This window comes from Microtus oregoni, unplaced genomic scaffold, assembly GCF_018167655.1.
Source record: "Microtus oregoni isolate MIOR12 unplaced genomic scaffold, Mior012 000026F_ref0000081, whole genome shotgun sequence".
In the NCBI taxonomy this organism is placed as follows: domain Eukaryota; kingdom Metazoa; phylum Chordata; class Mammalia; order Rodentia; family Cricetidae; genus Microtus; species Microtus oregoni.
The window spans coordinates 20197523-20341701 of NW_024543085.1; the positions used below are offsets into that span (position 1 = coordinate 20197523).

Consider the following 144179-nt stretch of genomic DNA (forward strand, 5'->3'; position numbering starts at 1 on the left):
CTTCTGTTTGCTGTGCTTTGTTGTCTATGTTTGTGAATTCTAACATATGGTGTATATTCAGTAATTTTCAAGACAACAATGAGCTACATCTATCAGAAACTTAAAGGAAAAAAGTAAAACACAGTTCTCCTAATTTTACATAATTATTTACTCCTAAATCTTTGCACTGACCAATGTGCCATGGGTCTGATAATGAATAATTAGTAATGAATTTTGCTAAATTTATATTCATTTCATTGTTTTAAAAGCAGTTTTAGCATATTTGTGATTAATTTTATGTAAAATGTCACTGTTATCACTGTTAAGCTGAATAATTCATTTCATTCACCAGATTTATATATCTATAATAGCTTGGTGGCACTGCCAAACTCAAATCCATCTTTTGATTAAAAAAAAAAAGCACCATGTGTTCCACAAAAATAAGAAACAAGGCCAATAACTGTTAATTACCTTCCCTGACCATCATTCAGCATGGTACCGAATCACAAATATTCTGTATCTTCAAAACACAAAAGTAATTTTAAGAAGTTAATTAATCATTTATAGTTTCACTATTCTCTATCTGAAATGTGTCCTCTGATTCTGAAGGCAGAACACTATGAGTTAAAATAAAACATATTTAACTGACTCATTCATGCAAGAGTGGGGTTAGAGAACTCACACTCTTTGACTTCAGTTGCACGACCAAGCTCCAGAAAGTGAGATTCTGCAGTGGCAGAGAGACAGACACATATCAACAGGCCAGAACCGCCCATCAGTGTCCTTACATCAACGTCAGTTTCTTTCCCACAGACGTGCCAAACAATATACTAGAGGAGTCTTCTCGACAAATAGTATTAGGATGAGTAGGTATCTGTCTATGTGTCTGACTATTTGTCTGTCTGTCATCTATATCTATCCATCCATCTATCAAATCTATCTATCTGTCATCTCTATCTATCTATCTATCTATCTATCTATCCATCCATCCATCAAATCTATCTGTCTGTTCATGTGTCCGTCATCTATATCTATCTATCTATCTATCTATCTATCTATCTATCTATCTATCTATCTGTCTGTCTGTCTGTCATCTATGTCTGTCTGTCTATCTATCTATCTATCTATCCATCCATCCATCAAATCTATCTGTCTGTCCATGTGTCCGTCATCTATATCTATCTATCTGTCTGTCTGTCTGTCTATCTCTTTGTCAGTCATCTATATCTATCAATGTATATATACATCCATATATATGAATGTCTTATGTTCTACACACAAAAAGTTTTAGTCAAAATGGGTTATAAACCTAAATCTAAAAAGCAATCTGCACTTTCGAGCAAAACACAGGAATAAATCTTTGCATAGTGGGATTAGAAATGATGTTTTAACTATAAACACCAAGAAACAGCTGATAGAATAAAAGTTGATAAAGTGGACCTCATTTTCCAAAAACATTACTCTTCTAACACTAAAAAGGAAACCAAAGGATGAGAGGAAATATATACAAATCACTTGTCTCATTAAATATTTGTTTCTCAAATATATAAACAGCTCACAGCTTAGTAAAAAGACGACTGAATACATAAATAAGCACAAAACTTGAGTATGTCATCAAGGGCAATGAGCACACGAAAGTACATTCAACATCATTAGTAACTAGAAAGCTGAAGACTACCATTTTGTCCTCCCTGAAATGGCTGTGACCAGGAAAAGAAACAAGAACAGGCATTGAGCGGGAACTGGAGCCTTCCCCATGGTTGGGTATTCATGGGTGAGCAATAAATGGTTTGAAATACCACTAAAAGTGAGTTTACCCTACAACCTAACGTTTCTTCTGCAGAGGAATAAAAACAGTATGAATAGTCAAAGGCTTTCAGGAAAGTGTCGTCAGCAACATTCTTCACAGGCCCCGCCTAGAAACAGCGCAAATAGTCACAGCAGCTCGGCTGAATGAATAAATATGATAGGCGGTGCATGTGTTGGCATATGCATGTTTCTATGCACACTTATCACTACAGTTTTATACATCTGTATTCTCAAATTAGCAAGAAATTCTACAAACTCCATAGATAATATAGCACTGTCTCAAGAATGAATGCATATGTATAATGAAAAATTAATGTCTTTCTAGTTTTCGGCTCAGATACCATCTGGGTTGAAATTCTAGACCTTTCTACTTCTTAGCTTTGTTTTCCTAAACTAGTTATTCAATCTCTCAGGGGTCTACGCTTTTCAGATACGGACAATGATAATAATTCCTCATATGATTGTGGGATTAAATGCTACAAAATATACAAAGTGTTGAGCATTGGTTTGTCACAGTGTAAGTGTTTAATAAATTGGAACAGTCCAGTTTCTACTCACATAGGAAGGAGAAGGCAGCCATTTGGTGACGTGGAGAAGATTCCTTCTGTCCTTCCAGCTGTCAGCCTTAAAGTGTTTCACTTACTCTCTCCGTCTCAAATTGCCAAAATCTGTAAATGAGGGTCAAACTGTAATTCTAAAGTATATACAACTAAGGGACCGTATGACAGGGTTTCACATACCACAAAGCACGCTAATTTATAAATTCCTGTATTATCATAGCTTCTGTCTTCATCATACCACCCGGTTCATATTGAAAGAATCCGTTCATGGCCCAGTGTCTGTGAGAAGACATTTTCAAAACAAAGTTTACCCTCCAACAGTTGAGCACAGAGGCGGGAGGATCATGTCAACTCCTATCTGAAACACTCTGCCTGTCCTCACCAGCTATCAGGCTCAGCTAAATATGGCTCTGGCCACTGTGTGAATAATCCCTGCTGGTTCTGAGACCTCCATCCACCACTGATGTGACATTCTTTGTGTTCAAATGTCTAGCTGACGTCTGATGCTTAAAACAGCCCATGCTTTCAGCCTCTCCACATTGTCAGAGCCCTGCATCACCTCTCTTAAAAGGCTCCTGAGGCCACTCCTCACGCCAGCTGCCGACCAGCCTGACACTTGCCTCCCCGGTCAGCCTCTGCTTGCCTTGGATGCCTGGTTCTTTAAGCTTTTGGGGTGTCTGACGAGGTTGGGACCATGTCTACATTTGGCTACAGAAGGGGACTTAGTAAATATGAATCCATCGATGAGGATGAACTTCTGGCCTCCCTCTCAGCTGAGGAGCTTAAGGAGCTTGAGAGGGAGCTGGAGGACATTGAACCAGACCGAACTCTTCCTGTGGGGATGAGGCAAAAGAGTCTGACGGAGAAAACCCCCACAGGGAACTTCAGCAGGGAGGCGCTGATGGCTTATTGGGAAAAGGAGTCCCAGAAACTTCTGGAGAAGGAACGGCTTGGGGAGTGTGGAAAGGTAGGCTTTGAAGACTGTACCCTGGCTGTGCCCATCCTCTTTACCCTACCCCCACTCCAAAGCCAGACACCCCGGTTTTCTGAGAACACAGCTTCCCAGTGTTCATCACTTAAATTTTCTTATAGCCCAATTGTGTCCATTACTGCACTATTTTCCAGGCCAAAACGGTCTTGGTGAGAGTAGTTTTACTGATTAAAATGGGAACCTGGAAAGGAAACTGTTTCAGAGAGTATTGGTCTGAATGATTCATCAAATACTCCGAGGCGCTGATGTCGCGTAGCATGTTTCTGGTACGAGTTCAAAGCTATGGGACGAGCATGGAAATAAGAGTCAAGAATCCTCTTTGCTCCTCCTGTTTGTCTTTAAGTCGCTAGAGTTTGTACAGACAATTGTTCCTTCAAGGATTCTCTTTCCATGTGTCCACTGAGAGCATTCATTTTTTGTTTCTTTTGTGAATAAGATTCTCCCCCTCCCCATTGAGATTCCAACAAGTTCTAGTGCTTTCCCCAAAGAGAAGACATGCTTTTAGCATAGAATCTAAATGACAAAACTCACCAAGGATGCGGGTTAAGCCTGCGCCCACAGATGCATCTATGACAATCTTCCTCCTTGAAGGGGATTCAGAGACTAAGAAACACACTTATGTTGGAGAGCTCAGGTCCAGGGAGCCCATGTGTGCTGCCCAGGCAAGAGTCATTTTGAATTTCCCAATGAGTCATCACTGTAAGGAAGTTCAAAAGACTAACCTCTGGGAAAGTCATTATAGTGGCAGAATGCTATTATAGGAAAGAAACTTTGAGTTCATGGAAGAAAAAGAAAACAGACTACAAACAACTATTTAAAAGCCTGTGCATGCCACTGAAATCATTTATAACGAAAATAAACTGGCTCATGGTGGCCAGCTTGCCGCAGTACTAACGTGGGAACTCTGGTGATCTTGGCGATAGCTGTGTGGACATTTGTAGCAAGATATGTGTGAGCTTAGCCTGTGTCAGTCATCGTCGGAAGGGCCACTGGGACCAAGCCAGGATCTTCCAAGGCCACTGTGGCTGCAGACACGAGAAACCAGAGGGAGAGACAAGGAGAGAACACTTATGACCAGTGACAATCTGGGCTAGTCAGTTCTTCCATGACCGTCCTTTAAAAGTTGGATTTGATTGGTTTCCTTATTTGTTTTTGGTTTGTTTGTTTGTTTGTTTGGAATGCAAATAAGAGTCAACAGTCTGATGAAATAGAATGACATCTTAACTATTTTTGCTAAAAAAAAATTTTCTCCAAGCGGAGAATGCAACTATCCCTAAGAAGCCAGAACACAGAGGCACCTACAACAATAACAGGACAAAGGCATTTTAATGTCATTAATGTTATGACAGCAGAGAGAACCGAAGGGCAAAGCCTCCTGTCAGCTGTTGTTGACACCCACCTCATGCTGCCAAAGGTTTTGCTGATCCTGCCAATGGCTTATCGGTCCAATTAGAGAGGCTGTCTTTTTTTTTTACGAGCTTTGATTCCCTTCTCAGCTGGTTCACTTTTCTCCCACTTCACAGGCCCAGCCAGCTGTCTCTGTAGTCACAAGGGTGCTGAGCAGAAGTGGGCTGACTGACAGAGGGAAATAATCCAGTCCCCCCAGGAGGGAAAACATCCAAGCAGCTGAGGGGAGAGGGGAGCAGATGCTTGTCTCAAAGATGATGGCACAAAAGAGGTTCCATGAGAAGGAGCCGGGATCTGAAGGAGATGGGGGTAGTGAGGCCACTGACTTTGTGAAGTTTAGGAACAGTCTGTGTAGCACCTGTTGAGTGACAGCCTTTTTTCTACTCATCTAGGTTGACATAAATGTGTCCTACCTCAGGCCTAGGCACCCTAGACATGCAATGGTTTAGTTCTCTTCCCTTGAGTAGTTGCCGGGGCTAAGGCACAAGGGCCAATGGTTTTTCTCACCTTATCTCATCTCATCTTACCTTTCTGCATTTGAGAGCCAGGACCAGGAAAAGTTGAGGAACTTACGTGAGGGTAGCAGCTTGTCAGTCAAGTTGGGATTGAAACTAGAGACTCTTGGCATGAAGGTAGTTTTTCAGATATGTCGGTGCTGGCCCAGCAGGAGGAACATGGTCTGGTCCTTCAAAAGGGACACATTCTAAGCCTCTTTAGGCTATGCAGATGGGAAACTATCAGGGTAGGCCCAACTAGCTGGGGTCTAGCAACCCCATCTGCAATTTAGGACACATACTAACCATAGGACTATAAGAATCACGCAATTTCTTGAGACCCAGAAAGGCCAGATGATTTGTCTAAAGTCAACCAGCTCTTGACATGGAGAACCAGGACCAGAGCTGAAAGCCAAGCCTCTTGCTTCCCTACAGCCATGATGGTGTTGTAGAGATAACCGGAAGAGGCTGGCTGTCTCCTGGTTGTTGTTCTGTTTACTCTCCATGTTCACCAGCATCTGCATTCCGTCCGCTCAGTCCTTCCCACCTCATCTCCCACCTTTCCCTATGTCTACCTTTCTACCCCATTCCCCAAAGGATCAGTCCTAACTCCAAAGCAGCAGATGTAGGAAACCAGTGAGCACTTCTTCTCTCGAGTGTAGGACTAATTCATAAAGGAGCAAGGATCGCCCTGTGGGCCTTCCGACCTTTCCCATTCCCCTTGCTACAGTCTTTTCTCCCACATGTTCCCCTCTCTGGGTGATCAGCAATCTCGGACTGCCCTGGACTGCTTTAGAAAATTTCTGTCTCTTGGTAAACCCCCAGGCTTGGGCAAATAGCCAGGACACTTGGTCACCTTATGCCTCCTGACCTTATCAGTATTTCTTCTAGGTATAGTCCTATGAGATGTTGTTAACCAGTGTCAACTGAGATCATGCAGTAAATGAAAGTTTACTGAGCCTCTCTAACACGCTAGGCACTGTGCTAGGTGAGAAAGCAACATGGGCCTACACCCATTTCAAACAGTCTATGGAGAAACTGGCAAACAAGCAGTTAAAGTGTGGGCTGTAGCTTATTGGGAGAAGTGTCAATGCAGACATCCCAGGCACTAATTCAGGAAGGGTTAAAAGGTGGCCTCCTAGAAGAGACATCGACAGACATTACATAACAGCTCACGTTGCTAGAGAACTGGCATGTTTTTCAGCTATATTTCAAAGGGGAAGGGCGTTTGTAGAGAGAGGCTAAAGATCTCAAAGTTGTTTTTATTTGCATTTCCCTGATCGCTAAGGAGGTTGAACATGACCTTAAGTGTCTTTCGGCCATTCGAACTTCTTCTGTTGAGAATTCTCTGTTCAGTTCAGTACCCCATTTTTTTAATTGGGTTAATTAGAATTTTAATGTCTAGTTTCTTGAGTTCTTTAAAGATCTTTAAGTACCAAAGGAGATGAAATTTCGTGGTCGTATGAAAGGCAGCCTACTCCGGATTTTGAGACAGTCCAAAAACACGAGGATGCAGCACACACCCATAGACAACTGAAGGAGACCCCACTTTCGAGAACTTATACAAAGCAAAGTGACTTCAGGTGGAGTGTCAGAACTCTAACTGGTCCATTGCCTGCTTTGCATGGTGTTCAGTATCATTGAGTTGTGACTCCTGTCCTTCCATCCCTTTGACAAACAAATAGACAGACACACACACAGACAGACAGACAGACACCCTCTCCCTTCTTCTCCTAATATATCAAGTAAACTGAGACTGAACAGGTCATCCCAGGCCATCACTTGGTGCCTGTCACTCTAAACAAGTGTAGCTAACTGGAAGCTACTTTGTGACAACTGGGCAGACAAACCTGGAGACCAACAGTGTTTTCCAAAGCTTCATCCTCATGCACATGCCACAGACAGCAGCACCCAAAGTGCTTCCAGTGTAGAGAATGGAAGAGGCTGTGGGGGAAGGAAGGGCCATGGGGCTTCGAACCAGACAAGGAGAAAGACTCACAAGAGAGTAAAACAGACACTCTCGGCATTTCCAAGGCTTTTTCTAATAAAAGAAAACAGGACAAAGAGAAAGCAGATTTTGGGGAGTCTGCAGAGGGACTTGTGAACAGAAGTGACAAAGCTAGAATCAAATCCTGTTTACCTGAAATCCTTTTAAAAGGGACGAATGCTAATTATGTTTAAAGCGTTGACTGGGCAAAGACCCGCTTTGAACTTTGCTGCGGCTGTCTGCTCCTGCGCACTGCTGGGTGGGATCTAGGGAACCTCGCCTTCTGCAACTTGTCATGCTTTACCATGGCATCCACCAGAGGTTTTGTTTACTGCTTGTTTTCCCAGAGAGCAGCTTCTGGTCTGCCCTGATCAGCGACTCTGGAAGAGTGTGGCATTTCCACCTGTTTGTGCTGGGTGCCATCACACAACAGATAAATGCTAGAGCTGCAAACCACATCTGCTTTCTCTACATGGAGACTAACAGGACAGAGGGCACTAGGCTTGGTCACATCTGTAATTGACTGAACATTCAGGGAATAAACACTCTTGCTTGGCTTTTGCTCCCAGCCCTGGGCCCTCTCTTTGAGGCAGAGTATCACTAAATTACCTAAGCTGACCTTGAACTCTCTCTATGGTAGACAAGCCTTGAACTCACTACCCTCTTGCTTCAACCTCTTAATTAGCTAAGATTACAGGTGTGTGCCAACAGGCCTGGTGAAATTTGAGCATCAAGGGCAGGGAATTCATTGCCATATTGTTTATTTTTGTTGTACTTGTTTGGTAAGAAATAGGAAAGGACAGCATAATCCAGAGAGATTTGCAAAACTGGAACAAAATGAGTTGTGAAGTCAACTAAAATTTTCATATTTTCTTATTTTATTTATGATGGCACATGTACAGGTCGAAAGACCAGGGGATTGAAGTCCATTGGGCTTATGCTGCAAGTACATTTATCTGTTGCAATATCTTGCTATGCCTAAAATGTTGAAAAATTTATCCAGCATTTTCCGAAGTTAAAGCTCTGACTTCTGTATTCAAACTAGGAAAATGATCACATATTCTTATTCACTAAAAGCCCGCTCTTTTGTAGAAGATAAATATTTACAGAGAAGCGGTTAGTGGTTATGCAACCAAACATTGACCTTGCCTACGTGAACTAGAGAGGTGAGAAACAAGGGCTTGCTAACCCTGCTCCCCAGGACCTTTGAGATACTTATGTTACTTTTGTAAACTCATAAATGTGCTTGCAGGGAAACCTTAATGGTGTCAATACACTCCTTAGGTTGCAGAGGAAGACAAGGAAGAGAGTGAGGAAGAACTAATCTTCACAGAAAGCAACAGCGAAATCTCTGAGGAGGTGTGTACAGAAGAGGAGGAGGGGCAGGAGGAGTCTCAGGAGGAAGAGGAAGAGGAGGAAGAGGACAGTGAAGAAGAGGACAGTGAGGAAGAGGAAGCTACACCTGAAGCCACAAAACACATTAATGGAACTGTAAACTACAGTAGCACTAATTCAGATAACTCCAAGCCAAAGACATTTAAAAGTCAAATAGAAAATATAAATTTAACCAATAGCAACAGTGGAAGGACACAGAGGAACACAGAGTCACCCACCGCCATTCACCCTTGTGGAAATCCCACCGTTATTGAGGACGCCCTGGAAAAGATTAAAAACAATGACCCTGACACAACAGAAGTCAATCTGAACAATATCGAGAACATCACCACACAGACCCTGTCCCGCTTTGCAGAAGCGCTCAAGGAGAACACAGTCGTGAAGACGCTCAGTCTGGCCAACACGCATGCGGATGACGCCGCCGCGATTGCCATCGCAGACATGCTCAAGAAGAATGAGCACATCACCAGTGTCAACGTGGAGTCCAACTTCATCACAGGCAAGGGGATCCTGGCCATCATGAGAGCCCTGCAGCACAACACGGTGCTCACCGAGCTGCGCTTCCACAACCAGAGGCACATCATGGGCTCCCAGGTAGAGATGGAGATTGTCAAGCTGCTCAAGGAGAACACCACGCTGCTGAGGCTGGGCTACCATTTTGAGCTCCCAGGACCAAGAATGAGTATGACGAGTATTTTAACAAGGAATATGGATAAGCAGAGGCAAAAGCGCATGCAGGAGCAGAAACAGCAAGAGGGGTACGACGGAGGAGCCGCTCTTAGGACCAAAGTCTGGCAAAGAGGGACGCCAGGCTCTTCTCCGTACGCCTCTCCAAGGCAGTCTCCCTGGTCATCTCCCAAAGTCTCCAAGAAAGTCCACACTGGGAGAAGCAGACCTCCATCTCCGGTAGCCCCTCCTCCTCCTCCTCCCCCTCTTCCTCCCCACCTGTTGCCTCCTCCACCTCCTCCCCCTCCTCCTCCACTCCCAGAGAAAAAACTCATCACCCGAAATATTGCAGAAGTGATTAAACAACAGGAAAATGCCCAGCGGGCCCTACAAAATGGACAGCGGAAGAAAAAAGGGAAGAAGGTTAAGAAGCAGCCAAACAACATCCTGAAGGAAATAAAGAATTCTCTGAGGTCAGTGCAAGAGAAGAAAATGGAAGACAGCTCCCGACCGTCTACCCCACAGAGATCAGCTCATGAGAACCTCATGGAAGCCATCCGGGGAAGCAGCATAAGACAGCTCCGGAGGGTAAGTCACCCCAGAACTAACCCTAAGGTGAAATTGATTCAATGAATCAGTCTCCACGGATGGATGCTATCAAAGCCACCTCTCCAAATTCTTATGAATCTTTTAATATTTGTGCATGTGAGAGCAAGCACGCCAAGTGTCAGTGGGCATTAGGGGTGGGTACATTGGGTGAGAGAAGGAACACATTTCCATTCGTGCCAACTTATCTCAGCCGGGATCATTTTGACACTCCAACATATAAACATTCAATTTCCCTAATTAAAAAAAAAGAAGTATTATCAGCATCCTGAAAAGATTAATCACTTCTCAGAATTTCCACCCCAAAACTGCAAAGGATTTACTAGCAAATTTATAAATGTGGGTAATCACCACTCGGCAATCATAATCTACATTCCAATTCCCCTCAGGGTAAAGTGCTAAAGGTAGACCCTACAGGTGGTGGTGGTGACAACGACGGTGATTTACTTGAACACTCAAGTTCCTTGATTGAAAGGCCACGTCCTGTCTTTGTAGGTGGAAGTTCCTGAGGCTCTGAGATAAACCCGTCTGTAGAAGAGGACCCGGAACTGTGTAGTGGTGTGACCCGAGGTGCCTTGCAAGCTGCTTCCAAAGTGCCTTCTTTAATCTGAAATGTTCCCGACTTCAACAATAGTGTCACTGTGGAATTCCAAAGGGAATTTTAAGAAGCAACCAGCACGTTTCTTCTGTAAATATGAAAATAAACTTTTTTTTTAATGTCGTAAGATTTATGCGGGCAGAGGCCAGCAAGATTTCTTTGCAGCTCTGGTGTCTCAGTGACTGAGTGCAAATCACTTAAAGAAATGTGCTATTATTTTTGTAACCCCAATAACCTTAGATTAATTTTTTTCTTTTTTTAAAAAAGAGAAACCATTATTTTTCTGAGTTAATACATCTGCTGGCTATGTATGTAATATTGCTAAATATTAAAATCATTACGTTCTCACACCAAAAGGGTTCATGCTCTTAGCATTTGCTTTCTTTCTTCATGCCCAAGAAATTCTAGATCCTCTTTCCAGAAGATAAACCTCAAGAACTTCCAATGAAGATGATCATGTAACTCTCAGGATTATTTCTTTCACTCATCCCATCTCTTAGAAAGAATAACTGGAACCAAAGAAGATTCCAGAGGCTGTACGTTTAGTCAGTGCCTGAGATTCACATTAGCAGGCGGTAGATGAGGGTCATTCTCTGAACTGTTATTTTGTGCATATTTCACGGCATGAAGAGGTGCTCTCTCTATCAGACAGGTGAGAAATGGAGGAGCAGCGGCTAATGTGAAGCTGAGCATCACTGGCTGCAAAGCCTAGGCTGTTATGCACTGCTGCTCACTGCTCTTACCCAGATGCTAGCCTCCCAATGGCCTTCATTCCCAGGCACCCAGTGTAAACTGCTGTTCCCTGTGAGCGTGTCTTCACTATTTTCACTCTTTCCACTAGTGTGCAAAATCATGTCTTACGTAAGGTTGAAGGTGTGTGTATGCTTCTGTTCCTGTGCATGTTAACTCAGAACAGAAACTCAGACCTTCATTTTTCCTGACCTTTGCTTGCAAAGACAGGTTCTGGTACACCTAGGGTGTTGTGCTTTTCTGTCGCTTTAAGAGACAAGCCACACCCATTCCCCTCCCCATCCGCTGATCTTAGGCCTGAGCTCGCTCTCTTTTCCATCTTCCTCTCGGAGAGGCAGCTTTGCTTCTGCCTCTCTCCCCACTTCTCTCTTTCCCCCTTCTCTGTCTCTTTCTCCTCTTCTCTCTCTCTCTCTCTCTCTCATTCTCTCTCTCTCTCTCTCTCTCTCTCTCTCTCTCTCTCCCTGTCCTCCTCTTCACCCTTCCTCCTCCATAATTCCCTGAATAAACATTCAACCTCACCCTGCATGTCGTGTCTATCCATGTTTCTGTCTTCTGCCCGCCCGCCATGTGTCTCCCCGCCTGGGACCAGCCATTGCTTGGGGACCAGCAGCCGTCTCTGCCTGGGGCCCACTGTCTGCCGCCACATGGCCCACCGCCACCGCTCGGGCTGCCGCTCTGGGACTGGCTGCTCCCAGGGCCCGCTGCCTGCCACCACATGGCCCGCCGCCACATTTAGGACCTACAGCATTTCTGCTGCCTACTGCCACGGGGATCTTGGAGCATTTTTAAAAAAAGAACAACATAGGGTAAGGAGAGAGAGGGAAGAGACAGAGGAGGAAAGGGTCCTGATAAATAACATCATTAGTAAGACCACACAGAACTTCCCAAAGGAGGCCAGCTGATAGCATTTGTGTTACCAGGAAGTGCTTAGCTATGGAAGCTAAGTCTTCTCCCCAGAATCCTGGAACTAACTGACACGTTTCCACATTGCACTGCAAAAGCCTGCCTTACTGGATCTCTGTGAACCTTAGGAGAATGCAGGACTTATGAGAAGTGGGATGTAGAGACATGGGCCCTCACAAAACAGCATATTACAAGATTCAGAATAAAGACAAGTATGAGGTAGTTAGGCATCCAGTGAGCACGTTAATTCTTAACGAAAAGCACTGTAGAGCATGTTCTATCAGGGTCCAGTGCTGCAAATAGGCAGGGCATTTTGACAGCCGTCAACTCACCAGCCTGAGAACTGACAAAAGCTGGAGTCAAAGCCTATTAGTTCATCTCCTATAAAAAGCATTCAGCTCCCTGAGGGAAAGACTGCCGCAGACCAGATGAAGTGTTTAGGTGGTGATTTATACGTGCACATTGCTCTCTGAAAATACACCTCATCCTGATTCGAAACGGGGCCAAAAACACTGAGGCTCACTCTGCTTCCCAGGCAGTGCTCCCCGGCCACAGGTGCTGAATGTGAGCAAGATCCTATGTCAGCAAGATCCTGACTTACCACCTGCCCTGAGATACTTACTACCGAGGAGTGAGAGGAGGCAGTAGGGACACCTTCCATGTCTACGCTGAGATGACTCAAAGACTGGAGCAAACCAGTATGTTCTTGTAAAGATTTCCTAAGAACTTCCTTTCTTGAATAAGTTTTTTCAGGTATGAGAAGTGTGTGTGTGTGTGTAAAGGTAAGACCATCTTTTCCTTCTATGAGGGTCTTAAGGCAGACTTTCATTTCCATTAATCACCAGATAACATGATATAAAGGCAAAGGATTGTTCTGAAACTTAGAACAGTAGCACCAAGATCAACACACTCGATTTCCACGAGTATTTTCCAAGTGCTTACTACATAGCCGGACATTCTTCCAAACACCGAGTTAGGAACCAAGGAACTAGAACCTGGTCCTGATGTAATCTAGTGTCAGGAGGCGCTAACAACATTCCTCATAGACTGTGCACTTATGTACCCAACGGTTCCAAGCATGAGCTATTCTGCTCTGTGCTGGTGATATCACGAAATCAGAAACCCCCTCCACATCAAAACTGTGGAAATGCCAAGGACATCAACCCTTTCAGGAGCCTCAAGCACACTTCTTTACTTGAACTTGTTCAAAAGCAGGCATCGGATGGCTTTTGTTGGTGAGCCACATTTTAGCACAGACCCTTACCTAAGACAGACACAGACAGAAGGGCAGCCTCTCAGATAGGACGACAATATGGATTTTTAAATACAAATGTGACCAGACATAAAACACTCACACACACGCGCGCGCACACACACACACACACACAATGAAAAACCAAAACCAAAAGCTCCCACAAAGGTTCAATGATGTGGGATGTTATTTCACTTTGACGATGGTACACACAGTGGCCTGAACTCAAGATTTAATGTTATTCTGGAAAACAACAACTTGATAAAAAGTTAAGTGTTTAAATAGGTTTTCCCAACTTAAACGTTTAAGGCCACAGGGAATGGTTCAGTCAGGAATGTGATTTGGAACTCAGAGCCTGCGTAAAAAGCCTGCTGTGGGCATCCCAGCACTGAGAGTCAAGGACAGGTCCTGGAGGCTCGCTGGCCGGCCATACCAGCTGAACCAGTGAGCCCCAGTTTGCTTCCAGGAAGACATTCACAAACAGGCAGGAAATCCAGAGCGAAACCCACCCGTTTGGGTTGTTCCAGAGCTTTTGTAGTAGCTTGGTCCCTCACGGTGGAGGTTAGAAAGGTGTACTTTCTTTAGAAGGAACACGGCATAGCAACATCTTGGCACTGTGACTGAGCTGAAAACAGGCGAGCTGTGTTCAATTCACATATTCAAAGTTGTTATGTGGTTGAAAAGGATCACAGCTGAAATATGAGGACGTAGGACTTGTCCCAAAGTCCCAAACAGGAAAAAGCCTGTTGACAGGGTCCCATCCCTCCTCTCCCGACTCCCCTCCTCCACCATCCCCGGGTTAAGTTTTCAAGAGAGTGCAGCTAGGGAGCAGCCAGGTGGGCAATTCTCTGCGCATGCTTCAGGGCCCTTTTCTGGGAGCACCCTGCTTCCATGTGTAGTCCAGAGCAATGGTCAGTAGGTTCTCCGTTAGAGCTGCGAGAGGCAAGGGCTTTCAATCGGAAAATGAAAGTCTTGTTCTCTAAAGTCCTCCTGAGGTAGGTAACCATAATCTTTAAAGCCTTATGTTTTGAAGTCACTAAATAAATTTGTATCTAGGACTGAGACTTTTGACACTGGCTCTTCTGCACTGATTTTTAGAAGTAGCTTGTTCCCAACTGAAACACTAATTCGCTGGCGTATAATTACCCCAAGTTAAATGTTTGTTAACAACAGAACATTCTGGAATCATATATTTAAGTTTTAAAAATTAGGCACCCAATTGAAAAGCATTCCAATCCACTCTCATCAGAGTGAGCAGTTACTGGCATGAGTACTAACTTTCTCTTCCTGAATGAAACCTGATGCTCCATTACTCACTGTTACATAAACAGCAACACATTTCTAGAGTTACTTTAGGTTACAAGTGTACAGGTTGTCATCTGTAAGTTTATATAAAAAAAAATAATCCTCATCCAAGACAAGGCTTGGAGTGCTATTACTCAAGATTAAAAACCAATAAAATAATAATAATGCAATAAAAAATAACAAGACCAGAAGATTCAACTAGTTGCCCAAAATTGTCCATGACTTAGATGGAGAGTTGGAAAATAAATTATGCTAAAAGAGAAAAATGAGAGGAAAACACATCTGTTTATACCTATTTGTGGATATCTTCCTAGAAGTTGCTTTAGCCTTCTACAGCTTTTGTTTTTTTCAATACACCACAGTTGGGAGGTGTTACGACTCGAGAGACAGCGGACAACAGAAAACCAATCAGGACAATCCAGGCGCAAATATTTCTTTTCTGGTGACTCTTTCCAGACACTCAGAACACTAGACTGTAATCTTATTTGTCAGAATTTGGGATGGATTAAAGTCATTTTCCTACAGAGGGTGTGCCTATGTCCCTAGTAAAAACTGCTTTAAAGAAATATGACAAAAAAAATAAAAAACCGAAGCAAAATCAAGTCATTTTACTTTCATTGATTAAAACAAAGAGATGAAACCAAAGCAAACCTCTGTGTAAAAAGTGGACTTTAGTTTCTAAAATATATGGAACGGGTAAAGACATTCATGATATATATTGTCAGGGTTTATTTTAAATTCACAAGAAAAATTCTGAGGTAATTCTAAATAAATGTTTTAAAATAATTTTTATGGTTTATTTAACTTTATTTTATGTGCATTGGAGTGAAGGTGTCAAATCCCCAACAACTGGATCTTCAAACAGTTGTGAGCTGCTATATGGGTGCTAGGAATTGAACTCGGGTCCTCTAGAAGAGCAGTCAGTGCTCTTAACCACTGAGCCATCTCTCCACCCCCCCCAATAAATTCTTATGTAATTCTTACATAATTATTAGGTATTTGGGATTACTCAAACATGACAGTTATTTAATCTAATATTTCAAATGGAAAAATCTTTTAATTGCAATAGAGAGAATGGGGGTAAGGGATGATTAAAGTATTTAAAAATAATTCAAAAGTAAACATTCAGTGGGTGATGGTGGCACACTTTAATCTCAGCACTTGAGAGGCAGACAGATCTCTGTGGGTTCAAGGCCAGCCTGGTCTACAGAGATGAAGCAACATTTTAATTTCTTACTCAGATCATTTACTGGTAGCTAGTATCATCTGTGTGAAGGTCCCACGGCAATCACGACCCAGCTTTGCACTGACTAGCTGCTTAGCTTTGAACATATTATTTAACTTCTGCGAGGTTCATTTACTATGGCTGAAAACAGTACCTCAAGGATGCTAAGAGAATAGTTTACACAAAGAACTATCTTTGTTAACGTGAAACTAACATATCAATCTATATCTAATATTTAGTGTCAATCACCTGGTTCTTTGTTTTTTTGTTTCTTTAGTCTCTGTGGCTTTGGAGCCTGTTCTGGAACTCACTCTGTAGACCAGGCTGACTTCGAATTCAGAGACCCACCTGCCTTTGCCTCCCAAGTGCTGGGATTAAAGGCGGGTGCCACCACCACCAGGCTCAGCCATCTGGTTCTAACTTCACTAATGAATATCTTTTTGTTATTCTCTCTTAACTGATCATAAGCACACCTCCAAACCTGTAATTTGCTACATTACTAAAACCTGCTAAAGAGCCAGAAGCAATTAAGAGAAAAAAATGTTCCTCTGTAGGCTGGGCATGGTGGCGCCACATTTGGGAGGTAGAGCCAGGACGATCTCTGTGAGTTCGAGGGCAGCCTTGTTTACATACTGAGTTCCAGGGACAGCCAGAGCTAAGTAGAAAGATCCAGTCTCTCTAAATAAGTAAGTAAATTAATAAATAAAATGTCCTCTGTGGGATTATAGATGGTCACATGAATTTGAGCTATTACCATGATCTTATAGGAGCAGCAATTCTCAACCTTTGAGTCACAGCCCCTTAGGGGTCAAACAACCCTTCCACAGGGGTGCACATCAGATATCCTACACAGCACATAAGATATCACATTAGGATTCATGAGCACTGGAAAATTAGTTATGAAGTAGCATTGAAATAATTTTATGCCACCAAAACATGAGGAACTGTATTAAAGGTTCAAAGCATTAGAAAGGTTGGGAGAGAATCATTGCCTTAGAGGTTAGTTCATGGAAAGATTTTATTCTGTTTACTTTCAATTTGTAGTAACAGTATCATTTTCATTTGTTGGTTTCTCCCCCCCCCCCCCCCCCGCCCCAGACAGGGTTTCTCTTTGTAGCTTTGGAACCTGTCATAAAACTCACGCTGTAGACCAGGTTGGCCTCAATCTCTCTGAGATTCACCTGCCTCTGCCTCCTGTGTGCTGGGATTAAAGGTGTGCGACACCACCGTCTGGCTAACAGTATCATTTTTAATAGGTTCCTTTATTGTAGGCCATTGGGATACTAAAACATGTGTTCAAGCACATTTTCCTTTGGTTTAGAAAATACTTCAGGCACTGGGAACTTATAAAGACAGGAATATGATATAGAATGCTTCCTCATGTCTCCATTTCTCCCCCTACTTTTCACTAGTTCACCATGTTATAAAGGGAGAAAGGGTAAAATGGAATAGGAAGGATTTGATGGTGTAATGAGTGGGAGGGTAGTGTAGAGAGGGAAATAGGGAAGGATAACTTAACCACAAGAGGCCTTTTGAGGAAGCCATAAGGACACCTACTACTGGAGAACCTTCCATATATATATATATATATATATATATATATATATATATATGTATGTATGTATGTAAAAGTAACTTAAATGGAGGTTATAAAGTGAGGGAGAGTACCCTAAGTAGACACCATATGCTGCCCCAACCAAAAGCCAACTACCAATGGGTTATCTTTTTGAGTTGTTGGCTAATGGGATCCCATAGATCTCCAAACATGACATGCTACTGCCAACACTACTGAAAACCCTCCAGAGCTTGATGGTAAGACCCTATTGCTGAAGACATGTACAGGAAGGGAATAGGGAAATCTAGCTGGCACTCAACTAGCTGAAACTGTCATCCCTACTCACTACAGTGTTTACAGTACTGGAATGTGCTGTGCAGGCTATGGGAAAAAAGCAATCATCAGTCTCACCTAGCTATGAATGCTGTGAATTACAAAAATGATCAATCTCAAAAATGTGCTTACTAGCACAATAATGGCATAGATGTTATGGGAATAAACAACCACTTTTTGAATGTATTTAAGGCCTGCTCCCTGAGACTGAACCCATACATGGATACTGTCAATGAGGCCAAGAACCTATTAGATACGTCATGGGCCCCAGGGGAAAATCCATTTACTATTATTCCACTAAGTAGACAAAAGATCATCCATTGCTCAACCCTCTTCAGACAAGCTGCTTTTTGTAGCAGATAGCAATAAAGAAACTTTCAATTGGTCAACATGTAGAGAATGAGACAGAATACGCAGCCCTAAATGGGAGGTCTACCCCTATCCCACAGTAGAAAATGGGGCAAAGTGAGAGGAGGTAGATGAGTTCAAGGAAAACTGTTTTCTAGATGCAAGAGGCAGATACACACATGAACTCACAGATTTTGGTAGTGTTCACAAGATCTACAAAAGCACATCACTACAACAGTCTGACGCCTAGCCAAGCAGCTGTTGACATTTTATTGCTGCTGGAAGAGGGAAAGCTGGTTTTCAATGGAATGGCATCTGGTACACTGATCAACCCCACTGTTTACTTAGGGTTTCTATTGCTGCAAGACCACTATGACACCATGACCAAAGGCAACCTGAGGAGGAAAGTGTTTACTTCCCCTCACAAATGACACTCCATCACTGATGGAGGTCAGAGCATGAAGTAATAAGGGTGACTGCGGCTGCATTCCCAGCACCCCGGCTGCCTGCTCAGCTAGCTTATGCCCCGAAATAACAACACACAAACTATATTCATTTAAACACTGCCTGGCCCATTCTCTTCTAGGCTAATTCTCACATATTAATTTAGCCCATTTATAATCATCTGTGTGTAGCACCCCAAGGTGCGCTTACCAGGGAGATTCTAGCCTAGTCCATCCTGGGTCGGAGCTTCATCCCGGGAGCGGGGGCATGGCGTCTCTCTCTGAGGCGTCTGCTCCCGAGAGAGCTGTGGAGTCTCTGAGCTCACTTCCTCTTCCTCCCAGCATTTTGTTCTGTTTACTCCTCCCACCTATCCTCTAACCAATAAAATGGGCCAGGGCAGTGCCTTTATTAGCCAATGACCTTCCTCCATCATTTCCCCTTTTTCGGTTTAAACAAAAAAAAAAAAGGATTTAACATAGCAAAATTACATATAACAAAACAGTTATCAAGTAAAAGTTACAATAATCTTTATCATAACTAAGGAAAACTATAACTATAACTAACTATTCTTAACTCCATCAAAGACTCCAGAAAGATATAATATTACCTAAGTAAACAAGAACTAAGAAACTTTTAAAACTCTAGAAATGACAGAGACATCTCGCTGCCTGGACAGTCACCCAAAGTTCCTCTGTACCATTGGGGCATCCATCTTCAGCCTTCAGGCCCATGGTATCCAGCAGACATTTCCATAAAGCAGGAAAATTCAAAGTCAGTTCAGTCACTATCTGTTGTGTCCTGCAGAATGTCTCGCAGACTCTTTCATGAATCAGGAACCCCGAAAGATCATCTCACCTTAGGCAAGTTCAGTAGTCCTCTCTCTGCGGGTTCTCTGTTTCCAGTTTATGCAATAGTCCAGGCAAGAGCAGTTTCTTGCCCAAATGGCTATCAAACCCCATAAGGTGCCTCTTCGATGCCCATCTTCCTCTTGAAGTAGATTGGTGCTGCCAGGAGCAGAGTGTCTCATTGTCATGAAAAGTCCTCAGTTATTAAAACATTAAATGTCCTATTCTGTAATCTTTGAAAGACATGAAGAATGTCTATCTAAAATATATCTCTATATATCTAGAAAATCTAACTAACATGACTACAATGATTATCCATTAACAACCTATATTTCTTAATTATACATTACATATTTAAATGAACTACACAATCACAATACCTTAATCAAAATCAGAAACACTTATACATATAACAAAATTGACCTTAAATCTCTATCACTAAAGCAAAATCTATACTAATGCAAATTATTCATATCTATATCATATCCCCCTTAAAATGTAAAAGAACATTTATAAACCATATTTGGGAACATGGGCGTAGTTTTTTCTCTCCAAACTGCTTCCTGCTGAATGGGGGCGTCGTTAATTAGGTCTTTCATGGTATAACCTGTGTGCTAGTTTCATCTCAGTTGGCAGTTGAGCGAAGCAATTTTTTGAAGGCGTGCACAGGAACCATTCAGGAGGACGTGGTCCATCATACCAAATCGGAATAGAAGAAATGAACAGCGTCTCATCCTCTGTGAAAACAAAATAAGAAACTCTTTTCCAAAGTATCATATCCTTAGATACAAATTCAAAATATCTATGTTGGATTAGTTCAGCAGCATTTATAAACAAATATCTTTTAGCAGCTGTTGCTCCTTCCTCAGCATTCAAATAATTCAAAGAGAGCATAATAGCATACAGTGTCAAAATTCTCTGTGTATTTTCCATCTTTGTTCGTTTTATTTTAACCTCTATTTTATTTTTACTTTTAACTCTTTGCTTTTTGAGACAGGTTCTCTGTATCTTTGACCTGAAGTAACTCTGTAGACCAGGTTGTCTTTGAACTCTCAGAGATCCGCCTGTCTCTGCCTCCCAGGCATTTGGGATTAAAGGTGTACACTACTACACCTTGAACTCACAGAGATCTGTTTGTCTCTGACTTCTAGGCAGTGGGATTAAAGGCGTGTGCTACCACACACAACAACTCTCTTCCTTTTTTTTTTGTTACTATAAGAACTTTAAATTTTAGTCTGCATATATTTTTAACACACTTCAAACCATTCAGAAATTTTCTCTGTCTTTGAATCTCTCTTTACTGTATATCTCTCTTTTTCTGACCACCACACGAGTCTTTAATTTACCAAGCAATATCAGTAGGATTAAAGGTGTGGCTTTGCCAGCTAGATCCAGTCCATTCCTTAGCTTTCCAGCCTCATGGCTGAGGTACTGGCTGTAGCCAGCAAGCGAGCTTCAGCAGCCTGTGCTAACAAACCGCACAAACCGCCTGCGTAAAAGAGTCAGAGTTTGTCCTGGCAGGACAGCCCAGAAAGCCGGCATTTTTAAATGGCGCAGCTTTTTTCCTGCTACGGCTGAAAACCGAAAAGCATGCATTCAGCTTTTCGTCAACACCATTTAAGTGTTTCGTGGCAGGACCTCTTAATGAGCTGCAGGATTTTGCAGCTGAAGCTGAGTCAGGAAGCCTCTCTTAGATGAGGTGCTTTCTTGCCTCTAGCAGGCAGAGTAGAACCGAGAAATTGCTGCTACCAAGAAACCAGGCACAATGCTTTCATTTTGTTCTAGAATTATTTCCCAAGCTGTCTCAGGCTTTATGTGGAAGCAGTTGTCCACGTGGGCGCCATATGAAGTAATAGGAGCGGCGGGGCTGCGTTCCCTGGCACCCCAGCTGCCTGCCCAGCTAGCTTATGCCCCGAAATAGTTACACGGACACTGTATTCTTTTAAACACTGCTTGGCCCATTCTCTTCTAGGCTAATTCTCACATATTAATTTAGCCCATTTATAATCATCTGTGTGTAGCACCCCAAGGTGCGCTTACCAGGGAGATTCTAGCCTAGTCCATCCTGGGTCGGAGCTTCATCCCGGGAGCGGGGGCATGGCGTCTCTCTCTGAGGCGTCTGCTCCCGAGAGAGCTGTGGAGTCTCTGAGCTCACTTCCTCTTCCTCCCAGCATTTTGTTCTGTTTACTCCTCCCACCTATCCTCTAACCAATAAAATGGGCCAGGGCAGTGCCTTTATTAGCCAATGACCTTCCTCCATCAAGAGCAGGAACTCAAGGCAGAAACCTGGAGGCAGGCCATACTGAAGCAGAGGCCATAGAGGAGTGCTGCTAACTTGCCTGCTCAGCATTTTTTCTTTTTACTTTTTTCAAATTTAAAAATATATATTTTTCATTTTACATACCAATCCCAGTTCCCCCACTCCTCCCATCTGCCCCCGCCCCACCCCCAATCCACTCCTCAGAGAGGATAAGGCCTCCCACGGAGAGTCAATGAGTTGACATCAAGTTGAGGCAGGGCAGGACCAAGGCCCTCCTCACTACATCTATCAGCCTGTTTCCTTATAGGACTCTGAGCCACAGACCGATGAATGACACTGCCTTCTGTAGGATGCCCACCCGCAGAGACCATTAAGAAAATACCCAATGGGCTTCACACAAGTCAATGCGGTGACTACATTTTCTTAATTGAGGTTTCCACTTGGCAAATGACCGTCTAGTGTGTCAAGTTGACATTTAGAACGAGCCAGCATACCAGGGCAGGTCCCAAGTCCAGGAGTTGTTGGCCAACACAAATTAGACTCAACAGGTTCTACAAATGGGTGTGTGTGTGTGTGTGTGTGCAAATATGATGTTGGGTTGGAAGGAAAGCAGTGGGGGAGACTTGGTAATTGGTAGAGGGACATGAATATAATCTAAATAAATTGTACAGGGTTATCAAAGAATAAGTAAAACCAATATTTAAAATAATAAAGGTGAATTTGAGACATTTCTGGGAAAAATTCTCAAATACACTCTGTAAAGGCTTTATAAAGGACCATTTGTAAATTTGATTTTGTAGAAAATGTAATCAATGTGCATATACCATGAGTTTTCTTAAGTGAACCCCCCCCCAAAGTTTATTATCATGTTATGTAGTTATTGTGTAGGAACCACAGATTACAAGTACTGAGATATAACAGTATTAAATTTGTGTCTTTATTAGCCATATAGTAGAAAGAATGGGGGGAACTGTGCAGTCATAAGCCATCCTCCTGACTCAGAACTTACAGTAGCCTAGGCAACCAGTCCACCATAGCATGTACTATAGCACACACGGCTCCATCTACGGATGGGCTGAGTGCACTGAAGCATCATAGGTACCCCTATTTCCCAAAAGCAAAGAAAGCAGCTGGACTTCTAGGACTATGCTCACTATTCTCATACTTACCTATTCAACTATATTATTATATTACATCCTTTGTCAAATATTCATGGGTAAGCTCAAAAGTTGTTTGTTTGAACTTTTGGTTGGGGGCAGAACCAACATAAAACACCTTTAGTGTTATTACATGGTTTGGTACTGACTAAGCTTTAACTAATAATACAGTACAACTTTAAAAGCTGGTCCTTTTACATTTACATTCCTCCTCAAATAAACCATTTTACTGGATTTTTCTCATTACCCTTCAGGTTATAGATTTTAAAATTTATTTGCTGGGCAATGTTGGTGGGGACTTATAAATTCTCCAGTCAGAGGAGGAAGGGGAGGGAAAGGAGCAAACGAGAATATTTGCTTATAAATACAAATTCTCCTCTCTTTTAAGAAAGAGCCTAACAATTTTTAGCCCAGCTTGGTTTTTGGTTTTGAAGGCCAAAGGTGATTCAGACCCTGCTTCACACTTACTGTCTAGAACACGTTCCCTACACAATCAGCGCTGTTCCCCAGTAGGTACTTTCCATAACAATAACCCCTTTTCAGTCCGCACCTCCCATTCAACTTGACAAACACAGGTATGTTTTCCTCCTGATTCTTCTCTAATAAACGTGAAGAGCTTGCAATCAAAACAGAATGTCCCCTCTCTCAGTAAAACTAGGACATTGGGTTTAAATGTCCATGTTGTCCTTGGAAGAACTCCCAGTCTTTGACACTGTCTCTGTTGATAAAAATTATTCAGATACTCACATCTGAAAACTATTTTTCTTTTAGGTTAAGTTTAATGTAAAAGTTCATAGAATACTTAAGTCTGAGCAAAACAAATTCTACTGATGTATATAAAGAAAATAATGAAATAATTTGGATGTACAGTCAAAGGCTTAACCTCATTTCAACCCCTAAATAACTTGGGATGACTAAACTTCTGGGCAATGCAGGGTGCCCATCACCACTGAGCCAAAACACTACCACATTCCAGTAAAAGGCCAATTCTTCATCTTTTTTGGGAAGAGATGGGCATAGGTGCTGGTGGCTTTTAGCAACTCAGTAGACGAGGAGGGTGAAATCTGTAGCCACACACCTATACAAATCAAGAGTATGTACCCCATCATATCCATAACAAGCTGCTTACCAAGTCTTTCTTTAGTGGCTTCCCAAATTTAAATTTCTTTAACAAGTCTTTTGCCTTATGTGTATGGTGTTCTGCTGCATGTATGTCTGTGTACTACATGTGTGCCTGGTGCCTGAGGAAAGAATAGTTTGTCAGACCCCTTAGAACTGGAGTTACAGACAGTTGTGAGCTTCCATGGGGATGGTGGGATTTGAATCTGGCTTCTCTGGAAGAGCCAGTGCTCTTAACCTCTGCCACCTATCTCTCCAGTCCAGAGCAATTGCTGTCATTTTAAATCGCAGGTAAAATGACAAGAGATAATGAGAAAAAACTGTGTTGTAGAGGGAGCTGTGTGCCAAGCAATGTAAAGCTTGTCAACTTTTCTGCAGAGGATTGCATGTTGGGCCATTTCTTATCAATATACTTGCCCTTCAGGACCGGAAATCCTAAAGGAGTCACTTCAGGAATCTTCACCTAGATAAATATAACAGGATAGGATAATCCTAAGGCAAACTGCCTTTGCAAGGATTCTTTTAATAGTATTATACATTCTTAAGTGCTCACATCTGCACAACAAAACAACACTGTTAGAGAACAAAGCTCCCAGAAGGGGGTGTTCTGTAGTATCCCACACTCTGAATTCCAAGCACAGCTTCAACTTCAGACTCCACTTGTGCCTGGGTCAGTGGAAGAAAACATCCTGCTTACCAAAAACTCAACTTCCAGTTTAAATAAACATCATCTCCTAACACTGTTTACTAAAAACTGTGGCCCACATGAACTCCCAGTAAACGCCAGCATCACTGCAATCTGGAAAACCTTACCATTTTGGTCTCGCAGAGTCCTAACACTGACCTTGCATTGTAAATGTTGTTTAGAAGCACTGCACAGCACAGGGTTGCACAGCGGGTACCGAGCAGGGCAGGCTTCCCACAACAGGAGGCAGTTTTTACTCACCACTTCTTTTTTTTTTTTAAATATTTATTTATTTATGATGTATACAATATTCTGTCTGTGTATATGCCTGCAGGCCAGAAGGGGGCACCAGACCCCTTTATAGATGGTTGTGAGCCACCATGTGGTTGCCGGGAATTGAACTCAGGACCTTTGGAAGAGCAGGCAATGCTCTTAACCTCTGAGCCATCTCTCCAGCCCTTACTCACCACTTCTATTGCTTCATGGTGTTCTACCCTCGGCACGAGCAGGGCTGGCTAAAACCACTACCCAGCACTGCTGTGCACGCTTGGCTACACTCAACAATTAAAACTTTTTGTTCTAATGTCTTAATATACAAATAAGGCACACTATTTTATACTATTTGGGTAAAATTAATTTTATTATGCTCCATGATGAATTGCCACCAGTGCAACATCCTATTCACTATACATTTCAAAAAAAAATCACATACTAAACAAAATTTCAGTTGATAAATGGAATTGAATGATTGAAAATCTTTATGAATTTCATAATACAATATGTGGCTAGCTGAAATTGTCTATCACATAGCATTTAGATATAAAAGGCCTCATGCTAGTTTGTTAAATGCAAAGGCTACCAGACAATCACATGGCTGGACATACCGTGAGGCTTCCAGACGATGCACAGGTATAGTGCCACCCACAGGGCAAGACTCAGTGGAGGACTGAGACGTACAACGGGTACTTTACTTGGTAGAGTGGATTTAGTCTTCATGCCTGAACTGAATTCCATAGCTCCAGTTACTTTGCACAAAAATAAAAAGCGAAACAAAAACAAAACCCCTCTTCTGTATGAAAAAGAATAAACTCAATTACCTTTGGCAAATAACATACCCTCCATGTATATGTGACTCAAAGAACTGAGAGTCTCTAGAGAAGCTCCTGGTCAAATATCAAATAAATTGGAAAAATCCCAAACTTCTTGGCCAAAAGGTAAGGGACATCAGAATTGGCATTATCTCAAAAGACATTTTTAGGAATTTTTTTTAATGTCAAAAAGAAAAGAATACAAAAGCCTGATGTTATTTATTTTAAATAATCACTAGTTGCATGAACTCCTAATTCCACGGGTAGAAGTTGTTCAGCCTCGTCCACGAAAGTCTCACAGACCTCAGGCCACATGAAAATGACAGTAAGCGGAAAAAGATTCCTAGCAGCGGAGAGCACTGTTTGTACAAGAAAAAGTTGAGAATCTTTCCAATGTGCTGTGATTACTCTTGCAAGGAAGGTAACACTCTTTGAATAACTTAACTATCTTACTGTACCACTTAACTGCTTTCAGCAACTAAACCTTTTAAATTATTCCTGACGATACTAGATGCATGATCACTAAAGATTATGTGATAAACTGATTAAAATTCAAGCCATATCTTACAGGTCCAGCCTGTCAAGATCATGTCAATACTAGATTTTGGTCGGTATATAGATAGCATAATTTTTAGTTGGATATTGTGACTATAATGAATACATCTGAAGCTACATTATGCATACAACTCAATGTGAGAAAAATATGACTGCATTTAAATCAGGTAATTGCCTACCTAAAATTTATTTAAAGAAGGTAGGTAAGGTAATTATCACTGGAATTGTGAACCGGCCACCTTCAGGCAGATCAGTGCACTGTAAAGAGGCAAGGAAAACCTAACTTTAACACACCATCTAGTAGGCATAACAAATGTGCAGGCTCTAACGTTTTATTAAAAAAAAAGCAAACTATCAAATCTAAGAAATTTGCCATTGGGACCATCAATCTTTTAAGAAAATGTAACTTCTCTCTATATATTTGACAAAAATCTGGAGAAACCATCAAAGTAAAAACACACAATGCGAGTTTTGGCATTTGTGCATACTTTTGCCAAGAAAACTGACACTTCTAATTTATATATCCAAAAACAACAATGCATACAATCTGCAAAATACGATACTTCATACCATTTTAGTGTTGATTTGATACCACTTTGAGTCAAATACAACTGTCTAGGATGCACGAAATAACCTCCATACATGGTAACTGAAACTATTTTTGCAAGTGATAATAAAGTGTTTAATTCTTTGCTGAGAAGAGCCTGTCACATTTGCCACAACACAAAAGCAACCTTGGTCAAGTACAGATGAATGAGGCCTCATTAGTATTCCTGCCTGCGGATGCTACTGCTTACCAACAGCAAGCAATGCTACAATAGAGCTGAGCTACTGTTTCTCTTCATTAGTATCTCTGTAGTGATTTTAAGCAGAACATGTTGCTAGAACTTGAAAACCGGTATCAGTGTAGTGATGTCTAGAGAATTGTGCAATGTATCAGCTTCAACATTCATATGTGGCATCATATTCAAAATGAAGGGGCTAAAGAAACTAAAGTTTACATCACTTGAAAAAGAATGTAGTGCTATGCTAAATTTTATTAAGAAAATTTAGGTACAGAAAAAGTAGGGTATGAAAATAGTGTTCTCCTTCTGGCATTCTAACTAAATTACATTAAGGTTTGTGTCAGTCTCACACATAATTAAACTCCCTTGTTGATGGAATGAAAATATTCACAAATCACGTGAGCATCCTGCTGTAAACTTGCACACAGTAACAGGGAGTAGCTTTGTATAGGATTATAACAAACCTTTACAGATTAAATGAGGTATTGCACAGATTAATTTAAAAAAAAAAGCAAAAAAGCCAACAAAAATATACAGCAAATTGGTAGAACATTTACATGGTAATTTTACAGATCCAGACAGAAAGTAGTGTTTAGTGTTTCACCTTAAAAATATATATATATATATATAATATATGGATCAGTCTTCCCACTCATCATCATCCTCAAAATCTTCTTCATCATCGTCATCTTCATCTTCATCTAAAACCCAAAACCAAGAGTTAAACACACATGAACAGTAACATAATTTCCAGTGACTTCTCCAATTAACTAACTCCTGCAACACTTACATTCTCAAATCCAGTTTCTAAGAAGATTTAAAATTAATCCAATAAAATCAATCGATAGACATGAATGGGATCAAAGATGAGACTAGGATAGCCAAGACTTGGGTTTTAGCCTCTTAATACCTGCATGTTTTTAATGTGTCAAATGAAACTAGAGTTAGCTTTTCTGATTTTGGATTCACATGATGAGCGCAACTACTTTGACATTCTGTACATAAATTTGTAAACCTGGAACTTTAGTTTTCTTCTCTTCCCATGATCTGCTTTTACACATCTTTAATGACATCACCATTCTCGCAGGTGAGCAGGCATGAGTCATTAATAATTCCTTTTCTTCTCCCTCCATCAAGGAAGGATCTTCCTTTCTACCACAGTTCATACCTACTGTGAGGATTTGCCTCAATTATTGTTGTTCTCCAGTAGATTTACTTCAGAGCAGATGGAGGGATACTTAAAGTCTAAGATTAAAATGTCACCTTCTTCCCCCTAAAGGTCTCTTGTGGCTGGCTTCTGCTGTCTGGACATACTCTGAGCTCCCTCTGAAACATCGCACATGATTTGTCCAGCCCTTCCACCCTCTTCTAAGTCTTCCACCTTCCCCATCCCTCCACTCACTGTCTCTAGTCTCCCTTTCTGTCTCTCACCCTCACTGAACTGTTCCTCCATGTTACAACATTTGAAGCAGCTCTTTCCTCTTTCTGGCTGTTTCATCATTTAAATCCCACCCAGAAACCACCTCCTAAAGAAGGCTTTTCCTGACTGTCCTGTGTAACTTCTCCAGCATCGGTAACTGTCTATTCCATTTCCCTTTCCTCGTAATTCTACCTCAATTCCTTAGACTGCCTATGAATTTTATGTCTTCACACTAGAATACTGGTTGTTACACATCTCAGGATCCTGCACAGCAGGGGATACTGTGTAGAGGCTTTCCAGTCATTAGTCCCTAAGTGAATTCAGGTTTTGATGTCACCTAATTCAACATCTGCACTTCCACAGTCGATCAATTTTCCATGATAGCCGCACCTCACAAAAACCTATGAAAGCCAAGTTTGTTAAGAAAGACAGTGCTGAATATTTATATTTTAAATTAGAAAGAGCCAGAAAGTAATGTCTATGTGACATTACATACATGGGCTAGATAAAAACACAGAATCTCTTCTGTTTCCCTCTAAGACAGATTTCCTATAAGGAACTATTTCAATACTAGTATCAGCACTGGACAAGTAACAGAGGTGGAGAAAAGCAAAAGCAAACTAATTACCTCTCTCCAGCAATCCAAGTTTGACTTTGCCTGTCTTTAAACGCTTCATTTGTCTAGACATGAATGGCCAATAACTAGTTAGGAAAGAGAAACAGGCAGGGCTGGCATGCATAAAGAACAAACAGGAAGAGAAGAAGAGAGGAGGGGAGGGAAGGAAAGAGAGAGAGAGAGACAGACAGACAAAGAGAGACAGAGAGAAGAAAAGGAAAAGGGTGCCAGGCAGGGGTCAACCACGCAGCCAGACACAGAATGAGAAGTTCAGAAAAGATATACAGAAATAGACAGGTAAAAAGCCCAGAAGCAAAAGGTAGATGAAGTAATTAAGTTAAGAAAACCAGGCTAGAAATAAGCCAAGCTAAGTTCAGACATTCATATGTTAGAAGAAGTCTCTATGTGACTATCTAGGAGCTTGGGGGGGGGAGGGGCAGGCCCCCACAAAGATTGAAGATAAAAAACCAACTACAACACTTTTTCACTATAAATCTTATTACTAGAATATCATAAAAAATGGGACTGAGAAATCTCACGCCTTATTTAGAGGCTGCCTGTCAATGATTCTATAGTGTGTTCCAGTACAGAAGATGAATTCATCACTCTTTAAAAAGTTTTTCCTCTAGTTTCTGTACGGCTGTGATGTTCTGATATCTATTAAAATTTTAGGCAGACTAGTCATTAAGGACAGAATTTGATTAAATATGCTATAAAGACTCGTAACAATGAGCTGCACAATTATCAGACAAGAGGTAACAGAGAATCATAAAGTAAGCAGAAATTGCAGAGCTTCCCACATCTATCTAGAAACACACTTTCTCTGCCCTCCAGCTCATGGGAGAGTACCTGAGGAATGAATGGCTTTGCTCCTTTTCTGCATCACTTCCATAAGTGCACCCACAATTCCCGAAGTGGGTGCGGGTGTTGGCGGTGTGGACTCCTGACCATCAGACACCTTAGAAAAAGAAAGTATCAGAGCTCAGTGATAAACCATTAGCAAAGAATCTACTTTTGTGGGGCTGGGCAGCCGAGGGGTAGAACACTTGCCATCCAGGTATTAGGTCCTTAGTTCTGGCCTCTACTCCCCTCCCCCACTACACAGCAAGGTTCATATGGACTAAAGTGCAATGCAGGGAGCTTTCCTAACCTTTAGAAGATGAAGAAATGATTAATTCTCAGACAGAGAACCCAAACTGAGACACTATCACTATTATGAATTCTCAATTTTCTGGAGTCTGATTTATTGTTTTTAATTACAAAATAGAAAACATCAGTGTTTAAGAGTATGCTCTCACTTTTATAAAGTTACACGTTTGAACTTCCCAAGATTACTGCAACTGCTTCCAAGTGGGCTATTTTTAATTCCCCTCAGTTTAATAACTAGTTTCATTAAAGTATCTTTCATTTAAAGTCTAGAACAATGAATTACAAAAAGACTGTAAGATTCTATCTATGTGATATTTAGAATATACGAAAGTATCACATAGCAATCAGATCACTAACTGCAGGGAGGAAGCATACAGTAGCTTTCTATGGTTTCAGATACATCTTGATATTAAGTGCAGACTACACAGCTACAATGTGTACACCTCCAAAATGAGTAAGTTTCACTGTACACAAACATTTAAAAATTTATAAAAAGTAAAGAAAAAGCTTCAAAGATAAGACACCTTATAATGAGGTATGGTAAAAGCCCACAATACTTTAAAAAAAGAAAAAAAGAAACCGTAATAGAAAGACCACATTACTTACAGATTTCAGCTGAATGCCCTGTCGTATCTGGTCTAAAAGTGCATCCCTTCCTGAGCAGGACACAGGTCGACTATTCTGTTCCACTTTTTTTAGCTGAGCACCCTCTCTAATTTGATCCAAAAGAGCTGCTTTGTTTCCTGAAGGAGCTGGAACTTGATGATCACCATCAGAAGGGAGGCCAGGGGGAGGTGGTGGCCCTGGTGGAGGCGGAGGTGGAGGAGGTGGTGGTGGTGCTGTGGACCCTGCCATAGACAGAGGTGGAGGTGGTGGTGGGCCTGAAGGTGCTGAAGAGGGCAGCGCTGGTGGTGGAGGAGGGTACATCCTGTTTGGAGGGGGTGGAGGCACAGCAACCCCAGGCCTGGAAGGAGGTGGAGGTGGAGGTGCAGCAGTAGGAGCTCTTGAAGGTGGTGGAGGAGGAGCCCCCCTTCCACGGGCAGGGGGGGGAGGAGGGCCTGAGCTATGAGGAGGGGGAGGAGGAGGAGGAGGTCCACCCCTTGAGGGTGGAGGAGGTGGTGGTGCTGAAATAAGAATACAGAAAAAAATGAAAACATAAACATACTAATAAAGCAACTTACTGTAACACACATAAACCCAGTATAAAACAAATAGCAAAATCTGCAAATTCTGCAATATATTTTACAAATATCTGAGCACAGATGATACAATTTTATTAAGAACATAATAAAATTTATTTAAATATATTTTTAATAATATTTAAATATTATATTTAGCTTAAAGATTATCTTCCTGTTGTCAATAAACAATAACAGAATCTAGTTATACGGATTCAGTATCAGTTCTGAAGCTGTAAGAAAAAAACACGGTTGCAGAGACAGCTCAGGAGTTATAAGCCATGCTTGTGCTTGCAGAGGGTCCTACTTGAGACCCCAGCACCCATATCAGGCTGCTTACAACTGCCTATAACTCCTACTCCAGAGATTCTAATGTTCCACTGGACTCTGCAGGTACCCCAAAACATGCACAGACATGCGTGCGTGCACAAATACAAACACACACACAAATTTAAGAAAATATACATTTTTAAATTTTATACAACAATGTAATTACACACTTTGCTTGTAAGCATTATGTTACATTTTATATCAATAATGGACCTTCCTTTTAGAATTAAATATATATAGATTTTGTATAAAATCAATTTAGATAGAAATTTTATAGTATGGCAAAAATTTATTAGAATTTTCTAACATCAATTAAAATTAAACCCCAACATAATGCACTTTCTTTCAAAGTGTAAAGTTTCATTATCTAATTTACACATGTCCTTCTACTTTATAATACAGTGTTTTATATAATCCAGAACTGGTCAGCAGCTTTAGACATGGTAACAGAAGAGGTGGTTGCTTGGTTCAATTATTTATTTAGAACTGAATTATAATCAAGCTGAGAATTTTTATAAACTATAAAATTAGACGGCAGTTTTTAAGTTAGTACTATCCCAGTAGTTAATATTTCTATTGTTAGTCTACTTCAGTGAAGATGTAAGATACATTAGGAAAACAAATCCAAAAGATCGAAAGAATATACTGGGAAATATAAGTAAGTCCTTTAAAGATTAAATCTTGTACTTCTGGAGACATGGTTTCACTGGTGACAAATACAAATCCAGAAGGACCATTTCCCATTTATTTCCTCTTTTTTTTTTTTTTTTTTTTTTTTTTTTTGCGAGACACGGTTTCTCTGTGGTTTTGGAGCCTGTCCTGGAACTAGCTCTTGTAGATCAGGCTGGTCTCAAACTCACAGAGATCCGCCTGCTTCTGCCTCCCAAGTGCTGGGATTACATTTCCCATTTATTTAAAGACTGATCAGAGAAACTGACTTTTAGGGGTACACAGATATCTTAGAACTCACAACCGCTATAGACTCAGTTACTGAGTAGCATTAGTCAACACGCTGTTACAAATGTCTGTATATTATGCCTTACTACAATGGGACACAGGACAAGAGCCCCGACACTGCTGGCACTTCTATTTTCTTGTTTTTTAAAAAGAACATTCATTTTTTTCACATGTATGAGTGCTCTGCCTACATGTATGTTGTTTTCCATGAGTGCCCATGGACAGAATCCAGGACTGTTGGACCCCTGGCACTGGAGTTCCAGCTATGAGCTGCATTGTGGGTGCTGGGAATCAAACCCAAGTTCTGAATGAGCAGCCAGTGCTTGCTTACTAAGCCAGCATTCTAGCACAAGACTTCTGCTGTCTTAAGTGACACTAAGAAAAAAATCTATTACCAATCTTTAGCTTTTATCGTCTGTCTTCTATCTAACACAAAGAACACACTACATCACAGGAACAATTGTGAAAGAATAACCTAGAAGGGTAAAGACAGATGACACACTGTTAGGACAGTGCAATGCACCAAGATGTGAGCCAAGCAGCCAGCAGTGTGAAGAACTTTTAAGAGCCATCAAAAACACCAGAAGGAAAATGACACTTGCTATTATTCAATTTTGAAAAAGTAACAAAGAGGAAAACATAAAAGATAGCTATAAAAATAATTTTTATAGTATATATAATACATATTACATGTTAAATATCAATAAATAACCTTCGTTAATCTATAGAAATATAGAATCTCACAGAAAAAAACCCTTCTGTTCATGGTCCATAAAAATTATTTCAAATCAACATCAATATTAAGAATGTCAATAATTCTATTTCTTATAAAGTTATAATCATAAAAATTATAAGCAGAAAATATTAAAAAGGTATACAGTACTATAGAATTCAAAAAACTTTTAAAAATTTTTCCATTCAAAAATTTCCACTTCCTCCCCTCCTCCCATTTAGAATTCATAAAACATTTAGAAACTGATATCAAATTCTCTCATGAAAATATAACAGACAAATATTATCTAATAGAATTAAATTTATGGGAATACTGTGAAGTCCCTAAGTAGATACATGACATTGTGCTCATAAATATTACTCAATTCTTCTTTATCCTAGTCAATGTAAACATATTTTATACAGGTTATTTTAAAAAGTGTATAAAGCAATTATAAAAGTTTAATTAATATCAGCGAAAATGAGTGCTGTGGGCAAAGGTATTTCCTAATAAAGAGAACTTCAATAAAATAATCTAAATTATAGACAATATGTAAGCTCTGATTCATGTAAATAGATATACTTCTTTTTATTACAAATGAATCTTAATGCTTAGTTTTTGAAGGCAGGACATATGAACTCTAGCTACTCCAAAAATCAACACAGCAAATCATGCAAAACTCTGAGCAGTGGTTCAAATATTATTACACATACATACCACTCCACTGTGGTGGACCTAAAGAACAGATTGTTGTAAGTTAATGGACTTCAATAGCTACACACAGAGATAAGGAAATCACAAATCTGTCTTTATAAATCTCATTCCATAGTTTTTTAAAATAAATGGCAAAAAATTTAATTAAAGAGCTCAAGTCAAATTTCATTAACTTCTCCATTTCTGTGTTTCCTATACTTTTGAATATTAATTTATGTATGTGCTCTAAAAAATCTATTAGAAAAAAGTAAACATATAATTTGTTTTTTATTTAATTTTTTAAAAAAATCTGTCTAGGTTGGAGAGATGGCTCATTGTCTAAGAGTATGGACTGCTTCAGAGGACCTCAGCTGAGTTCCTGAGCCATGATGAACAGCTCACAACTGACTGATTATCTTACACACATAATCCCCCCACCCTCAGTATATATAAGCACATAATTACAAATAAAAAACAAAATCTTTGAAAATAAATGTCTTACATAAATCCATCCTTTGGTGTATAAAAGATAGGTTCCACACTGAAAAAGTTAGGTTCTTGTAATATAAAAATCTTTTCTTGTGACAATTTTGGTGCCAATATGATTTTCAAAGCCTGTGACTTTTTGTTTTTAGGGTAATTCAACTAAGGAAAGGCCTTATCTGTCTCTAAAATATATAAATATGTAATAAAGTTTAAAGGAATCCAGTCTAGTATGATCCACTTTTCTTTGGGCATCAAGGACACAGGATAGCGATGCAGCTAACAATTTTGAGGGTATGTAATTAACACTAACAGTGGGTGGCAGAGAGCAGTCCTCAACACCTTTTTTTCACCTAGACATAACCGTCACCAGGACTGTCCACACTTAAAATGAAACTGTACTCATAGTATGCTTTAAAATGCACAGCATTTTAAGTACGAATTGTCTGCTACAAAGATAAATGAACAACGATGCTAGCTCCTATTGAACTAGCAGTGGTCATACAGCAGCAATGTGAGCCATAGATTGTTTGCTTCCATAGCTGCTGGCGCTGAAGACTCAGACCTTACTGACTATGAATAGGAGGAACATATTGAACCAAAGACTGAATGAGTATCAGCAGTAAAAAAGCAGACAAAGGAGTTAAATACCCATTTTCAAATGACAATCAGATTCAAGAGCACTTAACTGGAGTTTAGCGAATGGGAGAAGCTTAGAGAATGGGAGAAGCTCAGTTCCAAATGCAGGCGGTGCTGAAATGGTGACCGTGACTAGAAAGGCTATCTATGCCCCTGACTGTCCTAAGTGTTGGGGCTACCAAAACACAAAGTTCTTTAAACTACCCAATACCACAAGGCTGAAAAAACTGTGGTCACAGGAACCAAGAGAAAGTATTAGATTCTGGACTAAACAATGCAAAAAACAACAACAACAAAAAAGATTCATATTTCAAAATAGAAATTTTTTTACAGAGTTTATATTATGAAAATATTTTATTACAGATTACAAGGTGAGTTTTTATACCAATAATCATGTCAAGTTTTTGCATGTGTGTTTTTAAGATAGGGTCTGTCTACCATCTATGTAGCGTTTGAACTCCATGTAGACCAGGCTAGACAGAAACTCACAGAAATTTGCCTGCTCTGCCTCCAGAGAGCTGAGACTAAAGGCCATTTTACCATATCTAGCTAAAGTTAGTGATGCTGGACCAAATTTGGCCATCCATAAATTTAAACATTCTGTTCAAGGAAGGGTGCACAGCTGTCCACTACAAGGTTGATTTTAGAAAATTCAAAAGGGAAAAACAGCTAAGTGCCAAAAAAACTAAAATTACCTTGCCTTCGGAGTTCATTTTTAACAGCTTCTACACCTCCTGTCTTTTCAATAAAGTCATAAATAACTTTTGATGTTTCTCTGTCTTTAAGTTGGGCTTCAGAGATCCCACACATATCAAAAAGATTCTTCAATTCTGGATCCAAATTATTGAGCTACAACAGACAAAACAATTTCTAAGTAGGCAACTCTTTTTCCAAAACAAACCTGACAAAACTTACAATTGACTTGTGTCCTTCTGAAGTTAAATTCACAGACATTTAAAATGGTTATGTAACTTAAATGCTAACACAATTTCTTTTATGAAAAGATAAGAACAAGAGAAATTTTTCTATTTTGTCTCATCTTTTCCATGCCTTAAGAAAGGGCATTCTATTCCTTTTTTTATTAATCCACAAGACTAGGTCCTGTGTTCATCTATTCTAACCTGTCCTTAACAAGATTCAGCTTTAATCTTGAATTACCCGTTAGTTTGAAGATCTGAGGACAAGGACCTCTTTGTGCTGCACAGCACCAACCAAATGAGTGGCAACAGTGCCTCAAAGAATAACTACTGTTAAGAAACAAACTGGATACTAAGAATTTGGTTACACTATTTCATTAATTTGATAGATTCTCCTAAAATTACTAAAAAAAAATAACATTTTTCTTTTTGCATTCAAAACACAAAATGTGCTTACTTAGCACATAATCAAAGAATGCAAAAAAAATTTATCTTAAGGGACTTAGCAACTATGACAGAATAATACTATGGATCCAAACCTCAGCAGCACAAACACACACAGCACATTATTCCAATTCTAATACATACTAGGTTTTAAAACTATAAATAAAAATCCAAGGATAAGCCATAGATTCCTATATATTAGTAACAAGAAATACAGCTTTAAAAGACACTTACATCAAACCCTGTATTTGGATCCCATCCAACATGTCCAATGTGTCTAAAGTAGAACATAGAAAGAAATTAGAAAAGTAAATGTATCATGGGCTTGTGAAATAATGCATAAAACACTTGAAATCTGTTATATACAGCCCAATTTCTTTGGCTTCTTGACAATTCTTGCTGGCGTCTTCCAGGTTATTTATGCATCAAAGTTAAAATAAAATCATGTTCAATAATAAGTTGAATAAAAAAATAATTACATCTAACTTTTCTGTTCAGATGGGTAGAAAAGTAAACTTTCAGATTCACGGAAGAAGCCTGACTTGGTAGCACACACATTCCTAGATACTTGGAATTCTAGGCCAGCTAGGGCTACACTGTCTTGAGAAATAAACAACATAAATACCACCGAAACATCTTCTAACTATTAAAGAGATGACTGTGGGCATTCTTCACTGGAAGCCTGCCTGCTCCTTGGGAGCGCCTTCTCACCTTTCCCTAATAAATCTATTAATTCTTTTTGTGCAAATCAAAAACAAACAAACAAAACTAATGAACATACACATCCTTCCTGTTACAGTTTGAATGTAAAATGTCCTCCACAGGCTCATGTATTTGAACACTGTTCCCAGCTAGTGGTGACATTCGAAAGGTTGCAGAATAGTTATGAGGTGGAACCTTGCAGTTTTATAGACTGGCCCCACTTCCCGTCCTCTCCATATCCCTTACGCTTGTGTAGCCATGTCTTCTCCACCATGATGGTTTTACATCCGCTTGGATAAAGTAAACCAAAGCAATCACTTTCTCCTCTAAGTTGCTTTCTGTTGGGATACTCTACCACAGCATCAGAGAAGTGACTATTACAGAGAACACCCCCAAACCAAATTTTTCTGAAAAGTTAAAAATCACGAGCAGCACAGAAGACATAAAAAAGAACAAAGATAGAGCCGGTGTAGCAGTGCACACCTGCAGTCCCAGGTACAGCTCTGGAAGCTCAGGCAGAGGAGCCTACATCCTAGGCCAGCCTAGGTAACAGAACAAGACCTATCTTTTTAAGTGACAGAAGACTGAGTCTTACTGGAAGTTACTTGGTGTTCCAATATCTGCCTTGGTTAGTCTCTTCTTTTTAGCCTTTCCTTTCTTCTTTTCTTTGGTGTGGGAGATGTTGTTGACTTGTGAACCATAAAACCTATTTGTTGTGATCTCTGGATTTTTTATGTCAACTGTAGCCATGGGTAGATTGGGACCTATAAAGAAAACCAAAATGGTATGAGAGGGATACAATTAAAAATATGATTTTATATAATCATCATTTATAATTTACTATGCTTTATTTTTTAACTTATGCCTGCTTACTTGTATCTCAACATTAAATATTATGAAGTACAGTAATGTCTGTGAAATGTAATTAACTTTATCCCTTAATATTTTTTCTTTTTTACTGTAATTCTGGTAAAATGATATGTACAATACAAAACAACACTCATATGGAAATTGATGGCATCCTAGATCCCATCCTCTTTGTTTCAACCTTATTTATCTATAAGAAAAAAGATACTTTAAAATATTTTACTACCATCTTCCCCCAAAACAGCCAGATCTAAGTTCACGAATATTTCCCCACCAGTACATATGTTACATTGGTTATCAGAAGCACAAAGCTCAAATACTTAAATTGAAAGTAATTCTAACACTCAGAACGCCTGCAAAGATCTGATGATAAAAGTACCCAGGGACTTTCAGAGATTTCTGTCAGTAACATCTCTAAGAGAAACACTAAATGATGTAGCCTACAACTTGCATATAATAAAAGATACTCTAAAGAAATCAAAGTCTCAATGCAACAGATTCAATTTAAAAATTCTTATGTATCCCCAAACTCAACATCCCATTTTTTAACACACACACACACTTCTCTGACAAAACCTCCTCTTGGACCAAGTTCCTGTGTGATCATTTCATTAACAATTTTCAAAATGTATCAAAATATCACCACTACTTATAGATAAGAATCAAAGCCTGGGATCTGTGTGTGGTTTGAATGAAAATGGCTCCCATAGGCTCAAATGTTTGAATACTTAGGTCTCCAGTTGATGGAACTATTTGGGAAGGATCAGAAGGTGTGGCCTTGTTGAAGGAGGCATGTTACTGGAGGAAGGCTTTGAGGTTTCAAAAGCACATGACATTCTCAGTTAGCTCTCTCTTTGCTTCTTGCTTTTTGGATCAAGATGTAAGTTCTCAGCCACTGTTCCAGTACCATGTTGGCTTACTTGCTGCCATGTTTCCCACCATGATAGTCATGGACTCTAATCCTAACCCTCTATAGTTATGAGCCCCAAATTAAACACCTTTTATAAGTTGCCTGGGTCATGGAGTTTTATCACAGCAACAGAAATGTAGTTAACTAAAACAGACAGATGGCATCTTAGCTGCCTAGTGGGGACATAAACTTTGAAAGGGCTTTCACCATTCCCTGAGAAGATAGGCTCACTGTGCCTAAACTTTGTGCCAACAACAATTACACTTATCATGTAGGAAGGGTCTGGAATCATGATTATATGCTATGTGAAAACCCTAGGCACTGAATCTCTGATGAGCTTTTCTAATGAGCCTTTCCTCTGGATGACACTGTACATACTTCCACAATTCACTACTGGGGGATACAGTCCACTGTCTGTGGCTCTAGAATTCATCCCACATAGCTTTCTGTATTTATTCTGCTTGCTATCTCTTCACTACACTGGTATTTTCAATAAGTGCAACAACATATTGAGTCTAATGAGCTCTCCTAGTGAGTACCAAACCACGAAAAGTTATTGGAGGAATCCTAAACAAAATCAAATAGAAATCCAAATAAATTACAGCAATGGTTCTCAACCTTCCTACTGCTGTGACGCTTTAACATAGTTCCTCATGTTGTAGTGACCCCCAATCATAAAATTATTCTTATTGCTACTTTTTAACTATAATTTTTGCCAATGTTATGAATCGTAATGTAAATATCTTGGGAGACAGGTGTCAAAGGGGTCATGACCCATAGGTTGAGAACTGCTGAGTCCCAGGCTGATACAAAACAAATGATCATTTAGTATCAATTTGGCTGCAATTCTTTACTTATATTGAAAATCTCAATTGTACTGAAATCACTAAAGTTATCTGAAAGCCTTGCTTATATCAGCAAGAGCAACTAATGTATTTCTGAGGAAGTTTAAGAATGAAGAAGAAGCCAGGAAGGCTAAAGCTGACTATATCATTAAGACCAGATTGGTCTATATGAATAATAACAACAAAGAGGAAAACCAAAGCAAATGGGTGAAGAGGACAGGAAGACACAAACTACCCCTTCCTAATTCAGGACAACTGGCACAAAAAAAAGGGTTTTAAATATTCTTATGAACAACAGATACCTCATTTTAATTTTAATCTTAATTTCAAATTCAAATCTAAAATAACTCAAATTTCTTTTTAATTACAATGAAAGAGAACTACACTAAAGGCAAGATAGCTGAGAGACAGATGACATGGAGACACACTGCGGTTGGAAATATAGGAATATATGCAACTTCTATATTAAAGTGTCTTTTTAACAGTTATGATTTGAAAAGGTCTGATAAGCTAACACGAGGAACCGAGAGTGCCAGCAGACAGAGCAAACCATAGTTAAGGTGTCCACTGCCACCTACTGGTGACATATTGAAATACAGCAAAGCTATAATTATCAAAATTATTGTTCCACACAGTGGAGAAAACAAAACTGGCTGTACTAAAAAAGCCAAAAAATTTAAAGCTCTATGAATTCGAGGCTAGCCTGGTCTACACAGTGAGTTCCAGAAAGTCATGGATGTGCAGAGACTGTCTCAAAAAAAAATAAAAAAAATAAAAAGCAAATCAAAACAAAAAACCACCCCTCCACAACCAACCAACAACCCAAGTCAAGCAACCAAACAAAACTAAGAGAACTCAATAGGAATATTAAAATTGTTATCTATTCATAGCAATCAAGTGTCTGTTCATAAATACATGTTGTGCACATTGAAATGTTTCCAAAATTTTAAATAATCCATACATCATTTAATATTTCAAGTTATTTTCTCAAAAGTTAGATGCTACACCAAACACAAAACACTAAAATATTGGCACCTATCAGGAAAAACTTCTAAACTCCATTAAAGGTTCAGAGAAGAACAACCCATTTACTCAGTGGTTTCTTTTGCCTCTGCCACATACCAGCTTCCAATCTTGAGATGTGCTATCTACTCTCTTATAGGCCTGCATTTCCCCATAAAAGTCAATTTTAACATGACAATAATTAAGGTCAACGCTTGGGTCAGGTTACTGGGGAAGAATTCTGTCCCCAATCTTAACTGTGCTGTGATCTGGAGCAAATTACTTATAAATTCCTATTTGTAATCGATTACATGGTAGTAAAACAGGTCCTACTTCATCAGATTTCTGAACAATGCCTGGCTGGTGGTAAATGATAATTAACTGGAATCTGCTATTATTGTCATTATCTTTATGATAACTGACATTTATTAATCGCTATGCTAAGCATTTTGAATATCTTTCATATCCCACAGCATTCCTATACATTATTATAAGTAATATTTCCATGCAAAAGACAAACTATGTCAAACTTTGGTACAGAGCAAACAATACTGAAGGCAATACCTATTCAAAAACTGAAAGGTTAAATAGTAAAATTTAATACATCTCATCTGTGGTTCATGTTTTATATCTGGAAAAACAGACTTAAATACAAAATTATAACGCAATCTATCTGTGTAAAGGGCACACACCTCAACAATTACCAATGGTCATCCTATATTAAGAACTTTGCATTATGAAAATTTCCCTGCATAATCTTTCTAAGTTCTGAAGAGAGGATTTGGAAGGCATCTCAAAATCAGCAGATAAATCCCCTCTTATAATTAGGTTCTTGGAGCAATAAGATTTTACTTTTAAGGCTCACATCATATGTGAACAAAGTAATGGAGCCTCCCTCCAGAGAGAAGAACATGGAGGACAATGAAGAAGAAAAAGTAATAATTATTCACCAGATTTAAGAGTTCATTACCAAACTCCAGGGGGCTGTGTGTATAACAGCCAGTACTAAGCACTTTTAAACAAGTAAGTCTTCATTTAACAAAGTGTGTCATGTAACACATGACAAACATTAAACATTAAATGTTATAAAGGAAGTGTTTTGAAATGGAAAAAAGAAGTAAATCTGAAAAAGAAATAAACACATAGACCAAATAAAATGCAATGCCTTCAGGAAAGACTTAAGCACATGCACTTTGTAAACAACCAGCTTGGGAGGACAGAAGAGAATACTACTCACGTTCACACTGTACTTTCACCTTATGTGAGGAAACAAATTATGAACAGTAAATTTCTAAGTTTAGTCTATCATTCCATAATTGAAAGCAAGAATATATTAAACTATGATATTTGATCATAAATATTAAGCATTAACCCATGGTACACATTTCTACAATAATTAAACTGTAACTTGAAAACTTTTTTTGTCAATAATCATCAAAAGCTTACCATTTGGAGCATCTCGTCTTTTCTCTGTTAAGAAAAAATCAGAACATTTATTAGACACATAAAATACAGACACACACACATACCTAATAAAAGTAAAACTTTGATAACATATTTACATAAATTCTTACTTTCGAGGTGATGTGTAGAGATTGCTAAGGAATCTTTCTTAAAAATCACATAATTATCCATACAGAAGAAAAACTCAATCAAAAGCTTAAGATTATAGTATGAGAGACTGCCGAGACAACTGGACTGGAGTGAGCAGAGAAGAAGGCAATCAGCAGGTGAGGGATTTACCATGGAGAGAGACCCATAGTGGAAGGTGGGAACTGAAGTTCACTCAGCACAGAAGCTCTCGGGTGACATTTAAAGTCTAGAGTCAGCACTGTGTGCAGACAGCAGGAGAAATGGGCAGCAGCACTGGGAAGTGAGCGATACGTGGATGACAGCTGTTATGACAATGATAACCAAACTACAATCCATAGACAGAACCAGAGGGAAGGTGCAGAATAAGGAATTAGAGGGAACAGAGATCTCATTAGGGAAGAAAAATACAATATATATTTATGGATGGATAGGTAGGAATTTCTGGAAGGATCAAGTAGGGACAGGTAAAGAGGTGAGGAGAGGACGTAGTGGGAGAGAATATGGAGAAAGACTGCTAAAATTAAGGGGCATTTGAGGGATATACAAGTGAAATTGCAAAATAATGGGGAAGGCAGAGAGCTCCCCCTCCTAAAAAAGCACTTTAACAATTTTTTGTTTGTTTGTTGAAGGCACTGGTGGACCCAGAACTTGCTATGTAGGTCATATAGAAATTGCTAAGCTAGCCACAAATTCATGGACAAATCTCCTGTATCCTCTGCCTCCCATGTGCTGAGGTTACAAACACACACCACTATAACTGGCTGCGTTTATATAATTTTAAAGAAATATAATTTCTATATATTTTTCTAATACAAACTTTTCTGAAATTGTAAGAGAAACATTAATGACTAATGCAGTAAAATAGCTAGCTTGTAAATAATAACAAACAAAATTTTATTGGTGGACTAAAGAATCCTACCAATGGGAACCATAGGTGTAACATTCTATCTCATCATCAGATAAAGAAATAATATCATCATTTAAAGGAAGCAATTTCTATACTGTCAATCTTTAGTTTTTAAAATGATATTAGTCTCTGTATGCAGACTGGTGCCCACTTAAAAAAACAAAAGGTTCAAAATGTAAGTTTTGACAGCAATTCCTGAAGATATATATCCATGATTGGAAGCCATTTAAGTGAGGAAAAAAAAAAGCAGAACAGCTTGGCTGAAGAGACAGAATCTGACATTCATGTGAGACACTTGCTAAAAACATTAACAGAACAGTGTGTGTCTGGCATTTGGGATGTTTTAGTATCACAGGACGACTCATGCTACAATGTGGGGCACTATGTGCAAACCCTAACACACACTGAAAAGGACATAGCCTAGTGAACTGAATGCAGTGCTTAGGAAGGCTGAATCTATAGACTGTATCACAGAACTACTTAAAAAATGGAACCAGTAAGACCAAAGAAAAAGCCTTAAAGAACATGTGATAAAGGACTACAAATGGTACAAACTAAGGAAAAGAAAATGGATTAATCTAATGTTACTGACCTATGTGACTAAGAAAAAGGGAGACAGGGTTCGACTTAGTATGAAGACTCACTATACAGTGATCAATTCAGCCGTGGCCTTAATGTCATGTTCTCTATGCAACTGAAACATTTTACCTAAAGTTTAGATAGCCACTAGATGCAGTAGATTCCTATACTAGGTAAAAGGCTTGTGATCTTACCTCTTTCAAATAAAAGTATTTTTAACAAGAGCTTTGTATTCTTTTTCTCTTTAAAATGTTACTTGTTCTGACTAATGGTTTTCCCAAAAGATCACTAGATGACTGTCACAAAATCTCACTAAAAATGACACTGAAGGCTCAGAGAGATAGGAATGTGCTTGCCTAGCAAGTGTGAGGCCTGGAGTTAGGATTCCAGAATTCATGAAAAAGCTTTGCAAGTGTGGGCTATAATCCCAACATTGAGAAGACAGAGACAGGGGAATCCCAGAATAAGCTGGTTAGCTGGACGAGCCAGAACTGACCAGTCAGACAGAGACCCTGACTTAAAAGTAGAAAGTGATCAAGGAAGACAGCCAAAGCCACAAGACACCATTTTCAAGCCTCTACACACTAGGTACATCTGGGAACAGCAGCCACACACACACAAACAAGCACACCACACACAAAGGGGATGTGTGTGTGCAAAAACAAAACAGAACAAAGACACTGAGCCTACGTGTTAGGTTTCAGTGTAGTAATATGGGGCGGCGGCGGGGCAATGTATCAGAACATTAAGTACTTCTGAAATAGAAACAAAAAAGCTGTTCTTGACTGTACAACTGCAGGGCTCTAATTATCTAATTATATTATTTATTCATCATAAAGAGAAGGTTGATTTACTTTATCTCAACATGTTTTTAAAAAAAGTGTGTGTGTGTGTGTGTGTGTGTGTGTGAGAGAGAGAGAGAGAGAGAGAGAGAGAGAGAGAGAGAGAGAGAGCGCACAAGACTGAGATCATGTGTGGAAATTAAAGGAAAACTCGGGGGAGTTTGTTTTCTCCTTATACCAAATGGGTCTCTTCCTTCTTGGAACTCATTAAAGAACAATAAAAATACATAAAATAGTGTTTGTTTTTCTATTGCTATTTCTAGATCCAGTGCCTTCCTTCGCTCATTGTTAAACACACTTAGCTCCAATCCAGGGTAACATGTACCCTTAGAAGTACACAAAGATGTTCAGAGAGGCTTATTTTAAGCAATCTGTTCAGCAGTCACTCCTATGAGACCCCTGAGATTGCTATGCTTAACAGGATATGCTTAACCTTCCCCAATCAGTCTTTATTTCACTTCAGGAAGGCTAGGGACAGCTAACGATAGCTCTGTGCTAATTAATTTAAACTTCGACACTATCCTGTATCACTTTCTAATTGGTGTATATGTTAAAAGCTATCTTATGCATTAAATTAAGTTCCTTATGACTGTACAGTGTACGGCACTGGAACAAAAAGACAAAGCAACATTTTCAGATTTAGTCTGCAATTCTCCTTATTTGTTCTTAAGCTTCTTCTTCTTCTTTTTTTTTTTTTTTTTTGGTTTTTCGAGACAGGGTTTCTCTGTAGCTTTGGTGCCTGTCCCGGAACTAGCTCTTGTAGATCAGGCTGGCCTCGAACTTTCCAGAGATCCGCCTGCCTCTGTTCTTAAGCTTCTTAAAAGTATTTGTTTACAAAACATAAAAGTACTTAAATTTGTTTTGAAAATTCCATTAATAATTCAAATTTAAAAGTTAGTAAACATGGAATGTTATCAGCAAAATCAAAAAAGGTTACTGGAGTAAAAGTGTTTCTTTTGAGGCAGGTATCTTGGAGCTTTGTTGTCAAGAGGGCTAGACAATAAATACTTTGGGCTTTGATGACTGTATGACTCTGTCCCACCTCAACTGTGCTGTGACAAAAACTGTCCATATACTGGATGCACAGGAATGAATGGAGCCAGATACCGACAGTTTATAAGTAACAGCCAACAATTCACATCTGTTTGGTAAACAGTTTGCTGGCTTTTTTTTTTTTTTTTATGTGCAGAAAGGGAAGGAAAAGCAAGAAGGTGTTTACCAGATTTCCGCTGCCGTCGGCCCAACAGGTCTGTAACTGCTTTTCGGAACTTTTTTGCTTCTTCTTCATTGGCAAAATTAAGAGCAACTTGACAAGTCTGAAATATTTCCATCAAAAGGAACAAACAAAGTGCATGAATTTAGCTTTATGTAACAACAGTGGCAACCAACAGAAGCACATTTCAAAGGAGGGAAAGTTTGGTTTCTGACAGTTCAAACAAACAAACAAAAACCCAACAACTTTAGAACTTAAGTAACTTTTTAGCGAAAAAGCCCAGGCAAAAGTAAAGGCTGTTAGAAAAATCTTCCTTACATGGCAGAAACTTAAACAACTAAATACTCATTAAGTTTGAATAAAAATAGCCCCATAAGCTCATAGGTTTAAAATGCTTGAACACCAGTCAATAGAATTGTTTGGGAAAGATTGAAGAAGGGTGGCCTAGTTGAAGGGGCTGTGATACTGGGGGTGGGCTTTGAAGTTTCAAAAGACTAGTTAGTACCATTCCCAGATCTCTTGTTTGTGGGTCAGATGTAAGCTCTCAGATGCTGATCCAGAGCCACATACAACTGCCTGATGCTAGGATTACCACCATGATGGTCATGGACTCAACCTCTGAAACTGTAAGCGCCAAATAAACTATTTCCTTTATAAGTTAGTTGCCTTGGTCATGGTGTCTCTTCACAGCAACAGAAAAGTAACTAAGACAGTAGCTAGCAGAGTAATTATCAAGACAAAAAGAGTCAGACTTACATCTCCAGCAAAGGTATGAAAATATCCTCTAGGACTGTTATATACAAAGTTATTGTATAGTTCTTGTTCCCACAGTAATTTCCCATCCTAGAAAAAGAAGGTTCAAATTTACTAAAAAAAAAATAGCTCTAGGACTAAAAGTACACAACCCATTAAAGGAACTGTTTCTATAAACAAAAACTTTCAGGAACATATATATGCCATATACACAAATACTGTCATACAACTTAGTGAAATCCATATAAGGGAGCTTCATTCAACAGGGCAAGCATTTCCAAGTAAACTCACTATGCACTACTAAGCTCACTAGATTACCAAGACCACATGAGCAAGTGAGAAGTACCCATGACCAATGTGCATCCCCATTAGCCAAGATTTTTTTTTTTCAAGTTTTTTGACACAGGGTTTCTCTGTGTAGCTTTGGTGCCTGTCATGGAACTTTCTCTGTGGACCAGGCTGGCCTCGAACTCACAGAGATCCACCTGCTTCTGCCTCCTGATGGCTGAGATTAAAGGTATGTACCATCACTGCCTGTCCATTAGCCAAATTTTTAAGACACTTTTTATCAAACACTGTAGTAATATCTTTTGCTCTTTTCCTCAATTTACAGATGCAGAATAATCAAAGACATCTGCTTTAGGCTGTTCAATAATAAATTTAAACAAGAGATGAGAGATCCACATAATACTGTCATATCTACAGCTACAGTGAAAGAAATATATTTATTCTTCATGTCACTACTTCTGGATGGACTGGGTTTAGCATCTGCAAGCCCAGCCCGATGAGGCTAAAAAGAAGAAGCTATTGAAAGAGGGAAAGCAGGCACCAGTGAAAAAGAGAACACTCTGAACATCTCCCTGAGGCCATGAGGAGTATTTGAGGGCACTAGAATTTAAGATATGACATGGTGGCCTTCTTTGTGAAAGAACAGTCCCTGAAGAATGAAGATTAAATATTCTGTAAGTTTTCTGACAAACTTTGATAAGTGGATGTACATATCTTAATAAAAAATAAAAGAATATAAAAAATCTGCTGTAAAAATATTATGACTGCTACACGGGGCATTTCTTTTTTTTTAGAGTAGTTACATAGTCATTTGTTTTGAAACAGTGCTTCTTAGTGTTGATAAGAAATATAAAGCTACTTTCAGGGCACTATTGCAGTCTACTTCATCAGTGAAGGTACACATTCTAAGACATTCCACTTACGTCTAGAGCCTATGTACAGCTTTCCCTGCACAAAACATACTTACAATAATGTTTAACTATACTTGAAGTAAGTAAGAACTATAATAAAACAGACCAACTACAGAAAAGGTATGTAATAAAGGCTATATAAAATTAATAATGAATTGTTCTCTTTGGGATTTGCTTTTTCACTTTTAAGACCATGTTTGACAAAAAGAAGGGACAGAAAGCAAAGCCATAGGAAAGAGGGGGTCACAATATTCTTATCTGGTGCCCCACTCAGTCCCAATATCCTTAAGTATTTACAATGAATTTCACCCTTCAAGTGTATCAATTTAAACACACACACACAAGACAATCAGAACATCTAGACTAAATTATAATCAAGGCAGATAACCACCTACGAGTTAAAATGAAATCAAAACAAAACTTACCTTAATGTCAAATATTCTTAAAAAATAAGATCTCTGAGGATTGTCCTTAACAAGACAAGCAACACCACTGCACTTCTTTGACCACATACAGTTCCGATCAGCTGCATATAACTGCACCACTGCCGAAGACATTGTCTGCAAAATACCAATGCACAACCATTACCTTCAAAACAACTGGACTCCCAGCCCCTGCCAATGCTCTGACTGCAACCTCCCAAAGCACCAACCAGGACCACCCAACTGAACTAGCTTCCAGAAACAGAACACAATTAATATTTCATTCTTAATTACTTCTTTTTGAGGTTATAACTAATAATAATACGCATATCAACAATTATCTGAAAAGTAACATTTATTGATTCTTAAAATGTCGGGCTAGAGAAATGGTTCAGGGGTTAAGAGCAACGGCTGCTCTTCCAGAGGTCCTGAGTTCAATTCCCAGCAACCACATGGTAGCTCATAATCATCTATAATGAGATCTGGTGTTCTCTTCTGGCATGTAGGCATACATGGAGACAGAATGTTGTATATATGATAAATAAATAAATCTTTTTAAAAATGTACCTGGAAACACATACTTAAAAATACTAACCTCATGTAATCGTTATTACTATTCTAACTTCACATTACACTTAAGAAACGCCAATACTAAAGAAGATAAATAATGTGTCTGATAAACTGCTAAGTACGAAAGCTGAAATGTGTGACTTCAGAACTTCTATTTTCACATCTCCTTAAGTATGACATTTTGACGACACAAACATTTAAACAATGGAACAGTCCTATCAGGAAAAGCTTACTTCCATAAAACAATTTCCCCTTTATGGCAAAGGAACTAAATCAAACCTGAAAGCAAGATTCAAGATTAGTAATAATGAACATATCAAGATAGTTGATGCCTCCTCTTTTAAAAATGGTAAAATCATGGCAAAGATTTAAAGTGACTTACACAGGTAGACCAGGGATTAAAAAGCTATTCTGAGGATGCAAAACCCAATCTGACCTACCACTGTCTGGATCTCCCAAGAACCAGATGCATTAGAGCTCTTAGATGGCAGAAGAGTTACCTCACCACTTGCAAGGGACATCTTGGGCTGACAGGTATTCCAGGATACCTGCTGCTTTCCTACGATTATGAATCAATGCAAACTCCCACTTTTTCTTTTGAAGGCAGCTACTTGATCTATTTCTTTTAAGGTGACACTCACAAAAAGCACCAACAAATCTGAAAATAACAATTAGAGTTTCCAAACCACTAATCTCATTCCTAAACCAAAATTTAGGGAGTTAGCTTCCAAAACAATTATTTTTCAGTGTAAATATAAAGTTACTTCAAGAGTCATTAGCATACATTATACACAAGAATGGGTTTCATTGCCGGGCGGTGATGGCGCATGCACCAGCACTCGGGAGGCAGAGGCAGGCGGATCTCTGTGAGTTCGAGGCCAGCCTGGTCTACATGAGCTAGTTCCAGGATAGGAACCAAAAAAGCTACAGAGAAACCCTGTCTCGAAAATCCAAAAAAAAAAAAAAAAGAATGGGTTTCATTATGATATTTTCATATAGGTACATAATGTATTTTCATCTTCCCCGCCCTCTCTACTCCCTATGATCCTCTTCTTTCCAACAAGTCCGTTCCCACTGTCATGAATCATGGAATTTTAAGCATACGCACACTAAATAATCAAAATCAGGATCTGATTAAGTAATTATGATGTCTAAATTCAATAAAATATGGGCACTGTATAAACTTAGCAAACTATATTACAACTTGGAGGTGTGGTATTTGGTATTATCTAATTACAATCGGGGACTGCCCTCTGTCAAAAGAATTCCTTGAACTATTATATAAACAAACCTTTAATTATGTCAAAATCAGGAATGTAAGATCAGTATACTACCAGGAAACAAAAGTCCATAAAGACATTCTGGGTAACAGTGCTCAATGCTGTATTTTTAATTTAAAAAAAAAAATCACCTAAGCTTCATGCAGGAAACTGAGAAATTTCTACAAGAAACATTAAAAATCATGAAAACCCAGGATGGTCCAGAGTATGCGCTCTCAGACACTGGCCCAATGAAAACATGCTTGTATTGCAGCACAAGTACGAGCTGACAAGTCCAGAGGCCGCCTGCTCCTGAGAGCGGCTCTCCGCCCACAGGTCACCACCACTCCGCCTGCTCCTGAGAGCGGCTCTCCGCCCACAGGTCACCACCACTCCGCCTGCTCCTCAGAGCGGCTCTCCGCCCACAGGTCACCACCACTCCGCCTGCTCCTGAGAGCGGCTCTCCGCCCACAGGTCACCACCACTCCGCCTGCTCCTCAGAGCGGCTCTCCGCCCACAGGTCACCACCACTCCGCCTGCTCCTGAGAGCGGCTCTCCGCCCACAGGTCACCACCACTCCGCCAGCTCCTGAGAGCGGCTCTCCGCCCACAGGTCACCACCACTCCGCCTGCTCCTGAGAGTGGCTCTCCGCCCACAGGTCACCACCACTCCGCCTGCTCCTGAGAGCGGCTCTCCGCCCACAGGTCACCACCACTCTGGGGTTGCATATCAAATCCTGCATATCAGATGTTTACCTTATGATGCACAACTACACACAGTTACGGAGCAGCAACAAAATAATTTTATGGCTGGGGCCACCACAACGTGAGGAACTGAAGAGTCACAGCATTAGAATGGTTGAGCACCACTTACACCCTCAAAAAGAAAATTTCAGCAAAGAAAGAGAAAACCAAATACCAAGCAGGGGGGAAAAAAATCAAGCAAAAAAAACAAACAAAAAAACTAAAATTTGTATTCTAGTGAAAATTTAGCAATTACAGCCCTTTGATATAGTACTACCCAAGCTTATCTATGGAAAGAAAAAAGCAAAAACAACAACAACAAAACCCAGGACACCTGACAATCTCTATTTTATCTGTTATCAAGGAGTAATAGCTTTAGAAAAATAAAAGTCTTCCTAGAGGCTGAAATTGTATTGTCAGAAACCCTTTGCTAACATCAATACTAACACTGTGTAACACTATTTGGATGTGTATGGAAACACAAAGAAAATAAAAACAAAAGTTTAAACACTGACAAAAATTTAAAATATCTGCGTATGCAATGAAAATTCAACTAAGCTATATTTTTCCACACATAATCTGACACTAGGAAAAACTAAGGAAAACCCAACAATAAGCAATTCTCAGAAATGTTTTTAAAAATTTGCTATAAGTATAAATTTATCCATTCCATTTTTACTTTAAGCTGTCAAAACTTAAAAATGACACATTATAGCATTTTATAAAGCCTTTTCTGATTGATTCATAATAACTACAATATATGTAAAAACAGCTTAGACATAAAACATTAATATAGAAATTTCTGACAATAACCACCAAGTATCCCTTAAATTAGATTGACAGTGGCTTAATTAACTGTGTATAAACATTCCTTCCATTCCTTTAAAGTAACTGAACTTAATCAACTATATTACTCTTGTCTCTCACAATCAAGAAGATATTAATAAAAAACAACCTAGGGACAAGTGCTTTGGAATAGAAATCCATTTCTTAATAGCCCAATAAAGGCCATGAATCTGTTAAGCAGAAGGAGAAAAATACACTACAGTGAAGATTACAAACCAGAACCATCAGACCTTGAGTAATTCAGCAAGGCCTTCCTTCTCAGAACTCTCATTGTCAGAGGCAATGGGAGGGGAGGCATATCCTGGGAAGTGAGATTCTCCTCCCCACTGTCCTTCAGAAAAGCATGGTCATACTCCAGGGTTAGCTCTGCAGGATGCAATCCCTGCCTGCCTGCTCTTCCTTCTGTTTCTCCAGAACTTTCTTGTGTACCTACTACTCTTGCTACATCACAGATCTTCCTCCAAGGTAGACTAATTTCATACCCAGTAAAATATTGTCATTTCCCACAACACATGGAATACTTTTGCAAACCTGTATTTACAGTCTCTGTTTCTAAAAAATATTCAGTTAAAAATGTTCTGATTTTGATACTGATACTATGCTTGACACCTCCACATGAAATAAACATCATTGCTAGGAATGAAATTTTATTCTACGCAGTATAAAAAAGCAGAAAAGTAAAAAAAAAACCCAACAACAAAATATTTGGTTGAATTCTCTTAACTTGAAGTGACTTCAATGAAGAAGTTTTATAATAAATAATACTTTTGCTCACACCGTCAACCTCAAAACAGAACCTGGAAATTTAAAACATAAAAACAAATGAAAGTAAAGCTAGCTGAAACCACGGTGGGAAGAGGAAAAGCAGGACAATATCAGCAAAAACAACAACTAGAATCACAAATGAAGAAAATGGAGCCAGATGAAAACAGACACAACGGGCAAAGTGATCTCTATGCACTCAGTTACTGCATATTAGCTATGTAAAAACTACTGTGGAAGGACATTGACTCATCAAATGTTTATTAAGTATCTACTACATTATGAGGGATCGTAACAGGAACAGGTGAAGGCAAGACCCAAAATGGAACTGAGAACAGGAAACGAACTGGACAAGGAGTCCGAGAGCACTGCAGCTGCCCAGAGGGAAAAGATAACTAAACACCACAGGAAGGGTTTCCTAAAGTATTATTTTACTCAAAAGATGAAAATGGATGGATCGGGGAACAAAGCAGGGAAGGCGCTAGAGCAGTCTGGGACACTGTGTGGGGTTGGCTAGTGAAGGAAACAGGGAAGGGAAAAGCCTAGACTTACTAAAACAACATCACACTCAGCTCCTGTCTGACAGATAAACAGCCATATACAGTTTGGTAATCTTTTTTGTCTGTCTGTTTGTTGGGACAGGATTTCTCCACCTTGGTAATCTTAACTGGAGACACAGAGTTCTGTAACAGCGCCTGGTGCCTCACTAGTCCCGCTCCCACCTGTCTTCCTTTCTGCTCTGTAACTATGCCTATCATCTGCTGTGACCAAAAGGACATCAGCAAATAAATACAAGTTTGGAAAGTGCTTGTACGCTGTGATCTGTTTTTCTGGAAGGCAGGATTGCTCTAAAAACTTTGGGATCAAAGTCTAGATGTCACCAACGATGAGCTTATTTGCTGAATAGTGAGAAATCAATTTATTCTGTTTCAAGTCATAAAACAGTGACTGGCACTGTTAGATTGCTTAAACTAAAGAACCTATCACTTGTAACAAACAGTTCTAGCTTTTTTCTCTATTATAACGCTTTTAGTTGTAACAGACATATACTTTAAATTGGCAGTAATTCATAAAAATTTTAGGCCTTATTATCATAACCAGAACAGATTTGTGGGGAGAAGGCATTTTTTAAAAAAACATTTCATAAACCGGGCAGTGGTGGCACACGCCTTTAATCCCAGCACTTGTACGGCAGGGGCAGGCGGATCTCTGTGTTTTCAGGCCACCCTGGTCTACAGAGCGAGTTCCTAGGCAGCCAGCACTACAGAGAAACCCTGTCTCAAAGTAAAACAAAACGAAACCAACAAAACAACAGAAGAAACCCCAAACACTTTATAGATTAAAAAGTCACACTGACAGGAATGTGTTGCACCGATCAAGGTCACTCAAAAGTTACAATCCTTCCTCTAGTCTCAGGAGGTGCCTGAAAGGCAAATTCTTAAACTACAAATCACCTTGCACAGACTTTTAGAATTCTCTAAATCCACAATGACAGTCACTGTAACTACAAATGGCAAGGCTTGTTAAGGTCTCCTAAGTTTCCCACCAGAGGGATGGTTACCTGTAGGCAAGGGGAGGCTCCAGGGCCTGTCTGCCCAGTGGGTGGGGACACTGCTAACAAGCACAGGTACAGATATGGGGTGCTCTTCTCTTGCTCTCCCTTTTCTATAGCTAGAAAACAAGTTTTTCATCTTTTCCCTCTCCTGCCTCCCTCTAGAAGTTTGTTAGATTATGGAAATCCTCAAGTTTGGACTGGAAGTTTCAGGGAATTGAGGTGGTCTCCTAGGGTTTCCAACTCAGCTCACCAAAGGTTAGCACTAGGAGCTAGGATTTAAACCCTGACTAACATGAAGGGAAAGAAGGCTGACAACATGTAACCACAACTGCTTCTCCCATGCATTTCCCGTGGAAACAATTAGGGACAAGAAAATGGGGAGGCCGGCACTGTGGCTGCTGGTAGGATCCGGTTATTGCAGAATTCCAGAGTCAAATGCTTGGTATCATTTCATCATAAATTTTATCACTCACACAGTCCACTTCCATTTAATAAAACAGTGATATAATGGTATTTTTCCTTCTGAATTTTGAATTTGTTTTCTGTTAAAATTGTTTCTTATGCTAAATAAATGCTTTAATTTAATTTTGATACCTTTTATTGAAGAGTCCCTCCAAAAATTGTACACACTTCAAGACAGAAAACATACATTGCCTTAAGACAAAAACGATGCCATCAGAAAACAGGATTTCGTATCTAAAGAAAAAACATTTTCCAAAGCACACTTAATGATGACTCTCAGCCCCAAGAGACCTCACCCACTTAGGGAAACAGTAGCCAGGAATTTCAAAATCAACTAGATAAGGGCAGGCAGGAGCCTCCTTCGGGTGTCTGTGGGAGGGGATTCTTCCTACTTGTGCAAGAATCTTTTTAGTGATTACATTGCATTTGTTTAAAAGCTTGATTTGTACTGGAGGCTCAAAGCTCAAGGGAAAATATCTCTTTGTTTCAACATTAAGAGTACTTTGCTACTTAGCAGTTAAATTAGAAAAACACTTATTACTGAGTCTTTAGCTGTTTTCTTGGCAATTCCCACCCACAAAGTCTTCATTCTTGTTTCCATTTCTATTGAGCATCTGCTCTGTGACATGTGTGGTTGCTGTAGTTAATGGCAAAACCACCAATAGACAGCCCTCCCCTATTGATAGCATGTTTCTTTCTGTGCAGGTGCAATAATATTCTGACTTCTACAAAGATATACCCGGAGGAAGTTTACTTATTAGGTAATCTCTTCCTCAACCTAAACTTTTAGTAACTCCCCATCTAACCCAAGGTATGTATGAACCCTCTACCAATCCGGTGGCCCTTATTAAAATGAATTTCCATATGTCTGATAAGTACAGAGTATGTATAAAATGATAAGGGAAACGATTAGCTTCGAATCATAAAAATATTATGCCACAGTTCCATTCTCACGGAGCTTAAGATACAAGAAATTGTACCGGGTCTGTCCTCCCCAGGTATGTGCTCCCGCAATGCCTGGCATCATCTTTATTACCCAATCCGTTCGCTTAGGTCTCATTACCAGATTGTCATCTCCTTGAGCTAGGGGCCCTACAGGCACACAGCATGCAATTACACAAAGGTTCAAAGAAATATTAAAAGCAAAAAGCATTAGTACTTGACCTACTGAGAAGATACCCAACAAAAGCCTGCCTAACAAGAAAATTAATCCACTCCAATCACAAGACATCAGGAAGTACGTAGGCTACAGCTCTTATCTGCTGCTTCCTTGTCTCACTGTGCTGCTCTAATGAGCAAATCCACTCAAGGCTGACTACTCCCTGCCTCATTTGTAGCCTGTAAGGAGAGCAGTAACCTCAATTCTACTCTTATATTTCTCCTGCCTCAAGTCTGGGGCCACCTGCTCCTGTGCATGTCTGCCACCACCCGAAGGGGTGAGTGATCTGGTCTCCTCTACAAACTATCTTCTCTACCAAGAGATATTTGAGGTGACCCCTACCCCAGGCCAGGGGCCAAAGTAGCTGTATTCTAAGCTTCACTGTTACACAGAGAATTCCTGTAGCCCTGGGACCAGATCTTTTTAACAGGCCTTTCAAGTGGAAGGGTACTTCTCCCTTGGTGTGGTGGTTTAAATGAGGCCTGTCCTCCATAGGCTTGCGTATCAGTTTAGTGGAATTGTTTGGGCAGGTACAGGTGGTGCAGCCTTGCTGGAGGAAGTATGGCACTGCTTTGAGAGTACATAGTCTTGTCCTACTTCTAATCTGTTCTCTGCTTCATACTTGCAGCTAAAGATGTGAGCTCTTGGCTTCCTGTTCCAGCCACCATGCCTGCTGCGATCTACTACGCCTCCCTGCCATGATGGGCTCATCCCTCTGAAATCAGAAGCCAAAATAAACTCCTTCTTTAAGTTGCTTCTGGTCATGGTGTTCTGTCACAGAAAACGAAAAAGTCACTAACAGTTAATCAGTAACCCAAAATCTCTGGCAATGGCAATTCTCCGGTGGGTCTGAAGGTCTGAAACAGGGTGGCCCACTGCTCTTAACCTTGAAGGAGAGGCGGACTTCTTTTTCTCTGTCAATCTCTGTTCTCACTGTGAGCAGCAGGGCAGACACTTTTTTATACCTGTTTTACTTTCATTCCTATTGCTGTGGAAAACACCATGACCAAAAGCAACTTAGGGAGAAGCTTTCTTTGGTTTACAAAAGGTCACAGTCCACATCTATGAAAAGCTAGGGCAGAATCTCCAGCAAGACCATAAGCAGAAACCATGGGGAACCCTGCTTGGGGGCTTGCTCACAGGTCCATGCTAGCTTTCCTATATAGCCCAAGACCACCTGTCTAGAGGTGGAACTACCCACAGTGGGCGCTGGACCCTCCTGCATCAATTAACAAGACAATCCTCTACAGACATTCTCACAGGCCAATCTAATCTAGGCAATTCTCTCAGATGACCTAGGCTATATCAAATTAACAAAACTAACAAAGACAACACCCTACAGTGTGGGGAGTGAGTATACCCCACTATGAATGAGCACTCACAACATCGGCATTGTCATGTCAAAGATTCAATGCCTCAGAAGGCAGTGGCCTTTCCTGGTCCTGCTATAGATGGTGACAAACAGTTGCCTTTTAGCTAAAATCAGTATGTGATGAAACCACAGCTTCCTGGTTCTCCTATAAGGCTATTCGAATCCCTACAGAGAATGCCCCCACCCCCACTTCCTTGTTCAGGTAAACATAATGAGCATCCAAACAGCTAGTACATCTCCATCCGAATACATGGCCCACCAGATCCCAGCTTGATGTTACATGTGCCTTTCTTAATCTACAACACCCAGAAAGATGTCTGTCTTTCTTAATCATCTGCCACTCCCAGTACAATTTCTAGACTCTGCCACAGAGGCTAGAGCACTGTAGTTTCTTTTCTTCTTCTGGCCAGACCTCCTGAGACTGATTTTGTTCATCCAAGCACTTGCCCAGGACAGCATACCAAGTTCAACAGTTCCCTCTCCAGATGATGCGCTGGCAAGCCTGTTAAGTCCCATCACGGGAATTCCCAGATCCCTTATGCTTCCTGGGCCAGCTAAGAAGGCATTTTAAAACATAGTTCTCTTTTTAAGGTTCCCCAGAGCTTGTCAGAGTTAACAAATGATAGGTAGGGATGGCCCTGTGTTGCCCCTGCTCAGTTCCAAGAAACTACTGAAGAAAACACCTCCCAACAGTTGCCTCAAATTGAGTTGATGACTCTGTTGGAGGAATGAAGAACAGCAGCTAATGGACAAAACACAACTCCCTCCCAGGAAGTTTTCACAGCCTGAATTTTGTTCAGAAAGAGTCCCTAAACACAAAATAGAGGTGTCTTTGTCACCAACTCTGAGCAGCTAAATGATAAAACTGAGAACAGTCGATGAAAAGTAGCCATGACCTGTTACTACCACAGAGCTATCCAGTCTCTGCCCCCAAAACAAATGTCCACCCTTCAAGACTGTCCTCCTTTGCATGGCAAAGACTGCCTGGTGGGCTCGCCTAACCAAAAGAGGATAGTTCCCACCCATCCTCTCTCAGAGGCAGTTTTGCTATGTCTTTACCGCTACTTTCTTGCTGTATCCTCAACAAACCTATAGACAGAGCAAGAGTGTGCAAGAGAGAAAAAAAGAAGTGAGAATTCTCCTTTTATTGAATCTTTCCCAGGGGATTGGTTTGTTAGAGGATTAAAGTTAGGGTAAATTTTTAGTGGGTAGGAAATATCAAGAAATAGATGAGACAAAGAGCTATCACAGTGAAATAAACATGCTCAGAAAGAAAACTAATTTCACTTGGGGGAAAAATGATGACGACTGGTATAGTCAGGATTTTCACACCAGGGACAGACACTAGTGATTTCTGAGAACAAGGAAGACACAATCAAGAGCTTCCTCCACCTTACAGCCATGTCTGAACTTCAGAAAATACAAGCAATCATGCTCCAATAATACTTTTTATAGTTGGGCAGCAAAACCACAAAACACTAAAACTGAAGTTTGTAAGGGACAAGAAATGTTATAGAAGTAACATACAGTATATATAAAAAAGAGTTGCCGGGCGGTGGTGGTGCACGCCTTTAATCCCAGCACTTGAGAGGCAGAGGCAGGCGGATCTCTGTGTGTTCGAGACCAGCCTGGTCTACAAGAGCTAGTTCCAGGACAGGCCCCAAAACCACAGAGAAACCCTGTCTCGAAAAACAAACAAATAGATAGATAGATAGATAGATAGATAGATAGACAAATAAATAAATAAATAAACAAATAAATAAAATAAATAAATAATAAAAAAGAGTTGCAACTGATCACCTCTTTGGTTACATAGCATGGCATTAAGGAATCCTCACTTTTAATTTCTAAACATGTGGCTTAAAAGCTATATAAAATTTTCCTAGATTGCAGTTAGAAATACGGTCTTTTCAAGACTAATATCATGATGTGACTTGAACGGACCATTAACTTTTAGAAATCTAAAACATCCACCTGATTTAAAAGCAAAAATAGGTATTTAAAAATTAGCCAAGAATCTTTTCTGTTAGTCTGCATTCCTCACCTGTTCCCACTTTAGACACGTGCACAGACAAAAGGAGTAGGTGGGTGGCACCCGGAACCAGGTGCTTCGCCTTCATGCTTGCTTACTTAGGGCAAATGAGAAGGACTTACTTTCTTTCATCTGCTGTACATTTGTTAGCATACTCTTGCCCTTCGTTTTACATCTTTCTTTCTTCACATAACCACCTTTATCCTAAATAATCTCCTCTCTTCTTTCTTTCCTTCCTTTAAAGCCACTGTATAATATCCTGTTGTATGGCTAAACTGGTTTGTTTGATAGATTAAGCAAATATTTTTTTCTCCGTCATAGAGAAAATTTCTATTGTATCTATAATCTTGGGTAATTTTAAGGTTTAAAGAGTTAAATTAATGTAAGGTTTTAAATCCCAAATGATCTAAAATGGGTTACCCTATATTTACCCTTAAATACACCAAATACTTCATTGAACTCATTTTAACACTTAAGTGATAAGACTACATTGTCTGTGTACACACTTGGATACTACCCATTTTATGCAATATTTACTTGGTCCAAAGTCCTTTTTTTATTGTAGGACACAAACTATCTTATAATGGTGTTTCTTGGATGCATTCTTTTTTGACCATTCAATTCAGTTCACCTCCCAGGAACTTGTTCTAGCAGCGATGGGTTGTGGAAAGTGATTTAGGGAGCTGGTGAAGGCTCCATTGATCCCTGATGTTTGATTCAGAGCATCCCAGCCTTCTCCTGGTGCTCAAAACTTACTCTTCCTGTTTTGGATTCCATGAAATCCTCTGGAGACCAATAAATTCCTTTTTGATTAAGCCAGTCAAAGTCAGTTTCATTATTTTTTTTTTAAAAATATATCTTACCTAACACTATACTTCTTAAAGACTTCCTAAAGTACACATTCTTTTACTTCTGAACTCAAACCAGAAAACAAAATGCCTTTGCAGCCTAACTTTACTTGTATTTCGTATTTAATGAGCAACTCTAGAAAGAGCAAACGTCACACAAGAAGAAATTAAAACAGATGTGTAGTAAACAACAAAAGGGAGTGGATCTGACATTCAAATTGCCTCATCGTAGAGCCCACAATGCTGAGCACTGTTCTACACCAACACAGGAAATATTTATTGTCCTACTTTCTAAAAGGGGATTAGAAGATTTCAGTTCTCCCCTAAACTGTATACCACTTACAGCGAGACCTGAAATCCCCCCTTCCTCTGGCCAGAGGGACCTTAATAGCTCCTCCAGAGAAACTCTACTTCCAGTTTATTGTATTTCATGATTTCCTCTTGCCTGTTATCTATTAATACACAAGTTCATGTTCAAAAATATAACAGGTATTGTATTTGATTTTTAAAATGTGTTTAAAGGAAGAAAATGAACTAACTGAAAACCATGTCATTTTTATTTTCTTTAAGTGGTGCTGGGTACTGGACCTAAGATCTTAAGCCTGTTAGAGAAGTGCAATGCCACTGAGGAGACATACCCAGGTACAGAAAATGTCAATGCAGAACATGAGAGATATCTCCTGTTTACCCTTAGGATTTACCTTTAATTTGTTTTGGGGTATTTCTAAAAAAGAAAATGAAACTACTTCTTTGAAATATCTTATGACTTTCTTCTCTACAGAATCCCAAATAAAATTATTAACAACTATTTGGACTAAAATATTTGTATCATTATGAGATACTAATTGTATTTTTTTAAGGCACTGGTTTCATACAAGAGGAAACTAAAACATGTTTATTAATCTTCTCAGTCACAGATATAAAGACCAACTGAAGAGAATAAATCTTAAAACCAAACTGACTCACAATGGAGTCCACAATTCTACACAACACAGAAAACAATAACAATCATAACCACGTAAGGTTTATTTATCCAGGAATACAAGCAGTCTCAGCATTTTAAGTCTTCACATTAACAACAAAAGAACAAAGAAAAAAATAGTATTGTCATCTCAGTAACGATAAGAAAATGATGGGACAAAATTTAACATCTACTCATAACAAGAGTTTCCTCAACTTGTGGAGGAAATCAGAGCAGCTTTAAAATACAAAAATGAAGTTTCAAGAGAAATCATAAATCAAAATTGATAGATTAAACTTCAACAAGGGAGACCTCTTGATTAGAAGAGGTGATAATTCACCAAACAGGGTGACCATTGAATCTAAACTAATTTATAAAACTCACAAATGCTTTTCATTTGATCAGATATAATTTGCCAAAAAGAAACTCCCCAAAGTCAGGGTTGGGGAAAGTTTTGTTTTTGTCTTTTCAGGAAAATAAAATTCATCATCTTGAGGAATTTAAAGACCTTTGGACAAATAAGCAGCCAAGAAGGGAGAACAACTCAGAAAAAATTACCAAGAAAAGAATAATCTGACCTAATGTGATCTCTAAAGTCTCCCACAACGATGATTCCACCAGGACTGTGACAACGACACTGAAGTGACAAACACCACGTAACGACTGGTTCTGGACTACAATCTGCTCAGAACAATTTTGAGGTGCCTAGTTGAGATGGGCCAGCCTCACAGACAACTCTAGCCAGGACTTGGGACAAGCCTGCACTTTCCCATTATGCAGAGACTGAACAACAAATGATACAGCTCCCTCTCCCAGGACTTGACAACCCCAAATTTTTCTTTTCAGAATTCTCTTAAGATGCCACCACCCCAAACAGCAGGAAATAAATTTAAAAACATGATGCCCACATTCCCAGGAGGTAGGGTGAGTGCTTTTTTGGTTGTTCAATGGGTTATGGATATTATCATTGTTTAGTGTGGTTGGTTACAAGTTGTTATTAGTAATGGTCAGGAAAAAAGCTGAACAAGGAGGTTAGATTCAGAGTTCTTGGTTTGAAAAGAAAAAAAAGATATAGATATTATAGGCTAAGGGTAGATTATTGAATCTACTTTTAAAACAAGAAAACAACTACTTGTTTTAAATATTTTACATTGATATGGATTTTTACATACTGATAAGGCTATTTATATTTTATATTTTGTATATTGATTTAAGATTATTTGTGTTAGAACATACTCTACATACATTTCTGCTCCTGTTCAAGGTATTGTACCCATACAGCTCATTTAACAAGGTCGTGCCAATTTCTAGTTCTTGAAAGTTATTATAAACTATTTCTGGAAAGTAAAGAAATGCAGGTTAGCAATTAGTCACCTGTTATAATCAAACTTGCAGTTGTATTAGGTCTGTTTTCAAGGTCAAACAGATATAGTTTAGATAGATAGGTTGTCTTCAAACACTTCAGAGAAATACAAAATATGTCAACTAAGATGTTTTAATAACACAGGCTCGGGGCTGGAGAGATGGCTCAGAGGTTAAGAGCATTGCCTGTTCTTCCAAAATTCCTGAGTTCAATTCCCAGCAACCACATGGTGGCTCACAACCATCTATAAAGGGGTCTGGTGCCCTCTTCTGGCCTGCAGGCATACACACAGACAGAATATTGTATACATAATAAATAAATTAAAAAAATAGCACAGGCTCTTTTTTTTATGACGAGACATGCATGCTCCTGGCAGCAACATCTACTACAAAAAAGTGATGGGCATCAAAAAAACTCCACATGGAGTTTACTTTCTTTGTGGCAAAAGCCAGCCATTGGGGAAGAAAATGTCCTTGCCTCAACTCCTGACACTATGCTGTCCACACTGGAGAAGCTGGACACAAATGAGAGTGACTGCCAAACCTTGCCAAGACAAGGCAAGACAGTCCTTCAAAAATCCTGCTTCATAGAAAAGTATGTCAGATATTCTAGGTCTGTAGGTCAAAAATGGATGCCTGAACGTTACAGAGGAACCTTGGGTGACCGTCCAGGCTGCCAGCTGTTTCTATCATTTTTCATATATTTTGGAAGTTGCTTGCTTGCACTTCCTGCTTACTCAGTATTATTTTCTTCTTGGGTCTCTGAGGAAGTTGAAGACTAAATTGTTATAGTTTTCCATGTTTATCAGACTCAGAAAAGAAATTCACTAAAGAAATGTAAAGTATATAAGGTTGAGAGACATAAAAAGGTAATTTTGAGTTGGTAATGCAAGATAGAATAGAAAGTTAATTAGGTACAACACTTTGGACTCACCAAGATAAGACAGATAAGAGTATTTTCTCTGAATCTGTCAAAATGCAAACGGACTAGACATTGCTGATGTACTTATTGCCTGTATATATTGCATATAGTTATTGTACTTATTGCATATAGTTTTTCTTATATTAGTTATATCCTTTTTTAATTTTAGAGAAAAAAGGTGAAATGTGGTGATAGTTTGTTTGTGATTTAACAAATAAAGCTTGCCTGATGATCACAATGTGGAGCTTGCCACACTAGTCAGCCACAGAGGCCAGGCAGTGGTGGCACACATCTTTAACCCCAGCATTTGGGAGACAGAGGCAGATGGATCTCTGTGCGTTCAAGGCCACCCTGGACTACTTGAGATTGAATCAGTCTAAAAGAGAAACAGAGCAGAGGTGGCTCACACCTTTAATCCCAGGACTAGGGAGGTGGAGATGGGAAGTGATATGGCTAAGCGAAGAGAGGAATAGAAGGCAGGAGGAGACAGGAGTTCAGGATTCAATGTGAGGTTTTGCAGAGAAGACAGACATTCAATCTGAGGACTAGTAGTGACAGGTACTCCACCGGGGCTGAGGATTTTAGAACTAGTGGCTGGCTGCTCTGCTTCTCTCATCTCTCTGCTTTCACCCCCTAAGACTCTGGGTTTTTATTATTAAGACCAATTAGAATTCGCCCAACACCCTGTTTTGCCCATTTATACCAAGAAAATGTGCTTCTATCAACAGTATTTTTATTACAAGTCCAGTAAGAATGATAAATGAAAGTCACAAAGATCAGAAAAGGAAGAACTAAAATTACATTCTTTTTTTTTAAATATTTATTTATTTATTTATTATGTATACAATATTCTGTCTGCATGTATGCCTGAAGGCCAGAAGAGAGCACCAGACCTCATTACAGATGGTTGTAAGCCACCATGTGGTTGCTGGGAATTGAACTCAGAACCTTTGGAAGAGCAGGCAATGCTCTTAACCACTGAGCCATCTCTCCAGCCCCTAAAATTGCATTCTTCACAGAAGATATGGTTATGTGGATTAAAAACATAAAACCTACTACAACTAATTATTTTTAGTATGTATTTTAGGATCCCCTGATGCTGGGACTCGAACTTAGGCCCCCCTTCAAGATCTGCAAGCACTCTTAACCACTAAACCACTCTGGTAGGCCCTAGAACTAAATATTCAATTTAGTTAGGTTAAAGGATACACATATAATAAACTGTACAGTATTTTATATTAGTGAACAAAAAATAAATACTACCTACACCAACAATCAACAATTATTAAAAGTAAATACTGAGATATTATGTCAATAAATTAGAAGAGTTGTTCTTATAATAGTTGCTCTCCTCAATTAATGAGTAAATCATCACAACATCAATCAAACTACCAGCTTCTGAAAAAGTCCAAGAGAGGAATTTTAAATTTTAGATGGATGCTCAAATCACCTAGAACTGTTAGGACAACCTTAGATAGAAAAAAAGCTGACTTACCATATCTAATTTTAAGATTTTGGGTAAGTATGCAATGATCAAATCAATACTATACAAACAAAAAATTACAAAACACAAATTAATAGAACTAATTAAGTCCATTAAGTGAAAGAAGAGGCTCCAAGACAATTCCATGAAGGAAAGCTTAACAAACTGTGCTGTATTGAATGAATTAGCAAATAGAAAAAACTTGAACCACAGAGAATTCTTTTTCTTTACTCTCTATGAAAAGAAAAAGGTGAATCATAAGACTAAACAGAAAAGTTGAGGCTCACAAAACTTCTAGTAAACTGTCACTGTGAGTCCAGCACAGGCCAAGTTCTCTTAGCAATAAAAATAGTCCTTATGATAATTAAATAAATAGCCAACTGGGACAACCCAGGTAAGACACATTTCTAAGTGCTGTCATATGTTCAAATACACAAAGAATAGCTAGAAAACATTACAAACAGCAGAAAAGCCAACCAATAAAGAACCAAATCGCTAACAGTCATATGACAGAGTGTTCAACACCAGTAGTCCTCAAGAGAGTACAATTAAGAGTCACTTGAGAACATCCCACATTCATTATCAGCAACCAAATCACAGCACATACCAAACGTTGAAGACAAATTAACTCAAAGTCACTGAAAAGTCAAAATTGGCAAGGCCACTGACTAACAGTTCTTAAAGATAAAGTCACATCTACCCTTTGAGAACACAATTCTTCCAGGTACTCACTGGAAACAAAAGATGTGCATACACAGAAGAGTGTAACAATTATGGCAGCCTCTTCTGTAAGTCAGAAACACTGTAAGCACCTAATTCAAAACTTTATAAATGATTTAAATATGAGAACAGACATATCATGGTATATTCATCAAGAAAATATTGCAGAGCAAAGAATGAAAATGTAGGTAGTAACAATTTCAAAATATGCTGAATGAAAATGTCTAAGCAGCCAAACAAAGTTATAATGACAGAAAAAGAAAACAACTGAACAGAAACACAATTTGAAGCATTAAATACTCTTAAGCTTATTTTGAAGGGAATAGTTACATAGTATATCACTCGTCAAATTTAATATTTAACATCTGCATATTTACCTTATGTAAATTATACCTTAAAATAAATTTTTGCATGTGTGCAGTATGCATGTTTGCATATGTGTGCACATGGACTCCATAAGTTGGCATTGGGTGCCTTCTTCAATCCTTTTCTATTATATTTAAGAAGGCAGAATCACCCAGAGCGCCCTGAGCTTACTGACTCAGCTAGTCTAGCAAGCCAGTTTGCCTTGGGGATCGTGTTTCTCCTGTTTCCATCCCTCACGTCTATCACCTCCACCAACCATACACACACACCCCTTAGAGATGGGATTACTGATAATCCAGCCCACCTTTTATGTGAGTAGTGGGGTGTTGTGGATTATTAGTTTAAGATGTGGTACATTCATTTATGCTGTGAAGCATTTCTGTAATGATACAAAGATGTGTTGCGTTATTTTATGTTGTATTTGTTTAGCTCTGAAAAGCTGTGTTACTTTGCCTGCCTAAAACACCTGATTGGTCAATAAAAATACTGAGCAGCTGGTAGCTAGGCAGGAGAGAGAAACAGGCAGGGATGGTGAACAGAGAGAATACATACAAGGAGAAATCTAGGGAAGAGAGCAGGGAGTTAGAAGAGGAGGAAAGACCCTAGGGGCCAGCCACCCAGTCAGCCACAGAGTAAGAAGGAAAGATACATAGAATAAAGAAAGGTATAAAGCCCAGAGGCAAAGCAAAGTTAAAGAGAAACCAAATAATTTAAGTTAGCAAAGATGGCTAAAAACAAGCCAAGCTAAGACCTGTATTCCTAAGTGAGAATAAGTCTTCTTGTATTTATTTGGGTGCTGGGTGGTGGGCCCCTCAAGAGTAAAAACAAACAAACACAAGAACAGTGGAAATCCAAAACTGAACTCCAGTCCTGATGTTGAGCCGTATCTTCTCAGGCCCCACTTTTCTGTCTTTTTTTTTTTAATTGTCTTTTGTTCTTTGGAGTCTTTCTATGTAGCTCTGGCTATCCTATGACTTGCTATATAAACCAGGGTGGCCTCAAACTCAGAGAGATCTGCCTGCCTCTGCCTCCTGAGTGCTGGGATTAAAAGTAGCACCACTATAGCCAACCTGCACAACTTAACTTTTAAAATGATGAGCAAATCAGAGAACACTGATCAGTTCTTTGTTTAATACATCCTGTTTCGAAGTAACTAACTTATAGAGAAGTTCCATTTAACAATATATTAACCTATTTTTACTTCCTTTTTAGGAAAGAAACATAACTCCTCACTTATCAAAACAATGTACAAACTTGATTGAAAGTATACTACTATATACACCTCATTTGTCATTTCATCTGAAAACTAGGTTTCTCTAACGCTCACAAAGCAGTTTTGGCATTTAATGAACTATTTTAAAATGCACGCCATTCACATACAATAAAATAAAATTGGTCCTCATATTTGCTTGCTATTATATGGGGCTTAGGGACTATCAAGAACTACAAAGCACATACTAGAATGTCATTGTAGGAGGCACAACTTATCATGCAGCACAATTGGGCAATGTAAAGTCAAGTTTTAAAAGTTCATTTCCTTTAACTAGGCAGCCCTATTTCTTGGAAATTATCATCGTAAAATAAATAACCGATGTCTGCCATCCAGTGCTACATGCCAGTAATCCCCACAACTTGGAAGGCTGAGGCAGGAGAATTACAGGTTCAAAAACAGCTTTCACCAAACACCCGCTCCCTGCCTGAAACACACACTTATACTGTTAGAATGGATGGACTTAATGTTTTCCCCAGGAAGCATTAGGGCCACATGATAATTATGACCTTTGACAGTGACATGGTCACTGACATAAAACAATGCCATAAAAGAATGAATGGAAAAGTGTGCCTCCAGACTGTGTCAGCTGAGAGTAAGTGCATGTGTGGGTAGTCATTTATTTAGTAATTCATGTAAAACAAAACCTATTAATATGATTTGGACAAAAATATAAGTACTATTCCTGCATAAGAATTCTTGACTTTACTCTGCGACCTACCTAAGTTTAAGTAGTTATTGTGTAAACAGAGCAAGTGAAATGAGTTTTATCAAACTCCTCCGATGCTGTTAACATGAATCAAGCGCACTAATATAGCATGGCGCACTCTTTCTGTACTCCGCCTCGTAGTCCAGAGGACATCTGAGTTTGAATTTATCACCTCAGCTGTCTAGCAGCCACACGGCTAGTCACTACCACCAGGCACTACATGGCCATCACAATAGTGAATCTTCAACACTGAGCACTGTTTTTAATGTGAAAAAAGGAATTTTTAAAATAAGTCACTTGACTGCTATCAGAGCCTTTCCCAAACCTCACAGCTGTGTATTACATAACTTTCTGGATTACTTTAAGCTGTTTCCTAGCACTCTGTGAAGAAGCTTGTTTTTAGAAACGAACAGGATGGGCTGAGAGAGCTTATGGAACAATACCAAAAGTCAGTTTAAAGAGCTACACTACCACTGAGTCCTCTGGTAAGGTACAAGGCCATGCATGAAACTAATTCTGATCTCCACACAGTCCAACAGTGGATGCCTGAGCCAAATTCAAGAGCACTGGCTGGGCATGTATTATGAGCACAGTTTTGGGACACAAATAAAAATACAGTTAGAAAAAATTAACCAAAGAGATAAAATCCCCACAAACTTGCCTGTATCTTTCTCAAAACATAGAAAAATATAATATAGACAGGTTCAAATGGTAACAGTTCCCTAAATGTGCTTCAAATAATTGTAAGAGTTCATACTGAAGAATGTTTTCTCATGCGGGATAAGGACAAGAATTACAATGAACTGTCTTCAGAAATCATGCAAACAGTAAAAATAATGGAAGTACTTATAATGTTAGGGAAAACATCCTCAACCTAGAATTCTGTATCCGGCAAACTTTCCTTTAAAGGTAAAGGAGAAATAGTTTTTCAAAACAAATTAAGAGAATTTGTTGCTAGTAAGACTGACTTACCAGAAATGTTAAAAGTTCTTCAGAGTAGGAAAATAATAGGACCACTATGATCATTAATTTTCACTGTCAACTTGCTGAGACTTAGAATCTTCACAAAGGGTAGCCTAACGGGCTCAATGGGTTAAAGGCACCTGCTGCCAAGCCTGAGGACCTGAATTCCATCTCTGGGACTCACATGGTGGTAAGAATAAACAGACTCCCTAAAATTGTCCTCTGACCTCCACATCCACAGGGGCACACTCACCATGTCCCCTTCGCCCCCAAACACAAAATAAGTAAGTAAATGTAAAGAAATTAGAATCTCCATAGCAACATACCTCTCCCTAGGTATGCCTATGAGGTATTCTTTAGATTAGGCTGACTGGGGTGTTATCTGCCCTAAACATGGGAGGCTTCATTCTATGGGCCAGGGTCTCCAACTACATAATAAGGAGAAAAATGAGCACCAACACTCTCTGTAAACCCACTATTATAGGCGTGAAGACAAGCTGATCTCCAGAACTCACTGACTCCCCAGCTTAGCCCAAAAGATGAGCCCCTGGTTCTGTCAGTCAAAGTGACCTCTGACCTCCATACACACACTCACATGTACACAGTGTATGTGAATGTATAGTTGTATAGTTACATAAAAAAATTTTTAAAAAACATTATAAAAAATTTAAGAAAAATAAATAAATAAAATTTAAGGCTAATTAAACTTTAGAATAGTTGTTATTAACTAAAACTTCCCAAGCCTATAACAAAAGCAAGAACATAGCTCAACAGAAATTAGAAGTCAAGAAAAATTGGTCTTAGTACACAATCAGGAAAGGACTTCATATTGTATTCCAAATATTAAAGCTACAATAAGGTTAGACATATTACAGAAACGTGAAATAAGAACCAAATGAAGCTTTGAAAAATAAGAATATAGGCCATAATCAGTTTAATAACTGCTGCCTTATGAAAACCTGGAAAATGCAATGTAAGCACAGGGAAATAACATAACCAGAACAGAAATTAATAAAGCAGAAAACAAAACTGTAAAATCAATGGAACTAAAAGCTGATTACTTTAAAAGATAGTAACCTTGATAAATCTTTCACCAGAATGACTGGATGATAGACATATGTTGCTGAAGAGTCTCTGTAACTAATTCAGAAGCCAGGTGGTGGTGGTGGTGCATTCCTTTAATCCCAGCACTTGGGAGGCAGAGACAGGCAGGGATCTCTGTGAGGTTGAGGTCAGTCTGGTCTACAAGGGCTAGCCCAGGACAGCTAGGGCTGCTATACAGTGAAAAACAAAAACAAAACAAACAAACTAACAAAAAACAACCCAGGAAAGGGTGAGGGGAGACACAGAGCAATCAAGACAGGCCATCTATCTGTTGATGGCCATGGTACACATAATTTGTTATTCTACCCTACTTTTCATCCATTTAAGACCCATAATAATGATTTTTAAAAGGCAAGAGACAGATATATCTGTTCTTCATAAAACTGCCTAGTGGTTCCTTTTAGATAAAATGCAGAATGCATATGTAGGTATACACAAAAAAAGATGGGACTCAAGGCACTGAGAAGAGCTTAAAGTGGAGCCTAATCATACTAGGAAAAACCAGAAGGAACCTCTGTTAACTCTGGGCAGTGCAGTGTGTGTATACACACATGTATGTTTAAATATTATTTAAACAAGCATATCTGAGCAATACTCTTATACTTAAAGAAAAGACTAGTGCCTAAGAAAATTACAAAATGGTAAAGGAGATTCAGAGTTTTAATTATCAACTTGGCACAATCCACAATCACTTGAGAGTCCAGATGAGATTGTCTAGATTGGTTTGGCCTGTGGGCAAGTCTACTAGGACAGTCTTAATTATATTAATTGATATGAGATTAGCTGTTTTATCTATCTACTGACTTGATTTCCCTGCTATGATGGTCTGTAATCAGAAATAAATTCTTTTCCCCTAAGAATGCTTTTGGTCACAGCAACAAGAAATGAAACCAACAGGAAACCTCAGAGTATCAATTCTAATTAACCTAATCCAATGCTATTATAAATCAAAACAACTATTTTCTGATGTGATGGGTAGAAAGAGCATAGTTTTACTGGGTATTAGGTACAAGCAAAATGAAGTATTAGGACACACGGAGGTAATAACAGCCTTACTCTAATCCAGCTGTATCACCGCTTTAATTCTAAAGTTACACTCACTGAAACTGGTACTAGACAAGCAGCAGGCAAAAGAAACAGAAGAGAATGTAAAATTAGCTTTAAGTACACCTGGAAACTCAAAGTACCATTTCCAAAAGGTAAAAAAATATAAATTAATAAATCTAATTAATTAATAAACTTGATATACAAGTATTTACCCCAAGGTCCTAGATGTGGGTCTTGTTTCACCAATATTTCTACAGAACAGACCTGGGACTCCCTCCTTTTAAACTTCCAATCTTCTCTCCAGCAGCACTTTTCCCCAGCCCCAGCACAGGCCACCACCATCTATTTGTGATTACCTCCCATACTACTGATCACGCATGATCAGAGGTGGAGGCTACAGGAAACCCCCTGGTTATTTTGAACCTTCAAGAACTCTACAGCTGCCTCTCTCTGGGCAACAATTTCTTTCAGACAATGTAGTTCTAGATGAATAGGGCCCTTTCTCCTAAAGTCCTGTGAAGAAAAGATGGCTCAAGATTGTCTATACAAGATGCGACACCAGCTCCATAGCTGTGCTGTTCAGGAGATACAGAAATATTCTCTAGATTGAGTGGGGGTAAAACTGAGCCCATGGGAGTGATCCTGGAAGAACCAGAGCTTTCTGGATCTCCTTGTCCTGGGTTCTGCCCTACGGATCTCTCATCTTTGAGATTTCCACAAGGGCTACTTGCAGATGAGGAGATGAAGCTTATTAAGAAGACAGTGCTGTCCAGGCCCTGCTGTCCCTGGGGAAGTCTAAGAAGCACATCCGCAAGTACTACCAGAAGTCCTGGACTCTGGAGCAGTCAGCTGATGCCTGAGTCTCTCCTGCCACTACACGACTTTGTAAGCTTCCTGGAGCCCATGCCCATCACTCCCGAACCTTGAACCAAATGAAAATAAAACTTTTTTTTTTTTGGGGGGGGGGGGGAGGAGGGGATGTAATAAGATAATACTCATAGGAAAATTTAAGATTTTTACAGTGACCACAAGCATCAAGATAATTTTAGCAAAAGGTAAACAAGTTTCCAAAATAGTATGATATGAACTACTATCCAGTACTTCTTCCAAATCACTAAAACAAATGGCCTAAGAACAATATGCATGCTCAACAGATAGATGTTCACTTTCACAAAAACTACAAATAAAACAATGAGACTCTTTCACCAGTTAGACATTTTCTAAATACCCGGTGCTGAGGAAAATGTAGTTTGTAGCAACTGCCTGGAGGGCAGTTGGCCGTTATCTACTCACATAGTACTTTTGATGGTGTGGCCTAGTTTTCTTTCTTACAACTTACTGGATAAAAATACTGAAAAGGACACATTTGAATGCTTATTATATTATTGAACCTTTCTTTTGAAAGTCAAAATACATACTGATGTTAACTAGAACTGTGTCCTCCAGAAAGCTACTTTGCAATCCTAACCCTCTTATCTGTGAAGGCAATCCTACTTGGAAAAAAAGGTATAACCAAGATAAAATAAGGTCATTAGGGCTGGCCCTAATGCAATATGACTGGTGTCCTTTATAAATGGAGAAGAGTGAGCACACCATGCCATGTTATTTGTACAGGCAGAGACTGGCATAAAGGAATTTAAGGATTGTCAGTAACTGCTATACACTAGAAGAAATAGACTCATTCTGTTTCTCCAGAAGGAACAAACCCTGCTAGTACTTTGATTTTAGATTTTTAGGTCCAGAACAATGAGAGAATAAATTGTTCTATAAACTACCTGATTTGTAGTATTTTGTTATAGCATCAATGCAGACCAATAAATTACATAACTGTAACTTCATAAAAGTAATGATATGGTATTAAATGCAAGAATAAAAAGAATACAATAGGAATAAATGGACAAGGAAATATACCACTAACATAAAAAGGTTAAGATGCACAATATGTAAAATACCACTTTTTGGGTAAATAAAGCATCTCTCTAGTCCAACTCATTTTGAAAAATCATTGTGATTGTTAATCTTCATTGTCAACGTCACCGCATTTAGAATGATTTAGGGAGAGACATTCTGGGCATACCTGTGAGGGCATTTCCAGACCGGGATAGGGAAGAACCATACTAAATGAGCAGCAACATCCAGTAGGTTGGGGGCCCCCAACTGAATAAACATGGCATAAGGAGAAAGCAAGCCAAGAAATAGCATGTGCTCACCCCACCCTCACTGCCTCACTGGTCTGCTGACATGCCTTCCTAAGATGGGCCGAAACGTCGTAATCATTCTGTTCCACGTGCAGTGTCACAGCAACCATTAGTAATATGCCATCCTTCTCTAATGTTGGCCAAGGCTAACAAGGACTAGAGTAACCCTGAAACCTAAACTTCTATAATCAATACTATGGAAAAGATTTAATTTTTTACAATGTGAAACTACAGATCTGGTAAGGACTTTGTAAACAGTTCTAGTTTTAAGGTAAAAGTTTAACTTTATAAATAAAAACTTAAACTGTTACTAAGCCTATAGCTTTGTGATAATCCCAATACATTGTTATGTGTTTCTAGACTTCTTTCATTTCCCCTTTGCGTCAATCTAGAAAATCTCAATGGGCATTTCTTTTACAGATATGATATGGTCTTCAATAACAAATTAAAAACAAGACTAAATGATTACTACTACAAAGGAACCCTAGAGTCTAGAATAATGAATTAAATGTTAATAATTAAAATATGAACTTACTACATAATTCTCACCTGACTCTACTTTCTAAAGTGAGTTTTCCTGACTACTTTTGGCCATCCTAGGAATACCAAACCTGCCATATGCTAGGCAGGTTACCACTGTGTCACACACTTATAACATAAAACAAAAAAGTGAGATTGGAGTTTTCTATTTGTTTTCTCACTATCATCTATTACCATTAAAACGATGGAATCATCTACTACTTCTACTAAGATTGACAGTAATGCAGCGAATAAACATGATTTTTATTTGTTATGCAGCATTTGTGAATACAGCTGAAGACGCCAAATAGCTTCTAATAACTAATAACAGATGAAGAATTACTATTTTAGATTATTAGTAAGCCAGTAAAGACTTAGTTACAAATAGCAGTACAGACTTTATAAAGGTGAATAAGAATTTTTATAGTAAAAATGAATTGCATTCATAATACTAGGTTATCACCTGCTGGAAAAAAGCTGTGACTTCTAGACCTACAAAATAATATATGGTACAATCTAACTATCTGCTCTTTTAAAATTATTTTTCTACCTAAAATGGAAAAGGCTAACATCATACTTGTGTTAAAATCATTTATTTAAAATCTATGGAATATGCACAGAAATAAATGAAATACTATCAGCATGTGTTTCATCTGAATCTTAGTCTTCCCAGTTTTTATAAACTCGAAATAAATCACGCTTTACGCCCTAAAGGTTAGGCTGTGATGTACATATTAGCAATCCCATAACTCTGGGGCTGAAGGCAAGAGCTAGGAATTATGCGCAATCACGCCAACACTGCAAGCTTGAGGCCAGACAGAAACCTTTCCTCGATAAATAAATAAAATACATATTCTGTTTCTGAAGTCTACAATGCTGGTTTCATGACTGAAACTGCTCAGCAGCACTACAGGTGGAATTGTCCTCTTCAGAACTTCAGCCAACAGATTCCAGCATGGTTGATAAAAAAAAAAAAAGTCCTAGCCAAGCCTGCTGTATTAGTCTAGTACACTTCATTTTATTTCTAGACTGGGTAGGTTGGTATTAACCATTAAGTAGTATTTTTACACTAAATAAAGGATAACTTTTATAATTATGTATTTTATATAAAATATTCAACACTGTCCCATAATAGAATGGGAACTGGCCAAGCAGTGGCAGAACTAGTAGGCAGCGATGGGCTTAAGAGGGACACAGTACAGAGCTTCAGAAACTCTTCACAGGTGTATTCAAAAGCTCACCTTTAGAGACTTCATACTGAACTAACTGTAAACAAAATTGTTAGAACTGATTTACCTAAATCAAAGCAACTTTTAACCCTAAAATCCCCTTATCAATTTACATTAGGAAATGTAAACAAACACTGAATAGTATCAATAACAACATTCTTCGTACGCTTCTATAAATTCCTCAAGTATTTCATAGGTGGCAGCATGATTTATCTAACTGTGGAATTCTTTAAACCCTTTAGTAAGAGCCTTTTGGAGATCCAGATGCTTGAGTTGAGAACGTGCCCACTCTGAGAACTAAAAATGACCAGACTTACAATGTAGGTTATGTTCTCCCCAACTCTCTGCTCACTTAGTCCACACGGCATCATACTTTGGTGCTCACCTTCTTCCTACACTATAGGAGGGCATTTTTCATGGCTGTGTATTACAAATGACACGAATTTTTCTTTCCTCACTCCTCAAGGCCAAAGGCATTTCCCACTTTCTTCTATTACTACTGCCTTAATTCAGGTCATCTTCAAGAAGATTATCATGTCTCCCTCTATATGTATTTAAGAACTGCTACACACACAAGGGGTGGCTTAAAACAACTGTCAGCCACTCCTACCACCTATATTAGCTTAGCAGGAGAAGGAAATTAATAAAGAAAGACTGAACTCCAGATAACATCTGCCGAGAGTATGAAGTTTTTCAACTTGATCAAGCAGTAAGAAATGCTGACCAGGTTCCTTAGGCTGAATCAAATGAGCAATTATAATTACCCAACCAAGAGTATTCGCTCACCTGTGAGAGATGTAAAACCTATAGAAGAGCACCAAGGTTTTTTAGGTCCGTCTCTCAGAACTGTGTACAAAGTCAGGAAACACAATTTAACTAATGGAGATGAGTAATAAAAACAAGGGCGGAGAAGTAAAGGAAATGAAGGTTAACACTAATTAATAAAAAAAAATCTAAGAATCACTAACAGTGAAAACAAAACAGAAGCAAACCAAACCAACCAATCAAACAAACAAACAAACAAAATGGCAGGAAAAAAAAGACAAATCCTCACCATCCTCAATCCTTTCAGAACAAAGAAGGCGGGAGAGATCTAGCCACAGGTTTTTCTCTCCCCCACTCCCTACTTATTTGGGACTACACAAATTAAATTCCACGTGGCAAGAATTACACAAGCAAACTATCACTCTACCTGAAAGTCAACAGACTTCACAATTAAGATAAATGAATCCTGCTGGGCACAGTGGCACACACCTTTAATCCCAGCAGTTGGGAGGCAGAGGCAGGAGGTCTGAGTTCAAGACCAGCCTTATCTATAGAGCAAGTTCCAAGACAGTCAAGGCACAGAGAAACCTTGTCAAAAAGATAAGTGAATCTTGCTTGCTCTTTAAATCTGAGACAATACTATAAGTAATAATACCATTAGAACTACTAACCCAATGTTAAGTTACAACACATATTCACATATTACATTTAACTTTAAATGAAGCCCTAATATAATATAATATAATATAATATAATATAATGTCTAATTATTAAAACTATACCATAGCAACAGGTATCTAAGATTGACTTCCTCCATAAAACCAATCGTTTCCAACTAATGAGATACTACTTATCTCCTCTCCCACTCTCCCCTGTGGTTCTCATCCTTTGATAATAGGTTTTCGGGTAGTATATATACTTCTGACCAACACACCCACTTCATGAGACAGCATTCCAATTTAACATGTGGGAAAAGCAAATCTAGTTTGCTATCTCTAAAATTTGCAATCTCTAGAAGCATTAAAGAGCTTGTCCAAAGAGACCTTGAGCTCAAACACACATTTCCTGACTGCAGTTCTGCTTGGGACAGGAACCTCTTGCATATTCTTAAGCACTGACTTGCCCATCACTTTACAGGCTGTTTCCCTATCAGACACTAAATTCCCTGAGGGCAAGCATCAATTTTGATTTTTTTTTTTTACCTCAACATTCAATTACTCAATACACTTTTATTCGATGAAACGAGGAATGAAGAACTTGCTTAAAATCTGGCACCATATAACTAGTCTCATTTCTTGACTTCATAGATAGAGTTCTGAACGTATGCATCAGCTTACTACATTTGATCTAGCCTAGAAATTTATTGCCTGGTTTATGAAACAATGCAATTCACTGATGTTTTAAACAAAAAAGAAGAGAGCAAAGCTTATAAAGATTATTCCAAAACATCCATTTTATATCACTCTCTATTAAACCAGTCTCCCAATTTTAATTTTCACAACAATTTCATCTTACAAGACAAGGCAACAACAATGTGGTTTTAAATTACTACAATTCAAAAGGTGAAGCTGATTAATAATGTACGATGTAAAGAAATTGGGCACTGACCGACTCAGCAAAAACACTTGTGCTTACTGTGAGCCATGCTATCGTTGTCTATCAGAATATATCCCCCGTGTGTCATTTCCTTGAAACCCTGGGTAAACACTACACTTAAGCTCTGAGCAATGAGTACACTGGCACATAAATGCAATGCCCTCCATGCCTGAAGTTCACGGGGCTGGTATGTGAACACACTAAGCTACTTAATGTTTGATAGACTGTATGCTAAATGAAACCAGCAAAATTGACCTTTTCCCTGCTTGCAGGCAGCTCACCTTAAAAGAGCCGGAGACATTCCTAAACCAAAAACACGCAAAAAGTAATGCTTTGTTAAGAAACTTACACTACAGTGAGATTAGTCTTACATAAAATTGAAGTAGTTATTCCTTTAACACCACTTTGATAACCAAATCATTAAGGGGAAAAAACCCTCTCCAAACAACATGATGTAGTGGAAAGAACAAAGGGACTGGGCACACAGTTCCAGTTACATTCCCAAATTACTGTGTGACTTGGGGCCAAGGGCTCCATTTTCTCAGCTGTTTAAAATACTATATAGGAGGAAGGACTTTTTTCATCTTTAAAGTTGTCTCCCCCATCTTTTTTTTTTTTTTTGAACCACTGCTTGCTACTTCTGGTTGTGGACTTAGTGTTCTTTAAAGTCTCAATTTTAGAACAAGAAATACATCTTAAGTCCAATGGAACGATTTAGTCTTCAAAAGTAGATGCAAAGAGTAACCTCACGAAGTTAACAATTAAGCCGGTAACTTTCCAGAAATTGTCTACTCTTAATTTCTTAAGCAGGTGTAGTCTGATTTGACCTATCCAGCACTGCTAACGAAAAATATATCACGGTCCTGCTCAGCTGAAACTTCTCTGGGTGTTTCCTGCGTTCCACACTCAGCAGCGGCTGCTAGCAAGGGGCCAACCAGCATTCCCCCCCCTCCCCCCCTTCAACTCAAAAGTCACCTAGGCAAGATCAAGATAAGGCCTGAACCAGGGTGAATCTTCCCAGCCCTAGAAGCGCCTGCAGCCAACGTAATGAATGCTTCCGTCAACAACACACATTCCCCTTCCCACAATCGCTCCCAATCCGCCATCTGGAGTTGGGATTGGCCCCGCGGACCAAACTCAATCACTTTTGACTCCAATAGTCAAGAACTACTACAATTTGGGGCTTCTTTACACATGGTTGAGCGGCACCCCTTCTTATCAATGCAAGGGGGGTTAAAAACAAAACAGTGGGGCGTAGAGCAGAAACTAGGCCTAGGCGTGAACGCTGGAGAATCAAACCCTGTTTCTTTGCAATGGGGAGCAGGCGCATTTCCTGCCCCTAGCTCTGATCCGGCGTCCGTGAACCTGCACTCCACTTTATCTTCTCCTGGAATCCTAACGAAGGATCGAAAGTCCGATGCGCTTCTTTCCCCCCATCTATCCACTCCTAAAACCTCTAGCATTGTTAAGACAGCCCAGATCCAGAAGTAGGAAGTAAAGCAGGGGCCAGTGCCGGGATTCCGTCCTGAGATTAAGCTGCTGGTGCACGAAGAAAATTCCCTTGTGGTCTAGAGTAAAGTTTGAACCTGCAGCAAGGGCGCGGACCCCGACTTGAACTTCTGGGCAGGCCTGCAGAGGTGACACTCCCTTGTTCTCCTGCAGCTCGGGGAGGCGGCTCCCGGCCGGGCCGGCCTGTACCCGGGGAGCAGGGCGAGGGCAGCACCAGGGCCCGGGGAGGCTGGAGGCCTGGCCCGCAGCGGGACCCCGGTCGCACACCGCGCCCGCCCCCTTCTCCCTCCTACTCTCCAGTCCCCCTCCCCAGCCCGAACCCGCCACGGGACGCTGAGGGTGGCGACGGGGGGTCTCGGCCACTGACCACACATTTCTTGCCGAGGAAGGAGAAGAGCGACTCGTTCTCCTGTGGGGTGAGCAGCAGGGAGCCCACGTTGGTGACTCTCCGCGGAGGCTGCTGGCCCGAGCTCATGGTGTCGCCGGTGGGGTGCAGCGTCCAGGGCTGTCTCCTCGGGAGGTGGGCGAGCACTCGGTCCCACTCGGGGTGACAGGGGCGCGGGCCGGCAGTCACAGGCGCAGCATCCCGCCGCTCCTCCGGCGAGCGGAGGCCGAGGGAAGGAGCTGACGGCGGGCGCCCTGGGACCGCGTGCAGACGGGGAAGCTCCCGGCTCCCTCCCGGCTCGGCTCGGCCCGGTTGGTCGTTGTCTTCGCACTCCGGCGGCTGCGCTAAACTCGCTGCTCCTCCACTCCTCTGGCGGCGGCGGCGGCGGCGGGTGCCGCACAATCCAACATGGCAGCGGGGGCGGGCGAGACCACGGGTCGCGGGACGCGGGGGAGCGCGCCGGAAACGCGGCGCGGCCGGACACCCCCGCGCTTGTGCACGCCGGGGGCGTGGCCGCCCGAGGCTCCGCCCCCTTCCGGGAGCCGCGCGCGGCCCGGGCACCGCTCAGCCAGGATGGGGTCCTGTCGTGGGCTACTCTCCCGGGGGCCGCCTCGCGCGTGCGCGGACACATATCGAGGCCGGGATGCAGAGTCAGGCGCCTCGCCGAACCAGCCGTCTCCCCATCACGATGCACACCTTTGCGTCGGGTCTGCGTGGCCGGTGTTTGTCCGGAGTGAGACTCTCAGGCCGCCTCTCAGGTCTAGGTGGAAAGATCGGCCGGCGGGGTTTCGGTCAGAGCCCTGCGCCTCGGGATGCTCGAACTCAGTGCAGGCTGCCACCGGGGGCGTGGAGGAACAGACCTTTGCCGGGATCTGGAAAGACATCTTCATAGGTGTCCAAAACCGACCCACTTACAAAGGCGTCCTCTACCCGTCTGGCGGATCTCGTGGGAAAAGTGTGTGTAGTATTTACACTCGAATTTTCCCACGAGCCCTGAATGCCACTTTTTTACTTGTCTTGTGAATTGGAAATTACCCCTCTACGTTGTTCTCTGTCTTGAATTCCAAAGATCTTGTCTATCTGTTAAAGATAAACATGCGCATTTGGGAATGTACAAGGCTATGCCTTACCTGTTCTATCTTTCTAAGCTAATTTCATGGTTCTGTTTTCTAGGCGCTGGGACCAAGGCCTGATGTGTTTTCAGCCAACTGAGCTACATTCCCAGCACAAGTAAATACTGAGAATTCTTCATTACGGTGTTTCAGAATATTAAAGGTTAATATAAAATAGTATGGTTGAATGAAAAACTAGAAATCTTTACCAAAAAAAATTGAATATAGAAATGATAAATCAGATTGCAGTGAATTATATAAAATGTACATCTCACCATTCTTGATATTAAAGATTCAATTTCTCACATAAATTGTACTAATGATGTTTGCTAATTACTCAATTTCAAGTATACACTTACATATTAAAATTTTATGACAAACTAGTAAATCTATGATGGCTCTCAATACATTGGTAAACCATTATCAGGGAAGTGAAAACATAAAAGTTTCAAGGCTGCCTATAATGCCCATAGTCAAATTGGGTGACCAGGAACAAATCTACAAAGGAAGATGAAACCATATACTCTTAGGAGTACTCACATAATATATAGATATTTCAAATTAAATCATCATTTTAAGGGAAATTAATGTTTAAAAGTGGCAAGACTTTATAAAATAATTAGGTTTAAAAAGGCACTAGTAGTGGTGCAAACCTTTTTGAATCAAGAGCTAACAAAACTGGAAGTTGCTAGTTTATGTTTTATTAAAAATGTTCCCTCTTATTAACTGAAAGTACAGTGAAAACCGACATCATCAGAAATTCTTGGAAAATGATTCATCCCTGACATTTTCAAACCAGCTACCTTTCGTATCCAAAAACTTAGGCTGAAGTTGGCTCAAGGATAAAGTTCCCCATTAGACCTTTTAAATACATGCAGGAATTGCTTTTCTGTCTCAGCTTCCTCATCTGTATAATGAAATTACTCCTTCATAAGGATAATAAGGAAGGAACAGTTACACCTACTTTAGAACTGTAAAGTAAGGTAACCTGATACACAGTGATTACTCAAAGCCTGTCTGTCATTTACCTTCATCGCATATGATCTGTTTGTTATATGGGACTTTGAGTAGAGCATTGGTTCTCAACATGTGGGTCCTGACCCCTATGGAGGTTGTATTATCAGATATTTACGTTCTGATTCATAACAGTTGCAAAATTACAGTTATGAGGTAGCAACAAAATAGTTTTATGGTCACAACATTCGGAACTGTATTAAAGTGCTACCACATTAAGAAGGTTGAGAACCACGGGTGTAGAGGATCAAGTATTGAAGTATATACTTTTCCATTCATTTTATCTAAGCCTGATTCTTCAAACACTCTACAGCTTTTCACAATTATCAAACTTATTTCAGTGAGTTTGGAGTATAATTTCTCTTCCTTAGTGCTCAGGCTACATATTTTGCCAAAAGGGTTGTTTTAACCCATTATGCTAAAATACCCAAACTGTTAATACTATAAGTCTAGCTAGGCCTGTTAATTAGTACAAGCCAAGAAGCGAGGACGGAGCCCAGAGATGCCTGCTTAAAGTGTGCAAGGTCCTGGATTGGTCCTCTTCACCAACAAACAAACAAGCCAGGAAAAGCAATTTAAATATATTTTGAGAGTGCCTGTAGGAAGGTGGTATGGGAGGGGCTGGAGGGAGGATACCTGGGAGGGGCTGGAGGGAGGGAAGGGAGAAAATGATGTAATTCTATTTTCATTTTAAAATGTGCACAAAATTAGAAGCAATTTTTGAGCTAAAAATGCCAGCTCTCATAGACCACTGAACTGCTTTGGAAACAGATGTGAGAGAAAACCAAGAAACATTCTGGAAGGGCAGGTGAATGGCAGTAGGAATATGTCTCAGAACTTGTGAGAGACTTGTGGAGTTCCAGTCATTGCACACAATTTTGCTAACCTGCATTTCTTGTTTGCATTGCCTGCCCTTTTCCTCCTCAGGAAATCTTTATTTCTTACTTCAGTATAGCTTTCGTTCACCGTTGTCTGTTTTCTTTAGACTTGAAGGTTAAAAATTAGGATGATCATCATGCTTTTTCCCCAATCCCAAATTTTTTCTTTATATCTTCCACAAGATTTTAAATATAGTAATTTGTTCACAGAATTACAACTTCAGTTCTTATTTCGACCCCTTTATTTTTTCTCAGGGCTTTGCCCAATACCTTGATAGTCTTTAAGCATGAAAATTTAAACATGAACATTTCATTGAAAATGAGATTTCCTTACCCATTTGAACATGTGAACAGCGTGTTGGGGAAGTTCCTCTTTACAGTACACAAAGGATACTTTTTTCCACATTCATCTTGAGATCAAGGAGGATTAGCAGTATTTGTTTCCAAAAGCCCGGCAAGTCCTGACTCTTATTCTTGATAGTCTAGCTTTTCTACCAGAGCACAAGAGAGCTTTCCTTGTTTTCTTTGGCAAGTCATTTTCTTATCTCAAGTTCTTCTTGCCCAGTTTGAGATACTGGGCTTGGTCCAGGAAATAAGCTTCTGATTCTCCTTCAACTGCATATTTTGAAGTTTGTTAGCTAGGCTAAAGAGAGTAGGGGTTTTTTACCTTATTATAAGATTCATCTGCTATATTAAAATGTATAGAAATAGAACGAAGAAAAAAAGTAACTCTTGCATTTACTCCTTCCATGTGGTTTTCCTTCCCTAAACTAAAATCTCTTCTAGTACTTTGTTTTCTGCTGTCTCGATTTTCTATGATCCCTTAAGGTAAACCCTTCATTTTGACAGAAAACCTTGGAGTAGCATATTTATGGAAGTGCGTGCATATTTCCAGATGTCTCCCATGCTGCTGTAGCTACACTTTGAACGTCTTTCTTGTTCTGTTCTTCAGCTGTCCGTTTTTCTTCTTTACAGAAGTCAGTGTGCATGTACTGAGACACACTACTGCCCTGGTTAATTTTAATAATTTAAACCGTAGTGACACCTTTCTCTGTGGGAGAATGTGGTTATAGCAGCACGCAAGGATCGACGGCATTCAGCTGTTGTAGCCGTAATTGCTGGTACTGACGTGTTGCCTAGCTGTGGGAGAACCCACTTATAGAGAGAAAACAGCAGAGCTGGGGGCTGCAGAGAAGATGAATACAGCTTCTTTTCCTGCAGCCTCCAAGGGGCCTAGGTATAAAATGTCCACATTGTAGAACATCTGTGCACATTTTTGTGTAAGCATTGTATAAGTGGGGAAGCTTGAGAGAATTTGTTCTGGTACATATGTTCTCCAGTTAAATGTGGAATGTTTTATTTGTTATCAAAAATAAAGCTGACAAACTATTTTTTTTTCTCCTGTTCAAATTCATTTTAAGTACAAGTCACTTTGTGGCTAGCTTTTAAAGAATTGATAGGTTATCTGCAACCCATTTACATTCCTCATTGATTTTAGTGGGAAATTGAATTCTTACTCAGTGTTAGTGAATTACCCGTGATAGCTATTGCAACTGTATGGTCTAGTCCCCAAACCCCTACAACATACTTTTATTCATAGAGTGATGTGAAGTGCTAAGCATCTTATGGCCCCCATGATGCTGCTTACTTCTGTTCCAGCTGCTGCTCTTTAACTTTAATGAATATTCAATAGCTGTTACTTTAATTATTCCAAAGGAGAGAGGGGAGAGATTAGTTCTTTATTATAATGTGCTCAAGGTCAATTTACAGGTGAGTTAGCAAACGGGTTCTTAGACAACCTGAAGATGTTGGAGGACTCCATAGCATCACTGATAGATAGTAAAGGATACTATCTCATCTGCATATAACTTAAAACTTAATTTGTATTTTTAAATTTTTTATTATTCCTTTGAGGTTTTTATACCGTGTGTTTTGATTATGTACACACTCTCCTCCAACTCTTCCCAGATTTCCCTTCCCTTCCCTACTCACCCAACTTTGTGTCCTTTTTCAAATTACTGTTTTAAAACCACCAAGACCAAATTTTGCTGTCCAAATATTCTTAGATGTGTGGCTTTCTACCGGTGCACAGTCAACTTTCCAGGGGCGCTCTCTTAAATTCTCCTCCCAGCAGTTAAAAATTGCCTATAGCCCAATGGTTAGGTGTGGGATTTCAGCACTAACACTCACTCTATGCTGGGATTTGGCATTTAAACACACAGGTTTGGTGCATGCTGTCTCGATCGACTGTCAGTGCTTATGTGGAGGTGCTCTGCTGAGCAGAGCACACACTGTTTCCTTATAGTCATCTGCCACCTCTGACTCTTAGACCTTTCTCATCCCCTCTCCCACAGTGAAATCTGAGCTTTGGAGGAGTGAATGAATGTGGTTGGAGCATTCTGTAGTCTCTTCAACACTTTGACAAGTTGTAGGTCTCCCTGTTAATCACCATCTACTGCAAATACATGCTTCTCAGATGAGGGTTAAGAGATAAAGTATCTAAGAGTGTAAAGAGAAGTCATTAGGAGTTGTCTAATTATATGTCCATTTACCAAAACAATAGTAGATTCACCCATAGTGCCTGCCTACAGCCTGTGTAGCGGTAAGCCCTTGGTCCAGTGAAGGTGCCAGGTATGGGATTCATCTGATGGAGTGGGGTTTAAATCCAGTCACAAAGTAGTTGGTTACTCCTATGATCTGGTGCCACTATTACACCATCTAATGAAAAGGTCTTGCCAGGCCAGTTATTAGTATAGCTCACAAGATTCCCACCTAGATATGCCTGATGATTATTTTTCTCCTGTAGTAGCATGGTTACAACTATGAAAGATAGCTACTAGTAATGAATCCAGGTCAATACCAACTTGATTTCTCCATGCTCTATGATTCAGATAGGTGGTGTCCTTAGCAATAGACTGAAGGTCAAGTACTGGAGGGCAAGTAACAAAGAGCAGTGGAAATAGCCTGTAATGTTTGGGTGTCTATGGGATCACACTGCCCAACAATTCCAAAAGAAGTAACTGAATTCCTGGCACTTTTTATTTGTTAACTTCTGGTGTCTAGTTTATAGCAGCATTATTGCTGTTATAGTGTGTAGTGATTTGAATATGAATGGCCCCCATAGACTCATGCATTTGGAAGCTTAGTCATGAGGGAATGGCATTACTTGAAAAGAATTCAGAGGTATGGCCTTGTTAGAGTAGGTCAGGCCTCATTGGAGGAAGTGTGTCATTGGTGGTGGGCTTTAAATTGTCAAAAGCCTAAGTCAGACCCTGTGTTGCCTCTTGGTGTTGCCTGCAGATCCAGACGTGGAACTCTCAGCTGTTTTTCCAGCAACATGTCTGCTTGCATGCCTCCATGCTCCCTGCCATGAGGATAATGACTAAACCTCTGAGCTGCAAGCAAGCCCCAATTAAAGTCTTTCTTTTGTAAGAGTTGCCTTGGTCGTGGTGTTTTTTTCACAGCAATAGAACACTGACTAAGAATACCATTCACAAAAGCCTCAAAAAAAAAAAAACCTTGGAATAAATCTAACCAAGGAATGGAAAGACTTGTACAGTAAAGACATTAGAATACTGAAAAATATAAACTTAAGGAGATACTAAAGATACCAAAAGATGAAATGACCTCCCATTCTCATGTATTGACAGGATAAATATTGTGAAAATGGCCATTGTACCAAAAGTATTCTGCAGATTCAACACTATCCCTATTAGTATTCAGGCTTCTGTACTGGCTTGCCCTTGCAGCTCTGGCAGGCTACACGCTCAATTGTAGCCACTAAGAGCACCTCTTGTGCACATTCACTACTCTTCCCTTTTAAAAGGGCCCTGCCCACCTCCCATCTCTCTTTTCTCTGTAGCTGTCTCTGTCTGTCTGTCTCTTTCTCTCTCTCTTTCTCTCTTCTTCTCTGTCTCTCTCCCTTCTCTCTCTTTTCTCTTCTGCTGCTCCTGTCCCCAGAGGCCGGTCTTCCTCTTTTTATATTTCCTTTCCCTTCATAAAAATCCTATCCATGTGAGCTCTGTTGCATGGCATCTTTCTTGTGCACACTGCTTTTTCTAAATTACAACAATCCCCACCAAAATTCCAATTCAGTTCTTCAAAGAAGTTGAAGAAATAATCTTAAATTTCATATGGAAATGCAAAAGACTTGGGACAGCCAAAGCAATTCTAAATAACAACACAACTGCTAGAGGTACCACCTTCAAGGATTTCAAGTAATACCGTAATACCTACAGGGTTATACTAATGAAAACAGCATGGTGCCAGGATAAATACAGACTCAGACTCATACATCAGTGCAATAGAATTGGGGGCCTTAATATACACCCACACTCATGCAGTCACATAATTTTTTGATGAAGAAACCAAAAATACACATTGTAGAAAAGACAGCATCTTCAACAAATTGTGCTAGTCAAACTTGATAGCTACAGGTATAGAAAATGATATAATGATAGAAAATTATATAATGATAGAAAAATGAAACTTGACCTGCATCTCTCTGCACAAAACTTAACTCCAAAGGATCAAAGACCTCAACATAAAACCTTATATCTGGCTCTGATAAAGGAAAATTTAGGGAATGTATTTGAACTCACTGGCAAAGGAACGTATTTTCTAAACACAAACTCAATATCGTAGGCATTAAGGTCAATAATTAATAAATGACCTCTTGAAACTAAAAACTTTCTGTACAGCAAAGGACACCATCACTCAAGAGACAGCTTACAGAAGGAGAACAATATTTTACCAGGTATATATCTAACAGAGGATTAGTATCTGGAACATATAAAAGAGAACTAAAGTGAGTCAACATTGAGAAAACCCAATTTTTAAAATGAGGCACAGAATTAAACAGTGTTCTCAAACGATAAAATATAAATGTCTGAAAAGCATTTTTTTTTTTTGATGTTCAACATCCTTAGCAATCAGGGTAAATTAAAACTACTTTGAGATTTTAATCTGACCCTCGTCAGAATGGCTAAGGTAAACAAAATAAATACTGGTATAGGGAAAGAGAAAGACTTACTGCTAGGGGGAGTGCAAACTTGTGCAGTCGCTACAGAAATCAATGCACAGGTCCCTCAAAAAAAAAGCTGAAAATAAATGCCCCATCTGATCCATCTATATCACTCATGGGCACTGATACCTGCTCATTCATGGTCATTGCTTCCCTGTTCACAATATCCAGGAAAGGGAAACAGCCTGGATGTCTGTGGTAGTGTGAATAAAAATGGCTCCATAAGGCTCATAGGGACTGGCAGTATTGGGAGGTGTGACCTTATTAGGGTAAGTGTGACATTGTTGGAGGAACTGGATCACTGGGTGTAGGCTTTGAGGTCGCAGAAGCTCTAGCCAGGCTAGTGTGTCTTATTCTCTTCCTGTTGCCTGCATGTTGAAGTTAGCTCAATTCAGGAAATAACCAGGCTAGCTAAAAGATAAAACAATCATATTTTTATTTATTATAAGGGGGAAACTCACGAAACAGGAATAAGAAGTCCAAGCTCAGCTGTGCTGCAAGGGAACCACAGAGAGAGAGAGAGAGAGAGAGAGAGAGAGAGAGAGAGAGAGCACCTGGGCTGTGTGCCCTAACTTGGTTCCACTCTTAAAGATAATTGGTTGACAACGATTCCCCATCACCTCCCCCTTTTGTCTAAACAAGAGCGATCCAAAACCAATACAAAACTACAATAGGAACAGATATCAAGTATAAAATTACAACTAACATAAACAATATTAAGCAAGGAACACATGATAAATGTTTTAATAAATATTCCATTCCAAAGAGTCTAAGTCTTGCATCAGAAATAGACTTGGCTGAATTATAAGATGACGTAACTACGACTATCTAATCTTCAACCTCATCTAAGGCCTGAGAAGGGAGATAATATTGCTTGAGTTGAGCAGTATATGATGGAGACAATTGGCTACCTGAGCAATCACCCAAACTCATTTGCAACATTGAAGCAACCAACTTTGCCTAAGGCCTAGTATAGCTGACAGACCATTTTCAGAGACCTTAGGGTACTTGGTGTCAGATGCTCTTTCTGATATCACTGGATAGGAAGTAGAACTCTGCATGAGCTATCCCGGAGTTTGGTCCATACTGACGAGGCTAAATTTTGTCTTTGTACCTTTTGTCCCTGGTCATCAAATTTGATACATTCCTTAATCTTTTAAAATCCTTTTACCACTACCTTTTGTAAAGTTTGGATCTCCTATCTGGTGTTTTGTTCTAATGCCCTCACTGAGGATTTTAAGGTGTGATGTCTGTTCAGTAAAGATAACATCTCATCCTTGGACATAATTTTTATAGCATGTATATTACCTTTTTGGAGAAACATTTTATCAGTTAATCTATCATAACCATTTGACAGGATCCAATTAATACATTTAACAGTATGAATTCTCTCAGACAATGTCTCAGCACCCTCTGTCATTGACTGGGTTTTGTTTGTCAAATTGGTTGTATACTTCACCAGAGTGCTGAATTTCCCTTTTAGTTGGCCATTATCAGCCTGTAAAGACTATATCATTTCTAAAAGTGCCTCATTCTTTATGACATTAGGTTGAGCGCCATTCTGTAACATGAAGGCGTGCTTTTTGCCCTGGCTGCCCGGCAAGCTTAGCCCCAAAGAAAATCACACAGAGGTCTCCATAAGATTATAAACTGATTGGCCCATTAGCTCAGGCTTCTTACTAACTCTTATAATTTATATTAACCCACTGTTCTTATCTATGCTAGCCACATGGCTCAGTATCTTTCACAGTGGGGTAGGTCACATTTTGCTTCTTTGGTGGTCTGGGCAGAACTCAGGAGGAATTGGCTTCTTCCTTCCCAGCATTCCCCTGTTCTCATTGCCCCACCTCTACTTCCTGTCTGGTTGACCTTCCTATACTTCCTGCCTGGCCTATCAGACTTTATTTAAAGCATGATTGACAGAATACAGGCCCCATTATTAAACCATGTTTTCAAGGAGAAAATATGAAGGACAAAGCTAATACTCAGAATCAAATAGAGGGATGTAGTAGGGAAATCATATAAACCTTGCATAATATCATACATAGTATAAGTAAAAAAGCTATCGAATTCTTGTATTGTTAAATTATCCATCATTTTGCCCTTTTAAATTATAAATTCATATTTTAAATTATAAATCTTACCTGTGGTTGAGTTGGCGTTGGAGTAGGTACAATCACCGTTATATGCCAGTAGGTGTCATGGCACAGTTGTAGCCATATGGCTGGCTTGAACCTGATTTTAGTGTTAAATACTGAAAAATATGCTCAATTAAAAACAGTTATTTAGTATAAATCACAGTCTGTGAGCTCCACAGAGGTCCCTAACTGGTCATCATCCGCACAAGCACAAAAATACCAAGGCAATAATGCCGAACAAAGACACCTGGGAAACCCATGTCGCAGCCTGAATTTCCACAGCACAGAAAAGCTGGACCCAAAAGACAGTCATGCAGTCGCTGGTGGCCAAGGAGCGGCTGCAAGACATTCCCAAGGCTAACGGTTATTCAGGGTTGCTGTGGAGGGATTCTTATACCCAAATGCATCATGCGGAACCTAAAAGTGGCTAGAGTCGCTAGAGATCCAAGACCCACGTTGGGTGCCAACTGTTGAAGTTAGTTCAATTTGGCTAGCTAAAAGATAAAACAATTTTATTTTTATTTATTATAAGGTGACAACTTGCAAAACAGGAATGAGAAGTCCAAGTTCAGATTTGTTACAAGGAAACCATACAGAGAGAGCACATCTGGGCCGCACACCCGTTTTTCTCTGGGTCCCAGAAAGCCACACCCTAACTTGATCCCACCTCTTAGAGATAATTGGTTGACAAAGATTCCCCATCACCTGCAGATCCAGATATAGAACTCTCAGCACCTGTCCAGTACCATTTCTGCCTGCATGCCACCATACTTCCTAGTAGAGTTATGCTAGAATTTGTGTTTAAGCATCATAAAGCAAAAAAGTATGTGTTATTCTCTAACAAGTCAAGTCATGCAGTGATTATATCCTAAGAAATTTTGTTGTTACCCAAATCATATCTTCAAACTTTATTTTCATTCCTTTTTCTTAAATTGTTTTTATTGAGCTATACATTTTTATCCACTCCCTTTTTCTCCCCTCCCCTTCTACCCTCTCCCAGGATCCCCATGCTCTCAATTTACTCAAAAGATCTTACCTTTTTCTGCTTCCCACATAGATTGGATTCATGTATGTCTCTATTAGGGTCAGTCTTTTTTGTTGTCTAGGTTCTCATATGAGTACATGTGATATTTGCTTTTCTGGGTCTGGGTTACCTCACTCAAAATGGTGTTTTCTAGATCCATCTATTTGTCCACAAATTTCAAGTTGTCATTATTTTTTTCTGCTGTGTAGTACTCTATAGTATAAATGTACCACATTTTCCTCATCCATTCTTTGGTCGAGGGGCATTTAGGTTGTTTCCAGATTCTGACTATGACAAATAGTGCTGCTATGCAATACTCAACTTCATTTCTTGTATATTCTTTAAATGATGTAAAAAAAATCATCTCTAAATTATTTCCCATACTAATATGTAGACTCCATCTACCCTTTATTATCCCATATTAATCTTAACTGTGGTTGGGCTGCTTTTTATATTCTTAGTTATTCTGTGGGATCACTTCACGTCCTTCCTGTGGCAGAAGCTTTCTTGGTCTTATATTATCTGTATTGTTTTCTTCCTTGTACCACCTCAGAAAGGATCACTGGAGCCCTAGATGCCCCACTGTCTCCCATCACCATGAGATGAACAACATCATTTGCAATATGGTCCTGCTTCAGTGTATGTGGTACCTCAGAACCAAATCAACTGGGCCAAATGACCATGAACAGCAAATCCATAAAACTTTTCCAGGTATTTTGTAACAGTGATAGAATTCATCTAGCATGTTGTATGTGACTGTTACCTACTAAGGTTCCTAGCATTGTCATGGAGCTCTGTAATCTGATAATGTACACATGAGGACATCTTTTGCATTCATTTTACAAGGCATTACACATATCTTTTTTATTTAAAATCCACACCATTTAGAACTGGAAAAAAATTTTTTTAAATAGTTTTCTCCCTTGAATTTTCCTTTTGTCTTTTCTGTCTGGGAGAATTGGCAGTCAAATTTCAGACTTCCTGCTTCATCCTTTTTGCAGCTAGAAACTATGCTTAAGTTTCTTTTTCCAATGAAGTCTCAACTGTCATCATGTTTGGGCTCAGACTCTATAAATCCACCACTAATATTTGGAGCTAGGAATGAGAGCCCCAAAAGTATTAGAAATGAGTAAGTTAAAAATAATAGGGTCTAGGGAAAGATAGATGAGTAGTTTTAAAATAAGATTGTCCTAGCACCATTAGTATCACCTTAAAACTTGCAAGAAATTCCAATTTCACAATCCCAAACTGGACCTGAATCAGTAATCTCAGAGAGGACTCACTAATCTATGCACAAGAAGGCAGGCTCCTAGAGGTTTTGACGGTGTCCTGCAAGAGGACAACACCCCAGGGTTTGAGCTTACCACCCCTCCCCAACCTTGTAAAGCATATAGGTATACAAGGCTATGTCTGAATCTCATTACTTCTGTGGAATGGGGTCTTCATGGTGAAGCATTGGGATTCTTGTCCGGCTTAAGGCTTAGATAGGGTAAAATATACAGGTCGAGTATCTTCTTTATTCACATCTGGCAAAACAGCTGCTATAGTAAGGAATTCATCATTCAGATATTAACAAGCCCAACAATCTAATAAAGTACCTGAACTACTGCACGATTATACTTAATAATTTGTGAAATGAATGAATTAGTGATCGTGAGGGTCATTTTCAGATCAAAGTTCTATGACCAATACCAGGGTTTTCAGATTTAGGAAATAAGCAACATTTGAAACATAAGGGGTTAAAGCAATGCATGAGAGAACATAAATAGCATTACATTTTTCATTATTACTGTAAGCCCCTCGAGGCATGTGAGTGGCCAGGACTTGCTCCTGAGGACCTCCAACTCCCAGGTTTTGCCCACAGGATATTCTAAAGGCCACAAGGGCCAGACCCATACACTATCAGGTGTCCAAGCCCCACCCTACAGAGTAAAAAACCCAAGACCAGGCCACAAAACCCCACAAATCCCAGCTACCCTGGAAAATTCTACCCCAAAGGAACCCTCAATAAAGCCCGCCTCTGGCCAGTTCTTTGTTGCTTCTCTCCTGTGCAAAGCACCCTCCTGTGTATTTCCCAATAAATTTCTTGCGTGAGGTTTGTTGCACCGTGTGACTTTGTGGTATCCCTTGGCTCGTGACTGGTTTTTCTCCTGTGAACTGTAACACTTACAATTACAAATACTATTTTGGTTGTATAAACCAAATATATAAACCCTGCCTTATGCCTGACTCCACTGTTGCATGGGTTAGTAAGAATTATAGCCTACCAAATTTAAATGCCATCTGTTTAAAGGACTTCAGAACAGAAATGAATGGGTATCTGGTGACTAATATTTCATGAAATTCTTGATCTAGTGTGTGTTATGCATATTGGGTTCTAGGTTTCGTGTAGACCTGTGCCCTAACTTCAAGAGAGCCTGAGATTTTTTATTTATTTATTTTTTTATTTTTTTTAATATTTATTTATTTATTATGTATACAATATTCTGTCTGTATGCCTGAAGGCCAGAAGAGGGTACCAGACCTCTTTACAGATGGTTGTGAGCCACCATGTGGTTGCTGGGAATTGAACTCAGGACCTTTGGAAGAGCAGGCAATGCTCTTAACCACTGAGTCATCTCTCCAGCCCGAGCCTGAGATTTAAATCTCAACATTAGGGATCTATAGATTTTTAAGTTAGAAGTCCTCGAGGAAAAGGAAGGATAGTCTAAAAGGGCCCAACAGTTAATTTAATTGTGAGCAGATGGAGCTCCAAGACGCTGAATGCCTGAAGCCTTCCCCCACCAAAAAGCAGTAATATACAGAGGCAAACACAAGTGATACCTGTTTTCCAGTGCATCTGCCTGATGCCATATGTCATTCATATTTCATGCATAGCATTTAATAATTACTAAATCAGTGAGAATGAGTCAACTCGTTGTGGCTGGAATTTAACATTGTTCATTGTTTTGGTAATTCTTTTAATATGTAAAACATGTTGACCATTACCATGATTTAGTCCGAGTCAGTGACCATGTTAGTTTCCTTATTCTTGTTCAGAACTCGTTTGACTCAGTATCTTTATTTAGAAACAATGCATTAGAGTGGGCAGGGACCTTAGCAATTATGCGGTCCAAACTCCTCATTTACCTGTGTCTAAAAATGGCAAAGAGAGAAAAGTGGCTGGGCATATGTGGACAGCTTTGGTTTGTTGCGGAGCAACAGCTGTTGATTACATAGCTCTCAAACGTTCGTTAAAGGCAGCAGAGTGTAAAGTAACAAACGCAGACCGTCAATCAGACCCGGGTTGAAGACTGGCTCAGTAGTGATCACATCGCTGAATTTCACTGTACTGTGGAGACAAACTCATCTCCTAAGATTCTTGTAGGACATAAAGTTGCAATGAAATAGTAACAGCATCTGCTACAAAACCTGGCTGGTACTCAGCACCAAAATCTAAGTCTCCCACAAAAAAAGATGTTGTACCATTCAGGTATATACATTTGTACTCCGAGCATGTAAAGACCTAAGACCTGAAGTCCAGAACAGAGAGCAGAAGGAAAGAAAGCTCCCTTTCTCCTCATTGATCTGCTGTCTGCCTTTCCATAGTCATAAGTTTGAAATATTAGGATCAGACCTCTGCATCTTAAACCTAGATCACCAAGCGTAATCGGTTTGTTGATACTTCCTTTCTCTTTGTTCTTTGCTGGGATTTGGAAAGGAACCACACTTAACGCTCAGATCAGAGTCCTCAGAGCAGTGACTCTCAGCCTTCCTACTGCTGTGACCCTGTAATACAGTCCTCCATGTTGTGGTGAACCCCCACTATAACATTATTTTCATTGCTACTTCACAACTGTAATTTTGCTACTGTTATGAATCGTAATGTAAATACCTGTTTTTTATGGTGGTTTTAGGCGACCCTCTGTGAAAGGTCATTCGGCCACCTCCCCACCCACCCCTCCCAGGTCTTGCAAGCCACAGCTTGAGAACCACTGCCTCGGAGTCAGACAAGCACACATGATTATTGAGTAAATGTTCTTCAGGAACCATAAGGAAAGAAATGAAAGAAGGTGGACAGTGACAGGAACACCAACACAAATGGCAGGGTCTTGGATAAATTCTTGTAGCTCTGGCATGAATCACTCAGCAGAATTGTCTTGAGGCAAGAAGGTCATTATGGAGGAGGAGGAGCAGCTTGGGTGGTGGCTCCCATTAGACAGGCCTGTAAGAGCCTGGCTGTAAGCAGGAAGCACTCAGAGCTTTGACAAGTAGGTGATGAAGTAGGCAGGGTGATGGGGCTGGCATTGTAGTTTCTTTGAAAGGTTGGTGTTATTCTTTTTTAATGATATAATAATGGTGTTGGGGAAGGCCAGTTCCCCGAGGGGTGAGGGGTGGTGATCTCACGAGGGTCCCACAAGGAATAGCAGCAAATGACCCAAGGCCTGGGCAGGTCCCGTAGGCCTCCGTGAGTCCCCTCAGTGGGTGAGAGACAGACAGAAACATCACAAAGAGAGTTTGGGTATAGAGTTTATTCAGTGGGTTATGGAGGGGAAAAGGGAGAAGAGGGAAGGAGAGAGAGAGAGAGAATGAGAAAGGGAGAGAGGGAAAGAGAGAGGGTGGGAGGAGAGAGGGAGACACAGTAGTCACCTCTTCAGAAGAGAGACAAAATCAGGCTGGAGAAGTGGAAGGGGATGGGGATGGGGATGGGATATCCACTTCCCTCAGCTGAAGGGGAGGGGCTGGGAGATGGTGGGGCTTTTCTCTTAAAGGGACAGTGTACCCAGGTGACTGACCAGGCGGGCAGATCATAACAGTTGGTTTCTAAAGCTGTTTTTTTTAATTTGCATCCAGCATATGCCAAAGTATGGTTTTAAAAATTTATGGGGACACAAATTGGCTCAACTCTGCCAGCCAAAGTGTGGACTCTGGCAATTAAGTGGTGTTAGGAAGAAACTATATGTTGCTAATTCCCACAGAAGCTTTGAGGAGCACAGCGAGGTTCAGAGGCCTAAGATGCTGAGAAGGGGTTCAGTTACCTGCTTATTAGCAGGGCAAGGATGGCCGTAGACACAAGTACTTAAGGACAGAGAATATTTGAGTAGACACTGTTATTTCACTAAAGCAAATCATGATTTTTCTCAGTTGGATAATTACTGGAACTTGACATCGCTTGCTGCCAGCGATTAGCACAACAGTCTTTTCTGAAGTTCCTGAAGCATTGGAGGCTTCTGTTCCATTTAGGTTTACCTAACGTTCTTGCCTTCCACTCTAGCTTTCCAACATCTGAGACTTTGAACAAAGAGCTTAAAGGCTGCTTTTGCCAAAAGAACATTGGTTCCTTACCTGGGCTCACAGTACAACCAAAAGCAGTATGAAACCTGGCAAGTGGATGTTTATCTTATGGCTGTCTGTTCCCTTTACTGGTACTACAAAGGCAGAGCTATGCTGTTGCCCTCTCGAGCCTTTCTTTTGGGTCACTGTGGGTTCCTAAAATACAACTTGGTAGGACAAACCACTTTTTAAATGAGAGTCATTATCTACAAAGGTGAGGTCATAATCTAGAACAAAAGGGGCCATCTTTAAGGAACCAGACGGATGCCTTCAAGGCATGACACTGATAAGGACAGGTGGACACCCTGTAGAACCAAGACTGGGATAAGAGCAGCCAGACCACACCTTGGCTAGGACTGCTCAGTCGCATATTCTATCCTTCCAATTCTTTCTCAAACAACTACCTCAGAGGTAAACTTGGATTTTTTTTCTTCCCAAAGTGGCTGCATTGAATAAATCTCCTTATTCTGCTTTTTCAGCATTATATATCATTTTAAATTGGCATATTGGGGTCAAGAAAACTAACTTAGCTTTAGTCAGACTTTCTGGTGTTGTCCCCCAAACCCTAATCACAGCAGCAGAGAAACTTGGATATTAAAAAAAGAAAAAGAAAGTCATTTGAGCTAGGATATATTGATCGTATTGCAAATTGAGAAGTCACAGAATATTTTATGTAGTATAAATGAATAAATTTAATTCAGACTTTTATTTTAATAGGAGTGAGGCCACATGGAGACACAAAGAAACTCAGAGATCAGCAAAAGGAGAAAGTCACTGGGACGTTGAAGTTGGAGGAAGAGCTGTAGCTGCTGAGTAGAAAGTAGATGCTTAGTGGTCTCTGCGGTGGACTCATGCAGGACGAACAACATTGAGGCAAGAAAAAAGTTTCCTGGCTTCTTTCTTTGCCTGGTTCTCCAGTATCCTGCTCGAGCCTCTTAGGGGCTTAATCCAACTGGAATGCACCTTACTTCCAAGTTGGGAAAGGTTGTGTAGGGGTCAGAGTCAGGGGCAGATGCAATAATGATTGCTAACGTAACAGTGGAAGCTGCATTTTGCCCTTCTGAGTTCCCAGTACCTAACCATCATTCAGAGAGAGCAGCATGTGTCCTGTCTCCCGATTCATTCCCTCGTGGCTCTTCCAAGTTTCTGTTCGTTACTAGCTTTTAAAATCATGTGCTGATAACAAGATTCCCTACGTGATGTTCCTCATGCATTTCCTATAACAGATACACGCTCTTCTGCAATCTTCATGTCCACAATTCCTGACAGCAGTAGCCACCTTTATATTTTGTCACTATACTCTTTAGTCACTCAACCCTACCTGTGCAATAAACATTGTTTCCCTGGATTTGTGAATCGCGTGCACTGTATATGTTGCCAGACACTAACTACAGGAGGTTGTAATACGGGAACTTGGAGTTTTCTGTGCATTAGACTGTATGAGGAAGTGATTTGTAACCCAGAAAGCACAATGGAATAAACTTACAGGAAGACTTAGAGAGTAAAAGACCCTACAGACTCCCTCCTCAAAACCCGCAGCTAGCATGCTCCCGGGGGAATGTCCTGTTTACTTTAAAAAAAAAATTCTCCGGATCAGCAGCCAGCCTGCTCCCGTAAGAATATCCCATGTGCCTGAGAGAGCAGGAGATAGAGATAGGAAGACTGCAAGGCAAGATGTCAATAAGATAGGATGTCAACAAAGCAGGTTAGTTATAAGATAGGAACAGGATGATTGTTACCAGGCATCCATGCTGAGAGAGGAAACCATTCATGCCCCCGCCGCATTCCGATAACCACGTTTTTGCTTCTGTAAACTTGCTTTTTGCTCTTCCCTATAAAAAGCCCGCCCTCCAGTTGGCAGGTGCGCAAATCTTCCGAGAGATCTTACTGCCTACAGGTACCTGTGTCTACTCAATAAACCTCTTTCGATTTGCATCCATGCAGTCTCGGCCTGTTCCTTGGCATTGGGGAGGTCTCCTCCCGAAAAAAGGTCCTCTCCGAGGGTCTTTCAAGAGGAAAGGCGATTCAAGTAGGAGCCGCCCAAAGCTGGACGGGTCCAGATTCCAGTTCCTTAGAAGGCCTGCTTTCACTTTCTGCCCCTAATTATGAGAAACACTGTGCAAATACTGCACAGCCTATATAAATCCTCCCTTCTTTGTTTTAGACTTTTCCAGAAGCTTTCCTATCATGTTCAAATAAAAGGATTCATACCAAGACAATGTTTTCACAAATCATTTTAAAATTAAATTACAAGCCAGCAACATGCACTTTCCACCAAGCCTGTCAACCTGAGTTCCATCACTGGGACCCACTCGGCAGAAGGAGAGAATCCACTCTTGCAAGTTGTCCTTTGACCTCTGCTTTCAGGCTGTGACATATACGCACCCATACACACACACACACACACACACACACACACACACACTCACATATGCACGCACATGCACACACACACATGTACATACACACACCCCACACACGCACAAAGTAAATGTGACGAAGGATTTTATTACAGTTAAATCACACTCCCTTTTTCACAGTTCGCTTTCCCTCTAAGATAGCGAAGAAGGCAAACATTTAATATTGACCATTTTCCAGAAATACTCCTATACTGAAATGATTCTGCATGGCACTAGAACTGACTTTACATGTTGACCCAGTTCTTATGCAATGATGGTATGGATATAGATCTGCATTATAATGTTTGACACATATGAAAAGAATGTCACTCTTTCACAATTTCTTGTTTTAGGACAAGCTTGTGTTACTGTCCAAGCACCACAGACTTACCATGTATGTCTTAAGGGACTATTGACAGACCACTTTAATATATGGCATTATTCTGCTCTTGCCTCTGCTCCTAAATACCATTTTGTGATCATTGGATAAACAGGTTGAATCATAACTGAACCTATTGCCATATCTATGAAAAGAGCTGCATGTATTTTTATGCATCTCAAACCACTGGGCCTCTAGAATTGTTTACAAAGTACCCGAGTCTTTGTCTGTTGCTATTTATAGCATTATTCCTTAAGAAATCATCGATTTGATCAAGAACCTAATAAATTTACCACTTTCTGTTTTACAGGTCATTTCAGCATGATGACATTTTAGCATTGATCTAGGATGATGCCAATATGATAGATGCTCTAGGAGAGTTAACCTTTGCACTAAAATGAGCTGACCCAAGTCTTATTGTAGCCTTCTGATAAATGCTCCTTTGCCCTAGTTAGCTTGTGTCAGTTTCTGCTGTTTTCAAATAAACTGCCTATATTGCTATTTATTTCCAGTGGTGGATTGATTTATAGTTGTGTGATGACTCTTCTTGGTTGTCAGCTTGACTACATCTGAAATTAACTAAAGCCCGAGTGGCTGGGAACACCAGTGAAGGATGTTTCCTTAATTAAATCATATGAAGTGGGAAGATCCACTTTTAATGTGGATCTTTTGAGGTGGGAAGACACATCTTTAATCTAGATTTTATGAGGTTGTAAGATCCACCTTAAATCCATGCCATACCTTCTGCTGGCAGCCTATATAAAGGACATGGAAGAAGAAAGTTGGCTCTCTCTGATCGGTTGCTCTCACTGGATGGTCCATGCATTCGTTGGCTTTAGAGCCTACTTATTCAGGATTATGGTGTGTACTGAAGACTAGCTGAGACATCCAGCTTCATGGACTGAACATCAACTGTATTATTAGACTTTTAACAAAAACTTAAAACTTAGCAAGGCAGTAGTTGTGCAGGCCTTTAATCCCAGCACTCGGGAGGCAGAGGCAGGAGGATCACTGTGAGTTTGAGGCCAGCATGCTACACAGTGCAGTCCAGGACAGGTTCCAAAGCTACACAGAGAAACCTTGTCTTGTAAAACCAAATAAAACAAAAAGTTAAAATGGCTGTTTTGGCTAGACCACAGCCTGTAAACCATTTCAATAAATCCACCCCTCCCTTTTCCCTCCATTGAACACAGAACTAAACAGAATTTTGTGTGTGTGTGTGTGTGTGTGTGTGTGTGTGTGTGTGTGTAAAATTCTGTAAGTTCTATTCCTCTAAAGAACCTGGCTAATACAATTCGTTCTCAGGCATACTTTATCTTCTGTATCATGATTTCAATAGAACACTACCAGCATAGGACTCCACAATTCTTTGAGATGCCTTGTAATTCTTCAAGTGAATAAAAGAAACTTGAGCACCCAGCTGGTCTGTCTTCTCCATGCTCACTGGGAAACACACACACACCATGTTGCTGTAAACCTTCTGCTTTTCTGTACTCCAGAGATCTCTGTTCCTTGCTCCATGCAAAGCTTCAAACTTCCCTCCTTTACTTTTTATCATTAAAAAAAAATCCATTGGTTCTTTCTTATAAATTTGTTGTATAAGTGTGTTCACATACCTCTCACATTAAAATAAAACTGTTTGCTTAAAGTAACGTAAATAACAAATTACTTTGACTAGTTATTAACCTGTATTTTCCATGCATAGGCAATTTCTAAAGAGTAATCTACCCCCTTGCCCATTTTTTCGCTTTTCTTTAATCAAGCAATGTAATCTTATTTACACCACCAATATTCCATGAACTAAGAGTACTAATGATGACTACATGATCATTAAAAGTATCTGAGACTTCAGTTATGTGGTACTGATAAATACATCAGTTTCTTCTTTGCATGCTCCCTACCATCTGTGAATATGATGTCTATCTCGGATAATCAAATGTTCACTCAATTAGTCTTTTCTGTGGCTGTACATCATAAATATTGTTAACCACGGAGATCTATTGTTTTGTTTTTTTTTTTAATTTGGCTTTGAATATAAGAGGGCCCAAAAGAGTATTTCATGAGAGGTCAGTTCGTTAATTCTACCTGACAGAACAATGTAAGTAATTACTGCTGAACATGCACTGTGCACCAGACTCTACTGTGGATGCCTTGGGTACATTCTTACTGAATTTAGCCTTCCATGGCCTCTACAGGCTTTATTAGTAACATTTTCCAACAACTTACACAATGTCAAAAAGAAAGCTATTCAAGTCTGGGTCTGTTTGCCGCAGAACCCATACCCTTATCAGAAACCTTATTAATGGCTTGATTACCCAATCTTTCTCCAGATATCTCTCCAGAGGACTAGAGTAGCAGCCACAAACTAATAGGTCACTCAGTATCATCTATGAACATATGGACTAATGTACTTTATCCCAGATCTTCCTTTTCCAGTATGCTATGTCTTATTGAATACCAAATACCACCAAGTCTTACAATTTGATGCTTTAAAATCACCTCCATTTTTCAAACCATCCTTGTCTTTTAATTACCAGTTACCAAATCATGTCAAACTTATTCACTTTTTGCCAATACTTCTTTTGATTTATTCTTATACCTCAAATCAAACATTGTTGAAAACTTAACTAGAATCCCTGGTTTTGATCTCTCTATACTGCCCCCAATTCATCTTGCATTTTTAAAATAGCTACTTGTAAGTATATATGTATATGAATTTTTTCTTCATAAAGGTGACACTGTTCTGCCTAGTGCAGAGTCTCAATGTGAGTTTTGAGTAATAGCCAAAGGGATATGTTAAAGAAGAGAGGAGTGTGTGTGTGTGTGTGTGTGTGTGTGTGTGTGTGTGTGAAAGAGAGAGAAAGAGAGAGAGAGAGAGAGAGAGAGAGAGAGAGAGCGCTTGATTCTCAGAGGTCTAAGAACTACCCACATTCTTGGTAGCACCTTGTTTTCTTTTGTGATAAATAATGTTGGGTCTTCCAATGCTAAACACTTGAGATTTCTGTTCCCACACATTTGACTATAAATGCCAAAGTTATCCCCTGAAGCCAGATAAGTGACTTCATAATTCTCCTTCCCTCTCCGGATATTTTGTCAGCTACCACTTTCCTCTTTAATTTTTGCTTCTTTTCACTGGCTCTCCTGATACGTTGAGGACTGGCCTGGACAAAAATACTTCTTACCAGGGTAGGGGAGTGGGAATTGAAGAAATACAAGTAAAAAATGACATAAAAAAAGACAATTAAATAATAAGACAGAAAACACAGAAAGTATCGGGAGGACATTCCAGTGACTGAAATCTTGAAATTCACACACATTTATTTTTCTAACACTTTTATACCCACCATAAACAGCGGAGAAGGTAACAAAAGATTTTATTAACATGACACACAGTCAATGGCTTTATCACTCTGAGACATCAAATCATTAGCATTCTGTTGTCTAAGTAGCAAAGGTGCTCTAGGTGGTGAGTGCTGAAGATGCCCTACCCTAGATGACCTCATAGTTACAATAGAAGGAGCAGAAGAACACTTGCAAGTCTTGATCACCCGTCAGGATGACACTGAGCTCTCTTACCATCAAAAGAGCCAAACAATTCCCTCCTGAGTTAGGCCGTGCAACTATGTCAAATCTCCAAACTCTCTGACTGGCAGACAAGATGGAAATGGGCCTGCATTTTTTGGCCTCCACAATTCCTCCTTTTTTTAAAAATTAATTTTAATAAAGCCTGTGCTTCTGCAACAGGAAAGATGACTTCATCTGCCTTAGGTGAACACTTCCTTTTTCCCAGACTTAGCTGTCTTTGAAACATGCATTCTAATTATACATATCCGTGTCTTCGGTGCCTCGGGGAAAGGATCAAACCCGTCACTGACTGTCTACTTCTGTAAACACAGGGTTAAGGGAGAGAACTACTGTATCTCTGAGCCAATATATTATTAATATATCTGCAATAATATAATGTTTTGTGAATAATTATGTTCCTAATGGCTACAGTCTTCTAACTAAAGGAGAGGATCACCAGGGTTGGGAATGTCCTTATCAGTAGGTCTAGAACATTTTTTTTTTTATTGAAAAAATTTCTGCCTCCTCCCCGCCTCCCATTTCCCTCCCCCTCCCCCTACTCCTCTCCCCCTCCCCCCACTCCTTTCCCCCTCCCTCTCCAGTCCTAAGAGCAGTCAGGGTTCCCAGCCCTTTGGGAAGTTCAAGGTCCTCCCTCCTCCATCCAGGTCTAGGAAGGTGAGCATCCAAACTGGCTAGGCTCCCATTAAGCCAGTTCATGCAGTAGGATCAAAACCCAGTGCCATTGTCCTTGGCTTCTCATCAGCTCTCTTTGTCTGCCATGTTCAGAGATTCCGGTTTTATCCCATGCTTTTTCAGTCACAGTCCAGCTGGCCTTGGTGAGCTTCCAATAGATCAACCCCACTGTCTCAGTGGGTGGGTGCCCCCCTCGTGGTCCTGACTTCCTTGCTCATGTTCTCCCTCCTTCTGCTCCTCATTGGGACCTTGGGAGCTCAGTCCGGTGCTCCAATGTGGGTCTCTGTCTCTATCTCCAACCATCGCCAGATGAAGGTTCTATGGTGATATGCAAGATATTTATCAGTATGGCTATAGGATAGGGCCATTTCAGGTTCCCTATCCTCAGCTGCCCAAGGAACTAACTGGGGACATCTCCCTGGACATCTGGGAGCCCCTCTAGAGTCAAGTCTCTTGCCAACCCTAAGATGGCTCCCTTAATTAGGATATATACTTCCCTGCTCCCATATCTACCCTTCCTTTATCCCAATCATTCCATTCCCCCAAGCTCCCCCCATCCTCCCCTCCATACTTTTCTCTCCCCATTTCCCCTTACCCCCATTCCACCCCATCCCCAAGTTCCCAATTTTTGCCTGGCAATCTTTTTTACTTCCAATATCCAGGAGGATGACTATATGTTTTTCTTGGGTTCACCTTCTTATTTAGCTTCTCTAGGATCACAAATTATAGGCTCAATGTCCTTTATTTATAGCTAGAAACCAATTATGAGTGAGTACATACCATGTTTATCTTTTTGGGTCTGGGTTACCTCACTCAAAAAATTTTTTTTACTGCATTAAAATCTAAATTTTTTTAATCAAATATGTTAAATCCAAGAACTCATAGGAATTGTCAAACTTTTCTTAACATCTTCTGGTGAACTAAACCATAACTCTAGAATGGAAATTAGCAATAAATCCAAAATCTGTCATCCCACAATTCTCTTAAATCCATTCTAATCAAAAGACAAGAAAGGTTTCTGTGATGGGTGAGAGTCCAATGGCATTGATGCTTTTAAGTAATTGTACCAGTCTCTGAGCAGCAGCAAAAACTCATATGCTACCCTCCTTATATTTGCAGAGGGGCTTCACACTTCTTGTAATGAGTCCTTTTTCCCCTGAAGGGAAAGTTTAGGTCTCAGTTCTCAGGTCCTATATTCAACAGCAGATTGAATACTATGCTGTCAAAAGGAGTGTCTGTATCCCAAAGAGTGAAATAGTCAAATGTTCAGTTTGTGTTTGTGGTCTGGCTCCAAGGTTAAGACTCACTAGGTCTGGAAGTCTTCATAGCAAGTCCATCAAGAGGCTGGAAATCACCAGTTGTTGCCATGATTTTCTTTCCCTTGTCAGACTGCAGCAAGTTTTGTCAGGATCATTGGTTCAGCTACCTCTTTCCTCAGCCTGCAGCATGGTGGCATGAGGAAATCAGGATCATCACCGGCTGCAGTGTCATCAGGGCTGGTACTCTTCTGTGGGGGCATTAGCAGCTATGATGTCATCAGGGCTGGCACTCCTTTGTGTATATGCAGTCATCTCGTCCAGCTTTATTTTCTTCATGTGAAAAAGGCACAAACATATTCTCAACCCCAAACTAATACAGGGTCAGGTCTTTTTCATAATCCAGGGCAAGGGTTATTTTTTTTTCACCTTGCCTTAGCAAAGGTCATCTTGATGCCATATTTCCAAAATCTGTCCAGAGCAGATTGCTCACGGACATCAATAAAAGGTGCATGACTTAAGGCATTATGCAGAGATTCTTAATTCTCCTCTTTTTATCCTTTGAAGTTGTTTTCAAGGAGCTATGGCCACACTCCATAATTCCTTTTAACCATTAACGACATGTGCAGCTTTTCCATTATGTAAAATTTAGCATAACATCCTTTAAGGGATCTTTTGCTACAAAATTAGAAAAAATAAAGGAATATAGTTGTGTGAATTAAAGCAACGATCATACATATAGTTGCCAATTTTTCTTGGAAAAGTAAGTCAATATCTAGAAAATTTTGATTTTAACTTATGGATCAATGAAAGAAATTGATTATTTCTCTGTGGATAATGAAAATGGCAACTAAGAGATGATTTGTGTATTTTATTTTCTAAATAAGTTGAGGCAGGTAGGAAAGGGGGCCATGTCAGTATATGTAAGGAGAAAACTTGACAATAGAGAGGTATACACTAGAGGTTTCTGTAGTCAAGGACTTAAAATGAAATCACACATTGCACGGAAAATTCATCACTTTTCACTGTACCGTATATGTGTCAATTTGATGGGAAAGGCAGGGAGAAAGGGACTGAGGGTCTGCCTTTCTAGGATCTACCCTTTAACTCCCTTCTCAGTTTCCACAAATTTCTCAGAAATATTGTCTGCTAACAAAATGACTCACCTGTTCAAAATTAAAATAACGAAAGGTGAATGCTAGTTAAGTAAAAGAAATTTTTTTTTTGTTATTTCATTTGTCAGAAGCTTGGAACCCCAAACTACTTTTGTGATGGGCCTTTCTACGGTCAATAGTTCTTCAACCATTTTGCAACCCCAACAATTCAGACCACCCCTTGATACCACAACCTGCTTTGTATCTAAAAGTAGCAAACAATGCTCTCCTTCTGCTTCCTGAATAGGGCAAACATTATTCCAAGGACATGTATTCTCTAGATGTATCCATTCTAAAGCATCCCGTCACTCTTTAATGCTGCTTAGGTTTTATTTGTTGTTGATCTTCCTTATGCTATTTTAATTTCCTTTCCAAGATATTTCAGACAAGATCAGCTGCTGGTCGTTCCCTTCCTTGCCTTTTGCTGAGGTTCCATCATAAAACTTATTTTTTGTAACAACTAGGTCTTATTTTTTTCCTCTTTCCAGGGGTTCCTATAATTCCTAGTTGAAAAGATCTCATGCACCCAGCTTTCTAACAATCTGTGTTCTGTTTTAAAGGACACTGTGTTCGTTTATACCTGGTAGGAAAGACTCCTGACTGTACTTGCTACAGAACTCTTTGAGCTGACAAAAAAAAAAAAAAAAAAAAGCCCTTTTCTTATCTTTAGTAATAGCTGTCTTTTGTTCTTTTGATTTCCAAAGCACGTGAGTCTGTCCTCAGCTACCAATATAGAATACCAGCCTTCCAAAACCCCAGCAAACAGCAAAACCCCTTATTATACCCCCGTTTAGTTACTTTCAAAACCCACTAAGAGATGAAGCCTTTACAAAAGTTTTGAATTGAAGTGCTTTACCCTGGATTCCCTAGGTAGCCTAAGTTTTTTTGTTTTTCATTGAATTGCATCCCAGTAAGGCTGCATGGCTGTACCATACTAATTTATATCTCTTTTAGAACTAAATGCACTAAGGTATAGTTTAAACATTCTGAACTTTAATGGATGACTGTTGTAAGAAAAAAAAATCAGAAATTCAACTTTATACAGGTTATTTTTATATTTTTATAATGCTATTGTGGAGGATATTCTAGAGTAATGTAAGTTAACGGTCTCTCTGTAAAAGTTCAAAATAAGATACTTGTGTTGAAATTTAGTTGTGAAAAGTAAATGGGCCTTCCAGAAGCATTGCATGATTTTTTTTTCTGTCAGTAGTTATAAAGTATTGTATCTCTCCCATTACTGTCTGCTAAGATGCTAACAACAAAATGTGATGCACAGTACACAGGCACTTTGAAAATTTGATCACTTTTATAATCTAAGTACTGCTAGTGTAGCTTAAAAATAAAAAAAGGCAAACCTAGCCTGTTGGTTCTCATACTTGACTGCCAAGTATTTCTCTATGTAGCTTTGATTCATGAGCAGGAGCTCCCCATGTGCTAACTCTAAAGAGCTACTGGATTTACGATTATCCATCTAGAATTATTTCATAACAAGCAAAGGGACAAGATGGCAAACATAAACACCAAGAAAAACTCTCCTCGAGGGTTGGAGAGATAGCTTACTGGTTAAGAGCGCTTGCTGCTCTTACACAGGATCTAAGTTCAGTTCCCAGCACCAAATCAGCTTTAGAGGACCAATGCCAACTCCTGGCTTCAGTGGGTACCCCCCACCCCCCACACACACACAGAGAGAGAGAGAGAAAGAGAGAGATACATACATATCTTTTTTTACACACATAAATCTTTTTTATACACACACAAATCTTTTTTTTTCCACACACAAATCTTGAAGAAACAATGAAAAACTCTTCCTTCCTACTTGTAGAGCAAGAGTCTGAACTCAGGCTTTTGATGTCTGTAACATGTACATCCTGGTTACTGACCTAGTCACTGTCACATGGAACTTGCAATGTTTTCATAGATAAAACTTAGGTCATGCATCCTGGGAGCTTGGTTAGCTCTCTCACACCGCACACACTGTTTTCCTGGTAAGAATGACCACTTTAATAGAAACTAATGACAACAAAGGTTGGCAAGAATGCACACTACACACGTTTAGGGAGCAGAAGATAGTTTTCTAAAAGGAAATCAGGCTGTGATTACCAGCAGTCAGGGAAATGCACACTACCTGGTAAAATGTCATGTGTGCATCATAAGATAGGGATGCCAGATTGAGAAGAAGAAAGCAGGGCACTTAGCATGAATTTCAAATAGACAAGGACATAATCGTTAGTATTAAGCATGTCCCCTTCTCTGTTTGGGGAGTTTGTACTAAAAAACAATTTTCTATTGATCTGGAATTAAATGGATATTGCATATTTTATCTGGCAGCCCCAACACCAAGTAAATTCAGTAACAAGTTAGAGTAAGCAATTTTATACCAAGCAGCCACCTAGTCCATATAGAATTATGAGTGATACAAATATTACATCATTGTAGCATTAATAAATGTTAGGTTTATGATTCAAATTACTGCTATCAAAACCAACAAGTTTCAACTCGATAATTTAAGCTTGTGTCCTCATGTTTTTTCATGGAGTTAGTTGATAAAATTTAAGTGTCCCTGTTTTCTAGCACTTAGTTTGCCCATCTGATGAAAACCTATCTTGTGAGCACTGGTGAACATGTGATACTATGTAGCCATTTGGTTGCCTGTCCTGGCCTCGGTTCCTCCCGGGAGCAAGCATCTTGGGATGTTACTAAGAGTCTAGGGGTGTATCTTATTCATACCACCTGACAAACTTGTGTAAGGCAGGCAGATTCATCAGTGTGTACCAGCACTGCCCTCATCTTACTAGGAATACTTCACTTGCCATGTGATGAACTACACCCTCTATTGCATGTAGTCTGGGTGAGAAATGTTTATACAGGGGTACTTCTATTTTAAACAGGTGGGCGTGTGACACAAGCCAAACAGACACTTTTCTATGAAATTTGAGTCTTACCGGGAGACATTAGTTCAACCCCAAAGGAGAAACTGCTTTATTCCAGCGGTGTTTTCTAGGGATAGCAGTCTAAACTCCATGTGGTTATGAAACCAAGCAAACAAAGGTACCCTCATTTCTATTCTAAGATTTGTAAAAACTTTCCAATTTTTCTATGACTTTTCTTTTTATATACTAGAGTTTTTTTTGAGACTCACAAGCCTTTCTAAGTATATGCCGTATCATTTTGACATTTTAAATTATATATCAGCATATAAATCCAGCATAACAATCAAGCAATGTTACAGTAGAATTGCTACGACATAGTCACAACGAGAATACACAATGAAGTTTTAAACCTATGTTTGTTTAGTCTATTCTTTTCCCTTAAGGAAAACTGTGGGTTTAGGGAAGAGTATAAGCCTTTGTTAACCCATCTCATTGAATCAAGTATTTACTATGTTCAAAATACAGTGTAAGAATCATGGGAGTATATAATGATTTAAAACATGGTTTTGGATTTTAAAAAGTTAACACAGCAGGTTGTATTCTGCAGAAAGTCAATCCTGGGGTGGGGTTTCATGATTAGGCCATCATAGAAGAATGACCATAAAAATCTCTACTGTAGAAGAGAGGGAAGTGGAACAGGAGGAGGTTGAAGTCAGGCTTGAGTAATGAAACAGATCCGACAGTAATTTTGGTCCATCCCAGGAAATCTCTGGAGTCCTGATGTTCTTCATTGAACTCTCAAGATGGCAGTACTCATTGGTGCCAGCAGCCAAGAGGGGCACGGCCTTGATCAAAAAGGCTATCTTCATGCAGAGGAATCCTGAAGGAGTTCGCAACTGGAAGCTGTTTGCCAATGGTCCTTCAAACATCTGGAACAAAGAGGAGCTGGGTGATGGGTCTTTGTGTCCATTGTAGCTGATCATCGGCACGAGGTGCTCTGTGGTGCAGACAGCTAACTGCACTACAGTTTATAAAGGTTCTTCTGCCGAGAAGCTCATTGCAAGAATAGCTGCCTCAAATGCATACAGGAAAGAAGTCTGGAAACAAATGCAATACTTATGTAGTATGCTTTTATTTCTTTAAGCACATAGGTATTGAAGAGACAGGGCTTTGCTGTTTGTGTGTGTAGTGCTGGGGGCCGGGGGAGGGGGATCCAGACTATGCTACATAGGGAGACTCTGTTTTAAAACAACATAACAAAGTGTATTTGTTGTTTTTGTTTTTGAAAAGGATTTCTCTGTGTACCTCTGGCTGTCCTGGAACTTGTTTCATATACCAGGCTGGCCTTGAACTCACAGAGATCTGCCTCGCCTCTGCCTCCTGAGTGCTGGGATTAAAGGTGTGTATCACTGCAGCCCAACTGACTGCAAGTTCTTTTCTTAAAAAATAAAGAAGCATGATTACACAATGCAGAACAAAGACCAATTGTTTGAACTGCGTAAATATGACTTTTATTTTTTTTTATTTATTTGTTTATTAAAAAAAACCCAATACATCCTCCTCACCAGTCTCATTTTACCACAGGCAAGAGAAAAATTTGTCATCAGCAGTATGTGGGCTGGCATTTTCAAATCACCACCATAGAGGTGTATTTAAACAAACAAATAAATCATTCTTGGCCACAGAGTGAGTTCAATACCAGCCTGGCCTGCATGAAACTAAACCAAGCAAAGCAACCCACAAAAGGCTTTTTAGGAGAGATGACACCACCGAGGCCAGTCAGTCTGGGGAGGGAGGGGACAGAGTGAGTCAGAGGTTTCTGGGTGAGGGAGGGATGTAGGTAAGGCACGGGGAGTGAGGTGAGCAGGGTGGAATGAGACAGAGCAGTGTAGCAACCCTGCTCAGGAGGAACCGAGAGCACGACCAGGTGACTAATGACTAATTGAGATTGAACACTAGAGTTCAGTGGGTTCAAGTAATCCAGCTCACAGTTGGGTAGAAGCAGAGACTTTTGAGCAAATGCCATTACGCAGTCATGCTAATGAAAGCGGCCAACCGTTCAGGAAACAGGTCCACGTCACCCATCCGTTTAGCAAACATTTGCTTCAGACCTGCTGTGGGTGCCTTTCTGCCAGCAGTGGGAAGCGGAGGGTGAACAGCAGCCTCCCTCTCCAACCCAGCCCTTGCTCTGACTTTGTGCTCCATTGCCCCCTTACCTGGACCTCAGTGACTATATCCTACTCATGTTGCCTCTTCTTCCTAGTGAGGCTTTATCATCACCACAACCTGGATGAGGTGCCTAACTTTTGTTATTGAAATAATGCAGCTGTTAAGCAATGGGCCTTTCCTGTTCCTCTGAATCATACTCAAGTCTGCAGTCAGAGGAACTCTCTGAGATGCCAATCAGATCGTGTCACGGAGACTTTGTATCTTCCATGCCCCTTCATGAGGAAGCCCAGTTCATTGACATTCCTCAAGGCTTCTCCCGATTCGCCTCATACACACATCACTGTCTCCTTCCACCCACAAACTCTTCTGTTCTTTGAACAAGGTTTCTTTTCCTTTTGAGTGTTCAGAGGCCTTTTGCCTCTGACTCTTCACCCCAGCATTGCTTGTCTTCCTTCTTCACCCTTTTGTCTAGTTGACTCCAATTCATATTTAATGTCTTGTCTTAGGTGTCCTTGCATCTGAGAAGCTTTCTCTGGGTTAGATTTCTCTTCTTCGTGTGCTTCTTCGTTGGACAGGTTCGAAAGGGTGCCTCTTATTGGTTCCCGTGTCCCTCCATAAGCAACTTACTCTGAGGATAGCTTCCTTCTTGGTGCATTGTGGGACTAATCAAGCACCTGAAAAATGTGATTGCAGAATGAGAGACCAATTTGTCAACTAACTTAAGAAAGAACTGGCATAAAGCTGGGTGTGGTGGTGCATACCAGCAATCACAGCATCTCGGAGATAGAGGCACGATGAACCGGAGGTCAAGGTTATCTTTGGTCACATAATGAGTTCAGATTGGCTTACAGCAATCCCTGTCTCAAAGCACCCTCTCCCCCTCAAACAGACAAACAAAAATGAAGCTATTATAGTCCTTTCAAAATGCCACAAAAGACCATGTTCTTACTATATTTCAGAAGTAAATATACAAAGTAATCAATGGTTTTGTTTTTATTCCTCATCCATATGTACAACAATACAAATTATGCCAGGCTTTTTCTGTGGCACGTGTCAAATGCTGAGTGCAACCTATCTGTGGCAAAGTCTTAGATTTAGCTTCTTTTATTCAAATCTCTGGATTTTGTTTGGTGTTTTTTTTCCTCTTCATTAAATGAAAAACCAAAATAACCCCATACCTTAGAAAAATATTTTCCAGTACAATTGTGTAAATTAGCAAACTTTGCAAACAACTTTTATCATGGTAGAACAGAGTTGGAAGACTGTCCGCTGTACAGAATCATAACAAATGCAACTCAGGGCTGGCCAGGCCACCACGTCTGTTTGGAAAATGAAGGAAATTGAGTTGGCATTCTCTCAGGCATATCCAGTACTCATTAGCCCAAGACACATTCACACAGGTATCAATTTAGAACTTTTCAATTCTTATAAGTTTCAAGAAAATTGCTCTACAAAGTAAGATACAGTTCACATGTTTCTGCACTCTTTGTTTTATGTTAACTTGAGTATATTCCCCTACTCATCTTATTTAGTTTGTTATTTGACAAATTCAAACATGTATGCAATAGATTTTGGTTAATCCTCTACTTTTAAATCTCCCTCCCATCCCAATTCCTACCAGTCCCTTTACAACCCATCCAGTTTACCCAGGGACATCCGTGTGACGATGGGTCTGGAACTATCCTCTGGAGACTGGTGAGGTCACCAGTGAACACACTACTGAAGATAATACTTCCCTATCTCTGTGAACCTATCAGCAGAAATAGCTCAGCGTTAAGTGCTGGGACCCTTGAGTTCCTCCTCCGACTATTCCTGACTCTTAACTGACCTAGTCTTGCTTAGATCCAGTGCAGGTATCTGCAGCTGCTGGGTTTGTGATGCCCAGAAGATGCTGTTTCACATCCTTTCTCCCGGTCCTCTGGGTCTAACATTCTTTCTTGTGCTTCTTCTACAGTGTTTTTCGAACCATAGAGGGAGTAGTATAAATGTCTTGTTTAGGGCAGAACACCATCACTTCTCCCCAGCACTCTTGTACAGCCCTGAGCCTCTGCATTCATCACTATTCCCTGGAAAGAAAGGTTTCCCCGATTAAGGCAAAAGGCAGGATTTTTCTGTTGGTATAACTATAACCATTTAGTTTGATGAGTTAGTCAGTAGAGCTAAGCAACAAAATTCAGTTCTGCCTGTGATCTTTGCTACTGTGGGGTTTAGACCAGGCTTTTAGTAACACAGATAAATTTCCTCATTGGAGAGCAGCTAGCAATTCCTCTTAGAAGCAGCACCAATGTTGGACATCCTATCCTGTCTGGAAGGTTGGTCTCGAAGATCACAGGCTTCAGACCATGGATGCTCTTTCTTCCCCAGTAGACTGCCTAGTACTTTCTAGGACTGTGAAAGTTAGCCAGTAGGATGCAACTTCTTGCTCAGTTCAGGTCGATTTCTCTCGGGATTCTACTCTTGGCACCAGGATGTTTATTCAATAACCTTTGGTTTCTTGGAGCAGTTTCTTCCAGTTGTGCAGAGTATCTCCCTTCAAAATAGTTTTTGTATTTTAAATTATTATTAAATTTGGTTATATGATAGTAGGTCCCACACAGCCTTTTCATACCCCTTCATCTTGGTCTACCTTCTTCCAATCACTTCTTCTCCCCACTCCGCAACTGCTTTTCTCATAAAGCTTCCCGCTCACCCCCGTATTCCCACTTTTCTATTACCTACCTTCTATTATTACCCCTCCATCACAGCATTCCCCTCTCAATGGCCTGCTTCAGCTTTCTCCCACAAGTGCTCTGAATTGATACATAAAATTTAAGGTTTAAAGCTAGGATCCTCATACGGAAGAACCACTGGCATTTGTTTCTCTGTGCCTAGGTTACCTTACTCAGTGTAATTTTTTTTTACCATTCCATCCACCTTCGTGAAAAGGTTTTTATCTTTATAGCTGAATAAAATTCCATTGTGTATAATTATTGTGCTTTCATGAACTGTTCATCAGTTAATGGCTATTTATATGAGCTTGAATCTATCTTGTAGGTCCTGTGAATAGATCGTTAATGGATATGGATGAACAAATTTCTCTCTAGCACGGTCCAGAGCCTTCTGCGTGTGTGCTTACCATGCTGATTTTGAAAAGTGACGGGGCATGCCTGGGAGGATGATTTTTTGTGGGATAAGTGGTATGAAGACCTTTGCTTTGGGCTATAAAACCTCTAGAGAGGTTGAGTCATGGGATCCTGAAATTTAGAAATAATTGTGATGGAGAAGATATGGTAGCTGTTCCCTGATCTTCTATTAAATCAGAGCCCCTAGGAGAGGTGTTTTGGGTAAAACCAGGATGACAGACGAGGTTTGGGAATGGGGCGTTTTCTACATTTTTGAATCAAATACATCTCAGTGATGGCAGAGAGAGTTGTGAAACGTGGTGCCATTTTTGATCCTTAGGATGTCCAAGAGTCACAATTTTTGTCAGAGCTGATGTATACCTTCAAGGGGCTTTTCAGCTATGACTGGTAAAAGGATTGGTTTTAATCACAACAAGATCCAAGGAAACTCTGAAAGTAGAATTGTGGTAGGGGAATTTTGCAACAAAAGTCCCCATACACCATTTTATTTAACTACTATTAATAAAAGCTCATTTGTGTCCACAAGTTGGTAAGACCACGGGGAATTTGGATTGAATTTGTGAAAAGCTATATGGGTCCAGTTTCTGAGACATTCACTGCTGTTGGGCCATTTCATGGGAGAAATGTTTTCCCTTCATTATTCACACTGTGCTCAAAACAGTAGGCACTGGCCACATGTGTTTTTGAACACTGGAGATGTGTTTCATGGAATTAAATATAAAATATAAGTCAGAACTTTGAGACAGCATAAAAATCATGTAAAATAGTAACATTTCTGTTTCTATTCAATTTTGAAATAATATTTTTTATATATTAGTTTGAGTAAAACATAATAAGTTATTTTGGATCTCTAATTTTTTCAATGTGTCTATTAGAAAATTAGAAATTATACATGTGACCTATGTTATACCCTTCCACTGGATGAAGATGAACAATACTCATTATATAGGCACCAAATTTCTTGCTCTTATTTCATTTTTTAATGCATTAATATGAAACTCTGACTTAATAATATTAAAATTTTCTAAAGGAAAGGTCTGTTTCTATTTTTCATTTTTTTTATTTTTCATTTTTAAAAGATTGTTAGAACCTCGTTTCAAAATAGATGTGTTGGTTTGAATTTATTCAGATTATTTTTTTATTTTCATAATCTATGAGCTACTTTTATCTTGTTTTAGCTTTGATTGTATGTCAAATTCATATTGTTATGAAGAGTATTTAGTTTAGAAGAAATGCTAATGAATAGCAGAATTATTATTTTAGAAAGGCACTGAACAGATTTAGTCAATGTTTTGACTTATTTCTATAAGTCTTTGTTATTTTAATAATAAAGAGAAGTTTTAGCTGATTACTAAAATTAACAATTGTTATTTTTAATTTCTTAAAAATACAAATACTATATATCCTTTCATTTTGAGCTCAGGTTGGCCTGGAACTTACATATGATGAGCTTCCTGCATTAATGTCTCAAGTAGCAAGATTACTGATAGGAGCTACCATACCTGGCTTGAAGTAAAATTTCTACTGAAAACTAGTGTATTAATTGTGAAAAATTCTTGTAAACTTTCTAGGAAAATTACCAGGTTATCTCCTTTGGCAGAATATGCTTATTATGCCCCTTTCCTTCTCATTTTTCTTTCTTCCTGTTATTCTACTTTTATATTAATATTTTGCAAAACATTTGAAAGATAGCTATAGATATTATACTTCATTACCTGAAAATAATTCAGCATTTACTAAGAATAAGAATATTCTCTTATAAGGTTAAAATACAGTGACAAAGTGCACAAAATCTAATGTTAACCTAGTGTAACTATCTGTTGTATAGTACATATTCAAAACTTACCACCTGTCCGAGTCCATTTTGGGACCATTCCTGACAGCGGATTTCCAGGTCTCTCCTCACTTCCCTTAGTCTAGAACCGTTTCTAGTCTTCCTTTGCTTTCGTCCTTTATGATACTGATGTTTTTGGGTCTGGGACAATTATTGTACATATCCTTTGAGGCCAGTTTCCCAGCAACAAGTTAGGGGTAAGGAGGCTTTGGACAGAACAGCAGAAGCCAAGCAATAATTTAATGAATACAATATCTGTGTGGTTATTTCGGGTGAAAGCTAGCCGGGTGTCTGGGACAAACAAAGGGCCCTGCTCTCCTTGTAACAGTCTAGTCCCCCTGTCATGTCTCCCCCACTAAGTGCCTCAGAATGCTGACATTTTTACAACCTAGAAATATCTTGGAACAGTGGCAATGAAGAAGAATTGGGACTGAGATTCATTAAGTAAGCCAATACAAAGTCATCTTTTTTTTTTTTTTTTTTTTAAAAAAAATAGGTTTGAGATTTTCCATTGTAACAGGGCCACAAGCCTTAGTAGGCCACAGACTTTAGCACATGACTCCATGATGGAAGTACCATTCATGCCATAAAACTCAGTCCGTAGACACCACCACCTGCCAAATGAAAACAATGACCTAATCCATCAAAGTCCATAGTTCTGGGAAAGTCTCTGAATCTACTGACTTTGCCTTTTGACTTCTGTAGTTCCACTTCTGGCTAACTGTTCTTGTTAACTGAAGTATGACAACCTAGAACTTGCTTTTTGTGCTTGAGAGCTCACCTGAAAACGGTTTAGTGCCACACTGGGATCCTGAGCATCCAGTGTAGTCACCGGCTGGCTAATCAAGTCTGTCTATTGCCTTAAACCCACGTCTCAGCAGTCTTCTCTGGAGGACACCCCACAATACCATGGGTTATTCTTATCTTTAAAAACAATATGATTGGTTGATAGTGATCCTTGGTTTGAGTATATTTGAGCAGTTATAAAGCATTTTTTTCTTTTTTCTTGAGACAGGGTTTCTCTTTGTAGCTTTCTGTCCTGGAACATGATGTGTAGCGGACCTTCGAGTCACAGAAATCTGCCTGCCTCTGCCTTCGGAGTTCTAGGATTAAAAGGGTGTTCTGTAGGGCTCGGGTCTACCCTTGTTCCTGGGGTTCATCTTGAGGACAGTTTCTGGTCAGCTAACTAAAGCTTTCTGTTTGTTCCTATGCTCCCCCTGCCCCCGCCTGGTGATTAGCTGTAGGGCATCGACTCCCTCGTTGGTATGGTAATTTCCCACCTGCTTGGGCCGAAATCCTTGTGCAGCAGCTATGTATATAAGGATTTCCCCAAGGTTGAATAAACGGCATTCGGCTGATCTCCTTTCGAATGACCCAGGTCTCTTTGTGTGTTCTTTCAATCTCCATGCCCTTGCCCGACTCGTGTACGGTACAGTGGCGTGGGAACTGTACCGAGGGGGGTAACACAGAGTCGGGTGTTACAGTGTTCCACCACCACCCAGCTGTTTTTTTTTTTTTAAAGTTTTGTCACTAACCATTGAAGCAAGGTTAGTAAAAACTCAGAGAGAGAAATTAAGGTTCAGCTTGACGTTCCAAAAAACAAAGCAGGCAACCATCATTAGCTCTTGCCTCAACCTCTGTACGAAATGGCAATCCTGCCTCCAGGAATCTCAGAATGAGACCGAGAGCTGTTTCCTTCCACTTTATAAACCTCTCTATGGCTGGGATTAAAGGCGCGCACCGCTGGGATAAAAGCCAGGCACCACCCGGTTTCTATGGCAATTAGTGAGGCTACTGGGAATAAGGGGTGTGTGTTTAACTCTGTGGACTGAGGAGACAAGCCTTCTTTTTTTCATTAAATTTTTAAAAATTTTAAATTATGACATTTTCTAAGAAAGTGTGTTTTAGTGATGTCAATCTTAATTGCCTGAAGTGTCATAATTACTCAAAGTCTGCATTAATTATAGACTATTGCATTTTATGTAGTCGTCTTCTAAAGGGTTTAAACTCGTTTATCTTGGCTGACTTTTTGAAGCATGAATACCCATTATCTGCTGATTTGGCCTTTGGGAACATCTTATAGAAGTTTGTAAATTAAATACTAATCTGATGAAGCCACTTACTGATTTAGCTCATTTGTGACAAGTTTTTTAAAAATTTATTTATTTATTTAATTTTGTTTGTTTGTTTGTTTGTTTTTTTGTTTTTCGAGACAGGGTTTCTCTGTGGTTTTGGAGCCTGTCCTGGAACTAGCTCTTGTAGACCAGGCTGGTCTCGAACTCACAGAGATCTGCCTGCCTCTGCCTCCCGAGTGCTGGGATTAAAGGTGTGTGCCACCACCGCCCACCCTATTTATTTATTATGTATACAGTATTCTCAGTATTCTGTCTGCATGTATGCCTGCAGGCCAGAAGAGGGCACCAGATCTTATTACAGATGGTTGTGAGCTACCATGAGGTTGCTGGGAATTGAACTCAGGACCTTTGGAAGAGCAAGCAGTGCTCTTGACCCCTGAGCCATCTCTACAGCCCTTGTGACAAGTTTTTTTTTTTTTTTTTTTTTTAGTTTTTTGAGACAGGGTTTCTCTGTAGCTTTGGAGCCTGTCCTGGCACTAGCTCTTCTAGACCAGGCTGGCCTCGAACTCACAGAGATCCACCTGCCTCTGTCTCCCGAGTGCTGAGATTAAAGGCATGCGCCACCACCGCCCGGCCCTTGTGACAAGTTTATGGCAGATCATTACCTTAACTATTTCCTGTATTGTTGCATTGATGCAATCAGTTGCTTTTTTACAACAAATAAGCTGCCAAAATATTTTCACTGAGGAGTTGAGCAAGCAATTGAAGCAAAGAGTCCAGATCCACAGTTCTTGTTCTTTCCAACTGCATAGGCTTGCCATATTTGCCTAGTTATTTGCCCAGGACAAATGTTTAAGTTTTTGAAGCCTTAGATTCCTATTTTATAAAATGGCGCAGGACTGCCTCAAAAGCCTGAGAACTGTATCAGAAGAGGATACAGGGAGTAGCTCAGTGGTGCAGTCTTTAAAATTAAAGAATTGTATCAAATGGTGTTTGGGAAACACTTGATAAAGTGGCTGTCACTTGGAAAATAAGTCAGTCACTACTATTTCCACCTGTGTTTTTAAGTAACGTGGACAAGTTTTGTGAGATTATTCTATAAGAACATATGAAATCTTCAGAACAGCTAACAGAAAGTGTCAAAGGTATCTAGAACTCTCTTTTAATTCAGTAGCCATAAACCAGGCAGTCAGAACTACAGTGTATATGATTAACACACACCAGGATTCACAAGTATTTCTGAGAAGGAATATTCAAATAGCTCATTATTATTTTTGTGTTTTTTTTAAGTTGAAATAATAACACCACAGATGCTGAATTAGCGATTGTTAAAATTAACTCTCAGTATTTGAAGAAGTTAAGGTGTCTCTTGATCGCACACTGCTGAATCGTGGCTCTCATTGAGTTTCCAGGGACTGGGCTCATCTCAAGCTTGGGGTACTTCTAAGTGGTGATTCTGTGATGGAGCTTCCTGCATTTCGCATCAAGACCTAAGATCTGCTACCATTCTGCAGTCGGAATCATTTGCCATGCAGTCCATCCTCACAATATAAGAGAAAGAAGCCACGGTTGACCTTGCTGTCTCTGTGTTCTCAGTGGGATGTCTTCCAGGCAAGAAGACAGTGTTCTTTAATTATCATCTGAGCTGCTAAATGACGATTTCCACAGTGTGCTCTTCTCTCCAGCAGGACAATCCTATCAATCAAATTAGACATTTTCGGGGCTGGAGAGATGGCTCAGTGGTTAAGAGCACTGACTGCTCTTTCAGAGGTCCTGAGTTCAATCCCCAGCAACAACATGGTGGCTCACAGCCATCTATAACAAGACTGGCACCCCCTTCTGGCTTTGTGGGCACACATGGAAGGAATGCTGTACACATAATAAATAAATATTTAAAAAAAATTAGTCACTTTCAGGAAAAGAGCAGTAGAAATGTTGAGAACACTTGAGGGTTTTTTTTCCCCCACATTATTATGTTTGATGGTTTTATGATCCTCCTGTTGCTGTTATTATCAGCGCAAATACAAATATTGGATATGGACCAGTATAAGTTCTGACTACTTTAGTGCAGCTTTTCTCAGTGTGTTCCAAAGTAAACAAATCCCTTAAGAGCGGGCTTATCTCACATCCTGGTTTCCCTTTCATCGTCGAGCCTGAAGCAGTGGCTCTGGCGTAATTCGTAACAGCTTTCCCTCTCTCTTAAAACTGTGCTAGTGCGGGCACTGAATTATGCGAACATCCTTCCACGAGAGGCTTCTCATGAAAAGACACTGTCAAATAATGTTGGGAAACAAATCATCTTCTATCACATCCTAGAATCACATAATTACCAGCATCAAAGAAGTGTTAGGCACACTTAACTGAGTTTAATTCTATGTTTCCTAAATTTATTTCGTGATGTATTCCTCCTTACATGCAAAAAATAGTCTCCCACAAAACACACTTTAAAGCAACGCAGGATACTCGTATTTTTTTTTTAAATATTCTTTGGCTTATCAGTTTCCGGTATCGGAACAGAAGAGTTTTGTATGCGCTTTCTGTAACCAGCTCCTCATGTTTTCTAGGCTGAGGCAATGAGGTAAACAGTTACCTGCGTAATTCATCATCACAAACTCTGAGTTTATCTCTGAAATTCAGATTTAATTTAATTTCACTAAAAATTCACATTTTCCCTCTGGTATGGGGGTGGTGGTTTGAATGAAAATGGTCCATCAGAAGTGTTAGTGCTAGGAGGTGTGGCCTTGTTGGAGTGGGTGTGGCCTTGTTGGAGAAACTGTGTCACTGAGGGTGGACTTTGAGGTTTCAGAAGCCGAAGTCAGGCCCAGTGTTACTCTCTTTTTCTGATGCCTGCTGATCTGGATGTAGGACTCTCAGCTACCTCTCCAGCAGTGTGTCTGCCTGCACGCTGCATGCCTCCCTCGTGTCATGATGACAATGGACTAACCCTCTGAACCTGTATGCAAGCCCCAATTAAATTCCTTCCTTTATACAAGTTGCTGTGGTCATGGTGTTTCTTCACAGCAATAGAAACTCTAACTAAGACAGATGCCAAGCTGAGGGCTGTAACGAAGGATGTAAAATGAGTAAAGATGGCTTTTATCCTCAGCGTTTGAATTAATAAGTGGATTGGCTTGACTGCTCTGTGTGATGTCTTTTCCCTGTTTTCTGGCTGATGGTTCTCATGGATGGAATTCTAGATCCTGTCAAGAGCACAGAGTGGAAGAGGACAAACTCGTGGAGCAGACTGATAAGGCAGTGCTCTGAGGACACAGAAGCCTTCCCCAGCTGCACCCTCAGGTCTAAGAATGCAGACATCAGCAGAGGCTTGCTTTCAGGGTCTGCTCGGTGGTATATGGCTCAGTGGTTAAGAGCACTGCCTGCTCTTCCAAAGGTCCCGAGTTCAATTCCCAGCAACCACATGGTGGCTCACAACCATCTGTAATGAGATCTGTGCCACATATTTCTCTAAGGGTGCTGCGCACTGCGCGCCTGTCTGCACTCTATGCACTACAATACAGTTTGTGAGCTTTGGGCAAGGGGCTGGAGGTTGAAATACACAAACACACACACAGACAGACACACGGATGTCATAATCACTGGTAAGAAGCCCTTTATTCAATAGCACCATGGAGGCTTATATATCCAGCAGTCAAGTGGGCCAACAGGTGAAAACCCCATGCTCTGATCTTCAAGGCAAGGCACAGCTTTTAGTAACACCAATCAGAAGGCTCTAGCAGGGAAGAGCAGCTGAAGGCCAGGACTCCAAATGGTCCCAACATAAGGAGACGACGGGTTAGTAAGGCTTTGAAGAAAATGAAAATACCAACCAGCTTGGCTGCGTGCATTTTCACGAAGAGAACTATATAGAGCAGCCATCCCAGCTAAGTGTGTGTAAGGTGTGTTCCACACTGCTGGGAACAGGTTAAGGAGATGGGAAACAAAACTTTGAAAACACAATTGCTATTAAAATATAAAGGTTCTTTATTATTCAAGGAGACGAAAATCTGACCTCCGGTTTTAACTACTCTTACTGTAAGGAACCAGATAGTACATTGCAATGCAGCACAAAGGGACAATGAAACCTTTAAGAGTTTGAAGAGAAACTTCCTTAGGTGTGCTAACCCTGCACCTGAGAAATAAAGAAGCGCTGACTCACCGCCGTGAGCAGCAGCTTGGGACACACCCTTTCAATAAAAGGAGTAGGAGTCTCATAAACTATTTTAGCAAGAACTTCCTCCAGGAAATCCTTGGTCACTCTGTGGAGTGTGTGTGTATGTGTGTGTGTGTGTGTGTGTGTGTGTGTGTGTGTGTGTGAGAGAGAGAGAGAGAGAGAGAGAGAGAGAGAGAGCGCACCTAATAGCAACACGACATTTTTTTAGATAAAAGTATAATTCTAGGCTTTGAATATCCTTTAGTTTTTCATCAGTGTAACAATCCATTTTTCCCCTGGTATTCTGAGGCTTTTCTAGTTATCTTTTAAAAATTCTTTAATTTCATTTTTTTCATGAAAATTTTTATTCATGAAAATAAGTTGGCACATGCCCTAGTCCAAACTGAACTAAACGACAAGGCAGTCAGGGCTCCAGTGCAGCTAGCACAGCCAGCAGCAACATCACAGTTAGCTTTAAAACCCTTCCTGTGGGCTCATCTAGACCCTCACAGTTTCCATCTGCTGGAATGCTGCTCTGCTCAACTAGAACATGAGCCACAAGCCTCACTGTGACCTCACTGCAGGGCTGGCTGGTCAGGGGAGAACAGAAGTTTAGAGGTTTTACAACAGCTGCCGACAGAGTCCTTGGGAAAGATTATTTTGGAATAATTCTCTTTCGCAAAAGAAGGGAATGAGAGGGGTCAGAAATAGGAAACCGACAAGAAAACAAGCCTGTCAGCATTCAAAACTAATTACTGGGGAATTACTCTGTGGCAAGGAAAAAAAAAACCCACAGAGTTCCAGAAACTTCACTTAGTGATGATTATTCCAAAAGGCTTTTGTTGGGTATATTTTGCTAAAATAAATATGCTTACCTTAACTCTGTAATGAGGTTTGATTTACTCTTGGCGATTTTCAGGGTGGTTGCCAACTCTATGGAAAACAAGGAACCTTCCAGGATGTGGGACACCCCGGCAGTGGCAAGGCCGGGTTACGTGGCCATCACTCTTATTCCGTAAACCTTTTATAATAAAGTTAGATCCTGAGCTGTGACCTTGTCTATCGGCCGTTAATTACAGTAGACTTCCCGAGAGCAGAAAAGGAAACGCGGCTCTCCCTAGGCCAAACCAGTTTCTGTTTCACTCCCCTTCTGTTATTTGCTTAGCAAGTTGAGGCATAACCGTTCATTAAAAATTAACTGTCTTGTTTTTGTGGATTAGTTGATCACAGTGCCTATTGGATGGCCTAGAGGGCAATGTGGAAGTTAGAAGGCAGAGGACTGACATTCAAGTTCCTACTTATTTAGCACGTGATCACTAACCTGTCTTGAGCAGGATAAACTCCTCAGTCTCGGCTTTGCCATCTTTCAAGTGGGGACGATGATCCTTAGGTCCTGACCATCTGAAGATTACAAGAGAGTGTGTCAAAGTATCTCATTGAAGTGGTGCTCCGCCGCCGACTTCTCATTTTGTCTCCAAACGTACCTCTGCTTCCTCCTTGCTTGTAGGTCCCTAACCTCTGAGCTGGATAATCTTGTGGCGCATGGCGTGCTGGATGCTGCCCTACAGAGTGCCTGCAGCGCATAGATTACACAGAAAAGGTGTCGCCGGTACGTGCAGCATATGACCTGCTATCCTCCAGAAAGTGAAAACTTACAGTCCACTGTTATCAAAACAGTCAAGTTCTTGTGCAGAAATAAAAGACAAAATAAAACGGTCCTTCCAAGAATCAGCTATCTTTCCTGAGCTTTTTGTATACATGAAGTAATTAAATAGTCCAAATTCCAAGATCCAAAATGTTGGCCCATAATAGTCCTTAATAGGGACATGCCACATCTTTAAAACTTTTTTGAATTAGTTCTTAATTTTGTGTTTGATTTCCACACATAGATATAATGCCTCTTAATAATATCCACCCATATTCCTTCTTTCCCTCTTAACTTCCCCTACCTTCCCCAACACTTCTCATTTCCAACTTAAAAAAAAAAATCCACTGAGTCAAGGTCATGCTGCCCACAGGCACGTGGGCGTGGAATCATAGACTGAGGCACGAGAAGTATACTGGAATTTAAAATTTAATTTTGGAATATGCTGCTATGTGATCCTAGTTCTCCACCCCCTGAACTGACTACGCCTTGACCAAGAAGAGACAGGCAGTAAAGAAATCATTCTCTAAGCAAAATTTTAATTACCAACATTTTATTTTGTAGTAGATATTCTCTGCAGCCTACGCTGGTCTCGAAAGCTGTTTGAACTCCTGATCTTTTGCCTTTAATTCTTGAGTGGTGGGTTATAGGCATGCGCCAATAGGCCCAGCTGATGTGACGTGGTCAGGTATTCTATCAACTGGACTGGCTACATTCTCAACTCCTAAAGTTTTTGTTATGATTTCCATATCCTCTAAATGTTCACCAACTACTTTGGTTCAAAGAGGCAACAGATTGAGCTTGCCAACAATGTCCAGGATCTCTTATACTCATTATGATTGTTTTCATGAATGTCTATCTGCATACCTCCAGGCCTTACTGTGTTCTTGATGCCTCTCACACAATGTAAAATCCTGCAGCTCTTCTATGATACTGCCTTTTCCTCCTAGTTCATTAAAATGAATTATAAAACTACCTGATTCTAATATACTAACCGAACAAAACAGAATATTAAACATATGCTTTAAACACAGGTTTCAGTTTAGGAAATACATGACTAAACGCACCTCACTATGGAAATGGAGTGGCTACTTTTTCTTGTGAGAAACTCTTAGCACAGGATATCGTCTCTACTTTGGTATTTATTACAAGTATATCTGTATTTACAGATCTATATCTAGTGTAAGTATAAAGGTTGTGAACTTGGTGCACTAAGTAATAGTGAAATAGAAATTATTATCCTTTTATTTTAAAATATCAAAACATATTGCACTAAATCCCTTGGTCTACCTACCTAAAATTAATTAACAGAACACAGCTCATCCTGTATCATCATGGAGGAATAGTTGCCTAATCACCGTTATCAACTGCTCAAGCCCACATGACCTACTTAGGGCTTACTACTTTCTTCCTGCACACCCACTTCAGTCCTGCAGGTCTTCTGAGATCACAAAACCAACACACTAGGCACTGAGTGACTAATGTATTTCTCGCCATCATTTTACCATGGGTTGGATCGCTTTTCATTTTGTTTTTATTTGGTTTACACAGTATCGCGTTTCCTTATGGCCTTTTCACATGTGATCTGGTTGACCTTCCCCTGCTTTGCTGCCACCACGTCTATAGCCTCGTAAGCCTCAGAGCCGGAACAGGACTCACCCCTAACAATCTAAGGAAACCCTCTTTAGGACGAGTCAGACTCTATCTGATTCAATCACAAACGGTGACTTCTTTCCAGTCCTCGATGAGGAAGTATATAATCTTCAGACAGGCTCAACAACAACTTCGTGTTTGCAGGAAAGGAACAATAATTGTCAGAAAGACAGTGAGTTGTGTCTTTTCACGTAAGAGGCAGGAAAAGAGATGGAACAGTTGGGGAAACCAAAACAACAAGTAGGCAAAATGATAACTTCATAGTTCCACCGACTTGTGTGTCCACTCCCAACAGAGAGTAAGGAGGTGTTATTTCTTCATGAATAAGTCCTCCACACCTAACACACTACACACCATTTACCAGTACATAATGACTCGAAGAACTGACTACATAGTGAGTTACTATTATTATATTATTATATCTTGTCTTCTGCAATAAACTTATCACAAGAATTTTTAGGTTGCTTAAAATGTGTAATTAGTTGAACTGGGCTCAAGAACACATTTATTGTCCACCTGTAACATTTTAATGTGCTCCCCCCAAATGTACAAGGCAAACATTAAACTGCAGCTTTAAAACTCTGAGGTCTAAAATAGATCTGGGTTCTGCTTCTTACCCCAAGAAGATGTTCTGTCTTTTTGTGCCACATATTGTGAAGTGTTCTGAATTTAGATGAAAAGTACACACTGTTCATTCAGGGCACAGAAATACCATTGAAAAAAATGTTTGGTGGGTACACAGATCTCCTGTAGTCTGCTTTGGTTACATTTTTAGCAATCAGTTTCTATCACTGATTAAAATCAAGAACATTTTCTGTGAGAACCAGGAAGTCCCCTGATTAGTTCCAAGTCACCAGTGTACATTTCAAAGCCTGTAGGAAAAAAAACCCCTAACCTCTACTAATAAAATTTCCTCATTTAAAATACCATTTATTCCAATAGTCAAGCTCATTTTTTTTAAAAGATAGACAAAGTCCTGTGTTACTAATTTCATCCTATCAGGATCCACTCAATATTCCCCAACAGATCATCATATATAAAAGATGACGGTCATGCTGATAGAAATTATGTATAGGATGTGTTATGGCACCAACTCAAGAACACAGCTGAAACTCACGAGGCTTACATGACCCACCAGAGTTTACTTAGCACGTATTTATCTAGACATCTTTGACAAAGAGCTGTGGTGGGTTATAGTAAAAGCTATCACTTGTTAGTAAATACCACCCTCTAGGGCACTGCTACTTCAGTAGGAACAGCACAAACATACAATAACCATGACTGAAATCTGGGCAGGAAGTGATGAATAGGATTCCAGGAACAGAGACCAGAAGAGGAAGGGAGCATATTCAGATAGAGGAATTGGACATTTAGTCTTGAAGGCCCCTGAGCTGCACCGTAGAGAGGAGATCACAGGAGTGGGACTACAATGAAGGTATTGTGATTTAAGGAACACCTTAAACAAACCAACAAACTGTCACATGAGAATCAGCTACCTCCAGTGACGGCAAACATCACCCACATAAATGCATTGGACGTGCCTTTTCAGGGGGATAATGGAAGCTGTTATCACAAAACATACACTCTATTATTTGCTTTTTAAAAAATATTCAAAAATTAGCAAACAAAAATATAGAGAGAATAAATCCTTGCTAGCTTTCTACTTTCTTCTTTTAATGGTTCTTGAGACAGGGTTTCTCTGTGTAACAGTCCTGGCTGTCCTGGAACTCACTCTGTAGACTGCCTCAAATTCACAAAGATCTGTATGTCTCTGCCTCCCAAGTACAGGGATTAAAGGTGTTCGCCACCACCATCCGGCTTTTGATTTAGTTTTGTTTGTTTGTTTGTTTTTGAGGCAGGTTTGATTCTCTGTGTAGTCCTGGTTGTCCTGAAACTTGCTCTGTAGACCAGGCTGGCCTCGAACACACAGAGATCTGTCTGCCTCTGCCTCCAGAGTGCTATGATCAAAGGTGTGTGTCACCACCGCCTAACTTTGGATTAGTTTTTAAGGTGTGTGGATGAGTTGTGTTGGTTTTCATGATGTTGACAACTCAGAAAGTCCTAAATTGTTCATATTTAGTAAGGTTTGTGACTTGTGTGGACAGAAGTGAATAGCTCAACTTTAAGGGCTAATTTCATTTTCTGTAAAAAGGAGATAATCAAACTTTGGTAATGTGTGATACGACTAAGTTACTGTGTATATAAAGATATGAAGAATTACTTGGCATTCAAGATACAAGGATTTCATGTGTCTTCATTTTGTAAAGGAAGCCATCTCCAATTACAATGCATTGATCTCAAGGGTAAGTCCAACATGAGTTACTAACTGCAGCTAACTTCTTTGACGTTTATGAAATCTGTAGGCTTCAGCCCTCTTAGGAAGATGGGAGAGAGAATAGACTTTGAGGCGAAGATGTTTCCTTTGGCTTCCTCTGGCACTTGGTACACATCTTTTATAAATATGGGTGGTGTCTTATTCTTTTAAATGCTCATTGCTGTTTGAACTCTGCTTCTACTTTAGATACTGGCGATGAGTTTCATGGAAGGTTATTATGATGCCCACTCAAAAATATCTTTTTCTGCTGACTACTTAGTCACAATTATTACATAATGATACAATACAATCTAGGTTATGCTAGATTTAAAATTTAGTGTGAAGTAAAAATTAATAACATGAGATGAGCAAAGAATATTATATGAATGAATTATTACAAGATGCTCAGGACATAACCATTAATGGCAGTTCTTCCTATACTAGAATTGAATGGCTCTAAAATGCTGAGTTTACGTATCTGAAGAAACCCTGTTTGTTGTGTGTCCGAGTTTCCTGGAGAGGCATGAACAAAATCCCAGATAGGAAACAAAGAAATTATTCTACCAAAGCCACCTTGGCAAGCCAATGACTTTAGCGGGGTTACTTACAGAATGGATAAGGATACAGGGCGTAGATGACTCAAAGGCAGAGTCACTAAAACCTCACACCAGTTAGATAACCATTCATGAATGTTGCACTCCTAGGGTTCCTTACACGACTTTCAGAGAGTTTAACAGATTGGAGCCTCTTACTCCTCAGCAGTCTGTACTGCTCATGAAACCTCAAGGAGAGATTTTATAAACCAGGCAAATTTTAGGAACTTCCTGAGACTTATAAATTGCTTCCTTCCTTCCTGAATCCCGGAGATTTGTTTACTTGTTGAGTGTTAATGTTTAAATTCTGAAGAAACTGATACACAACAAATTCACATTCTTCTTGTGTTCCCAGTCATGCAACTGACACTTACCCAAAAGTTCTTTTTTTATTCTCTCTTTGTGTATAACCCAGTTTAAATTTTTAGTTGGGCGATGGCTTTGAAATGAGTCCTTCTAACCCTTCCTTTGGGAATATGGGCAATTTAGACTACAGACCACGGGGCCTGGGCATTAGTCTATAACTGATAAGAGCATAATAGGAAAAAAAGCTGAAAATTTTTTGCATAGATCATGCTACTGCCCAATTAAACTACATAGCATACAGCAACTGCCCAGTTTATGTGCCTTTTATCACCATTATTAGGAACAGAATAAAAGTTTTAATTATCGAGTCTGTCTTTTATTGTCATTGTGCATTTGGCTAAAGTACCTATGTGTTTCTTCTGGAAACTACTTTGGGAATTTAATTATATACACAATTCATTTTGCCTTAGGTTCTATTTGCCATGGCATAGTTCACAGATATAATAAAGTCTTAAATATCAAGACTTCAAGTTCACATTGGCATGGCTAGTAAAAACTCAGTCCTCAGAGCTGGGTGTGATGAGGTTAAACTTTATTAACCCCAGCCTATGGTAGTCTGAAGCAGATCACAAATTTGAGAGCAGCCTGGGATACATGACAAGCCCCCATCTACGTAAACAGTAATTAGTCTCAGAAAGGAATGAGCTTGCATTCATCCACTAACATGGATGAGCCTGAAAATATTAGTTAAATTATAACTACCAGTCACAGATGACCCCATTACGCACGATTCCATTCATACAAATAGATTTCCACTCATACAAAGTTTTTAATGTATGAAAATCTATAAAGACAGAAAGCTGAGGAATGGTTGCTTAGAGAAGAAGGGAGGGCAGCTGAGGAGTGGGGGGGGGGACTGATAGTTATGTAACTAGCATCGCTGCTCTATGTTAATTTCTCAACAATGATCAAATAAAATTTCAAGAATAATTTCTCAAAGCAAGGTTAAAGTTTCAAGACAAAATTGTGTGCTGAAGGAATGGGGTCCCGAGACTGTTCTGATTGTCTTCGTCAAAACCTGCAGCCATTCATTCTATTGCTGACAAATCAAATCAAAACAAACAGAAAGCCGGGCGGTGGTGGCGCACGCCTTTAATCCCAGCACTCGGGAGGCAGAGGCAGGTGGATCTCTGTGAGTTCGAGGCCAGCCTGGTCTACAAGAGCTAGTTCCAGGACAGGCTCCAAAACCACAGAGAAACCCTGTCTCGAAAAACCAAAAAAAAAAAAAAAAAAAAAAAACCCAAAAAAACCAAACAGAAAACTGAAAACAAAACCAATAACAAAATATCCCTCAGGTGTGAAGGCCCCCTGCTGGCCATTTCCTAGCAGTTCTTCAGTCAGTCAGGGATTCAGGAAGCCCAAAGGACTTTGGTCTAAACAAGAAGTTTCTTAAAAATCCGGGCACTTGGCTGTTTGATGAGAATTACCTGCGGTTATTAAGAAACATTACGCCACTGCTGGGACCTGTTTTAATTTACCTGGGTTTCATTTGGGTAGTTATCCTTCAGAAGCCACATGTCAAAAGAGTCCCGCACCTTCCTTCCATTTATCCTGTCTCTTGAAAAGAGGATTTTGTCTCTCAAGTCTCAAACCCAAAGCACTCTGAAAGTTTTCATTCGGAAAAATATTTCATCGACGATAATACCAATCTTAACAAATGTCTAAAATGATACCACCAGATGGTGCTACCTCCTTACACTTCCCAAAGTCAGTGGCACATTTGAAAGGACATTTTGCAGTGAGTTTTAATTACCTTCTGTCAATACTATTTAAAGTTGCAGGAATCTGTTATCCAAGACTCTGTGGTGCAATAGGGATTTTATAATTGGACACCTGTGAATGGAAGTTGGCCAGCCAGTAGCAACACACAGAGAAGCTTAGCTTTCATCGCTCATGTTTTTTTTTTTTTTAACTTCACCTTTCTAGTTATTTTGTACTTTATTCCTAAGAAGTGAAAGAAGACTAGGTTTTTCTCATGCTACAAAAATTCTGTATTAAAGATATGCTCACGATTATCTCGAACCCATAAAGATTTATAATGATATTGCCATATTCCTTTGCAACCCGCAAACGTTTGAACTGCTTTTATCTAAGGATAATAATATTTATTTCGAACTTAAAAGCAACCTTGCAAAAGAAAGCTGAAATTAGGAGGCAGCAGGTGTCTGGGTGTATGAATCATGTTCCTGGTTCTGTGTCAGATATAGATCAAACATTCCATTGGCTCCTTTACCTTGCTAGTTCCCTTATAATTACACGGGTATGAAAGGGCAAGTTCTGGTCAATGATATACTTGTGCAGATAAAGGTACCTTTATCCAGATGGAGGTTATGAGACACTCATGCACACTTCTCAACTGGTTTTGACTTCACAGGAATTACAGGAAGAGGAGAAGAATGGGAAGCAGATGTGTTTCTGTGAAGTTTTCCCTCTTAGAGTTTCTGGTCTCTCCTGGCAATGGACATTTTTTAATCGAGAGCAAGGAGAGTGGAGAGAGATTCTCATACTCTCTCACTCAATGTTTGAGATGAAGGGAGGAATCAAACCTACTGGTTTGATATGCCAGTGGGGACAGAGTCACTTACTAGTCAAACCAGAGCAGGGGAAAGAAGGCCTGGCAATATAGCTTTCCGGGGCTGGTTCTGCTCCGACGTGATTAAGATTGACCTACAAATTGTTGGGCACCAGGAGAGCTTGCTGGAGGAAGTTACCTCAGAAAAATAAGAATTCTAGTGATATTTTGGAGGCGCTATGTACCACATGGGAGTATTAGATGAACTAGCAGGTGAGAGCATTGGACCCAGAGTACAAAAGATCAAGATAGACAATGGCCAAGGCTAGAAAATATAATCTAGGTTATGCTAGATTTAAAATTTAGTGTAAAGTTAAAATTAATAACATGAGATTAGCAAAGAATATTATATAAGAACCATGAAGAGGTTCAGAACATTACTTTCAAGACCCTTGACTCTTTCCTGCTACTGGAGGGTTGGTTGTACAATGTCCTTTCACTTACTCTATGTTACAGGACATCTTCCACTGGGCTGGGGGTGTAGCTTTTTGGTGGTGTGTGGAGCATGGGTGAGGTCCTGAGTTCAATTTCCAGTATGACAAAAGAGCTTGGCACATCCAATGGCATAAAGATAAAAGGTTTATTTAGCCAGCACTTAGAAGGTGCAGTCAAGATCAGGAGTTCAATGAGATCCTGTCTCACATGCCATTAAAATCTAAAGTCAAACCCCAGAATAGCAGCAACGACAATGAAGAAACCGGCACATTTTATTTAAGAAGGGCCATAAAAGAACAGAGGAAATTATGAGATACTGAACATTTTAATTATATAGAAAGGAACATTGTATTTGTCAAATGTTACATTAGAATGAAACAGAATTGAAATTTAGTTAACTTTTTCTTTTTTTTTTCTTTTTTCTTTTTTTTTTTTAAATTTTTCGAGACAGGGTTTCTCCGTAGCTTTTGGTTCCTGTCCTGGAACTAGCTCTTGTAGACCAGGCTGGCCTCGAACTCACAGAGATCCGCCTGCCTCTGCCTCCCGAGTGCTGGGATTAAAGGTGTGCGCCACCACTGCCCGGCTTGAGTTAAAAATTAACTTACAATTTCCAGAATACCTGACGCTGTATCTTAGGTATTTGGAAAGTATGAGAAATTTAATATAATGAATAAGGAACACTTGCTTACTCCAATTTTAACTTTTTCCTCACTCTCTTGCATTTTAATAGATGACCTCACAATTTAGCCATTTCTCACTGTCTTTGAATCTCTCCTTCCTTTTAACTCTGTGTCGGATGCACCAGAAAATCCTGCTGGCTCTCTTACCAATTAGGTGTTCAGTCTTTACCTTTCTGTCTTCACCATTCAAAGTCATTAAAAACAATCTTGGCTTCCTCATTTACTCTCCTGGCTCTGAGGCATTCTATTTTTTTTTTTTTATAACCAAGAAGTCAATGTGTGTAGTACAATGTTTCTCTCTTTTGGCTTTTGGGGGTGTTCACCACCCAGCTCCCAGATAAGTCACGCACAGAGGCTTATTCTTAGTTGTGAATGCCCAACCCTAGCTTGGGTTGTTTCTAGCCAGCTTTTCTTAAATTATCCTGACTACCTTTTGCCTCTGGGCTTTTATCTTTCTTACTTCTGTATATCTTCCTTTCCCTTTTACTCTGTGGCTGGCTGGCTGGCCAGCCCCTAGTCTCCTCCTCTCCTTATCCTCTTGTTGCTCCCCTTCCTTGTTTCTTTTTCTATTTATACTCTCTGCCAGCCAGCCCACCTATCCTTGCTCCTGCCTTGCTATTGGCTATTTTGGCTCTTTATTAGGACCATAAGGTGTTTTAGACAAAGAATCACAGCTTCAGAGAATTAAGCAAATGCAGCATAAACAAAAGTGACACACCTTAAAAGAATATTCCCCAATATATGTGAACTTTTTAATAGATGAAAGAAATCTTATCAATCATCTGCTTTAAACTCATTGGTAACTTTTTATGCTCTTAGACTAAAATTCTAGGGTTGGGAATATAGGCTAGTGGTTAGTGGTAGACTTGCCTATAGGCACAGGCTCTGGATTCTGGGCTCAGTGCCTAAAACAGGCATAGAACAGATTCTAAGTGCATTGGCTTTATAACCGAAGCACAGCTTCCCTAACTGCCACCCCCACAGTGCTTTCTGTACCATCACATCTGAAACCACCCAGGTCTTCTTGGCACATCTCAGACACACGAGGGCATTTGCTCTGATTCGACACGCCTGGAATTTCATTCCTCGGAGTCTAATCACTGCAATGCTGTTTCCTTTCCAACCTTCAGATCTTAATTCAGTTATCACCAAAGGAACGCGTTCTTGACCAACCCGCTTAATCTCCGTTATAACATTTTTCACAACAACTAATCTGGTTTTAAAAAAAATTCTGCTTTCTATTTTTTTTACAGTTTTATATAAAGACATTATATTTCCCTGAAAGATGCTTTTACCTTTAATTTTCTTGAAAATAATTGAAAAATAGGAAAAATTCCTTTCATAGATCTCTTATACACAGTAGTTTCAACTCTATTCTTTTCCTAGCAGGACTTTTTTTATAGATCTTTTAAAAATACAATACTTATGGAGAGATGACTCAGAAGTTCAGGACATTGACTGCTCTTTCAGAAGTCCTGAGTTCAATTCCCAGCAATGACATGGAGGACTCACAGCCATATATAATGAGATCTGGCGCCCTCTTCTGGTGTGCAGGCACACATGCAGACAGAACACTGTATACATAATAAATAAGTAAATCTTTAAAAAATACAATACTTTGAAAACTATAACATTTATAACCTTAAACAATTTAGCTAATAGTTTTTATTTATTTATCTTAGCACGATACCTTTTGTTCTTGGACATAATTTTCTGCAAAGAACACCTTGCTTTTTAAACTAGCTTTCCCTTCGACTTCACTACTAATACGAATTCTTTTCTAAATAAATTCTTTTGGTACATAAATTCATTACCAAGCAAAAATAGATGTTTCCTTTTTCCTAGTAGTCAACAATCCAAAGAAGGAGGCCATTTACTATAATTTCAAAGAATAATGCCAGTTTCTAATCTCTGCCTGCACAAAAAGTCCTGCTAGTAAAATACTTCCTTGAAATCTCAATGCTATTTTATTATAAAATGTACTACATAGCAGTACCTTTTGTGACTTTCATCTACTATTTGTGAATCCCTTGAAGACTAGGTATAATGACTCTTCCTTTACCTGCAAGTAATTCCTTATTACTCTTGGGCCAATAAAAATGGCATTAATTTAGACATCTTTCATATTTCCCATTCATTTCTGATTTCTTAACAAAGTACCTGAAGAAATTTAATTACATTTGTTAAAACACTTTAAAATCACTATTTTCTAAAGTTAAATGGAGTTATGTGCTAGTGATGGTGGCATTAAAAATCATTAATACTGCAATGCATGTTGGCTCATGCCTTTAATCCCAGCACTTGGTAGGTAGAGGCAAGTGGATCTCTTTGAGTTCAAGGCCAGCCTGGTTGGTTTACACAGTGAGTTTTAGGATAGCCAGTGTTACAAATAGAGACCCTGTCTCAAAACAACAGCAACAACAAGAAAAACCCAAACAAAAACAAAACAAAAAGTGAGACAAAACAAAATCATTCACACATGCGTTGTCACGGTCTTGTCATTATATATTTGTGTGTCTTTTTATAGGTAAAGACAATAATCACTGAAAAAGACGCCATCAGTCTGAGGGGGAGTGAGAGCAGAAATGGGAGATGCTGAAGGGCACAAGGGACAACAATTATGCTTCAGTAAAAATAATTTTTAAAAGATCATTAATATTGAAAATGAATTTTGAATGTTTTCTATCTATGGTCCTTTAAGAAGAACTAAAATATGTCAATGTATTCATTATATTTAACCAGAGATTCCCTGAAATTCCTTTTTTTATAAAGAAAAAGAATGAAAAAGTATATATTGGCTTAATGAAGATAGTAAAGACTCTCCACTGAACTTTGAAATTATAAGAACTTACAATTCATTTACCAGTGTTCTAGAAGAACTTGCACACACGAAGAGGAAAGTTGACAAATCAGTGTGTCCTACATATTTGATAAGTCAACACTTTTATTTCACTTTTGATTTTCTGAACTTGTGATCACTTTTCCTTCATCTTAAACAGCCATTTTGTACGCTAAATAGAAGGAAACAGATTATTAAGTTCAAGAAACATATCAAAACCTTTCCACTTTCATGACTGTACATCTCTTGGTTCTATGTAGGACAATTGATATGTAGGGGTGTGCCCATACAATGTTTTTTTCTTGTCTAAACTAAGATAGTTTCGAGTTATAAGAATTGTATGCTAATTATCACAGTAAGTTGTTAGGTGGAAACCATCGCTACGCTACCAAATCAGACTATCTGCTCATCCTATACACAGCTATGAGGGGAACATCCTTACTCCACGTTTTTTTTTTTTTTTTTTTTGTATCTTAGGAAAGAAGAAATATCTAGAATATTATTACAGAATAACTTTTGTGTGTTCTTTGTTTGTTTTTGGCTTTCCATGGAGGTAAAAAGACCTGGCTGATCAATGAGTTTGGCAGAAGAAACTGAGCATGAAATCCTTAAAGATAACCATTGCCCAAGTGACTGATGTAATTCTTACGTTTCTGACAAGACTTCTTCAGACACTTGTAAAAGGTGATGCTCTATAACAAAATAGCTTTGTTTTCTAACACTAACTTTATGTGTCCACCCTGGCTTTCAGAAAGCTAATTTTAAATGTATTATTTTATCACTATTTCCTCCTCTACTACTATCAATGTTTTAACAATATTTTCTAGAATGCTCTTTTCATAGGAGCATTTTATCTTTACTCTTATATATCAAAGAATCCTGGAGACTCTTCTGCTCAAATAAAGCTCATTTAAATTGAATGCTTGACCTTTTCTATGCATTAATTATAATTTTATTAGATGAAATAAAGTTTCTACATTTTTAAAAAAATTGAGCTAAATTTATAAAGGTAAAATAAAAATACAAGAAAAAATATAAAGATTTCTAATTTTCTTCTTCCTTTAAAGGCCTCCCTATAAAAACAGTGGAGCTGGAAGACGTTGCCATAGCTGCATTTCTTATACCTGGCAGAGATTACTCACAGGAAAAAAGATTTATCTTGGCTTATAGTCTGAGAGGGCACAAACTCATCATGGTGACAAAGGCATTTTGGGTGGAGCTGTGTCTGTTGATGACAGTAGCAGCACAAGGCAGATGCTTGTTACTTGAGTCACACCAGGGTAGAGTGCTCCACCAGGATAGAGTGCTCTATCAGGATAGAGTACTCCACCAGGATAGAGTGCTCCACCAGGATAGAGTGCTCCACCAGGATAGAGTGCTCTATCAAGATAGAGTGCTCCACCAGGATAGAGTGCTCCACCAGGATAGAGTGCTCCACCAGGATAGAGTGCTCCACCAGGATAGAGTGCTCCACCAGGATAGAGTGCTCTATCAAGATAGAGTGCTCCACCAGGATAGAGTGTTCCACCAGGATAGAGTGCTCCACCAGGATAGAGTGCTCTATCAGGATAGAGTGCTCCACCAGGATAGAGTGTTCCACCAGGATAGAGTGCTCCACCAGGATAGAGTGCTCTATCAGGATAGAGTACTCCAGCTGGGAGCAGAGTTGGAGCTAAATCAAGGCTGCTTCTTCCAGCCAGGCTCCAACTACTGAAGGGTCCAAAACCTCCCAAGTAACACCACTAGCTGACCATCAACTGTTACACACATATAGGGGGCGTCTCACCTTCAAACTATAGTCAACACTGTGTTTTGCTTCTGTTGACAGAGGTTTCTGTCTTGCCCAGTCCCACAGACATTTAGTCCCAAAGAAACACACAGAGGTATACATTAATCATAAACTGGTTGGTCTAATATCTCAGGCTTCTTATTAACTCTTACATTTTACATTGACTTAATTGGAATTCTTGTCTGTGTTAGCCATGTGGCTTGGTACCTTTTATCAGCGAGACATTCTCATCTTGCTTCCTCTGTGTCTGGGTGACAACTGCAACCTGAATCTTTCCTCTTCCCAGAATTCTCCTGTTCTTGCTGCACTGCCTCTACTTCCTGCCTGGTCAACCCACCTATACTTCCTGCCTGGCTGCCCAACCTATACTTTCTGCCTGGCTACTGGCCAATCAGCATTTTCTTAAAACAATATCAGTGACAAGGCCATTGTCCTATAACAATCTATGATTTCACTCAACCTTCATTTTCAAAGATGAAGCTGAAGATATTTAAAAAATCGACAATATTAAGACATACATACTCAAAATTGCTTAAAAATAAGAGATCTTAATAAATAATTGTTGAAAGCACAGCAACATATCTAATAGGACAAATCTTTCTAGATAATGAAGCAAGCGCCTGTTGTATCAGTCGGGGTTACTGTTTATCTTAAATTGGATGTGACTGATCTGCCTGGTATTTCTGGAATGAAAGACACCAAACTCCATATAACTCATTAGTTACTACAGATTTAAATCTAGCACTGGAGTATTTTTTCAGCCCTTCAGGGGTGAATTCAATTGACTAACCGAAGTTGAAAAGTAGTGTCACACAAACATTCCTTTTGAGAAAGGAATCCCCTCTCTGCTCTAGCTAAGGAGAGGAGAAATGGAGAATCTAGTAGGGAAAAATGGAGAATCTGTAAAGTCTCAATGGAAGGGAAACTGAAGTCTTCACTGGACCAATTCACAAAATGTTCTTTTGATTCTCTTCTGTGCTAGATTTTCTAACACTGTAAGGAAACTTGACAAAAGGAGGCTTGCACAGTTTTCAGCCCGTGGTTCATGGCTCCATGTTCTTGAGTAGAACATCTGTTAAGACTGCTCAGCAGAGGAGTGGGGCTCACATCATAACAGAGAGGAAGCAGAAATGGAAAAAAGAAGGAGTCCCAAACCCAACAGCCCAAGTAACTCATCCCCCTGTGATCTACTTTCTGCAGCTAGGCCTTACCTCCTGAAGTTTCCAGAACTTCACAAAACATGCCATAATTAGACGACCAACAATCAATCATATGAGCCCGTGGAATTTTTTAATATTTAGACTAAAACAGCTTCCTCAAATATATGTCCTTTATCTTAGGCACACGGCACTCTCCTTACAATTATTTTCAAAGCATTTAGTTTCTTTTTTTTCTTGTTCTTCACCTGAACCTTACTCTCTGAGCTTCTGGCCTCACCTCTTCTCTGTAGATGTTTCCTTCCTGGGTGTCAACTATCAGCTAAACTCAGAGGCCATTCAATTCTATTTCAGAACAATATCTGGCCTCCTATTGTACATCTCTCTCTTTACATAAAGCCCCTCCACTTAACATCTGTTTTCATCGGCACACTCTTGGCCTCTCTTCTTTTGCATCGTCTATAACTTTCCTTATCAGCCCCTCCATCTGAGGTAGCTCTGCAATCTTTAGTCTATTGGGAGTTCTGCACTATTTCCAGTTCTAGGCACTACTTTCAGGCTGAATCCAGATCCTTGAAACCATACATGGTGGTGTAACGTTTTAAACTTACATGACCTCTCGTGGAACTGATTTTACTCCAGATGACACGTACATTATTTTTATAGTTCTCCTCAGTTAGATTCTTCTCCAACCATGCAAAACATATGCTACTACCAACACAGGGTGGATATAAACAGTAGCAAATGGTACATCTAGGGTAATATTGTCTTTGTAAAGATGTGTATGATGAGTATGGCTATACATGTATATTTCTTTCTTTTTTTTTTTTTTTTCGAGACAGGGTTTCTCTGTAGCTTTGGAGCCTGTCCTGGAACTCCCTTGGTAGACCAGCCTGGCCTCGAACTCACAGAGATCCACCTGTCTCTGCCTCCCAAGTGCTGGGATTACAGGCGTGCGCCACCACAGCCCGGCTTTACATGTATATTTCTTGGCTCATCTATCGTTCGGGAAAAATGTTGGTGGCAGGATTTCAAACACCAGTGCTTAGAGGCCTCAAATGTAGGAGTCAAACTTTTTTGCCCTCGTTGCCTCTTCAAGTTTTACACTGAGGATCTTAAGAAAGAGAGAGGGAAGTTTTTCATCTGATCCTGACGTTTCAATCTTATTTTTTAATGCTTCCTTCTGTTTTTACTTTATGACCTACTGTCAGAGATTGATCAAGAGTTTTGTCCTGGCTTCTTTTAGTGTGACCTGTAACCTACTTTAGATACTAAATACTTACCCTCTAATGCTCTCCAGGTAGCTGTGAAATGTGGTGTTTCTCAGTTCCAGATGTCCATGCTGCCGGGGACTACGCCTCATTTAACATATGCTGCCACCAGCACAGCTGTGAGTATCACAGGCCCTGGTCATGGTAGACTGAGACTCAAGACTCTGCGTTGATTTCGAGAATAAACAGTTTCTATTTTCTCACCGTTGCCTCTATATTGTTTAGCTAACTACTAGAGATAGCACTGTAAGCAGAATTTGAAAAAATAGTACCCTCTGAGCCCTTTGCTGAGTTCTTCCTTTCACATATCCCTGCAAACAGTCATCTTTTATCCGCTTATCTGAGTTCTTCCTTCCGCAGTTACTGCCTATGTGGCCTTGTTTATCCAAGGAGGACACTCCTCTGAGTTTTTATCTTGTGCCTACAGTTTTCCACAGGACACATCTGGGTCAAGGCTTGTGCTTTAGAAAGGAATTATAGACCATCTGGACCTCAACAGAGTCTCAACTCTGACCCACCCATATGTTCATAGCTTAGAGGGAAGTATAGAGAAATGCCTATAGGCATACATATAAAATATATTTGAATAACGAGGGGGATGCCATTAATATTAACTTTGATTTTATATTTCTTTATTTACTTAATTTTGTAATGTATCGGATAGTTTTTCTTTTTCTCATTTTTAAAGAAAAGAATGTATTCAGTCCTTGCAGGTATCTTAGATAGGGTACATATTTCTCTGCCTCACTGCTGCTGTTCTAGACATAGACATAAACATCCAGTGTGTATATACATACACCCCCACACAACAGACCATGAGATAATGAGATAATGCTGCCTGTATAGTTTTGGTGCTAAACACTGTAACATGAATGAGGCAAACTCTGCCAGCGAATGCTTCTTGAATTGTATCGACTCCAAGGGTCTCTGTCTATAAATTTGGGCTACATGTGAACTTTACGTTCTCTTTCCCAGTAAATTCTTTTGAGGGGCTTTGAATGTCTTCTTTCTATTGCACAATGATTTCACAGGTTATTCATGAGATCTACTCTCACTTCTATCAGTGGGGATGGAGTCGGCTCAGTAGGATCCCATAAAATCCCCTCCTTAATTTCCAGTCTTCCTCCCCTGGCTCTTCTGAAAAATAGAAACATTATAGCCTGGCAGGGCAGTGGGTGCTGGAACATTTAATCTCAGGACTCAGGAGGGAAAGGCAGGTGGATCTCTGTGAGCTCCAGGCCAGTATGGTCTACAAGAACTAGTTCCAGGACAGTCTTCAAAGATACAGAGAAACCCTGTCTCAAACAAAACAAAACAAAACCCCCCAAAAATTGTAAAAAAAAAATAATGACAAGGCAGTGTTCTTTGGACTGGAGAGGGAGGGGGAGAGGAGTGGGAGGAGGGGGAGAAGGATGGGAGGAGGGGGAGGGAAATGGGAGGCTGGAAGGAGGTGTAAACTTGTTTTTTTTTCTTCCTTTTCTCAATAAAAAAAAGAAAAAAAAAGAAAAAAATAAATAAATAAATTCATAGTCAATAAATTATATAAAAATTCAAAAAAAAAGAATAGAAGACATGGGAGAATCTAGAACTCCATTTTAATAAAGATTAGTGAATGTCATCTATAGGAATCTTGCACAAGTTTTTTATATTTTGTATATTTTATATTTATATATATGTTTCAATTCCAGTCATGTTGGTGGCTATCAAGACATCTGACTTTTTTTCATTAGTTTTATACATGAATCCCTGTTGAACTAGCCTGTTATTTCATATAATTCAGATTACTTTGCTTTTTTGTATAAAAATAATATCTAAAAGTGATCGTTTTATTTTCTCTCTCTAATTTTATATCTTCAAAGGACAAGGGATAAGTAGAACCATGAACTATAATGTTATTGTATCTATGAAATGTATATTGTGGTTATGAAGTAGGAAGCAAAACTGAAAAAACTAAGCCAGAAAAAGGCAAAACCCCAGTATTCCTTTCTGAAAATCTGTTACTTCTTTTCTTTTAGTATGCAAACTTAATTAAATCTGAATTGATTTTACTTTTTATTCTATCAAAAATTGGAGATATGGGTTAACCTTAAGCACTATAGTTTATTGGGTCAATTCTGTTTTCTATTAATTTCTCATTTCTTTTTCCCTTTCTATGAACTTTCCACCCCCATCTCTCTAAAAATCAAAACCATAAGAGCGTTTCAGATAAAAAATTCTGTTACTCCTTGATATCTTCAGCTGAGATCCAAGTTCTGTGGAAACAAAATCCTCTTCAAGAGAAAACTTTGTCTTTGCCTGAAATACACTAAGAGGTGTTCATTTATATAGATACAAACATTTATTATTTTCAAGTTGTGAATCTGAATGCAATCTCAAACTTAACCTACTTCTACAATTTATTATAGTTTCACAACATATAAAAGGTATTTTCCTGGAAGACAGTCACAAGACTTACTGCTAAAGAGGGAAAAAATAACTACTCTGTGTAGGGAGCAGATGTCCTTAGTGAGTTTGGATTATTGACATGTCAGTGGAGATAACAAAGCCTTTCCTAGTCTGGGTACAGAAGCTTGCCAATAGTTCACCTCCAGTTGAAACCAGTGACTTCCTGCTAGGGATACCTGCAACCTGAGCTGCTCGTCAGTGCTGTACAGAATAAACACTGACTTTCCGGGTTGCTGATGGCTCATGTCCATCCGAGTGAGCTGTATCTGTGCATGCACATCTGTGAATGAGTGGAGACTGGGAACAGTCTCAAACATTGTCCCACATGCACACAGTTTTTGTGTCAGGATATCTTACTGGTCTAGAACAAGTAGGCAAGGCTGTTTGTCTAGAGAGGCTCAGAGATCTGTTTGTCTCTGCCTCTTTCAGGCTGGAATTACAAGAATATGCCTCTTAACTGAGTTTTTTTCCCCCCTGGGAGGGATTGAACTCAGGCTCTTATGCTTGTAAGATAAACACATAACTTACTCGGGATGTGAGTGCGTGCGTGCGTGCGTGCAGGCGTGACCTGTAGACCTGTAACACTGGCCCCAGGGGATCTGAAACCTCTCCAGAGCTCCAAGGGCATCAGGAATGCACATGGTACACAAACATGCAGGCAGTGAAAGCACTCATATACATAGCATAACGTGGGCTTTACCTGCTGAGCTGTCAGCTCAGCACTGTCTTCTTGCACTCTTTAAAATCAGCTTAAAGTTACTTGAGTGATGCTGTTTACTGATGATTTCTTTCATGGATTATGACTTTGATACTGTACATGGAGAGGCATTTCCATGCCTAAGGTGATAAGTATTTTTCTTCTTGTCTTATAATTTTGTACTTGTAAGAGTCTGTATCATTTGAACCCAAGGAAAAACATATAGTTATCCTCTTGGCTATGGGAAGTAGACAAAATTGCCGGGGAGAAAATTGGGATCTTGGGGGTGGGGTGGGATGGGGGTAAGGGGAGAGGGGGAGAGAAAAGGGAGAAGGGGAGGATAGGGGGAACTTGGGGAAAAAGGATGATTGGGATAAAGGAAGGTTGGATGGGGAGCACGGAAGCACAATTTTTAGTTAAGGGAGCCACCTTCGGGCTGGCAAGAGACTTGAACCTAGAGTGGCTCCCAGGAGCCCAAGGCGATGTCCCCAGTTAGTTCCCTGGGCTGCTGAGGATAGGGAACCTGAAATGACCCTATCCTATAACAATACTGACGAATATCTTGTATATCACCATAGAACCTTCATCTGGTGATGGATGGAGATAGAGACAGAGACCCACACTGGAGCACTGGACTGAGCTCCCAAGGTCCCAATGAGGAGCGGAAGGAGGGAGAACATGAGCAGAGAAGTCAGGACCACGAGGAGTGCACCCACCCACTGAAACAGTGGAGCTGATCTATTGGGAGCTCACCAAGGCCAGCTGGACTGTGACTGAAAAAGCAAGGGGTAAAACCGGACTCTCTGAACATGGCGAACAATGAAGGCTGATGAGAAGCCAAGGACAGTGGCACGGGGTTTTGATCCTACTTAATGTTCTGGCTTTGTGGGAGCCTAGCCAGTTTGGATGTTCACCTTCCTAGATATGGACGGAGGCGGGAGGACCTAGGACTTACCACAGGGCAGGGAACCCTGACTGCTCTTTGGACTGGAGAGGGAGGGGGAGAGGAGTGGGGGGAGGAGGAGAAGGGTGGGAGGAGGGGGAGAAGGGTGGGAGGAGGGGGAGGGAAATGGGAGGCTGGGAGGAGGTGGAAACTTGTTTTTTTTTTCTCCTTTTCTCAATAAAAAAAATAAAAATAAAAAAACATCAGATGCTAATAAATTCAAGTGCATGCATGTATTATAAATGGTAAAAAACAAACTGGGTTTTATGCTTTGAATAACAAAAATGGCTTGAAAGAAAATCATTGGAAAGATTTCATTACATTAAAAAACTCATGATAGCCGGGCGGTGGTGGCGCACGCCTTTAATCCCAGCACTCGGGAGGCAGAGGCAGGCGGATCTCTGTGAGTTCGAGACCAGCCTGGTCTACAAGAGCTAGTTCCAGGACAGGCTCCAAAACCACAGAGAAACCCTGTCTCAAAAAACCAAAAAAAAAAAAACCCTCATGATATTTATAATATATATACATACACACATATATTTTATATATATATATATATAACTATACTAGAAGTTTGTTATAAAAATGTGTGTGGGGGTACAAAAAGAATGTTAAAATAGTGAATTATCTCTAGGTCAGTGACAAAGATAGCGTCCCTACTACTTTATATACACAGAAAAGGAGATTAAAATCTTCTATAAAAGAAACTTCATAGACACGCTCACTGGTTAACTTCATTACTTAATTTGTAATTAGAGACTCTCTTACCAGAAGATTCTAGATTGTGTCAAGTTGACGGCCTAAACTAAGCGGTACACCACCTTATTTTAAAAAATTGGACACAACATACCAAACTAACTTTGCTATTCAGCGTCAGCCATCTTGCTTTCAAAGTCAGATCTGATTGGCTGGAATACATCATCTATTAGTCCCTGTGTTCTGGCAAGATTCTTTGGCAGTTTTTTGTCTTAACTGACTCTATGTGCTAAAAGTCAAGTTTTACCTACAGTTTAGCCACTGAGAATATGGCCTCACTCTTCCACAGGAGAATGATGGCTGAAGGAAAAAATAGTTTTAAAGGTTTATTTATGTGCCTAAGAAAAGGTGCTAGTCAACTCTACAATCAACAATAGGTAACTGTCACCTCTAGCTTCTGGGCCGTATTATGCGATTCCGGTGGGAACTCTTATGTGCTTTGGAAATAAACAAACCCTCGAGGTCAGTACACTTCAAATTCCATAGAGGTTACTACTTGTTAATTATTTATTTTTTTGTTCTATATAATATTTGCTGAAGTGCCAATGTTTGCTAATTTCCAAGTGCACATGTTCTTAGAGTCCCTTTTCAATTAATTAATAGGATAATGTAATAGATCCTTAAGATACTTTTTTCTAATTGACCTCACACCAAAGGCTACTGGTCTA

At 39.8% G+C, this 144179-nt stretch overlaps 2 protein-coding genes across 2 annotated transcripts; one reads left to right on the forward strand and one right to left on the reverse strand.

Annotated features, from left to right (window-relative positions):
- Positions 1 to 2899: 2899 nt before the first annotated feature.
- Positions 2900 to 10842, forward strand: Lmod2 (leiomodin 2). Its single transcript, XM_041675505.1, has 3 exons — positions 2900 to 3315; positions 8512 to 9876; positions 10390 to 10842. Exons 1-3 carry the CDS (start codon positions 3043 to 3045, stop codon positions 10414 to 10416), a joined length of 1665 nt encoding a protein of 554 aa, XP_041531439.1. The 5' UTR covers positions 2900 to 3042; the 3' UTR covers positions 10417 to 10842.
- Positions 10843 to 25294: 14452 nt separating this feature from the next.
- Wasl (WASP like actin nucleation promoting factor) lies at positions 25295 to 79600 on the reverse strand. Its single transcript, XM_041675466.1, has 11 exons — positions 79172 to 79600; positions 48477 to 48611; positions 46856 to 46942; positions 46106 to 46202; positions 42412 to 42435; positions 37937 to 38105; positions 36874 to 36916; positions 35974 to 36127; positions 30893 to 31410; positions 29987 to 30095; positions 25295 to 27802 (listed from the first exon to the last, which is right to left on the reverse strand). Exons 1-11 carry the CDS (start codon positions 79277 to 79279, stop codon positions 27741 to 27743), a joined length of 1506 nt encoding a protein of 501 aa, XP_041531400.1. The 5' UTR covers positions 79280 to 79600; the 3' UTR covers positions 25295 to 27740.
- Positions 79601 to 144179: the final 64579 nt, after the last annotated feature.

What these genes read in the sequence shown, in the direction of transcription:
- Wasl (XM_041675466.1), bottom strand. Translation starts at nt 79,279, where the DNA reads ATGAGCTCGGGCCAGCAGCCTCCGCGGAGAGTCACCAACGTGGGCTCC. An exon ending in GGAACACCAAGTAACTTCCA is followed by an intron (nt 36,917 to 37,936) that starts GTAAGACTCAGT and finishes GTTCTACTTTAG; the next exon opens with ACACATTGGACATGTTGGAT. An exon ending in AAATGAACTCCGAAGGCAAG is followed by an intron (nt 31,411 to 35,973) that starts GTAATTTTAGTT and finishes TTCTTATTTCAG; the next exon opens with CACCACCACCTCCTCCACCC.
- Lmod2 (XM_041675505.1), top strand. Translation starts at nt 3,043, where the DNA reads ATGTCTACATTTGGCTACAGAAGGGGACTTAGTAAATATGAATCCATC. An exon ending in GGCTTGGGGAGTGTGGAAAG is followed by an intron (nt 3,316 to 8,511) that starts GTAGGCTTTGAA and finishes TACACTCCTTAG; the next exon opens with GTTGCAGAGGAAGACAAGGA. An exon ending in GCATAAGACAGCTCCGGAGG is followed by an intron (nt 9,877 to 10,389) that starts GTAAGTCACCCC and finishes CTGTCTTTGTAG; the next exon opens with GTGGAAGTTCCTGAGGCTCT.